This window comes from Saimiri boliviensis, chromosome 10, assembly GCF_048565385.1.
Source record: "Saimiri boliviensis isolate mSaiBol1 chromosome 10, mSaiBol1.pri, whole genome shotgun sequence".
Taxonomy (NCBI): domain Eukaryota; kingdom Metazoa; phylum Chordata; class Mammalia; order Primates; family Cebidae; genus Saimiri; species Saimiri boliviensis.
In genome coordinates, this window is record NC_133458.1 from 102,753,750 (window position 1) to 102,890,161 (window position 136,412).

Consider the following 136,412-nt stretch of genomic DNA (forward strand, 5'->3'; position numbering starts at 1 on the left):
CAAAGAGTGGAGATGTTCATCGGTGGGGAGACAGAGGTACCAGCTTCTCTGGTCATTAGAAAATGTATCTCAGGTCTTTGATGTCAAACATGAACCCAAGGACATTCACTAAGGAAGCACAGAAGACGTCTTAATGAGCACCTGGATTCTGGTTATAACTCCAGAGTAAAAGTAACTCTTGAGAAAACCTCCCAGTAGCAAATAAAGCCAGAGAAAAATAAAGTGTTGATTGTCCTTTCCGGTGGGTTGAATGGAAGAGACGTAAAACCTACCCAAAGGATGAAGCGAAGTGAGGCATTAATACACCTAGATGCTTGGTTTTTCTGATTGAAAAACGCCTGGATTACAGTGAATTTACAGAGTGCTTCATGAGCGTGGAAAAGCTTTCCAGCTTACTGCTCTCCAGGGAACTTTTCTATTCGTGAAATAAGGATAGACGGGCTTTGAGCTTCACTTCCTGCTTGTTGACGGGTTTGGGAAGGTTACTTTTTGTCTCTGAATAGTAGTAACTAATGTGTGAGAAAGGCATAATAGTATCCACTTTCCAGAGTTGCTGAATGATTCCATTATATTCAAAGAGTTCTTATGGTATATAGTATATAACCTACTACTGAAGACTCCCTCCCTTGCCACTAGTATTTAACAAATTATGTTGTCTTGATAGAAAATGACATTAAAAGCATAAGCAGAAGGGAGATTTGTTGAAATCTAATGGAAGAAGAAATGATGTACGACTTGTGTTTTCATTGGCTTGGCTGGATTGCAATGCCATGCCAATCTATGGAGTGTCGAGCCTGCCACCACTGTTTCGATTACTCGTATCTTAGAAGCATCATTAACGAAACCATTATCTCAAAACCTCCCTATGCCTCACTCAATCTTTATATGTTTTCATTCATCAATTCTTACACCAGATTTATCAGGAAAAAAATCTTTTTCTCTATCTTTTTAGGTTCATTCTGTGGGGTCCTGTTGATTAAAACAACGAAAGACAGATTAAGGTAAGAATTCAGCTCACTAATGTTTAAAGTTAGAGGCTTATACGGTATACCTAACTTAGTAGAGGAAAGGAAGGGGAAGAAATTTGTTCTAAGAGAGGAACAAGGGCCGGGTGCGGTGGCTCACGCCTATAATCCCAGGACTTGGGAGGCCAAGGCAGGTGGATCACAAGGTCAGGAGATTGAGACCATCCTGGGCAACATGGTGAAACTCCGTCTCTAAAAAAAAAAAAAAAAAAAAAAAAATGAGGAGGAAATAGGTTTCTTTCTTTTTTTTTTTTTTTTTCCAAATGGAGTCTTGCAATTCTCCTGTCTCAGCCTCCCAAGTAGCTGGGATTACAGACACATGCCACTGTGCCCAGCTACTTTTTGTATTTTTTAGCAGAGAAGGGTTTTCACCATGTTGGCCAGGCTGGTCTTGAAGTCCTAACCTCAAATGATCTGCCCTCCCTGGCCTCCCAAAATGCTGGGATTATAGACGTGAGCCATCGCGCCCGGCCACAAATAGGTTTCTTTAGGAAAGAATAATAGGCGGATTTTTAGGAGAACAAAAAGAAGATATTTCTTAATAATATACGTTTATGTAAGAAGTGCAGTGTTCTTTCCTTCTTCTTCATGGCCGTGAAACTATACCAGAGAGGGGATTTATCACAGGTTTGTTCTTGATTTTCTTTCTGGGAGTAGACCTACCAGAAAAGAAGTTATGGCAGCCTCATTTCTCAGCAGTTGCTGCTTTTAGTCAGATAAGAGAAGCGCTGAGGCTTCTTTCTGCCTCTCTTGAAATTAGACATAACGCCTGGCTGGTTCCCTTCACTGCTTCATCCTCCCCCACCCCCCCAGCCTAAACACACACACACACACACACACACACACACACACACACACACACATTCACTCACAAACACACCCACCCATACACACGGACACTCACATACACACTTTTAAGAAGATATTTAAGATGATCCTCACAAATTCTGTCCAGACAGGGATTACTTATTATTTTTAAAAATATTTTTTAAAGTAGTGATGGGGCCGGGTGCGGTGGTTCATGCCTGATATCCAAGCACTTTAGGAAGCTGAAGTGGGTGAATCCCCTGAGGTCAGGAGTTCGAGACCAGCTTGGCTGAGATGGTAAAACTCTGTCTCCACTAGAAACAAAAAAATTTTTCGGGCATGGTGGTGTGTACCTGTAATCCCAGCTATGCAGAAGGCTGAGGCAGGAGAATCACTCGAACCCAGGAGGCTGAGGTTGCAGTGAGCAGAGATTGTGCCACTGTACTTTAGCCTGGGGCCTGGGCAACAACAGCAAAACTCCATCTCCAAAAAAAAAAAAAAAAAAGTATAGGTGGGGTTTTGCCATGTTGACCAGGTGGGTCTCAAACTCCTAAGCTCAAGAGATCCACCCGCCTCAGCCTCCCAAAGTGCTGGGATTACAGATGTGAAGCACCGTGCCTGGATATTACTTATTTTTACAAGCTCTTCTAAGCTTGTAACTTTGTTGACCTGAATGAGTTAGGCCTTTCTTGCAATATACCTGGCAGGATTCCTGAAGTCTAATTCCTGTGCACACTTTGGGCAACATCCTTCAGGTGCATTGTGCTAGATACCTCACTCAAGGTTTTAGTAATGAAAAAATAATCAAAATAGCCATGTGTCAGCTTCCCATACTCATCATCAAAATCAGCCTTTAGATACAGCCAGAATCTACTTGTCTCTACCTCTACTATCAGATAAAGGAAAAAAAAAATCAAGATTCCCCAAACTTCTAATGAGAAAGGGAAGGATAAGCCTGGAAGCTGAGTCATGGAACAGCCCCTACCAGAGGAACAGGTGTGACTAGCGTTCTGCATCCGCCAGGTCCTTACGGAAAGGTGACGGGCCTCAGGTGCCTGCACAGGGCTGCCCCCAAACTATTCACGAGCAAACCGTTTGCCTGCCTTCCATTCACAAGAATGTGCCAATTGTAATAACTGTCAGGTCTGTAGTCTAAGTTTACCTCCTGAAACCGAAGTCTTTTGGATTCCACAGTTATCACGTTGATTATAAACTTATCTTCCCAGGTGCAGAACAAATTAAGATGAGATCAGTAGTTTCTCCACCTACTCAGAGACATCTGCATAACCAACTTTTCCTTTACTCCCTTTTTCTCTTCGTGAGTTCAACTTATCTTGTGTAATGTGGATTTACTGGGCACCACATCTCACAGGAATGTTACCATTCACCTTACCACCTACCTGCCTCTCTCCCTACACTTTAAGGAAATGTATAACTATAAAACTTCCTGAAAACCTTTCTGGAAAAACAGTCACAGATGCTGCTGCTTTTCCCAGATATGCCCTATGGCTAGGGCTGAATAAACCTTGATGATTGAGACTTTTGCGTCAGTCACTCATTTTGATTGTCACATATTACAAGTGATATATATATATATATATATATATATATATATATATACATATATATATATATAATATATATACATAAAACTTCAGTCAAATTAAATTTAAAGGAGTTTAATTGAGCAATGAACGATTCGTGAATCAGGCAGCCTTCTGAGCCAGAATAGGCTCAGCGACTCCAGCACAGCCACATGGTGGAAGATTTATGAACAGAAAAACTACAGTGATTTACAGAAAACAGAAGTGAGGTACAGAAACTGCTGGATTGGTTACAGCTCAGAAATTTGCCTGATTTGAACACAGTTTGAACAGTTGGCTACATTTGATTGGCCAAAACTTGTTGATTGGCACCAGTGTCGGCTACCGTCTGTTTCCACCTCCACTTGCTTTTGTTCAATACAGTGAGCTCTCAGTTTCTCTTAGAAGAATCAGTATATTAGTATGTTCAGTTTCCTTGTACTTTGTTCTCCATTTTAAAGTTTAACTTCCTCATCTCCTTGCCCCTAGTTTTGGTAAACAACCTTTCTGCAGCTCTAATCAGTAGTTCACATCCGTTCCCCTGATCACCCGCTCTGCCCTGAGTCACTCCTGTCTTCTGCTCTGATCTGAGTCACCTATATTCACCTGTTCCATAACTGTCTTTCCCACTGAAATTGCTCACCCCACCACTTTGGCTGGAAACCCTGCTCTCTTTAAAATAGCCAGTCGGAATTAGCTTAGACAACAGGGGAACAACACAGCAGTAGGGGCTACCTGCATCAGGGATAAGAACCCCTTCTCCTCCCTTGTTCAGGTGTGCTCTCACCATTGCTCCATCCTTAAGATGCACCCTTCTTTAGAAGTAAATTGCCTTGCTGAGAAAATGTATGTTTCAGTACTATTTCTTTTGTGGCACTGAAAATTTATTTCTAACAATATAGGTCACCGTGAACAGAAAAACCTTTAGGTTGAACTTAAACATGTATGGACTTTAGGCTAAACTTAACACAAAAAGTCAATTCATCCCTTGCCTGGAGTCTAAATGGAGAAATAGCCACCTAAGCAACTATGATACAGAGTGCTGAATGCAGAGACTAGGGACTGTGAGTGTAAACCAAAAATAAAATTATAAGACACCAACTCAGGCTGGGCATGATGGCTCATGCCTGTAATCCCAGCACTTTGGGAGGCTGAGGCAGGTGGATCACAAGGTCAAGAGATCGAGACCATCCTGGTCAACATGGTGAAACCCCGTCTCTACTAAAAATACAAAAAATTAGCTGGGCATGGTGGCGCGTGCCTGTAATCCCAGCTACTCAGGAGGCTGAGGCAGGAGAATTGCTTGAACCCAGGAGGCGGAGGTTTCAGTGAGCCTGAGTAACAAGAGCGAAACTCCGTCTCAAAAAAAAAAAAAAAAAAAAAAAAAGACTCCAACTCACTGAATGAATCCCTCTTCTCAGCCAAGGAAATCTCAAAGGAAACCTAAAAAACTAGTTCAGCCGGGCGCGGTGGCTCAAGCCTGTAATCCCAGCACTTTGGGAGGCCGAGGCGGGTGGATCATGAGGTCAAGAGATCGAGACCATCCTGGTCAACATGGTGAAACCCCATCTCTACTAAAAAGACAACAAAATTAGCTGGGCATGGTGGCACGTGCCTGTAATCCCAGTTACTCAGGATGCTGAGGCAGGAGACTTGCCTGAACCCAGGAGGCGGAGGTTGCGGTGAGCCGAGATCGTGCCATTGCACTCAGCCTGGGTAACAAGAGCGAAACTCCGTCTCAAAAAAAAAAAAAAAAACTAGTTCAGGTGATGATGATGGGACAGGAAGTGGGACAAGCCTCATGATACCCTCCTCCCTTTGGAATCCAGGCACAACTGCCCAGCAGTAACATTAGAATAAACATTTTAAGACTGACAAAACAGACTCTTTGTAGCAATAAATACCAAATTCCAGCCTGAGTCTATATAACATCCCATGACAGATAGTAGGCCCTGAAGGAAATCAAAGTATTTTACCCCAAAATATATTTCTTTGACATATTTTGAAATGGCCCCGCAAAGCTATCTCTTATGGCTAAATGTATACTCTAAAGAGAATCCCCTTCCCTTTCCAGGTCTTTTCCTGATGCAGAAGATATTAACTAAGAGTCTGGCACCTTTTTAGATTTGATAAGAGACGTTTACCACCTGTTCTCTCTGAAGCCTACTACCTGGAGGCTTTATCTGCATAATAAGAACCAGGTCTTCACAATCCCTTGTCTTAACCCAGACATGCTTTTCTACTGTTTCCAGGTCTTTAGAAAATAACTTAACTCAACCATTGCCAAACAGAAAATCTTTGAATCTATCTATGTCCTGGAAGCCCCCCTAATCCTCACTTCAAGTTGTCCTGCCTTTCCAGACCAAACCAATGTACATCTTACATGTATTGATTAATGTCTGCCTATAACTTCTGTCCCCCTAAAATGCATAAAATCAAGGTGCAACCCGGCTACGTTGGGCACATGTTCTCAGGACCTCTTAAGACTGTGCCTCGGGCTTTGTCACCCATATTTACCTCAGAATAAATCTCTTCAAATATTTTACAGAAGTTGACTTTTTTTGTTACCATGAGGACCACATTGACACAAGAATAATACAGGGTGGTCACAGTAGAATAAAAAATTCCAGGGAGCAGTTTCATGTGACTAGAGGCTATGGGTTGTTAAGACCCCAAAAAATGAAGGTGTGGATCAAGCTGGACCCAACATTGCACGGGGTTTGACCCAGATTTCACCTAGGACCTCATTATACACTCATTAACATACTCAATCACACACCAATGTCATAACATTTCCAACAACACCCATGTTTGGTATAAAAATGGGTTGCATCACAGTTCCAAGGAATCTCCGCCTTTCCCCAGGAATTTTTATGAATATCCCACCCCCTGATTAAAGAAATCATAAAGGTAGTAGTAGTAGCCCCAAACTCCATTTGCACAACTCTCTTCGGTATGCCAGCAATTCCTTCTTGAGTGTGTGCTTTTTGCTCTGCAATAAATCTCTGTACTTTCACTATTTTCAACTCATCCTTGAATTCCTCCTTGCGATGGGTTGAGAGCCTAGACACTGGCTGATGTCAGCATCCCAATGGCATTTGGGGACTTCCCTACCACACTGGTATCAGCATCACATCCATCTCCTCACTGCTTTTCTAGCATCTGTCCTTCCCTCCACAATTCCTCCCAACCCAGCCCTAATCCGTTTCTTTCTTTTTCTTTTCTTTTTTTTTTTTTTTTAAGATGGCATCTTGCTCTGTCACTAAGCTTGAGTGCAATGGCGCCATCTCAGTTCACTGCAAACTCTGCCTCCTGGGCTCAAGTGATTCTCCTGCCTCAGCCTTCTGAGTATCTGGGACTACAGGTGTGCGCCACCACGCCTGGCTAATTTTTGTATTTTTAGTAGAGACGGTGTTTCACCACGTTGGCAGGATGGTCTTGATCTCCTGACTTGGTGATCCGTCCACCTTGGCCTCCCAAAGTGCTGGGATTACAGGTGTGAACCATCATGCCCGGCCCCTAGTCTGTTTTCTACACAGCACTGGGGCTGATGCTTTTAAGGCTTAAGCCAGATTATGCTACTTTTCAACTCAAAATCCTCAAATGATATCCCATTTCTTTCAGAACTAAATCCAAGATCCTTACAATGGACTACAAATCTGGGTGTCCATTTCTTCTTTGAATATAGGTTCTACCCCTTCTAGGGGAGCACCGAACTCCAGCCCTACTGATCCTGTCAGGAAATTCCTCAGGCCCATTTTTCCTGCCTCAAAGCTTTGATTAGTAGTCTTGTTCTGCCCCCTCTCCTACCTTTGGGTCTCTGCTCCTGGCAATTTGCCATAGGGGTCTGGCCTGACCCTCTTCTTTTTTGAGATGGAGTTTTGCTCTTGTTACCTAGGCTGGAGTGTAACGGTGTGATTTCGGCTCACCAGAACCTCTGCCTCCCGGATTCAAGTGATTCTCCTGCCTCAGCCTCCTGAGTAGCTAGGATTAGAGGGATGCACCACCACGACCAGCTAACTTTGTATTTTTAGTAGAGACGGCGTATCTCCACTTTGGTCAGGCTGATCTCGAACCCCCAAGCTTAGGGGACCCACCTGCCTCGGCCTCCCAAAGTGCTGGGATTACAGGTGTGAGCCACTGTGCCCGGCTGACCCTCCTATTTTTAATAACACTTAACCCTACCTTCCAAATGTTTCACTCAGTTTATTTTTCTGGCACTTTACACATTTATTTATTTATTCTATTCTCTGTTACCCCTCACTAGACTGAAATCTACATGAGAGCAGCCACTCTGTCCTTTATGCTGCTGCTTTGCCTATTTCGTTCGCTGATGAGTCCTATTCGAAATGTCCAAAATTTAGATTCTGGACAAACAAAACTTAGATTCTTGGCTAAACAAAATTTAGATTTAGACCCAAAACAGATGTAGATAAATATTTTTTGAATAAATAAAACACATGTTGATCATTCACGTAGACTCCCTAGTTTTGCAGGGCAACTGCAGGTCAAGCCCAGTCTCTTACTTGTTTTTGAGGGTTTTTTTGGCAACACACATGCCCCAGGCTCTGGTCCTCACTCCTCAGGGGCAGCTGGACAGACCAGGACATGTCCAGTCCTGCCCCAAACAACTAATCCAGGACTTTCTTCCGACCCCAAGTCACACTCCCTTTCACAGTGTAAACGCAGCGTTCTTTACCTTGTGACTTTTCCAGTGGTATCTGATGCCCTGGTAATTTGTTCTCAAAGGAACAGCCTGGCTGGTCAGCCCACACCCCATCCTCCAACCATGGCAAGCAACCAGCACATCATTCAGGACCAGAGAGCACACAGGAGAGGTGTCAGACTGAGGGGAAAGCAGAGTCACAGTTCTAATTTTATACTTTGAAGAAACTTTGCACGAATTACAGGAAGTGGAACTCAGCAAAACCATCTTCTAGGCAGAGATAGGCAGGAGGGAGGTTATGGCAGACACTAGTCTGTTGCTCACAATGCAGCAGAAGCACAATTTGCACATGAATACATTGTGAACACGTGTCAAAGTTCCATTTTAACCCATTAATGAGGGAAACAGTGGGATGGCAAAGGTGCTTGAAAGGAGAATGCAGGCAACTGACCTACACACACAGTCAAAAGCAGGGGGAAAGGTGAAAGGAAATGCTGGCAAGAAGTGGATAAATCAGATAGGAAGCTGGTTATGACTCTCACCCCAGCAGGGGTCATTTGCCTTACACATGCACACTCTCTCTCTGTCTCTCTCTCTCTCTCTCTCTCTCACACACACACACACACACACACACACACACATGTTTTACTAGAGACAGGGTCTTGCTATGTTGCCCAGGCTGCTGTTGGCAAACTCCTGGGCTCAAGCATCTCACACCTGAACTCACCAGACTGCTGGGAAGATAGGCGGGAGCCACCCTTCCTGGCCCATTTGCATTTTTACTGGATGAGATCTCTCCTATCACCACTGGAGAAACAAGATTTGTCTCTTTCACATACCACAAGCTTTCAGCTTAGTTTACTACAAGTTAACTTTTCCCCTAAAAAGAGTTGTAAAATATCCACATTGTAAATAGTAAATCAAAACTACTAGAGTTCAATGACCTCTGACAGGCTTGTCGGACAAGTGCCTTCGCATGACTGAAGGCCACAGGCATCATTTCTGCCTTACTTGCAAGTTCTGGCTCTAACTGGTAGCGTCAGATGGTGCACGCTCTATATTAATCAAATGAGCCTTTGAAAGCTGGGAAAACGTTGGGGACTTGCCTCGGGTGACATCTGTTTGTGTGCCCCCCTCCTTCTGCCTCCTGTGCGGCGCGGCTCACTCCTTGATGCCCCTCTGTGATGCATCTACCTCCTGCTCTCCACACTGAGCATTCTGCATCAGGTGGTTTAAGCGACTCTCCCTCCCTCCAGGCGACAGGAGCAGTTTTCCTGTCCTCCTTTCAGCCTGCAGTTCAGGATCCGGCACATCTTACAAGTTCAACAGTGTTTGCCGAATCACCTCATGAATGAGGTGGGACCTGAGCTGTGCTGTGAAAAAAGGATGTCTGCGAGGACATGGAGGCGGGGTCAGCGGAGGCGAGCACAGCGCGAGCTCTGCACAGCTGTCTGCGACTGGGGAGTGCCCTGCAAGGCGGGGGAGGTTGCGGTCAAGTTCAAGCAGGGACAGCGTAGGAGGACACTGGCATAAAAAATAGCCACATTCAAGGGAGCGGCGAGCTGTTGGGACCTTCTATTTCGATGGGCTTTCCCACCCCCAGCCGCCTTCCCATCACGCGTGGGTGTGGGGGCACCGCCCCCGCGGCGCGCAGGAACCGCGGGGAGAGCCAGGAGCGCAGCGGCTTCGGGATGCCAGACTGAGCAGTGGGTTCGTCTGCGGCCACCTCCCAGGCAAACAGCTTCCTCCCGCGGAGACCCCGCTTCTTTTCAAAGCCTTCCTGGGTCTCTTCAAGGGCGACAGGACGACCTCCCTCCGGGAGGCAGAGCCTGGCAGCCCCCTCCCATTCGCGGGGCGGTGCGGCACCTCCTCCCGCCCCGGACGCGCGCGCCCCGCAGCCGCGCCCCAGGCCGGGCCTCCGGTTCCCGGAGCCCGCGGGCGCGCGCCTGGCCGGGCGTGTCGGGAGCGAGCGGCGGCCGGGGGCGGAGCGCTGCGAGGGCTGCGCGGCGCGCTCGGGCTCCCGCTCGCTCCCCGCCGGGCCCCCAGCGCTCGCCGGCTCCCGGCTCCAGTCCGCCCGTCCGCCCCGCGCAGGGGCCGTGTCGCGAACCGCGCCTGCGACCCCGCGTCCGGGCGCGCCGGAGAGGACGCGAGGAGCCATGAGGCGACAGCCGGCGACGGTGGCGGCGCTGCTGCTCGGGCTGCTCTTGGAGGTAGGGACCCGGGGCCGGGCGCTGCCGGAGGCGCGGCCCCCGTGCTGGCGGCTGGGGCGCGCAGTTCCGAGGCGCCCCGGAGGACCTTCCCAGAGAGCGCGGACGGTGGAGCGACGGGGAGCCGCCGCCCCGCAGCCCTGCGCGCGCCCCGGAGCTGGGAGGTGCGGGACCCCCGTGGCTGGGAGGCTCCCACCCCGGTCCGCGCCCCCCGTCGTTCCTTCGGTTCTCGCACCCCGCCCCCACCCTGCGGGCGAGCGTGTTTCCCGCGCGGGTCGCCTCCGCGAGCTCGGGGTGACCTTTGTGCACCGTCCGCCCCCCTCCCCGCCGCGGAGGACCGAGCATCGGAGGGGCCCAGCGTGGGGTGGGGGTGGGGGGTTCCTTGGGCGCGGCGCAGGCGCGGAGAGTTCGGGGCGCCGGGCGGTTCGGGGTTGGGGAGGGACGGGGGCCGAGCTGGGGCGAGGGGGAGCGGGCGGAGGGGACTGTGGGGTGTCGCGGGTGCGTTGGGGGGCTGCGGAGGTGAGCTGCGGGCGGAGGCGTTTCCGCGTGTGAAAATGAAGCTCGGCCTTGAGGTGCGGGAGGAGGCTCCGCGGAGATCCTGGCGCGCTGGGGTGCGCAGCCGAAGCCGGCGGGCAACTTGTTGAGCGGCTTCTGGGTTCGAGCGCCGGTGGCGGCAGCCCTGGCGGGGACCGCGGCTGCTCCTGGCTGTGAAACCGTAATCGCGTGGGGCCACCCACTTCTCGCTAAAGCAGGTTCCTTAAAATGCGAGCTGGAGGAATTCTGGGGTGTCGAGTCTGAATCAGGGCTTGTTCGGCTTTCTCCTCAGCCTTGTAATTTTGAAGGAAATTTACATTAAATTAATGAAGTTAAAGTAAATAGGTAATGAGTCCCACGCCTCTCTCTGTTTTCGGAAGTTGTGAAACTCTCTTCCTTAACAGTTGAAGGTTGATGCTGGAAATTACTAGTTTGGCTTGGCCTTTTATTAAAAAGTAATTATTACAAAATGCTGGAGGAAAAGTGTTAGTTTTCCTGAAAGGAAGGCTGGCGGAAAAGTGTCTCCTTGCTCCAGGCCCGGCTGTAGCCAAGACTTCCTGTTTCTGTTCAGAAATATCCCCCTAACCTGATGTTTCATGTTTTCGTGGAGTGCCTCTGCTTGCATTCTTTCCATTTGTTCAGAATTTTAAAATCTTGGGAATCACATTCTCTCAGTGACTCACCATAGAGAACAAAGAGGTGAATCGGAGACTACTAATCACATGAAAACAGATGTGTGTGTATCTTACTGTGTGTACGGATACTTACAATCTTTTTTTAATCGGCATTGGTTGATAGTATTTAGCATTCCTTTCCCTCTAGTTTATGTCACCCATGTCTCCCAGGCCTTCTGTTTGAGTGGCTCTGTCCCCTGTGTGTAGCCTAGATGGCCTCAGCGGTTCCATTCGTTCCCAAATAATTGTTTGGTTACATAAGAATTAACCGTCTTAATAGGAGTTCAGATCATGTCTGCAAAGTTGAAACATGATGTAAAACTGAAACCTAAATGCCCAAGGTGATACTTTCACAAAGTCAAATATTAGATGATTGGCTGTTTTTATTTCGGATGAGACATACCCACTTTGACATGGTGGTTATCCTAAGTACCCACTTTTGTCTGTGCTGGAGAAGCGTCTCTGAGGAATTAAGATTTCTTTATCATTCATCACATGGAATTGCATGTAAGGAATTTGTAGCTGAGGTGTTTCATCTCCCGTGGGGTGCTCTGATGGCACCTGGGATGATTCTGAAGTCCTGAATCACATACCTGGATGTGCAGTGGCAGGTGCGAAGCATGCACCGTGGCAAATGGCTCTCTTCACATTGAGTTCATAAAAGCTTCCCCGGGAGCTATTTGGTGGCTTTTGGCCTCTGACTGCCAGCTGCAACCTGGGACATTTGTCTTAGCCTCTTTGTTCTGGCTGAGCTGGTTTCAGTGTCTAAATTTGCCATATGGTTGATCATAAACCACCTGAAATTAAGGGGTGGCCTTGTGGCAGTGGTGGCTCCGCCCCCCCCCCCCCCCCCGCCCCGGCACCCTGTCCCTAGCTGGCACCATCCAGAATCTCACATGCATAGGGTGTCTGTGTTAGTGAGAGGTCCTTGAGTAGGAAGGGTAATCCAAAGGCTGTTTTGAGAAGGGCTTTCCTCCCTTGCCTCAGCGTCCCTTTATAAAAATTTACTTACCTATTAGACATAGAACTGCATATTTATTTTTGCTTGGCAGACATTCAAAGAGTGCTCCAGGGTAACTGCTAGGCACTTTTCTGTACATGTTACAAATGTTTTCTCATTAATCCTCCTAGCAATTACTCTGATCTTTTTTTTTTTTTTTCAAATGGGAGGTGTTAGAGAGTGTGTCTCAAGTCTCACTGCTGTTAATTGTGAGGGCTTAAGATCCTAACTGGGGCGATGTGGTTCCAGTGTGTACCCAGCCGAGATGCTCTGCTTCCTCTGCCCTGTGGAGGAAGGAACATGTTAAGATTTTGCATGCTGTACATTCCTAACAGGAACATGTTAGAAATTTGCATGCTATACATTTCTAGGGCGGTGGTGGGCTTGGAGAGCGTATGCCCCTTGGAAACCCAGTCACCTGGCCTGGTGAGATGGCTCACGCCTGTAATCCCAGCACTTTGGAAGGCCGAGGCAGGCAGATCACAAGGTTAAGAGATCAAGACCGTCCTGGCCAACATGGTAAAACCTCGTCTCTGTGAAAAATACAAAAATTAGCTCAGCAGGGCGTGGTGGTGGTGCACCTGTAGTCCCAGCTACTGGCGGGCATCGGGGGAGGGGGCTGAGGCAGGAGAATTGCTGGAACCCAGGAGGCAAAGGTTGCAGTGAGCCAAGATCACGCCATTGCTCTCCAGCCTGGTGACAGAGCAAGCCAATGTCTCAAAAAAAAAAAAAAAAAAAGAAAAGAAAAGAAACTCAGTCATCCTTCCTTAGAAAGACCATGTGATTTGGCCTACAACCGGTGACACTTTGGAGAGTGAAATCAGATGCTGTTAAGAACTGTGCCTGGACAGCGGGCATCACCAGGACTCTCCCAAGAAACCCTGGTTGTGTTCCCCTCCTGAAGCCCAGGCAGCTGAGAACACCATCTCTCCCCTAGGGAGGCTTCTTGGAAGCTCATTACTGGAGTGACCTTTCTTTTCTATTAACTCAGAGTTTCCAGAATTCCATGTGCAGCCAGTGAGGGCCCTGATTTTATCTCCCTCTCTCCTGTCACTCTGTGCCAGCTGGGTATGATCCAGGGACCCAGTTCACAAATGTAGCAGATTCTCAAGGGTGGCTAAGAGTAGGGAACCTCAGAGGCCTTTTTGGTTCATAAAATGCTGAGGTTCTATGCTTCTGTTGTGCCAGCTGGCTGAAGTGAGGTCCTGCAAACAATCCTTACAGGAAGAAAAAAAGTACCAAGCTGTCTCCTAGTAGCCCTGCTGAAGTAATTCCCAGTGGCCTTCACGCAGTAACTCCTTGGAAACTAAAAGAAAAAAAGGGTTTTAAAACTGACTACACTTTAGTTACACCCCAGGAGTAATGAGGCCCTGAGCATGTGCACCTCCCCAGGGCTTTGTGTTCTGTGCATTGTTTTCTAGATAACTGCCACTGCAGTCTCTTTCTAGCGTTTTGGTTGTTGACACTTTTGAAATCTACTTAGTGTTTGTTTGAAGGGCTCTGTTCTTACAGAAGTGAGCCCAGAAGTGTGTAGTATACTATTTAGTGTAAAATTCGCCAGTGCCAGTGCTCTGGGTTCTGCTTCCAAGGAGGTAGAATCATTTTAGTGAAGGGACCCGTCTCATTATCTTTCTGATCTTTGCCAGGAACCAAGAGCTGGAAACTCTTAAGCCAGGTTGCCTTGTGCTTCAATGCTATCAGGCAAAATAACAGTTCTTCTTGGACTAGAAAAAGGAGCCGTCGTGTCTTAGAGAGAGAGGATTGGAAAGTGGACATTGTCTTTGAACTAGGGAAAAATCAGGATACCGAGTATTTTTTTTGAAGTCCTGTATATATTGACGCCTGGAAGTCTGGAAATTAGAACCGAGTTATGTTTAAGAGTGTTTTCTGTCTCTTGCCAAATGTTTTTTGTGCCCTGGAATTCCAACAAATGTGGCAGTTCCTGGCTGCCAATTTCCTGAAATAAACCTTTCCAGCCCACCCACTCTTTAGAGTTTTTAGAAACTGAGCAATATGCAATTTGAATGAAAAAGAATCCTGCAGGGAATCTGCCGTCTCTGGAAGCTCCACAGGAGGCCAGGTGGTCACGAGTGAGAAGTGGCAGCAGCAGGTGAACCGGGTGGCAGGAGTTCTGCTCTGAAGCAGGGAAAGCCTGGCCCCAGGTGTCTGAGGAGGGCCCAGGGCACTGGGCCCACACCTGGGGCTTTCCATGGTCTTTGTTTTCCTTTACTTTGGGCACAGTTATAAAGGCTAACTGGGGGGGTAAATGACTTAAAAATACAGGACAAGGATGGGATTAGGCTAATGCTCACTTGATTACCTCCCCAGGGCAAGGGCGTTTCCTAGGACTCTCTATCATGTCCTCCTGATGAAGCTTCTTAGATGTCACCTTGTCAGTGAGGTCTGTCTTGACCACCCTATTTAAAATTTCTTCCCAGTTCTCTTCCTGGTCTACCTTACTGTGAACAGTATCCTCCCCTTCCTTTAACTATCTTTAAAATTGACAGAATTTACTTTTCACTATGTAAGCCATTTAGGGGCGAAGGTTCTGCTCTGATTTATTGATTGACATATCCTCAGCTCCTGGAAGAACCATGCCTGGCGCAGAGCAGGGACTCAGTGGACACCTGAATGAGTAAAGTGGTCAGTGGGTAAGGGCCTTGTGGGCAGGAACTGAGCAGGTCGGCAGTGGGAGAAAGGGAAGGGCTGGAGCGCAGCGGAGCACCTCTAGTGATGAGAACCCATTGTCTCTCAAGACAAAGTATCAACTTTTGGGGCAACTTCAGTTGTTAACAGTTTTCTTTTTTTCTTTTTTTTTGGTAATATTGAGGGGAAATGACAGTGTTTTCTGCCTGGTCCGCAGTCTGCACTCGTGGGCTCTTCAGAAGTATCACAATGACAGGCCCGCAGTCTTCGAACACAGCTGTGTGGTCCCCTTCGTGTGTGTGTTCTTCTCCAGGCCTCACCTGCCGTTGTTTCCTCCCAGAGGTGGTCTTGAATCATCTCACCATCCACACAGCTGCAGTTTGAAAATTCTAGACTGGATGGTGACCAGGATGTCCTCAATATCTGAAAATGATTGGTCCTAGAAAAAGGCCATTTCGCGTTAATCCATTTGAGTCATGGATAAACATTTCCTAGTCAAAGTGGAAAAAAGTTTGGTTGGGACTTTATTTTGAAAAAATAAAAAAAGATCAAATTGTAAAAATAAGTTAATGTCATCCTGAGTACTCATGTTATTTTTGTTATTTTTATTTTACTTTATTTATTTATTTTGAGACAGGGTCTCTCTCTGTCACCCAGGCTGGAGCGCAGGGGTGTGATCTCGGCTCACTGCAACCTCCACCTCCCAGGTTCAAGCAATTCTCCTGCCGCAGCCTCCTGAGTAGCTGGGATTACAGGTGCATGCCACCATAGCCTGGCTAGGTTTTTTTTTTTTTTTTTTTTTTTAAGTAGAGATGGGGTTTCACCATATTGGTCAGGCTCTTGAGTACTCATTTTAGAATGATGAGTCTGTTTTGGGGGGACACTGTAATTTTCCTGACAAAATTCTATGATGCGCATATAGGGCAGTCCTTCACTTGACATTGGACTTTAGTCCCATGATCATAGCAAAGGTTTTTTTCCTAGAAGAGTTGCGCTAGCCAGGAAACCCCCCACCACTCCCACCTCCAGCTTCTCTTTGTCCTTTTTATCTGTATCATTCTCATTTGGGCACCTGTGGGGTTATATTAAATGGCTTGACTGCCAGAGTTTTTGCCACTCTCATTGACTCCTTGAGCTGCTGCACGTTTGTGAGGTCTGCAGGACCTGTTTGCTGTCTGTGTGGTATTTGGGTTGCACTCTTCCTGTGATCTTGGGATCAGAGATTGGTAATGGAACTGCCGGTGTTAAGTGGGCTGGGGTGCTGGGGAACTCTCAGCAGGAATGAGCCCAGTGTTTCCTGTGTTTTGTCCTGAAACCTTCGGTTCCCCTCCAGCTCCTGCCCATTGGCACTTAATTGAACAATAAGAAGCTCTGGTCTGTGGGTGTGGCCTGACTGGCACCATCACCATCTTTGGCCTTTGTCATTAAGCAGATAGGATCATACTCCCACCTCCACCCTGCAGCCAGGAGATTTCACCCTGAGTTTGCAGTGAGACTTCAATCTTTTTAACGTGTGCTGCTAACCCGTGACACCTCACAACAGTTGTGGAGCTGTTTATTATTTTTTTAATACCTAAATTGAGGACTTTACATCGGTTCCAATTGTATTTCACGTTACTTTTTTCATCTCATCTACTTAAGCCTGTCAGCATCTGTCTGAACACTTTTTTAAAATCCAGTGGCCCGTATCGTTTTATGCCATGAACAGATTTGATTATTATACTCTTGTTGGCTTTTCCAACTGATTAACATGTTACAGCAGAGTCGAATACAGAGACCTCTTCTGGATAGACATGGAAGACTGAGATTTTGACTTGCAGAGTAATGATATTCTTAATTTTAAAAAGTCACATGCTGGCTTTGAGGTGTTTGATGATCTGCGCTTGGTGAAAAGAGATCCAACCAATGAGAGTCTAGCATGCAGGCACCGGGTGTCTAACCGTGAAGGCGATCTGCACTCAGGTATCATGGAGCAGTGGGGAAGAGCCTTGCAGGAGGCCGTTGGATTCCACCATTAGCAAACACTGACCTTCACTGGTCAGGGTTAAAGAATCAAATGGTCAGTGAAGACAGGGAGGCAGTGACTAATACATAGATAGAAAATTTCAGGAAGTGCAACTATGTACTTCAACGCTCTCAACAGGAGAACAGTGTCCTCCGGCCAGCGCAAAGAGATATGTTGTAAGTCAGGTTTGAAATTGATGAGTTGCTTACTTCGAGCACAGGGCATGTCTGGTGGTCGTTAGGAGTCGCATTTGGATGGCGCCATGACTGTATGTTACAGAATCTCAACTCCTTCTGAGTCACCTGGGAGTCTTTGAGTAAACCTAAGCTTCCACTGAATCAGCGAGTTCACCTGTAATGAGAAATCCCTCAGTGTTGCTGGAGGCCCTTTGGAAGATGCCCTACTTGGTCTGGAATTCGTGGCCCATGGTGGATTAACAGAATGTTTATGTTGTCGGTCATTCCCAAGCAAGTTTCCTGTGCCCAGGCAGCTGCACACCTGCGGAGGAGGGCTTCCTTATCCTGTCAATTGACAATTGTGTTTGCTTGTTATTTTAGTATTATCTGTGACTAGATTAAGAAGAAACTTTGTTATAAGCATCTGTAACAAGGGAAAGGAAGATTGTGATTATGATCATACTTGGCTCTTAATTTCTGCCCTGGGTAAGACCAAAAAAGGGTCCACAGCCATCTCCTCCCCTAGGGTGGTTGAGCAGCTATTCAGGTGACAACTTGACTTTTAATACTGGGAGGAATGATGAGTGAAACCCTTTAGCTGTTTAGTTGGCCTCAGTCTCTTGCTGTTTTGTGATCTGAGTGTCATCAAGGGTCAAAACATGGCATTATGGAGAGGGTGGGGACAGTTCCTTATGGGAAACAGAGACAGAGAGAGACAGAGAGAGAGAGAGAGAGAAAGAGAGAGAGAGAGAGAGAGTGTGTGTGTGTGTGTGTGTGTGTGTGTGTGTGTGATGAGGGGTGTTGATGAGATTATTATTGAGGAAGGTCCTAGTTCCTATTTCCTCCTCCTTCCCTTTACTTGGAGAGAGAAGAAGCCAGTCATACAGTGAATGAAGCCAGGTCCTTATAGCCTCAGGGCAGCTGTGTGAACCAGCACCCTCCCTTAGAGGAAATCTCTGCAACCTCTCTTCTCTGCTGCACTCAAGATAGATTCCAAACACTGTTCTTTGCCTTAGAATCTCCTCAGGAATTTTCTTTCCTTCTAATTTCTTTCCTCCCAAATGGAGCCGTTTTCTGTAGCTCAAAGGATGTCAAAATGTTTGCTTGTATACTCTCTTAGGGAATTTTCAAATACTCTATACCCTGTCACATAATTTTAAGTGGTACAGGTTAAGTATCCCTAATCCAAAAATCCAAAGTCCTAAGTGCTGCAAAATCTGAAACTTTTTGAGCACCAATGTGATGCTGCAGGTGGAAAATTTCACACCTGACCTTATGTGGTACATCATTCATGCACACAAGTATTAAAAATATTGCATAAAATCACTTTCAGGCTATATGTGTAAGGTATACATGAACGTAAATGGATTTCATGTTTAGACTTGGGTTCCATCCCCAAGATATTTCACTGTGTATATGCTAATATTCCAAAATTCAAAAAAATTCAAAATCCAAAACACTTCTGGTCTCAAGCGTCTCAGGTAAGGGTTACTCAACCTGTGTGATTTTGTTTATCACAGATTTTAAATGGTTAAAATGGATTTGATTTCTCATGTATTGTAAACATTATTAAAAATTAAACCATAATGTCACTCTTCTAATGTATCCAGTAGAATCTAAATACCATTAGCATTTGACACTGATTATCATTCTTTTAAAAATTGGCAAATAATTTCTAATGATTGCAAATATAGCATTCCCTTTTTGAATTTCTACTTTCTCTGTAGAATTTTCTTCTAACGAAATATGTATTTATCCTTGAAAGTCTAGTTTTGATCTGTCATTTTTTTGTAACAAAGTGTGTATCTGAGTTAATTTTTAAAACAGTTATTCGGCTATACCTCTCCTCTGTTGCAATAGATTGACCCCTATTGCAATAGACTTGAATAAAGCCTTACCATTTTGACAAGCGTCAGAACCATTTCTCTTTAACAGTGTCACTACCAGTATTTTCAGTGTCCTTAGATCAGTACCTTGGAGAGTTTTTAGTTCTGGACCAGCACATTCCAGTAAGACTAGAAATGGGAGGGAGCCTTGCCTTTCTTTGTAAAGGGGGGGGAGGGTAATTGTGAAAGGGGAACTGTCGCTGGACCGGCATCTGGACCAGGGTCTGTGTCTCAGGCAGTCAGCTTTAGGAAAGCGGACCCGTGGAGTCTGCTTTATGGACGATGAATGTTTGGAATGCGAGTCCTTTAGCAGTGTGGAGGGGTGCCCTTGGAAAGCCTTCGGTGTCCGCAGAGACTCCGCTACCTTTCTCAGCTTTGGCTGTACATTAGAATGAAGTAGGGTGTTTTGAGCAATTACGTGCACCTGGGGCCCAGGCATCTTTATTTTGTAACAGATACACGTTGCTTCTGATGCACAGATGAGGATCAGAAGTCTTCATTCAGCCCTGCAGACTAAACCGACTGCTTTGGGTCCCGAAGGTGCCACACTTTCTCGTCCTGTTTTCCCATCCCTCTGACCTTGCCATTTCAACTCCCACCATACTTGAAAACCCTCAGGTGGTGTCATGGAAGGCCACTCTGATTGTTCACTCAGTACCTGAGTTAGGTGCCCGACTTGGGCAAGCTACTCCCAGGTGTTCTGAGCTCAGATACTGTAACTGCCTGGTTTTTTTTTTTTTCACGTGAATTCTTTAGACCTTAAGCTCCTAGAGGGCCTATCTGTTCCTGAAGAGTTTGGCACAGTGAGGGGAATGGGATCAGGAGCTTGTGTGTAGAAGTTAACCTTAGGAAGGGGAGTCGGGGTGTGAAGAAGGAGATGAGGAAGTCATCAAGAGGGAAGATGCGGATAGACTTGAAGTTCAGTGGGAAAAGGGCGGCGACCCCGGTGGGATGTTGGGAAGTCGTGTTGAAGTAAGCCACAGAGGTAAGCTGGTAAAGACCTTGGCCTCCAGGTCACGGTGCAGGTCACACAGCGGTTGTGGTGAGGGCCCTGGGAGGCTGTGCATGTGCATCTCAGAGCATCCGCGGTCGGGGTGCAGAGTGAGCACTTCGCACAGTCCTGGGTACAGCCGAGTGCCCTGGCTGGCCCTCTATCAGCACGGCAGCAGGGAGGTAGAAAGGTGGCTGCCAGACCTGGGGACTGATGCAGGATGGCAGTATGCCAGGAGTGAGAGGATTTGGGGGAATTATTGTTTTGATGGCTGAGTTAGGGTCATTTCTTGAGTGTGTAGGGTTAGAAGGGGGTTGATGGATTGGAAAATGAACAAAGGCATATTGGTAGAAAGAAGAGGTTGACATGGGAGTGAGGGAGTAGGACAGGTACAGAGGGGAGAGTAGGGCTGCTGGCCTGTGAGAGAACTCCTTGTGACCTCTGCATTCATTTCCTGTTGTAGCTGCAGCAAGTGACTACAAATACTTGGTGGCTTAAACCAATCCAGATTTGTTATCGTCCCGTTCTGGAGGTCAGAAGCCCTAATGGCTCTCACTGGGCTGGATTCAAGAATGTCAGCAGGCCCGTGTTTCTTCTGGAGGCTCTGGGGGAGGCTCCGTTTCCTGGCCTGTCCCATCATCTAGGGACTGCCTGCATTTCTTGGCTGGTGGTCCCTTCCTCCCCTTCAAAGCCAGCAATGCTACATCTTCTGATTTGTCTTGTGCATCTGTCTCCCTCTGTCACTGTAAAGACTCTTCAGATTACATTGGGCCCACCTGAGTTACCTGCATAATCTCCTCATTGTAAGAGCCTTACCTTAATCACATCTGCAAAGCCCCTTTTGCCACCTAAGGTGACATTCCCAGGGTCTGTGGATTAGGAGGATGACATCTTTGTGGGCAGGAGGCGGCATTACTCTACTTTCCACAGGGTTGAAAAAAATATATTGCTTGAAATGGATATTGTAGGGAAATCACTGTTGGTAAAGGTTTTTTTGTTTTCATTTTTTGGTTGAGACAGAGCCTCACTCTTTTGCCCAGGCTGGAGTGCAGTGGTGTGATCTTGGCTCACTGCAACCTGTGCCTCCTGGGTTCAAGCGACTCTCCCACCTCAGCCTCCCAAGTAGCAGGGACTACAGGCGTGTGCCACCATGCCCCCCTAATTTCTGTATTTTTGGTAGAGATGGTGTTTCAGCATGTTGGCCAGGCTGGTCTTGAGTTCCTGTCCTCAGGTGATCGACCCGCCTTGGCCTTCCAAGAGTGCTGAGATTACAGGCAAGAACCACCGCACCTGGCCAGTGAAGGTTTTTGTTTTGTTTTGTTTTTAACCGAGTCTTGCTCTGTCACCCAGGCTGTAATGCAGTGACATGATCTCGGCTCACTGCAACCTCCACCTCCCCGGTTCAAGCCATTCTCCTGCCTCAGCCTCCTGAGTAGCTGGGACTACAGGCCCCGTGACCACACCCAGCTAATTTTTGTATTTTTAGTAAAGACAGGGTTTCATTGTATTGGCCAGGCTGGTCTTGAACTCCTGACCTTGTGATCCGCCCACCTCAGCCCCCACAAAGTGCTGGGATTACAGGCGTGAGCCACCATGCCTGGCTAGTAAAGGTTTTTCTACTTCATTACCATGTTCTGAGGTTCTTTGGTGGGGCTGACATGGGCGGAGGAGTGAGTGAGAACTTTCCGGTTCCTCTGCACGTGCCCTAGGTTGGGATGGGGTCATTAACGTAGGTTGTAGGTCTGTTGCATGCTTTGAGTTCTTGGTAGAATGACACAGGAAAAATATGTGGTGGTTTTATTAATAGCTAGTCACCCCAGTGGAAGCTGAGATTCACCTCTGACTTTCTGAATAGCAAGAGAAGATAAATTGCAGATAGGGAAAAGGCTTTCTCTCATAATGCGAGCCTTGAACAAATTGAGATCACAGGTTACTCGACACAATTGATGCTTTTATCGCTTCCTGGCAGAAAAGGGCTGGACTTCAAAAATCACAACATCTGGGCCCTGGTCAGCTGAGCCAGGCATGAGAGTCCTTCCACCGTGGGGGCCTGTTGGTTGGTCCAGTGGCACCATCGGCTCTGGGGGCAGCAGCTGCCCTCAGAGGCTTGCTAATGGGCAGTGCTCACATTCTTCCATAAGACGGGAAGGGTAGGAGTCCTCATTAGGAGTCTCTGGTCCCTTTCTGAGTGTCAGTGTGACCTAGTGATGTATTCAGAGAAGCTGCTGAGAATGGAGGTGGATTTATTTAGTGATGATTGTCACCCCTAGAACCAGTACCTTTTTTAGCTCCCACCCTGTTTATCAGAATTCACTTGTATGTATGGTTCTTTTGACAGATGGCTCAGGATCCCATTGAAGCCATCAGTCCAGAGGATGAGGGACCACACTAAAAAAGAAACCGTCACTGTCCACTGGACACTTACTGACTTATATATAGCTAAGTTGTTTGCAAAGCTTGAGCACAAGTAAAATTAATGCAATTATGTCTTCAGAAGGAAATGCAGGGTGGTATTAAACTTTTCAGGGAGGCTATCTTCTGTCTAACCTTGAACACTGACCTTTCCTTTATTTCTCCTTTGGTTTTTAGCAACTCTGCATTATTATTGCTGAAAAGGTCTCAGAACACTGAGATAGCTCTTTCTTTGTTAGTCAGTTTTACTAATAAGACCAGGGTTTGGTGTTCACCCTGTACCCATGCTGTGTTTGAGGCTGGAGTCTTAAGCTTTTACTCTGTCTTTTGGGTCATTGTCTACAAGGAACCTGGGGTGGAATGGATGGGTGGGTGGATCTGGGAGGTGAAGAGGCATCACAGCACCTGACATAGCACAGTAGCCTCTGGACAGGGATGCCTGGGCTCTCTGGAGGCTGAGCAGAGATGGTTAGAATTGACATTAGCAGGGCGTTTCTGGACTGGCAGGGTCCTCTCCGTGATTAAAGCAACATCTGTCACACCTGCAGGTGTGCACACCTGAACAAGTTAGCCGGTAGGAAACATATTATTTGTATGAGTTTTCATGTAGTTGTCTGGGGGAAGTATAAAGAACATGTTAAAAATACGAAGGATTTTTCTTTCTTAAAATTCAACATTCTTTCGTATGTGATTTTTGACATACCACAAGCTGCACATAATTAATGTATACAACTTGTTGAGTTTGCACCATGAAACCACCTCCACAATTTATGCCAGAAACCTCTAAAAGCTTCCTCCTGCTCTCTAATGATGATGATTATTATTGTGTGTGATAAGATCTATGCCTTAGATTTTTAAGTACACAGATTTTGAAGAGCAGTGTTAACTGCAGGCCCTCTGTGGCACAGCAGCTCTCTAGCACTTACTGGTGTGCATAACTGGAACTTTGTACTTTTTGACAAATACCTCATTTTCCGTCCTTCCAACCCCTCACATTGCTATTCCACTGTCTATTGAAGGATGTTCTTGTCTGTCTCTACTTACAATGCCCCACAGAGTCCTTATTAAACTGCACGTTGAGTAGAATGTCTTGGGCCCTCATTGATAGGAAGCCCAGTTCATATACTGCAGACTCAGAGGTGGTTAGTTATCTGGCATGGTTAGGCATCCTCCTGTGGGAGTCCCTGGGCCTGGGTCGGTCAGAGTCTCTGCACACCCTCACGTGCGCTCCACCTTCCATTCTTCCGCTCTCCAAGTTCGGTCCTGCCGTGTGGTCGCGTGTAGGTTGCAACTGCTTCTCACAAAATGCAAACAGTCAGCATCCAGCATGTCCTTCTCATGTCTGTGTTTTGCTCTGTCGGGGCCGGGCAGCGTTTCTTGACCCCTTCCTTTCCGCCTCCCTACAGTATTCTAGTATTTCCTAATGCGATGCTCATTTTGGCTGGGATGGCGTTAGATGGGTCCTAAAGAGTCATTATTTTCAGATTGGAAGTCAAGCCAGCGATGGAGATGTAAACAGACATAGGAGCCTTCTTGCTGTCATATGGGGTTTTAAAAATCCTTTTCTTCTTTTCTTTTTTTTTGAGACGGAGTTTCGCTCTTGTTACCCAGGCTGGAGTGCAGTGGCGCGATCTCGGCTCACCGCAACCTCCACCTCCTGGGTTCAGGCAATTCTCCTGCCTCAGCCTCCTGAGTAGCTGGGATTACAGGCACACACCACCATGCCCAGCTAATTTTTTGGATTTTTAGTAGAGACGGGGTTTCACCTTGTTGACCAGGTTGGTCTCGATCTCTTGACCTTGTGATCCACCCGCCTCAGCCTCCCAAAGTGCTGGGATTACAGGTGTAAGCCACTACGCCCGGCCCAAGAATTTCTTTATGTGTGTGGAGGGACGGGGTCGGGGGGGTGGGGAGTTGGGGAGAGATAGCATGGGGAGAAATGCCAGATATAGGTGATGGGGAGGAAGGCAGCAAACCACACTGCCATGTGTGTACCTATGGAACAATCTTGCATGTTCTTCACATGTACCCCAAAACCTAAAATGCAATTAAAAAAAAAAAACTATCAAACCTCATACCACAAAAAAAAAAAATTCTTTTTTTTCTTGAAACATCTTATGTTTGAATATTTTTTTAAACTTTCCAACTTTATTTCTCCAGATGATGGTGGCAGTGTGATAACCAGCACTTAGCAGGTGCTTGCTGTGTGGCAGGCGTTGTTTTGAGCATGTGCTATTTCATCCGTGCAGCCCTCTGCCCCCTGCCCCCTGCCCCGGGCTCTGTGCTGCCATCCTGTCCATTTTGTTGTGGACCGGGGCTTTCCCAAGATTTTTACTAGTCGGACCTAGGATTCAAACCTCAGCAGATTGACTCGCCAAACTAAAATAGTGAAAAGGGGTCAGAATCTGATTTAAAGAGCATTTATTCAAGTATGCGGTACGTAGACCACCTGGAAACACCAACTCCAAAGAAATGGAGTCCGTTCTCTGATATAGGAAGTGAAGGCTTCGTTTATGTGGGCCAAGACAGGGGAGTTTTTAGCAGGATTACAACATTGTTCATATGAGGGTGGTGTGTATGTTATAGCAATTTGATTGTCTCTAGGTGGTGTTTCTTTTTGGGAAGAGGACATTTAATGTTTTCTTAAGAGAGGCTGTAATAGTCCTGGGTCTTCTGTCATCTGGTCTAAGGGAAGCAGGGCAATGAAGGGGGAGTTAATCTGCAGCAAGGGTCATTAATTCAGAGGGCAGGAGGCTTTTGACCCTGGCATCGTTTAATTCTCTTTAGTCAATGGACAGAACAAGAAAAAGAAGAAAGCGAGTTAATCTATAATCTGAGAAACATAAATTGTAACATGTGTGACTCAGATCACAGTCACATTTCTCTCAAAGCTTTAAGTATTTTGTGGGGGGGAAGCGTTTCAAACAATTTTTAGGTTTATTTGTTTTCACAGACTTCAGAGCATGTTCTTAAGAGCCTCAGCATATAAAGTTGATAAAATCATAGCGTTTTCCTCTTTGAGGTTCCATCGTGGCCTGGCCCAGAGGGAGTTCCTCCTGATGGTTCACGTTATGCGTTTTGGTTATTAAGAGACTGAGAAACTCAGTCACGCCATCCTAAGTGTTGTGTCTTTATTATAAGTAGGATGTGGAAATTTAGAAGAAGAGAATTTTGGCTTATGGAATCCAGAAGCGGGTGAACATGTTTATGTCCTGGAGGGTGGCTCAGGAAGGGACAGGCAAGGCTCACTGTGGCACTGAGTCAAGGTCGTCATCCTGCTGGGCTGAGCCCCTGCCTCTCCCCCCTCCCCCCTCCCCCCTCCACCTTGCTAGGTAGCCTGCACTTGCCCAGTCCTTTGTGTTGGGCTGGGTTCAGAAGGTCTCAGAGGAGGCCCAGCAGGTGGCTGGGAGAGAGCAGAAGCTGCCCTCAGGGGCACTGGGCGAGTGCAGCAGCTTTCTGTTTTGTATGTTAGGCACTGGGGGCCCCTCCCGGGTGAGGACCAGGGTGGATCCTGGCACACACCTATGTTCCCATTACCGTATAGAGGTTATTAGGGACGGGTCGGGGCGGGGGATCTACGGGGAAACATCTTAGAACACATGGAAAAGAAAGAAAGTGAGTTTTGGTAATGGCTGTTGGGGTCATTCATTAGTTTCTCTTTATTTGCTCTGTGCTGTGTTTATCAGCAGGACTCACTGAAGGGAGTCCAGCACAAGCAGTCTGTGTGCTGCTGCAGGCCCGGAAAGGCTTTGGTAAGTGGGACCTATGTGAGCAACATTTAGTTTACTCTTTCAAAAGTCTCATAAAGAATTGTATTCCCAGCAGAGCCCCCTGCTGTGTCAATGGTAATTGATGACTACCATCCTATTAAATAATTATGAGGTGCGGGCTAGAGAAATGAAGAGGAGCCTATGCCGGAGGAGCTTTTATACTTAGGAAAAGGAGAAGGGCTGTTTAGAACAATACCCTAGACCCAAATGACATGACCACTAAGAGCTGGATCTTACCTGGCACCTGAAGTGCGCTGGACAGCGTCCTAGTGGTTACCCCGCTGTGTCCCTCATGGTAGCCCTGGAAGCCACGTGTTGCCGCTCACTTTATAGATGCACAAACGGAGGTTGGGAAGTGAAGGGGTTTAACAGAGGTCACCTGCACAGTGAAAAGAGGCAGCTGGAGCTGTTCCTGCTAGCATTCACATTTTAGGGAACAGTGGTGCTGAAAGTGAGCGATTGTCATCCAGCCTGCTTCCCTGGGGCCAGCGTTTGAGCTGGGGGTAGTCAAGAGGCCAGGGGGGCAAGCTGTCCGTGCAGAGCACCCTCCCTCTCCTGTCCCTCCCCCTTCAGGCTTCGGCCCCGCCCTGTGCTTTGCTTTCTTCTCTCCTTTTCACTCCATTACTTCTCCAAGTTCTGCAGGCAGATTGGAAATTTATTTTAAGACCGGTTCCTTTTTAAAAGTATATTTCTCTGTGTAACTTAAGTTTCCGATGGATTTTTCTTTTGGCCTAGAGGCATGATTCAGTGTGGTGGTTTAATTTGTAAACAGCACCTGTCACCTGACTTTCTCCTTCGCGAGATGCGGCAGAAAGCAGTCACCTCCACGGCTTTCCTCCTCCACTCCCAGGCCCTCATCTGAGTCTGAGACGCTGATGTCTCCTGGGCTTGGATGAGATCTTCCTCCTCTCCCCATTCTGTGAAAAATCCTGGGGAATCTCATCTACATCTAAGTCTTCAGTGACAGTTGTTTACATGAATGTCTCCAAAATCTGCATTTCTGGCAAGAATTCCCTGCTGAGCTGCAGCACCTCTTGACCCAGCTGTCTAATGGAGATCTCCTTGAGGGTGGCCTGGAGGCCTCAGACAGTGTATCTGAAGCAGAGCTCACCCTTCCCCCAGCTCCACCCATTGGTTCTATCTCGGTTGGTGGTGCCACCACCCACCCAGGACAGTGCTCCAGAAACCCTGCCATCCCTGCATCCTCTGCAACCCAAGTTCTGTGATTTTTATTCCTTAAAGTTTCTAGAATGTGCCTCTCCCAGGCCCCGCTTTCTCTCTACCTGACTCAGTCCAGACCGTTTTCCTTGTGTACATTCCCTGGGATGTTTCTCCTCCGTTCTGTCCATGCGAGCTTTTCAAACCTTTGATCTGTGACTTCTTGAAATCCACTAACGGTGCCCTGTTGGCCTATGGGAAAAATTCCAACCACCCTTAAGTTAGTTCCCAGTGCTCTTCTATGCCCTGTGACATCCTAGATGGTACAAGAGGGAGCTGGCGGCCTTGCGACTACACAGCCTTTTCCCTCAACCAAGTGCTGTATTAGGTAAGGAGGCAGCAGGCATTACCCATGTGTAACCTTGTTTTGTCTAAGGATTGACCAGCTGCTTTAGAAGTTTTAGAGCCTGTCTCTCAATAAGAGATAAAACTCTTTCTGGCGTACCTCTGTGTCTCTCGTCTTTGCCAGTAATCCCAATTTTGGATACGTTTTTGCATTTTGGCAACCATGAAGGAAGGAAAGAGGGAAGGAAAGAGGTCTAGTATCCTAAGTCTTGAGCAGGGCAGGTTGCCGCTACAGTGGCCAAGATGGATCCCGCCGGGACATGCCTGCCTCAGCCTGGTCCTTGAAAATGGTGTCCCCTGAGGGGTGCAGTGTAAGCCTGTGTGGCTGAACAGGAGAGACTTGGGGGCAGCCCTGCGGTACGGCTGCAGAGTCTGAAAGGATAGGATGCCTGGTTGCCAGGCCTAGGAAGGGGGTGAGTGTGAGTTCGTGTGTGTGTGTGTGTTCGTGTATCTGTGTCTGTGTCTCTGTGTGTGTGTGTGTATCTGTGTGTGTGTGTGTGTGTATGTGTGTGTAGAGTGGAGGGGAAGGGGCACAGAGATAATCAGGGGAACCAGGGCTTGAGGGTGGAGCTCTTTATCTGGGATGTGACTGAAGGAAGCTGCCATGTGTGGTGGGGTTGGGGTGGGGTTGCAGTGATTGAGGCCAGGGAGTGGGGCCTTCCGGAAGGGTTGAGCGAAGTGTTTACTTATCACCCCCCAATTTATATCATTGCTTTTATTAAGGAAAATATTTAAACCAAAGTCAGAACTGTTAGGCTTAGCTCTATCATCTAAATGTTATTTATCTTATGGTAAATGAGCTGGAGTTTATTGCCTAGTGACCTTTGGGTCTGTATCACAGGAAGGCAGCCTGTGGCTCCAAGGCAAGTCTTCTGCTTCCTCACTCTGGGAAGCAGGCCCCTTAAAAAGGTCTTTACTGGCAACTCCTTCCAAGCGCTGCAAAAGTAGAAGTGACGATGTATCCCCAGTAAAATCCTGTTAGGTTTTGGAACTGTTAGGGGCTACATAAAAACTGTCCCCCACAAACTCTTTTCTGAAAAACCAAATTCATGCATCTAAAGATGAAAACCAGCCTGAATAACAGACGGACTGCAGCTTCCTTCTGACAGTGCCTCCTGCTAGGACAGCACATAGATTGGGAATGAGATTAGGAGATATAATTAACTTGTCTGCCTATACCGTTACTCCTTGAATGTTTCCAAGTTTATTTTAGGAAGATTGACAGTTGTAATTATATTGTCAAGGATTTCCATTTTTGCTGTAGCAACACAAACCCAGACAAAAAGCCCCCACCTGACTTTAATTGGACTGATGCAGGGGACAGGTTTCGGTCACGTGGCTTTTCCTAAAGTGCCCTAGCATTTGTCAGCAGTTCACAGCTAGCAGTGCGTATGATTTTTTCTTTGGGTTCAAGAGTTTAGTCTAGGAAATCCTGTCGTGTTGCCATAGTGCTCTGTCACCTTTCTGGGTTGAGCACGGCTGAGTGACTCAGCCCATGGGAGGTCTCCCGGGAGAACAGTCTCCACGTGCCGCCTCCTCGCTGGCCTCTGCATGAACCCGTGTGCCGGCAACCTGGCGACCAGACTCCTGCCTTTGGGGCCGGGGCTCCAGGACCTGAGTGTCCCCACCCGTCCGCCCCAGTGTTGGGAGCAGTGACATGTGGTGGGAAAAGGACAACTTTGGAGCCCCACAGGCCTGGTTCCAGCACTTTCTTTTGAGGCATCAGTTACTTAGCGGTTTCCTAGACTTCATTTGCCACCCTGGGGAAACCATGCTCGTGTCGTAGGCATGTGTAAGCATGAAGATCCTGTGTGAATGTGTAGGTCCAAAAAGTAATGATGTCTAATAAAGGGTAGCTGGCATCCTTAGTGTGTGTCATCTGCTTTCTGACAGAGGCAGCCATTCGATTTAAGACAGAAATGGGAAAGTATTTCCCACCCCATTCCTAGAGACTGTGGAGAGAACAGCATTTTTGAGCTTCTTGGGAGGAGAGGCATTTTATACGGAAGTTTTAAAACCATCTAAACTACCTTCTTGCTGTCATTGCTATTTCTAAATCCAAAAGGTGCTGATATTTGTCTGTCTTCCCCAGTCCTTCAGTGGACTGCCCATGCAGTGCATGTTAGTAACTAGCAGCAGCACAGACCTTTCCCCTCGTGGGCCCACCGCTTCCTTTTTCATGGTGTCCCTGGTCCCTGACCTGGCTAACCAGGCTCCCAGGGCTTTCCCTCTGCCTCCCACCTTATTAACACCTGTTTGTTTATTTTTTTTTGGAGACATAACCTCACTCTTGTTTTGCAGGCTAGAGTGCAGTGGCACCATCTTGGCTTGCTGCAACCTCTGCCTCCCGGGTTCAAGCAATTCTCATGCCTTAGCCCCAAAAGTAGCTGTGACTACAGGTGCCCGCCACCACACCCGACTAATTTTTGTGTTTTTAGTAGAGATGGGGTTTCACCATGTTGGTCAGGATGATCTCGAACTTCTGACCTCAAGTGTTCCGCCTGCCTGGGCCTCCCAAAGGCCTGGGATTACAGGCACGAGCCGTGGCACCTGGCCTTCAACATGTACTTTGTATTTGATAATCTCTCCTTTTCTGCTTTCCCTCCTACTGCGTGTAAGATGCAGGAGAGGCCCTCTTCCTCCACCTCCGCCGTGTGGAACCCTTCCCCACTTGGGGTTTCTTTCCCTTTTTCCTGAGGGAAGGGGGAAAAATCAGGTGACCTATTCCATTGCTGGAAGTGGAACAACTAGACCAGAGCCTACTGACAGATTTCCTGAGGGAAAGGAGCACCAAGTGTTTGTGCATCAATTCTTTGCTTCTGATGGGGGAATTGACTTTCGAGGCGAGCTCTGGGGAGCACTCAGAACCTGATTTTGAAGGGAAAGCGTTTTGTGCGGGTCCAGCCCCGCGGGACGTATTTGCCAGCACCGCTGTACAGCGTGCGTGTGAGGTCCTGGTGCTCCACGTCCCAACATTCCAGGGCATCACGTCGATGTCAGTGGAAACTCCCACTGACGCCAGGAGTGATGAAACTGCAGCAAGCACAGCAAATCGGTTCATTTCACGTGAAGCTCGTCTCATTGGCGGCGACAGCCCGGCGTGCCTTCGTGGAGAGAGTCTGGAAGAATGCCGTGGCCACGGAGGGAAGTGATGCCTGGGGGATGGCAGGGCTCACGGCTTGTTGCTTTCTCTGCATAACAGGGAGAAATAATTTGCCAGCCTAACCGGACCTCTCAGTGTCTTCACGCTCTCACGCGCCGCTTCGCCTCTCACCACACCCTTCCCTCCTCTCGGGCCGTCCTCACTGCCTGTCTCTCAGTTCATAGCTTAGATACAGCCTTCTCCAGGAAGTCTGCCCTGATCTCTTCAAGCCAACGTAGTCTCTCACTCTAAAATTTCGTTGCTTTATATTATGAAAATAAGCCTAATGCATTCTAGTTGTGGAATAATTGGAAAGTAGAAAAATATGCAGACATGAAAACAGGTCGTTCGTAATTCCCCGCTCCAAGACAGCAGCCATTAACGTTTTATGGTGTTTTCCTTCCAGCCATTTTCTGCGCAGTTTTCCTACACTGGTCATTAACATGTCAGCAGCCGCGCATCCTCCTGTCAGGAGCACTTCCATTTAGTTAAAAATTAACCACGAGCCTGTTAGTGACTGTATAATACTTCACGGTAGGGCTAATGACGGACTCGCCAGTGCTCCAGACATGGACTATTTAGCTTGTTCCCATTTTTGTATATTGTAAGAATCTCGAAATGAACATCTTTTTACATTTTGGACTTTTTTAAAGGATCGATTTCCAGAAATGGAATGACTGGACCAGAGCTTACTGGCAGATTTAAAGACATCTGATATATCTTTCATCTTTCCAGACTGTAAACTTTGAGAAAGTTTTTTTCAAACCAAATCCTTATTTCCTCCAGCAGTGTACAAGATTATGGGGTTAAGTATTCTATCACTGCTCCTTAGGGTGAAAATAAGTGTTCTCTGTGTTAGGAGGTTTGGCTCTTTGCCCTTATTTATGCGCACTTACCTACGTTTGTGTGCTATTTGCTTTGGCAGAATTTCTCTCCAGAGAGCGGCACCTGCCTGATGGCTGCTGTTGGGCTGCTGTTGCACCTTCGGCTCTTACGACTGCTTTGTTGCTATGCCAGGAAGTGGATTCTGCCAGGAGTCCTTGGACAGATACAGTGAAGAAAATGCTGTGCCCTCTCCCAGGCGCTGGCATTTCCAGGGCCCTCCCTCCTTCTGGGAGTAGCACCTGTGCACGGCTGTGCAGTTCCCTTGGCCCGGCCCCCGGCGGCACTCAAGCCCCCATGCTGAGGAGAGTCCTGGCTCACCATGTGGATGACCAGGGACTGTTGCTTTTCCTGGACAAAGCAGGCAGTCTCTGCAGTGACAGTGATGGGGATGGAGGTGGGAAAAAGTCTTTTTTCAAGCAAGATTTGAGGCCACTGCTCATAAAGGAGGGGAGCAATGCCATTTTAATGTGTGGGATTTTTGTAAAGGGGGATCTCTTGCAGAATGTGTGCATACTTTCTTGTCTGGAAAGAAGGAGGTGTTCTTTGTCTAGGCGGATGTGTGCCTAGAATGTACCATTTGGGGAAAGGAAGTAGATGAGCTTCTGCTCATTGTACGTGCTTCCTCTGTTTGTTTCTGTTCCCAGGGTAACTGCCCAGGGCCCAAGGTGCATGGCTGATCGCATTGCAGAGGGTCCACCAGTGTGTCCCGCTCCTGCCGGCCACCTGCAGCAGATGGCTGGACGTGGAGCAGAGCCTTTTTATGAGTGGAGAAAGGGAAAAGGTCTCCAGTAAATTAAGCCCTGGTTCAGTCCCAGTCACAGAAGCAACATGTCAGGCTCACTTGGTTCTTCAGTTTTTTTGTCCAGTCTGACCTCGGGTTTGGGGATCTTAGGATAAATTAAGCCATGGGCCTTGTGCATCTGCCATCAGTCTGCCTGGTCCGAGGGAGTCTATATGCCTGATCATTGGGGCCACTTGCCCTGAGGGAAGGGTGGATGATTGGGAAGCTTAGACCCCTTGTTTATCTTTTTGCCCTGTGACTTTGTACAGGGCTGTTGTATTTAGGAGCTTGGATGCTTTCAGTGTTCGGGAATGGTTTATGTTGAACTGGTCCTGTCTCCCTTGTCAGATCTTTAGGTAATTTAGGGAATTTGGAGTACCTGGTCTCTAACTGCCTGGACTGCCCATTGTCTCTTGGTAAACCTCTTGGAAATGGTGTTTTCACTGCTAGGCAGGCCCCTGCCTGTCTTGCCCTTGTGTCTTAATCGCCCAACTTCCATGCCTCATAGGTGGGTCTGCTCTCAGGCCCTGTGCCTCCAGAGGGCCTGTGCACTGTGGTCACGTGGGGCTGTTCCTACATACAAATGATGATAAAACGACATCTCCCCCAGGGTTGGCAAACGCTGGGATCTCGCGGTCCTGAAATGCCTATTATAGAGCCCGGTGGTTTCCCAGTTTTCTTTCATCTTTCTTCTCCTTGCAGTCTCCAGAGCAAGAGTGCTGGTGATTATGGGCTGTATTTCCCAGACTTCCGCATGCAGTCTTGGGCCAAGAGGATTTGATAAACCCAAGCACAGGGCTGATTAAAGTAAAGATGGTTAGAGTCCGTTAGAAAGCGTGGATGAAAGAGAGCTTTGTACTCCCCAGCAGCAGGCCTGTTCACTCACACCCATGCATCTTGCTGGATGGCCTGCACAGAGCAGACAGCGTGTTTGGGAGTGTGGGGCTCATCTGAGTGCTAGGTAGTAGGTTTGCCTCTAACGGAACGAATGCAGGTCCCTGTGAGTGAGGACAGATACACGTCCCAGTTGTAGTGTGAGAAAACAGGCAGGGAAGCAAGCCAGGGTTCCCTGAGGCATCCCCAGGTCCCGAGGGGTGGAGCGTGGAACCTCTGAGGACCCGGCTGCGGTCAGCAGGTGTTCTTTTCCAGGCAGTCACTGCAGTGTACTGGGGGAGGGGAAGACACAGGCAGCATATACCTGGTAGATCTTCCTGGAGCCTGCATTTCACTTGAAATGTTTAGGGCTGGGGTAAAGGCAACCTTTTAATTGATAAATAGTTGAAAATGTTATGTATGAAATTTACTGCAAGTATGTCACGGAGTAGAATACAACATGTGTGAATGAAATAGAATGCAAAGGCGTGAACTTTTAAGGTAAAGCTTGGGATGTCAAAGGAAATTGGGGTCCCACCAAATGTCATTTAAGACCACATCTCCAGCTGGAGAGGATGTGGAGAAATAGAAACACTTTTACACTGTTGGTGGGAGTGTAAATTAGTTCAACCATTGTGGAAGACAGTGTGACGATTCCTTAAGGACCTAGAAATAGAAATTCCATTTGGCCCAGCAATCCCGTTACTGGGTATATATCCAAAGGATTATAAATTGTTCTACTATAAGGGCACGTGCACACGAATGTTCATTGCAGCACAGTTTACAATAGCAAAGACCTGGAACCAACTTAAATGCCCATCGATGATAGACTGGACAGGGAAAATGTGGCACGTATACACCATGGAATATTATGCGGCCATCAAAAACAATGAGTTTGTGTCCTTTGTAAGGACATGGATGAACCTGGAAACCATCATTCTCAGCAAACTGACACAGGAGCAGAAAATCAAACACCGCATGTTCTCACTCATAGGTGGGTGTTGAACAATAAGAACACATGGACACAGGGAGGGGAGCATCACACACTGGGATCTGTTGAGGGGAAATAGGGGAGGGAGAGTGGGGGGTGGGAAGTTGGGGAGAGAGAGCATGGGGAGAAATGCCAGTTATAGGTGAAGGGGGGGAAGGTGTGTACCTATGCGACAATCTTGCATGTTCTTCACGTGAAATGCAATTAAAAAAAAAAGACCACATCTCCATTCACCTGGGTCCCATTCAGAATCGTGCAGTCTTAGGTGGCTGTCAGGCGTATGTTGGTGGAAAATTTTAGGAAGCCCTTGGAGTGGAATGAAACAGGTAACTGAAACTGCTGGTGTGCTTTTTAAGAGAAGTTGGAAGAAGAGACATTTTCTGTGTCGAGGTGGTAAATGTACATGCCTGTGGGCTCAGGGCACTGGGCAGAGATGGGAAGTGTGGTAGGATGAAAAAGATCTCGCTGTATGAAAGGTATGGCGGGGGAAGAGGGGACTAGGGGCCACTCACATCTTACTGATTGTTAATGAGTCTTTGGATTTTTTCAGGAAAAATTGAGTATCTAGATTTTTATGTAAAGTTTCTTTATCTGAAAGCTGTCCAATGAAGCGCATCTCTTGGTAGCTAGTAGAAGACGATCATTCCCAGCTCCACTGGTCTGTTGGTCCAGTAAGGGGTTGCGTGATGGGCACACTTAGTTCCACGCCCCAGAGCTCTCTGTGAAGGTGTTTTTTTGTTGCTTCTCAAGTTTAAATGAGATTCTGTAACTCCCAAAAAGTTGGCAAGGTTTATTGGTATGCAGAGGCTCATGTTGAAAGATTCCTATATTTATATGTTAGAGAAGACCAGGGTTTCACTGTAAATTAGCCCAGATTTTATTCCCAGCCTCGGCATGTGTGTGGTGACATCAACCTTAGAAAGCCTTGGAGTCCACCTTGCCCGCCGATCCTCCTATTCGTCTTGCCCAGGGGGAAGCGCGGCCTCAGTCCTGCTGGGGTCCTGTTACCTGTGGAACCCCTGGAGCCTCTTTGTCCCCTGTCCCCAGCCTCAGAGGCAGGACAGGGTTGGATTAGGATGGCATGAGGTGAGAACACTGGGATCAGTACCCAGCCCGTCACTCCCTCCTACAGCTCTGTCGGCTTTCCCAAGTCTTAACGGCTGGCCTGGAGCTGCTAAAATCCAGGTCAGAGGGATTACAAATTGCATGGCCTTCTGCCAGTCTGGACGGTTGGCAGAATGTGGGTCGAGAGAGCTGCGTTGCTGAGTCATCTGTGCTCCTCTGGCTCGCTCATCTATGGAAGGAAGGCTGTCCTTCTCTACTCAGGGGCACTGGGGACGGGCTTGCAGCTCCCGTTTGTGGAGGTGCTTCCTGTTGCTTTTAGGATGCGGACCTGATCCCATGGAGGGGCTCCCAGGGTCTGCTTGGCCTGAGCTCTGGTCCTGCTGGCCTCCGCTCCATCCCCCCTCCCTTTGTGCTTCAGAGTGGGGGCGTTAATTCAGGAGCGGTGGTGGTGCTGTTGCCATTTGTTTCTTGGTGGGGGAGCACAATATATTTGTTTATTTTTTAAAGCAGCTTTTAATTTTGGAATAATTTTAGATTTATAGAAAATTTGCAAAACACATTTGCAGAGCAATGCAGACTTGCTGTATAACCCACTTTACAGTAACTTAACAGCTTACATTGCTATGCTGCATTTAAACCAACATTGGTATATTGCTATTAATTAAAATGGCTTTACTTGTATCTCTCCAGTGTTCCCATTAATGTCCCTTTTTCTGATGCGGGATTGGGTCCAGCATGGCATACTGATTTAGGCTTATTTCAGTTTTGACGAAACTGCTTGCACTCTACCACCTCACGGTCCAGAGAGCATGTAATTCTGCCTTTCCCTTTTCTTAAGTGTTCTCTTTGTACAGCTATGCTCAATGTAAACTTAGCAAACTACCTGGAATTATATCTTCATTTATGGGCCACATTCTGTCTGCATCTCCCTTGACTGTCCTGTAACTCAGGAGATGGCCCCACCATTGCTCTGCTCACGACTCAGTCCTGGGCTTCCAGCACAGGCCAGAGCCGTGGAGTGCTTAGTGAATATCTGCGCTGATTGGACCCCTGGGCTCGGTAAATCCTTCCTTTTTTTCACTTTTCCTTTTCTTTTTTTAAATTAAGACAGGGTCTCATTCTGTCACACAGACTGGAATGCAGTGGTGCAGTCACAGCTCACTGCAGCTGTGACCTCTCAGGCTCAGGTGATCCTCGCACCTCAGCCTGCTGAGTAGCTGGGATTACAGGCATGTGACACCGTACCCGGCTACTTTTTGTGTTTTTTGTAGAGATAGGATCTTGCTGTGTTGCCCTGGCGATCCGCCCACCTCAGCCTCCCAAAGTGCTGGTGTGAGCCACCGTGCTCAGCCAAATCATTCCTTTTTAAACACAAGAGCTGCAGCTCTCCACAAATGGTGGATCCGTGAGCTTACGTGGGGCTTGCCAGACAGGGAGCCTTAGCCACAGAGCACGAGCAGGCGGCGTTCAGCTTGGCCGGTCCCCGTGAGTTCCAGCGGATGTGTAACCAGTGTGACCCACCAGCTGTGGCTCTAGCTGCAGTCACGCCTGTATTATTTTTCTAGTCACACTGGAGAGTAGTCCTACCTGTGTTTATTGTAAGGTGAATTCAGCCGTGTGTACTGGGCCAGAAAGAGGAGGGAGAGAGTAGGCTTCTTCCCTCCTGGCTGCTCCTCTCAGTGCCTCCGTCCTGCCATGGGTCAGGCGTGTGCTGCCTTGTCTGGGGCTGCTGGAATCCTGACATCAAGACAGGCCTCCCCGGGGAGAGCAGCACGTTCTTGGACCTCACAGCACTGGGAGCAGCAGTGACCCAGATGGATGCCCCTCCTGATGAGAGAGTTTTCTTCTCCTAGCATGGTCTTACCTCTGTCCCCTTGAAGAAATGGGAATGTGGACCAAAAGTGACTTTTTCTGTATTCAACAAGTTATTTCATTTAAAAAAAATTTTAACATTTATATATATATATAATTTATATTTATATTTTTAAGACGGGGTTTCACTATGTTAGTCAGGCTGGTCTTGAATTCCCGACCTCAGGTGATCCACCCGCCTTGGCCTCCAAAGTGCTTGGATTACAGGCATGAGCCACCACGCCCAGCCTTTTAAAATTTTTTAAATAAAGTAATATATGCATATAAGTCGAAAGTATAATAGTGTCAAAGCTTAACACAGCCTTCCCATACCCCGCCATGTGGTCTGCTTCTCAGAAGAACTACTTTCAACTCTTATTTAGCTTGTTCTTTTAATGTTTTGCCTCCAGATTTTAAAATAATATGCATGCCTTCTAGCTCTTGATTTAACAGTGCTAGGCATTATTTAATCTCCCTTCCTCTGTCCTCTCAGTATATCTGTTTATATCAGTGCCTATTACAAGAAAGTAAAATGTGTATAAAATAATTGGTTAAATCCACACTCGGTGTTGTCATTATGACGTCTATTTCCATTTTGCTGACGTTGTGGTGTGTAGAACACTAAAATTGCACTTTCATTGGACAACTTTTTTGATGTTCCTGGGGTTCAAAATGGCCTCGTGGTTTCATTACCTTAGTTTATTTCAAACGTTTGATTGAGTTCGCAAGGTCTTCGCCAACTCTGTAGAAGTCTTCAGCAACACTTTTCAGAGTTAAATGCCAGATTACATTTGTCAGTTCCAGGTTCCCTTCTGGTGAGGTCCCCCCTGAAACCTCCACTCTTCCAAGCCAGTCAGAGCTGTGTTCTTTTTGGGAAGACCCAAAAAAGAGTTTTCAGCACATTCTAGTATCAGAAAGACTGTTTGCTTCTTGAGAAGGACTGTCCCTTCTCACATTTTGTTTTTATCCGATGGGCACTGTGACGTTATGACTGACTGTATTCCCCATTCTGCCTTGGCCCTCAGGAGTCCTGGCGCCGAGTGTGGGGCCATCTCCTTCCCCCAGCAGCCCTACCGCCCCAAACTACTGAAACCATGCCATCGTGTGCATTTATTTTGTTCCAATCTTATCATATTCATCCAATTTCTCTTGTGTTGCTCTTGGTCAACTAAAATCTTTTAAGAATGCATTTTACAAATTAACACAGAAGAATACATGCTGGGCCTCACATTTACAGCTAGTTGATTTTTGACAAAGGGGCTAAGAACATCCATTGGGGAAAGGACATTGTCTCTTCAATAAATGGTGCTGGGAGAACTGTATATCCAAATGCAGAAGAATGAAAGTAGACTTCTGTCACTCGCCAAGTACCAAAATAAACTCAAAATCAAGGCCGGGTTCGGTGGCTCAAGCCTGTAATCCCAGCACTTTGGGAGGCCGAGGCGGGTGGATCACAAGGTCGAGAGATCGAGACCATCCTGGTCAACATGGTGAAACCCCGTCTCTACTAAAAGTACAAAAAACTAGCTGGGCATGGTGGCGCGTGCCTGTAATCCCAGCTACTCAGGAGGCTGAGGCATGAGAATTGCCTGAACCCAGGAGGCGGAGGTTGCGGTGAGCTGAGATCGCGCCATTGCACTCCAGCCTGGGTAACAAGAGCGAAACTCCATCTCAAAAAAAAAAGAAAAAAAAAAAACAGTGTAAGACCTAACACTATGAAAGTGTTATATTCAAATAAAACTTTGGAGAAATGCTTCAGGACATTGTTTTGGGCTCTGATTTCTTGAGTAAGGCCTCAAAAGCACAGGCAACTGCAGCAAAAATTGATGAATGTGATTACATCAAGCTAAAAAGTTTCTGCACAGCAAAGGAAACAACAAAGTGAAGAGACAATCCACAGAATGGGAGGAATTATTTGCAGGCTGTTCATCTGACATGGGATTAATAACCAGAATATATAAGGAGCTCAAACAACTCAATAGCAAAAAACCAAATCATCTGACTTAAAAATGGGCAAATTATTTGAATAGACTTTTCTCAAAAAAAAAAAAGACATATAAATGGCCAACAAGTATATTAAAAAGTACTCAGCATCACTAATCATTAAAGAAATGCAAATCAAAACCAGGAGATACCACCTCATCTCAGTTGAAATGGCTATTATCAAAAAGACTGAAAATAAATGTTGGTGAGGATATGGATAAAGAGGACCCTCAAACACTGGTGGTGGGAATAGTACTATGGAGAGCAGTATGGAGGCTCTTCAAAGAAATTAAGAATATGGAACTACCTTAGATTCCAGCAGTCACATTGCCAGGCATTTTAAATGGGCAAAGGATTTGGATGCCCATTTCTCCAAGGAGGGGCATCAGTATGTCGAAGAGATGTACAAGATGTGGTACTTCCATGTTGTTGGCACTGCCCATAATAGCCAAGATATGCGGTCCACCTGAATGCCCATCTGTGGACAGATGGGTAAGGAAAATGCGGTTTTATACACACAATGGAATAGTATTCAGCCATCATAAAGAATGAAATCTGAATAGTTGCAGTCATGTGGATGGACATAGAGAACATTAAGTGAAATAAGCCAGGCACAGAAAAACAAATATTTCCTGTTCCTTTTTTGTTTGAGATGGAGCCTTCCTCTGTCACCCAGGCTCGAGTGCAGTGGCACAATCTTGGCTCACTGCAACCTCCGCCTCCCAGGTTTAAGTGATTCTCCTGCCTTAGCCTCCCAAGTAGCTGGGATTACAGGCATGCGCCACCATGACCAGCTAATTCTGTATTTTTAGTAGAGATGAGGTTTCACCATGTTGTCCAGGCTGGTCTTGAACTCCTGACCTCAAGTGATCCACCCACCTCAGCCTTCCAAAGTGCTGGGATTACAGGAATGAGCCACTGTGGGGGCCTGCGTATTCTATATCATATGTGGGAGCTAAAATATTTGATATCATGTAGGTCATGAAAAGAAGAGTTGTTAACCAGACAAGGGTAGTGGGGAGAGGGGGATGGAGAAATGTTAGTTGATGGGCATGAAAATACACTTAGAAGGACTAAGATGTGGCGTTCAGTAGCACAGTAGAGCGACTATAGTTAACGATAATTGATTATATACTTCAAAATAGCTGGAAGAGAGGATTTGAAATGTTCCCAACATAAGAAGTGATAAATATTTGAGCTGGTAGATATTTCGGTTACTCATACTGGATCATTACACATTATATGCTTGTATCAAAATACCATGCGTATCCCATAAGTATGTGGCATTGTTAGGAATCCATACAAATTTGTAAAAAGAATACCTGCTGGATTGTTCTTATCTTTTTACACAGCTTTATTGAGATGTTGTTCGTATGCCATCATCTCACCCATCTGTATTGTATGATTCAATTTTTGATACAGTCGCAGGGTTTTCCATCCATCACCACAATCTAATTTTGGAATATTTTATTCCTCCTAGAAAAAAACCTTGGATCATTATCAGTCAGTCCTGATTCTGCCCCACCCTACCGCCAGCCCTGAGCAACCATTAATCTCCTCTCTGTCTCTGTAAATTTACATCCTGCACATGTCATATAAATGGAATCATATAACATGTGGTCCCTTAGTCTGGGCTTCTCTTGTGTTATAGCATGAACCAGTGCTTTATTTTCATTGCCGAATAACTGGCTACACCACATTTGTTGATCCATTCATCAGTTGATGGACATTTGGATTATCTCCACTTTTTGGCTATTGTGAATAATGCTGCTGGGAACATTTGTGTACAGATCTTTGTGGACATATGTTTTCATTTCTCTGGGATATCTATCTACAAGTGGAATTGCTAGGTTATATGATGACTGTTCGGCCTTTTGAGGAACCGCTAGATTGATTTTCAAAGCTGCTGCACCACTCTGTTCCCAACAGCAATGTATGAGGTTCCAATTGTTCCACATTTTCACCAATATTTGTCTGTCTTTTTTCTTACAGTCATGCTAGTAGGTGTGAAGTGGTATTTCACCGTGATTTTTACTTGTAATTCCCTAATGACTAATGTTGTTCTTTTCATTTGTTTATTCGCTATTTGCATATCTTCCTTGGAGAAATATCTGTCCAAATCCTTTGCCCATTTAAAAAATAACATGTTTACTGAGATAGAATTTACATATCATATAGTTAATCCACTTAAAGTATACAATTCAGCAGTTTTTCATATATTCACAGTTACACAGTTACAAGTATTGCCATGATCAAGAATATTTTCATCACCTCACAGAGAAACCCTGTACCTACTGGCCGTCACTCCTCTGCCCATTTTTAATGGCTTATGTTTTTGATATTGAGTGCTAAGCCTTTATCAGCTAGATAATGAGCAAGTATGTTTTCCCCATTTCTGTGGGTTGTCTTTTTACTTTTTATTTTTATTTTTTGAGATGGAGTCTTGCTTTTGTCACCCAGGCTGGAGTGCAATGGCACGATCTGGGCTCACTGTAACCTTCGTCTCCTGGGTTCAAGCGATTCTCCTGCCTCAGCCTCCAGAGTAGCTGGGATTACAGGCACGCGCCACCATGTCTGGCTAATTTTTGTATTTTTAGTAGAGACCAAGTTTCACCATGTTGTTCCAGCTGGTCTTGAACCGCTGACATCATGATCTGCCTAAGTGCTGAGATTACAGGTGTTAGCCACCGCGCCTGACCATCTTGATACTTTTTCATGGTATTATTTGCAGCCCAAGAGTTTTAAATTTCAATACATAAAGCCCACTTTATGTATTTTTTTTCCTCATTACTTTTGCTTTTGGTGTTAGTCTTTTTCCTTGTATTTTAAAATGGTATTTATTTCTGTAAGCCTTTTTGAGATCTAAGCCAGACATAAAAATAAACCTTGCCATAAAATGGTGGCATTGACTCTCTCAGTATCATCGTGGCAGTGAATTCAGTAGTAAATGTCCTGCACTGAGGCTGCAGTGGAGGTGGGGAGCTCACACTGAGGGGGGCAGCCTGCAGGTGAGTGGCTCTGAGGGGGCAGCTCCCACGGTGCCTGGAGGACTCCCGGGTCTGTACACGTGCCGTCTCCGCTCCACGTGTGCACCGGGCTGGGCAGCAGGTGGAACCCGGAGCAAGGTCAGCCCTTGAAGCTGCAGAGAACAGAAGCACAGCGACATTGGTGACGTTCAGGGGTCTAACCAGGCGGCCTCGCTGAGGGCCCGCGAGGTCTCCTCCGCAGATACTCTGGGCCAGTCAAACAAGGACAGAATGGGAGTTCATTTATCTTATGAGCTAGACAGACATGTGTTAGCTAGCCAGGGAAGTTTGCCAACATTTATACCACCGTTTCTGTGAGAAAATGAGCCCTAAATTCTAAACCATCCCTAAGTTGGGGATTATCCGTCTTAATTTATGAGTGTTCTTCTTAGTAGCTGTTTCCTTATTTGGGAGTCTGTGTGTATGTGTGTGCACACTTTTATGTTGTGTGTATAACAAATATGCATGTACATGTATATTTAACATGTTTCTCCATTGAGCCCCGGTTCCTGTCCGTATGGTTGGTTCAGCAGCCACTTACTGAGCCTGCCTGTGGCCGGCTCTGTCCCAGGTTCCTGCAGGAAGGCAGCCTTTCCTCAGGACGCCACCTCCAGAAAGACTCCACTCCATCCACATCAGGGGCCGCTGAGCTCACAGCGGGGCTGATGATCCAGTTGTGAATTATTCACATCCTTTGTTTCCTTCCCTTTCAGCCTCACATGTGGCCCTTTCACAGCTCATTAGTTTTGTTTTAACGACGGGCAAGGAGAGAGGAATCCGGAGAAACTGAATTCAGTTTGGTTGAATCTTTGCGATAAAGAGGTGAATACCAATTGGAATGACATTTCTTAAATCATCTGGGGATTCCGTGTGTTGATCTTGTTCCTTATTCTCACAGATAATTGATTTGGTAGTTGTAAGTTTTTAAACACAGTGAATGCATGTACGTGTTGTGGGTTTTTTATTTAAAAAAAGGAATGAAACAAAATGTGGGGCCCTTTCCCTCTCTAACACCTTCTCAAACCCAGACTCTGCAGAGAAAGAGGTTTACCTCTCTGGTAAGTTTCTTGTGGAACTCTTCTTTTTTAAGTTTGTATATCCAAATATTTAGTTAAAAATACATAGTTGGGATCATATTATACACAGTGTTCTGTATCTTCTTTTTTTTTTTTTCTTAAGATATGTTGCTTGAAGGTGTTTCCTCATCAGCAGCTCAGATTCACAGCATTCCCCTTGGAGTTACAAAGTGTTTCTTTATAGGAATGGCCGTGACTCATTTTAATCCGCCCTCTCTTGATGGACAGCTAAATAGTTTGAAGTCGTTTTTGCCATTATGCCCAATGCTGAGCAAAACTTTTCGGTAAATATCTGTTTTCTGTGCTTTTGTAAGTTTGTATAGATGGATTCTGATGTTTGCCATTAAACCATGTATGTAGGGCACACTTTACAGTGATCCTCAGCTGGGCTGTGGAATCCTGAGTTCTTTGGACCGTAAGGTTGTTCTTTTTGTGTGGTTTGTGCAGCCTGGCAGGAAGAGCTTGTGTTTAGATTATGAGGGGATATTTGAGCATCAAGTTAGCAAAGAACATAAACATCCTTCATTTCAGGTGGCAGCTGGCAGAGGGTCCCCCGCTAAGGAGTGGGCCCTGCGTGGTGGTGTATGCTGGTGTTCTTTTGTGGGCAGGACACTTGGGTCAGACACCGGGGCCAACAGCGTGGCTGAGACGGGGCCCTTGCTCCTCAGGAGGTTCTGAAGACCCAGCCCTGCTGGAGGAGGCAGGGCCCTGCGTGCAGGATCCTAGCTTGGCACAAAGTGTGGGGCAGGTGTGGGAAAGAGTCGGTTGTCATCAGGGAAAGAACACGGCCTTTGGAGATAGCCTCAGATGCGCCATGGGTTGGTGTCTGCGTGCCCAGCCTCTGCACAGAGGGACAGTGCCCTTGACTGCATCTCGGGACAGCAGACACAGCACCGAGGATGCCTGCCGGCCGAGGGCAGCGTCTTCCTTCCCGTGGCCTCATGAGGACCAAACTCGTGGAAGGGAAGACTCCTTGTAAGCTGAAGGGCTGAGAGTTAAATTTAATCAGAGCTCCAAGGGGAAAGCCAACAACCCACCTTCTGGAAGGCTTGAAAATGTTCATTCCAGTAACACTGACGCTGAGACTCCGACGGTGGAAGCCGGATGGAAGCGAGTAGACGTAGGCCTCTCTGGAGGTGTGCAGGTAGAAATGGCTGCGGTGCGGTGCTGGAGGAGCGGCAGAGGCAGGAAGAGCTGATAGCATGCGTGGGGGGCGGCCAGGCTGGCAGGACACCCTCTGGGGTCCTGACTTTACCCCCAGTGAGGCAGCAGGGTTTCCAGGGGAGCCTGTCCCAGTGCCCTCTGAGCTCACTGAGCTTTGTCCTGACCCATCAGCCCCACTCCTTTGCCTGTTTGTGTAATGAAGCCCACTGAAGATAAAGTTGCATTCAGAAGAAAGGGACTTGTGGCCTCAAGGGGAAGCGAAGAGAAACCCACAGTGAATGGGAAGCCCCTGGAGATTTTCCAGCAGGAGTTGGTGTGCTGTGTAGCACCAATCCTTTCTGCTTGTCTTTGACAGAGCCCTGCATAGCTCCCTGAGCTTTGTCAAGTCTGCTGAGAAGTTTAGGGGCAGGTGTGGCGTCAGCAGCGCCCCAGTGCTGGAGGCCACGTGGCCTGGCTTGGACGTGGGCGTGGTCCTGGGGCAGGCGCTGCAGACTCCTCCGCTCTCCGTCTGTGTCCTCCTGTTCTCCTTCTCTCCCATCAGCAATCTCAGCCCCTGGCTTCCTGATGCCAGCAAGGCTGGCCTCCTTGGAGGCGAGTCAGGAGTGTCCTGGGGAGAGACAGGGCTTGATGACTGCGTGGATGGACTGGGAAGACAGGAGGCACTGGGAATAGCATGTGGCTGGGGTGAGCTAATGGGCGGTGGTACTTTCCCCGAAGTCCAGAGCACTGGGTGGGAGCAGCACTCAGCTCTAGAGACATCTGCTGTGAGGTTCCTGTGGGCACCTGGCAGAGATCCCAGGTGGCAGCTGGCAGAGGGTCCCCAGCTCAGGGGTGGGCACTGCATGGTGTTGTATGCTGGTGTTCTTTTGTGGGCAGGACACCTACATGAAGGCTATGGCTGAAGAAATAGGTGGGGAGGAGTGGCTGTTGACAGCTCCCTGGGCCCAGGCAGAATTGGGTCAGAATTGGGCAAATTGCAGATTGAGCTTAAAAACAGAAACCCAGCTGGGGGCAAGTACTGAGTCCAGGGCTCTAAATGACTAACGCAGAAATGATGTTGTTGAGTTTACCTCCAGTCAGAGTGAAACTTGGGGCAGCCCACCCTCCCTGGCAGCTGCCCTCCAGGGGAAATGAGAATTGGCCCAAGCCACAGGTGACCATGACCGGACCTTGCACTGGCCGAGACCGGAGGGTTTAGGAAATTCGATGAGAAATGAAGCAAGAGATGGTTCTCTTTTGACAGCCAAGTCCTGCAATGGAATTTAGACATTTGAACGAAGCCTAAGGAATGTCTGTTAAGTGTTTGTAGAAATTTCTGTCATCTGCTTGCACTTGGTTTTTTACTACCATTCTTTTCGCTCTCCAGCTCTTTAAAAAAAAAGCTACATGAAATTATTTCCTTCACGGATTTAACAAGCAGCACGCAGTGACAGCTCTCGGGGATGACAGCTGACAGGGCCGGGAGACAGCTGTACAGTTTGCTGGTAACCTTGCACAGACGAGTTGTTTTGGGCGGAAAAGCTGTGGCTTATTTGCAGCGGTGAGGCAGAGGTGTCGCCTGTGGACCCGAGCCGAGCTGTCCTCCTTCCTGTCAGGGTCTTTGCTCACCTGCTTCCCTACGCACTCGCCACACACTGGGTGCGAGAAAAGGTCAGAAGGAAAGACTGGGAGGACCAGAGGACACGAAGGTGAGTCCCAGGCAGCATCACTGAAGCTCACGCCATCACGGTGTTGACGACTGCGGAGGGAGGCCGGGTGCGGATGCAGGATGAACCCGAGTGCCATTCCCCACCCAGCCTCCCGGCCTCGTCTCCCCGATGGGGACTTTCCTTTGGTGGGTAGTGGGAGGCGTTCTTTGAGTTAGTAGAGTCCGTCCCATCTACAGAAGCTGAGGCTCAGGGAGGGGAGTTTCCAGGCAGTGAGACCCCAGGTCTGGAAGGTTCTCTGAGGTGGTATCCCACATAGCCACTTCCTCTTTCATGATTAAAAACACATTAGACAGCACAGTCAACCACGGTCATCTCTGAGTCTGACTCAGAAGAGGCAGGTTTTTAAAAAAATTTTTTTCTTAGTACAGGGAAATCTAAATGAGAGAAGAAATATTTGTAAGTGATGGCTCTGGAAGCGGCTTGTGGTTGGACAGTGGTTCCTTTCCTGAGTGGGGAAGGAAGGGGCATCCCTGCTGCTGCCCTTGGGCTGCCCTTTAAGAGCCCCACACTACCCCTTGCATGTACCCACAGATAACGTGGAGTGACGGGCCTCCATCCTCACTGGTCTGGCCTGGAGGCAGCTGGCTGAACCAGCTTTTAGGAGGCATGCATGTGAGTTTGTGATAAACAGAAATGTTGGAGTTGATTGGGTTCAGGAGAGAGAACTGGCAGCAAAATCACCTTCCTGGCATGTATGTTCAGTCCTTCTGGTTTAACTTAGGCCCGCACCCCACCTGAGAGTCGCTGAGAACCTTCCAATACACAGATCCTGCTTTGGGCAACATGTGGAACTGACTCTGTCCTCGAATTTGCTGTGACAGCTTAGTCCCTTAACATCTACTATAAATCAGTTCATGACAAGAAATAGGAAGACTTCAAAGCACAAGAAATAGCTTTTTGACTCTAGGTAGATACTGCCAGATTTAATGAAAGTGCATATTGCCAGAATTGCGGGGGCGTGAAAATTGAGTCGTGCAAAGGAATGAGAGCAGTACCCATGGCAGTGCTTCCCAGTACCTTCCTGGGAAGAAAGTGCTGACAGGGTGTGCCGTAAGTCATGAAAACATCCATGGAAACGGGAGGAGGCTCCCTCACATTGCTTTGAGCTCTATTTTTCCACACCAGGGTATCATTTCTAAGCTGGTGGTTGTAACTAGTGCAGCTCCTAAACTTCTCTTATTTTTTCTCTTACTCACTTTGGATCACAGGTTCCATATTCCCACTCTCCATAGAGACATGACAGTAGGTTGTAAAGAATGTTAACTGCATCTTTAGGTTGAGCTTTATTGGACCGTGATTCTCTAGAATAAACCCACACGGCACAGAATGTAACGACTTAATGGGGGGCTCCAAGAATAGTGGGCATGTGCCAGGCGGGTTGCATGTAACCCTCAAAGCAAGACAGAAATACCTCTCTCCGTTCTATAGACAAAGAACCAAAGCCTAGAGACCTTCAGTGACCTGACCACGGTTGGGTCACTGTGGAGGCACAGGAGCAGGCATGTCGCAGGTGGTGTGTGTGGTTATTCTAGTAAATCACATCATCTTTGGATGTGGATGACACCATCATTAATTCAGGCACTAGTCAAATCTCAGCTTTTCAATCTCTTGTTCTCTTTACAGTTAGAATCTAGATTTACAGAAATGTATTTGTCATCAGAGAATCCAACACACTTCCCTTCTAAAATAGAAGTCAAATAGGTGGGGTAGTGCACAACCTGAGTGAGGAAATCCTTACCCATTTTTTGGCGTTTTGCTCTTGGAGCTGCTCCACTTATTAATCTTTCTGGATATTTCTGTCTGCAAAAGGTAAGAAATTGATACTTTCTCTTAAGTGTGGTGATTGACTTTTGGATGGCCAAGATTTACGCCCAACTGGAGGAGAGTAGTCTTTCAGTACATATCTGTTATCTCATTTTGGGGGTGTGGCAGTTGGAAACAACACGCCTGTCATTCTTCTCAGTCACGTATGATATAATCAAAGCTGGGTGTCCGAATTGTAGATCAGGAGGTGGCAGAGCTGAGCTGTTGACTTTTTTTCATAATGTTACTCTTGCACTCTTCAATTACATCAAAAAGGATGATTTTTGCCGGTGTGGTGGCTCACGCCTGTAATCCTAGCAATTTGGGAGGCCGAGGCAGGCGGATCCTCTGAGGTCAGGAGTTCAAGACCAGCCTGGCCAACAGGGTAAAACCGCGCCTCTACTAAAAATACAAAATAATTAGCTGGGTGTGTTGGCACATGCCTGTAATGCCAGCTACTCAGGAGGCTGAGGTAGGAGAATTGCTTGAACCCAGGAGGCGGAGGTTGCAGTGAACCAGGATCGCGCCACTGCATTCCAGCATGGGCGACAGAACGAGACTCCTTCTCAAAATAAAAGGATGACTTTTTGGGATTAGACCTTTAAGGAGAGCATTCAAAGGTTTGGTCCCTGTTCATTGCTTTTGGTGGAATTGAGCCCATAACAAAGGTTAATTATATTCATTTATTGCCAGCAGATAACAGTAGCACTGATATTTCCATCTGTTACCCCTGCTTTCAGGCCATTCTAATTAAATCTCTCAGACGTCAGTTTTTTGAATGAATGGTGTTTTGTGGCATTTGGAAAATTTGTCACAGGAACCCTTTTGGCTGCGGGCCTTACGTTTATTTTATGTAGTTCTTTGCCTGGAATGGCACCTCTGAGTATTTTTGGCACCTAAAAAGTCATTTCTGAGAGTGAAAGGATGCTTCATGGTTTGCACCCTGGTGGGCCTTGGGCTCTTGACTTTGCTCCTTTCCTTTCTCTTGCGGTTTCATGGTGGGCTGGACGTGCTGATTGCAGAGACAGTCTTCTTAGCAAAGCTGCTGGCACACTTGTGTTTGATTTCTGCTCCTGGAGATACAGTAATTGACAGTTTGAGAGTTGAGGAATGCCGAAAGGTAGAATTCCTAATAACTCATAAAATTATTTTGGGGCATAGAGATAGGGTCTTTCATGTGGATTTAGTTGTTTTAGATTTTTTCTATACAGCAAAATAATGCCTACAGTAAGTCTCATTCCAGTTCCATGTGAATGATGTAACAGACATTCCAAAGGGCGGGTCATGGATTATGATCACACAGGAAACTGCAGCTTGTAGACATTGCCACAGAAAGCATGCAGACTTTGGAAACCAGTAGACCTGAAGTCAGATGCCGACTTTCCGCTTGCTCCTGTGTCACCTTTGCAAGTTAATTCGCCTGTCTGAGACCTTACTTTGCTTATTTGTAAACCACCTAACTCTCAGGGTTGTGATGACGTGAAGTGAGATTTCACATGGAAAGCACCTAGTGGCTCACAGGCACTCCCCTTTATGGCAGCTACTGTGTTTGCCTTCTGACTGAGCTGGAATGAGGAGTTTCGACATCATTAGTCATTAAGGAAACACCAGTTAAAATCACCATGAGATACCAGTACAGTACCAGATGGCTAATATCAAAAAATAGAGAATAAGTGTTAGCGAGGCTATGGAGAGCCTGGAGCCCTCTTACCTTGTCGGTGGGAGTGTGACGTAGCGCAGCTCCCTTGGAAAACAGTTTGACAGTCTCTCAGCAAGTTATAGGTGTTACCATGTGACCTGGCAGTTCCACTCCAGGTCTTGGAGTGGAACATACCTATTCCACTTTCCTCGGTATGTACCCAAGAAATTAAGACATCTGTCCATGCGAGGACCTGTGTGCAAATGTGTATGGCAGCATTATTCATAATAGCCAAAATGCCATATCAACTCAGGTGTCCCTGAGCTGGTGAATGAATGGATAAACAAAATGTAGTATCTTTGTAGAGTGGAATATTGTTCAAAACTAGAAAGGAAGGAATTGCTGATATATGCAGCAACATACAATCCAGACAGAAGATACTATAATTGTATGATTTTCTTTAATGGAACCGTATAGCAGAGGCAAGACTGCGGGTAAAGATAAAAAATCTTTACCCAGAGTCTTATACAGCACAGTTATATATTTCCTAAAACTCATCAAACTATACCTGAAGATGGGTGATTTTATAGAGTATAAACTAAACCTCAGTAAATTGAGCTGGGACTTGGATCACCTGATCCAAGTGTCATAAATTCTGATTTGTATTGATAATTATGTTTTAAAAGAAAGCATGGTTTTCAGAACGCTTGTGTTGAGTGGGCATGAGTAGGAGCCCCTGAGTGCGTGGGTGTGTGTTGGGTCTTGTGGTGAATCCAGTCCTTAGCACTCCCTGAGGACTCTTGTCCCTTGTCTCTTGCCACAGCAGCCTGTCATCAGAACTGAAGCTTCAGTAGAGAGATATTTTAAAAAGAAATCACACCATCCAAATATATCACTGTGAATTTAGGCTTATGCTGTTACATTCTTTTTCCTATGAATATGTTTATTTTTACATTGTTAAAATTAAATATATATATATAATGTGTTTTAAATTAACTGTGGAATAAACATTTTTCATGACGTTAAACTGTCTATGAATACAGCTTTAATTGCTGACTCCTGTATTTGTTTGAATATACCTTTTCTAGCCTTGTATATTATTTTTCACAAATTTTATCTGTTAGTTTTTATTTAATTCCTAGCTGGAGAATATTCTTTCTTGTTAACAGTTATATTTTCTTATTTTAAATGTCTTTTATTTATTTATTTATTTATTTATTTTGAGACGGAGTCTCTTTTTGTTGCCCAGGCTGGAGTGCAGTGGTGCAATCTTGGCTCACTGCAATCTCCACCTCCTGGCTTCAAGCGATTTTCCTGCCTCAGCCTCCAGAGTAGCTGGGATTACAGGCACGCCACCAAGCCCAGCTAATTTTTGTATTTTTAGTAGAAACAGCGTTTTACCACGTTGGCCAGGCTGGTTTAAATATCTTTTCCTATCCACTTTCCACTTCTTTCTTGGGGTACTAAGTGGGCTGCATCTTAAAATAAAATTTAATAGAGATTTAAAAATAAAATGTTCAAGTTCCATACAGAAAACTTGGAGACTGACTACCAAAATGTATAGTGGAAAACAATCATCTCTAGTACCAACTAAAACATAATTAGTTGTCGTTATTTTGGTACATGGCTTTCCATGTTACTTTCTGTTTCCTGTAATGTATAACAAAAAATACAATTCTAGATATTTTATTGAACTTGTTTTTAGCAAAATAGTCCTAATTATGTTTGTCTACATTCTACAAATGTCTACAAATACATCTTTTGGATGTCTTATTGTTAGCAAAACCCATCTTGAAATTTTTGGTTATTTTTAGTGTTTTTCTTTTTCTTTTCTTTCTTTTTTTTTTTTTTTTTTTTTTTTTTTTTTTTTTTTTTTTTTTTTTTTTTTTTTGTTTTGAGGTGGAGTCTTGCATTGTTGCCCAGGCTGTAGTGCAGTGGTGAGATCTCGATTCGATGCAGTCTCTACCGCCTGGGTTCAGGCAATTCTCCTGCCTCAGCCTCCCAAGTAACTGGGACTACAGACGTGGGCCACCATGCCCAGCTAGGTTTTTTTTTTTTTTTTTTTTGAAGTAGGGACGAGGTTTCACCATGTTGGCCAGAATGGTCTTGATCTCTTGACCTCGTGATCCGCCTGCCTCGGACTCCCAAAGTGCTGGGATTACAGGTATAAGCCATGGCGTCTGTCCTTATTTTTAGTTTTTTAAATAACACTTGTTCTTAATTGTTTAAACTGGCTAAAGTTATGTGTATTTTAAAGATTTTTGATACGTATTGAAAAATTGTCTTCCTGAGACATTTCATTTTCCCAACAGAATTATGTGTTTTTTTTCCCTCACGCCCTTGTCAACAATAGGTACTATGGGATTTTTTTAATGCCAATTTGATAGGTAAAAACCATTCTGTTGTAGTTTATATTTATTTGATTATTAATGAATGTTGTTTCTTAAAATAGATTTCTTGGCCTTTTGTGTTTCTTTGAAAAATTCTATCAGTTTTATTTTTTTTGTTGGAATTTTTCTTATCAAATTGTGTAAAGTCTTTATTGTTTAAAGCAATTGGCCCTATTATATTTGGATAGTTTCCTCTGCTGCTGCCTTTTAAGTTTGGTTACTGATTAATTTTCACCTGCTGGGGATGAGGCTTTTTACCTGCCAGAATGAGGGGCCGTGAGGTGGTCTGCTCCCCTGTCCTTCTGTTGAACACACAGCAGGTAAAGCTAAGCAGCTGTTCAGGGTCAGCTACAAGAGTTGACAGAATTTCCCCAGGGTCTGTAGTTGGGATTCGTTTATGGTTTACAGCCAGCATCCCTGGAATCTCCACGATACTGGTGTTGCCTCATCTCTGATTGTTATTTGCTGGTCGGCCGTGTATAAATTGCAGATGTGGTTTCTTCTATGAGATGGGGGATCTTTTATTTCTGTTTTTTTACGAGTTTATCTGCTTTCTTCCCACTCAGAAATGGTGCTTGTGAGAAGCCTCATACTGTCATCTCTAAAAAAATCAAGATTCTTTGGAGTTAAGACATTCCTGAGAAACAGAATGCCCCGTAAACCCAGGGATTGAGTAATTAGCATTTAGGGAACTGATTGAAATTCCAGGACAGGAATTTAAAGCATGATCGGTCCTATTTATTAATTGAAATTCAGAGACCTTGAGATAATTGCCTGTCATTCCCTGCATAGATTGTCGCTCTACTTTGAGCAGGCTTCCCCTGCCCTTTGCTTCTGTCCCTGGTCCTGAGCATCAAGCCTGCCAGCGCCCGTGAGGCTCCCTTTGTTCTCAGCCTGTGCGGAGTGTAGCGAGCCCACTCTAATTGGGCTGGAGCTGGAAGCAGCTGGGATCTCATTGCCTGTGTGTCAAGTTCAGCTTTTGATGAATGTGAAGGCAGCGCGACGCACAGCAGGGGGCTCCTCCCGTTTGAAAAAGACAGAGTCCTTGGGCTGATCTTCTCTGGGGACCGTCCCACCATCCTGAAGCAAACCCTGGACTTTTGGCCCGGGACAGACGGTCGGCCAAAACCGTTTGTAACAAAAGGATCCTTACTTTCTAGGGGTCCATGAGACGAGTCCTGTCAGTAAGCTGCTGGTTTGCAAGTTTGTCTGCTGTTTATCTAAAGGTCTCACTTTGTCGCCTGCACTTGAAAGCAGAACAGGTGGAATTTTAGGAAAAGTCCACATGGTTTTTGATCCTTGGCGCTGCTCTTTCACTTCTTCACGTCCCGGAGTCACAAGCTTCAGTTCCCGCCAAGTCAGCTGTGGCTGCCTGTGGCGCGGCTCTGTTTTAGCTTGGGACAGAAAAGGGAGAAGCACCTGTCATCAGTGGCGTCCTGCGTCCTTCCTCACTGAGAGCACATGGAGGAGTAATTTATGTCACTATGAGGATTACTGTTGGGGATCAGCAAGGGTTTACTCTCTGGGGCTTATTTAGATCCTGCCTAAATAGGGATAACTATATTTGGGATGGCTTACCTACATCTGTAGGTACCCTGGACTTTGAACCCTGGGTGTCAGAAGCCCTCCCTGAGCAGAGACATCCTTCAGGCCTCTCCAGTGTGAACAGTAGATCCCCTCAAGGGCGTTGCTTCCAAAGGGTTTCTTGTAAGCGCACACCCTCTGCTGTGTTCATAGTCTGTAAGTTGTAGGTTAAACTGTTTTCATGAGCTCTTCACGAAGCGCATGGCTCTGTGTATTGTCTCTGCTGTGCACTGGAAGGATGTCCCACAGGCGCTCGCACAGGACGGGTCCTGAACACAGAGGATGCCTGCCTGGTGACAGGAAGCAGTCAGCCTCTCCTCAGACACGCAATTTCTGTTTCCGCAGACGGTTGAGCCTTAAGAAATCATGGTAGTAGTATCTTTACAAAATGGGTAGACTGACTTTTCAGAGTGGGAATAAAACCCAAAAATTCACTTTTTTCCTCCTTAATTTACATACAATTTAAGGATTTTTTTTTTCCTTTTTGTGAGAGGCTTTTTTTTTTTTTTTTTTTTTAAGGGAGATTTGGGAAACTGAATTCTGTACATGTAAGGCATTACATATTTAGAACCTTTGTTCTCAAGACGTTTGGAAGCATTGCTTCTGCTTGGATGTTGGAGGACCACATAAGATGAGCCTTGGAGGGAGGTTGTTCCAGAGGAGACAGAGAGACAGAGATGTCTGGCCAGGCATTGCGATGCATTCCGTCTCAGTTTCTTCATAAAGCAGGAAAGAGAGTCCCTCCTGCCTTAGAATTGGGGAGACAGACCAGACTGGTTGGTGACGTGGCCAGAGGGTGGCAGTCGGGGCCGGAACCCAGGGCGTGGCCGGCGGGTTGCAGTTGGGGCTGGAACCCGGAGCTCTGGTTCTTTGGCTCCTCCGTTCCCTGTGGGTTCCCCTTCGCCCGTCACCTCCTGTGCTGCTGTGTGACCCAGCGCGGGGCTTTCTTTCCGCCTCCCTCCCCTGCTTGCTTGTGCGGCCGCATCTGCATGCCTGCCAGTGGTCAGGAGTACTCTGGAGATCCCTCTTTTATTTTTTTTTTTTGAGACTGATTCTTGCACTGTCACCCCGGCTATAGCGCAGTGGCACGATCTCTTCTCCTGGGTTCAAGTAATTCTCCTGCCTCAGCCTCCCGAGTAGCTGGGACTACAGGTCTGTGCCACCATGCCCAGCTATTGTTTTTTTTTTCAATTGTTTAGTAGAGATGGGGTTTCACCATGTTGGCCAGGATGGCCTCAATCTCCTGACCTCATGATCCGTCTGCCTTGGCCTCCCAAAGTGCTGGGACTACAGGAGTGAGCCACCGTGCCCGGCTAAGATCCCTCTTATTTGTCGCTGGCAAACTCCCCTTTGACCACAGCTCCAACCGTCTGGCTTTGTCGTGAATCCTGGTGCTGGTGCTGGATTTGGACTTTGGACTTGAGAGGCAGAGACTGCCTTTCTCAGCGGACTTCAGCTTGGCAGCACCCGGCTCTCAACCCTGGGTTCCTCGGGCAGGTGTGTGCCTCTCCACCTCCTGGTCTCCATTCCCATCACAAGGCTGCGTCCCCTAGATTGGGAGGGCTGATTCTGACACCTGGTGTTCAGTTAGCAAGCACTTATTAAGGAAAAGCTCAACAACCACAATTATCAGGACTTGTGTGTCCTCATTTTGCGGTTTTTCAGTTGACTAATGAGACCTGTGATTTTGCGTTCTTCGTGTTACCTGGCTGTCAAATGGAATCATGCCATTAATTAACTATAGTGAGATGGTATATATGTGTATTATGATGTTGGCATTCCTCAGGAGAAAGCTGCTATAAAAGTCCAGCTACCAAAAATAGTGGCACACTTTCCAGGATATTACCAAATTTCAAACACACGAAGTTCAACAGCAACAGAATGGAACTACATTTTAATGCCAGGCAGCTCTGTTTAAAGGTGTTTTTGGTTTCAGGAAATGTAGCCTTAATATTTTCTTAAGAGTAGTTTTTGTAAAAGAACAAACTGGGGTTTCGTTTTTCAAAATACATTTTATTTGGGTAGTTTAGTGAGAAATGGCAAAAGGTTATTAGCAAGTAACCAAGCAAGAGAAACCAACAAGTAGGCAGCCATGAAGTTAGGGAATATCCCAGAAAAATGCCAGCTGAAGAGTAGGATGGAAATGGTGCCCTTCACCGGGGAGGGCCCCGGAGGAGCATGCCCTCGCCAGCCGCTGTGAGCACTGACGTCACAGGCATCTACCCTGCTTAGTTGCCCCCGGCCTAAAGGGGACATGTGTGATCATGCCATGGTAGTCTTTCGTAAATCTTTTCATTCTGAGAAGAGTGGTTTTAAAGAATACTTTCTATTTAACTTTATTGTCTGAATATGAAAAAACAGTTCAAAAGTCAAACTGTGTAAAAAGATACACTCAGAAGAATCTTACTCTTGCCCCTGTCTCTTCCACTCCACTCATCCTCCACAGCTAAGCATTTTCATTGGTTTTTTACAGAGACAGATCTCTAAATTTAAAACATTTCATTTAGGAAGTGAGCATTGCAGTCTGGGCCATACACACTGACTGGGTGCTCTTCAGTATGTCTGAATAACAAAGAGAAGTTTGGAAGTTTTGTAAAAAAGGAGAAATGTCAGAGATTTTTTTTTTTTTTTTTTTTTTTTGAGACTGAGTCTCCCTCTGTCACCCAGGCTGGAGTGCAGTGGCGCCATCTTGGCTCACTGCAACCTCTTGCCTCCCAGGTTCAAGTGATTCTCCTGCCTCAGCCTCCTGAGTAGCTAGCTGGGACTATGGGCACGCGCTACCATGCTCAGCTAATTTTTTATATTTTTAGTAGAGACAGGGTTTTACCGTGTTAGCCAGGATGATCTTGATTTCTTGACCTCATGGTCTGCTCTTCAGCCTCTTGAAGTGCTGGGATTACAGGCGTGAGCCACCGCGCCTGCGGGTTGTTTTGAGAGTTGGTTTTTGGCATTAGTGAAGTTTTGGGGAGCTGGGAATCTCTCACTGATGAGTGATGGGGCTGGGTAAGCTAATCTGAGAGTCACGGCAGTCAGTTTCGGCAGCTAGGCTTGCCCAGAATGACTTCTTGGAGCAGTGCTTTGCCCCTCTGGCCTTGGCTCTGTTAGTCAGGTATGACAAGAATGGCCCTTATGATCAATTTTCACATACTCCAGTATGTGAAAAATAATCCTTCCTGTGATTTTTTAAAAAATTTATTGATATCTAATAATTGTTCATGTTTATGGGATGGATGTGATGTTTTGATGTGTGCATGCTATGATTCTTTTTGTATAAAGCACGCCAAATACACACGTTTCCTTTGGCGTCGAGGATGGCGTACTGAACGTATGTTTTTGTTTCCGCATATGCTTTGTCACTAACACCGTGTCTTGGGGATCATTTCACACCGGCTCTCTGAGGCCTTTTTGTTCTTTCTTGCTAGAGGTGGGCAGAGTGAGTTCCTCAGGGGAGCTCTGGTGAGTCCAGAAGATACGGTGCTGGGGACTGTCAATTTTGCCACCTCAAAGAAGCTATGTGACCCGGAAGAAGAATGTCACCAAGGGCCCTGGTGCCTTAATTTGTAAAGTGGCATTCCTCATATTCCTATACCCCAGAGACGATGTGCATTCAGAAATGTGGCATTATTTTGTCTGATTGGAAGAAAAAGTTTTTTCTGAAACACATTGCATTAGTGATGGAGATGTGGTGTTAGAGTATCAGGTGGCTGCTTTGGATCCGGGAACCTTTAACCAAGAGGAATTGCAGAGAAGGCCGCTGTGGAGGCCAGAGCCACTCCTTATGTCCAGTGCCGGCCCGTGCGCTTGGCTTTCGCTGCGTGGCTGTGGCCTGTCTCTGCGGAGCAGCATTGGAGCAGCCAGGCTCCAGGAAGGAAGGGGGCTGTGGGCTTGAGTTCTCCTGTTCCCTGGCCTCACTTCTTGATCGTGTGGAACTTAAGTGTCAGGTTCCAGGAACGTTTGCCCGTCGGTGGTGGTGATGGAGATTAAGGAAGACCCGTTAAAGTGACGCATGGAAGGCAGACCTGCTTTCTCCGTTTATCACACAAGACGCTAGTGAAATGAATTGCAATTTGGGGCAGAGACCTGAAATTGCTCTTCCTTGCCAAAATAAATTGATTTCGTCAGCTGTGTGAGCTTCATTTCTTAAACTGGACGGGAGCTAACCTAGGCTGAATTAAACTCATTTTCCATTAATAAAACTAGGTCACTCCAGGCTGCCTGAGTATGCCTCTGAGTGTCTCAAAGCACGCTCTCCAAAATCCAGGGGTTCGTGCCATTTTCATAACCCATCACATGTCGCCAGCCTGATGTTGGCTCTCACCTCTCCCATGGCATGCTGCTGTAGATGTGGGGCCTGTCTCTGACTCCTTTCCAGCTGCAGGCCAGTTGTGGCAGGAGGGCATTGCTGTACAGCTGCGGGGGCTGCGGGCAGGCTGAGAGGGAGCTGACCTAGCCATTCTCCGGCTGGAGGACGGGCTTTGGGCAGGACGGCCCTGCCTCACCCAAATAAAGCATTGTTTTGCTGTGCCTTTGCCAGTATTCCTGCTGCTTCCCAGCAGGAAGCACCATAAGGTTTTGAAGGTTTTATTTACACATGGGGGCCAATAAACTAGATCATGGAGGTAGGAAGTTATGAATTTAAAACAAAAATGACAGCACAAATGGAATAATTTTAGAAAGGCCTTGTTCAGATAGGCAGAGCATCTCTGCATGAAGAGCTCCCTGAGCAGTGGGGGACGCTGGCCTGCCTCACTTGCCGGAGGTTTGTAGGAGCCTCCAGGTAGCATCTGGCCCCTGCTCCGAGGCCTGTGCACACTCCGCTGCCTGCCCTTCCTGTGGCTGTCTGGAGCTGGTCTTACCTGGAAAGCCCAGGAGAGGCTCCCGTTGTCTTTCCTTGATCCTCCTTTGTCTTCCTGCACATGAGAGAGGGCGGCAAGTGAACTGTGACTTGCAGCATCTGGCAGACGTTGGTCGGAATGTGGCTTTAGCATATTCTGAAATACACAGATCTAGAAACGCTAAAGCTATTGGAGATGTCTTTCTAAAACAGAAATTGAGGGGCAGTGGAAGTCTTTGCAGTGCCTTAGTTCTAGCATTCTTGTGTAATCTGAAGTATTATGCCAAGTACGTTTTAAACAGTAGATTGTCTTTAATTTACCTTTTCATTAAAATGCTCATATCTCTCATGAAAGGTTATTAAAAAAATAATTGGAAAATAGATGTTTTAAAGAAATAGAAAGTCGGCCGGGCATGGTGGCTCACGCCTGCAATCCCAGCACTTTGGGAGGCCAAGGTGGGCCGATCACGAGGTCAGGAGATTGAGACCATCCTGGCCAACATGGTGAAAACCCACCTCTAGTAAAAATACAAAAATTAGCTGGGTGTGGTGCTGTGTGCCTATAATTCCACCTACTCAGGAGGCTGAGGCAGGAGAATCGTTTGAACTAGGGAGTTGGAGGTTTCAGTGAGTGAAGATCTCACCACTGTACTCCAGCCTGGCACAGAAGGAGGCTCTGTCTCAATCCTCAAAAAGAAGAAGAAAAAAAAAAGGAATAGAAATAGAAAGTCATGGCCAGGCGTGGTGGCTCACACCTGTAATCCCAGCACTTTGGGAGGCCGAGGTGGCCGGATCACGAGGTCAAGAGATTGAGACCATTCCTGGTCAACGTGGTGAAACCCCGTCTCTACTAAAAATACAAAAAATTAGCTGAGCATGGTGGCACGTGCCTGTAATCCCAGCTACTCAGGAAGCTGAGGCAGGAGAATTGCCTGAACCCAGGAGGCAGAGGTTGCGGTGAGCCGAGATCGCACCACTGCACTCCAGCCTGGTTAACAAGAGCGAAACTCCGTCTTAAAAAAAAAAAAAAAAAGAAATAGAAAGTCATAAGAAAGGGGAGGACTCTCACGTCAAATACATTGTCTGCCCTTATATCCCAGCTTTTCGTGGGTTAAGCTGTGTCCTCTTATGTTTCTTTGCTGCCTTTGTGAGACCTTCTCAACAAGATGCAGATTCCTGAGCACTAACAAAGTTTTTCTTGCTTCTATTTGCAGTGCACAGAAGCCAAAAAGCATTGCTGGTATTTTGAAGGACTGTATCCAACTTATTATATGTAAGTATTTGCACTTTTCTGTGGTTTCATTCTGTGGCGGTACTTTTCTCTGGGAATTGTCTTGCTAAAGGTCTGGGTGTGGGATAGGGAAAGCCCGGTGTGGCCCAGCCTCTACTGTGGTGCCAGGCCTGCCTCGCTGGGGGATGAGCAAGTGACCTCACCCCGGTGTCCGGCCCACTCAGACCAGTTACGCTGAGGACAACCTGAAATCCTGTGCCCTGTTCTGTGATGCAGGTGAGCTCACCTGTGAGGGGAAAATGGGGGTGACATGTCTGTGGAAGGCAAACGTTATGTTAACTTGTACACATTTTCCTAGGCAAAGAAAGCAGGGATTCCAGGAGTAGACTTAGGACCTCAGCAGAGCCACTGTGATGGTGTATGTGTGCGCGTCTGTGACTGTCATGGGGTGTCTGTGCCCGTGTGTAGGAAGTCACAATGATCGCCCGTCTCTGAGGCCTCCTCCCCAGAGAGCTGCCATCACAGCCTCTCAGCTCAGAGTGGGTTATATGCTTTCTGGGGCCCCCTCACTGTCTGCCAGTCTTGCTGTAATGAGGGCATGGCTGCGTTTTCTCCCTGTGGTTTTCGTGTGTTTGTAATATCTACCGTGGAAGCCACCAGCCCCGTGGAGCTACCCACCTCAGTGGCCACATTAACTCTCCAGGTTTTCAGTTCCTGTTTTTGATTCTGTTTTGAAGTTCCTTAGGTATTGAGTGGAATGCCCTAAACAAAATTTCCCAAATACTCTCTTATTTTTAGTATTGAATTTTGTAAAACCTGAGATTCTTCAGGCATATAATTGTAGTCCAGCAGAAACACTGTCTATTCTAGCATATAGGGTAATTGGATAGGAGATGTATAATAATAGCAGAAAGGGTTATTTTTTAATCTGTCAGAACATACCTTTCTCTTACCTGTCATTATTATTATTTTTCTTTTTTGAGGTGGAGTCTTACTCTGTCACCAGGCTAGAGTGTAGTGGCGCGATCTCTGCTCACTGCAGCCCCGCCTCTGGGTTCAATCGATTGTCATGCCTCAGCCTCCCAAGTAGCTGAGAATACAGGCATGTACCATCACACCCAGCTAATTTTGTATTTTTAGTAGAAATGGGGTTTCACCATGTTGGCCAGGCTGGTCTCGACTCCTGACCTCAAGCGATCCGCCCACCTTGGCCTCCCAAAGTGCTGGGATTAGAGGTGTAAGCCACCTTGCCCAGCCTGTTCCTTGTCATTCTTGAGGAGCCCAGTGTAGGACGGGAAGGCTGTCCATCTGTCAGTGGGGGTGGAGCACGGGGAAGCTGGCCATGTTCCTTGTCTTGGTTTTATACTGACAAGCAGGAGTCAATATGCCCTGTGGCGTGGGGGCCCTGGCAGGAAGCCTCTGCAGCTGCAGAAAGGCAGACCCCACTTGGAAAATAAAGCAGCAGTGTAAGGACTTGGGCTCTAATTACAGAGTTGTCAGATTGAAGAGAAATGGAAATGGGATAACAGGAAGAGAAAATATTTTGGGTCTTCTTGGCATAATGAATTTTCATCAGTACACTTTATTTCCTTGTTCAGCTTCTTGTGCAAACGTGGACCTTGGGCCTCCTCCTTTGTGCGCTGCCTTGAAAACCTATTTCTCCAGTTGTTTTATAGATGAGCTTTGTCAGAGCTTGGGCGTCAGAGGTCACTGCTGTTCTTGTATTGACTTGTTCATTTGTTCTTTATTAATTCACTTGTTCCCTGCATATTTGGAAAGTATTTTACATTGAGCTGGAGCCAGGAAACACAAAGACAAGCCCTGCTCTTGTCACTCAGGCCTGTGGCTCAGTTTTCTTTCCTGCTTTTCTATTCCAATGGGGGGGAGAAGGATCCAGAGCCCCCTAGGTGCACTGTCCAGAAAAATGGAAAAGCCAAGTCACTGTTAGAACACGAAGCTCAGCATGGGAATAACAGCAGGTAACAGTTATTAAGCACCTACTCCAGGCCCAGCATTGTCCTGTGTCCAGTACGTGAATTAAGGTCTTCTGACCTCATGGTGCCAGGAAGCCCCACCCCCCCCCACGGGTCTTCTCGGTCCGCCTCTGGTCTTTCTGTTTCTCCCCTTGGTTCCTAGTGTCCTCACTCACATCCAGATCCAAGAATGCCCCTCTAAACCACTGCAGAAACTTGCTAACTGGTCTCCTTTCAGCCTCTTCTCCCATCCAGTTCTCACTTCTTTCCAAATTTTCATGTCACTTTTTTGCTTAAAACCATCAGGAACAAGGTCCTTTCAACAGTAGACTTTGAAGAGAGTGTCTGGCTTTATCTTCCTTCTCTATTGTGAGTCTCACGAGGGCAACAAGTTATAAATACTTGACTCCGCCGCAAGGCATAGGATAGTGCCTGACAGCGGCCATCCTCGATGGTGAGCGGATGCGTTTCCTTGCAGCGCCCACCATTCGGTCAGCAACGCCCACCCACGCAGGGGACCTTTGGTTGTTTCCCAGTTCTCTGAGCCTCTTCTGACTCAAACTCCCCATAAGAGGTTGTTCCTCCCTCCCTGTTTTGGCTCTGAGAGAGTGCTGACACCACCAGCGAACTGCACCACGCGGCGAGTGCTTTGGGATGGGGCCGTGGGCTCTGCATTCTGTGACCCTGCCGCGTGGCCCAGTGCGTGGCACCTGATGTATGTCATCATGTTTGTGCAGAGTTCACATATTTGCCCTGTTACTTTTTTATTTAATTGAGGTGAAATTCAGAGAAAAGAATGAACCGTTTTAAAGTGGCCCATGCAGTAGCATGGAGCACATTCCCCACGTGGTGCGGTCCCCACCTCTGTATAGAAGCAGCCTTCCCATCCCTCCACTGTGTTGTTTATCGGCTCTGTGATCTCAGCAGCTGCTTCGTCTGTAAAACCTGCTGGGTTTGAGGCACGGGGCCTGTATATGGCCAGTGCAGAAGTTGTAAAAACAGAACAAACCCAAGGCCAGCTCACCTCTCTCACATATGCTCGTGAGATGAGTGCTACAGACTCAGTGTGCCGCTTCCCTGCACATGCGAGGGACGGCAGTGTCCTGATACAGCAGTGAACCCAGTGTGATGCCAAGGAGAAAGAGCAGCTGGCACACGTGTGGTAGCTTGTCCAGTGCCCTAACCGGTCCAGAGATCTGATGCTCAAAAGCTGTCTTCTCCAAAGCTGTTTTCTCCACTGCCCTTCAGGTTGGGGTCATGAAGCATTTTTCTTCAAGGAGAATGAGTAGAAATTGCTTAGCTGTATTCCACTCCATCCAAGCTTCTCTTGCTTCAGGAGAGGTCTGCTGCAGGCAAGAGACGGTAGCTACACCCCCACTGGCAGCGCTTAGCCTGCAGGAGGCACAGCTGCCCCAGAGTTAACCTTGAGGGTACGTGACTGTTGATCGCTGGAGCCCGCTGTGGTTTCTGCCACCTTGGTGCAGAAGGCAGTGCAGGTACAGGAGACTCATATCCAGCCCAGGCTCGCCCTTCTGCCGGGGGCTTGGGCGGGATGCAGTGGAGGCTGGCGAGCTGCCGTTGCACACTACGGCTGGCCTGGCCTCTGGACACATGGCCAGTGTGCAGGGTGTTGTCCTGGGGATGGTGATGGCTGCACTTCATTCATTCCAGATGCAGGTGTCTATGGAGGGCCACCACGTCAGTTGTTGTGCGTTGCGGTGTGCAGGACAGGGAGGGTACCTGGGCCTCAGGCAGCGGTGGTACAGTCATGTGAGACTGACTGGTCATTTCTGAAACATCTTTAAAAAAACCTTAAAATTGGCCGAGTGTAGTGGCTCACGCCTGTAATCCGCCCTTTTGGGAGGCTGAGATGGGCAGATCTCCTGAGCTCAGGAGTTTGAGACCACCGTGGGCAACATGATGAAACCCCATCTCTACTAAAATATACACACAAAAGATTAGCTGGGCATAGTGGCACGAGCCTGTAGTCCCAGCTACAGAGGAGGCTGAGGCATGAGAATTGCTTGAGCCCCAGAGGTGGATGTTGCAGTGAGCCAAGATCATGCTGCTGCACCCCAGCTTGGGCTACAAAGTGAAAGTCTGTCTCAAAAAAATCTTAAATTATAGAGGATGTCATGTAAAATGTACACATATTCTACGTTTAATTTCATCTGAGTAAAGTGCTTTATCTAAGATTCTCCAAAATAGATTATTCCTTACAGATATGTTGACTCAGGGTGGCGTCCTATTTTGTTAGAGGTGGTTTTTTTCCTTTCCTCTGTGGAAAATATATTTCAAATAACACCTCTGTTTCGTGAGTGTAACTCATCATGCGGAATGCATTGGGGAGGGAACGCCTAGGTTGCAAACTTGTTTTAGAGATTTTACTTGTATATTTGATAATCTGATTTCATTCTATCTCGCCAGAAATCCCAGAAGGCAGCTGCCTCCTCCCCACTCTGCCTGTCCCTGCGTTTCATTCCAGCATGCCACTTAGTAAGCTAACAGAGACTGATCTCTTTTAATGAAATGTAGGGTTTCCGCTGTTGCTACCTAGACATTCAAAATTATTCTCACCTGTCCTGATTTCTTTGTGCTAAATGATCTGTCTTTCTACCCTAGCCCTGCATCAAGGTTTGTTTCATTTCCTTAATTTGCTATTTTTCCATTATTGGTGTGGGAGACTCTGTATTACATGTGTAAACAAGATATACTCCTTTTTGAAGAAAAAGACCCTTTGGGATCTGAACAGAAAAGCAGTACATTCCTATTCCCTCCAATAATGTTTCTTTTTCCCTTCCACTTTCCTTCACTGCCTGCCTTTCCTGTTGCAAGCTGCCCTTCCAAGAGCTCTGAATTAAAATGTGCCTCTCTGTGCTTTGGGTCAGGACTTACTAGGTGTCTCCTCTTAGCAGCGTGTGGTTGGAAAGTAGCAGGTGGCTGTGCAGCCTCAGCAGTCCCGGCCCGTGGCTTGCATTCTCTCCTCGAGTCACGGTTCTGCTCGGGCCTTGCTCCCTCAGCTCCTTAGGCAGCGTGGCCTGAAACAGGGGCCACTGTGTGAGCTTCCTGGAGCCCAAAGATGAGAAGATAAACGTGGGAGGCGACCGAGGAGCATGTCCTGCAGGATCCAAAGCCGCAAAGCTGCACACTACCCTCCCAGTCCCGAAAGTGCTGCCGACTGAGGTGGCGGCATTTTTCAGAGAAGAGTCTGGACACGGGTCCACGTCTGGGAGCTCAGTCTGACATCCAGGTGGCTGCAGGGAGCACTGAGTCCTCCCGCATCAGGCGACAGGGAGCTCCTGCCTGTCACAGAGTCTGTGCCTGCTGCTCCTGTGGTGCAGCAAGGTGGAGAGGCATGGGAGGAGGTAGCCCCAGGCACTGTTCAGCCTGCGGCTTCAGTTCTCTGTAAAGGAGGTGTGGTCATGGTGCCTGGTGCACTGGCTTGCCGTGCAGTATAAACACTGCTGTGCATGTGAGGTGCAGAGTACGGACTCAGTCACTGTTTGTAATGCCTGCAGTCTCCCTAATATTTGCAGTTTCATTTGGCAGATTTTAACATAGACCTTGGAGAAGACCGGGGGTTCTGTGTCCAGAGGTGGCTGATGGGTCCCCTGACTTTACCTGGGGACCTCTGCCCCAGGGGACAAGCTCACCTCGCTGCCGGCCATGCTCTTGGTGATGCTCTGGGAGGCAGCCTTTCCCAGCACATCTTCAGTATCTTCCAGAGGTTACCTGGTCCTTCCTCCACACCTGAGTGGACACCACCATCCCTTTGTGAGCAGTGCACTCCTCTTTGGTCAGGAGCAGTGGTTATGAGGAATGTCACCCTCTTTGCTGAGATTTCCCTCTCCACTGAGATTTCCAGCCCAGGTACTCCTCAGCTCCCCAGAGGCAACCCGTCTCACAGCCACCACCCATGAGAGGACATGGCCTGTGGAAGAGCAGAGAGGTGGTGGCCTGGGAGGCAGCAGCAGGCTGAAGGTGACGCAGTGTGCCTGTATGCCAGAGTGTGGACAGGGACCTCGAGAGGCTCCTCCACAGCTGACAGAGGTGCACGTTTGTCACACAGGGTCCAGGGCTTATCCAGCAGGAGGCAGAGCCCATTCCAGCAGCACCGTGTGGCCCCAGCTCACCACAAGGACAGCCAAGACCTGCTCACTTCTTTGCGTCTGCCTCTGCAGCAGGACAGAGCAGAGAGTGGCCCTCAGTTGTCCCAGACTAGCTGAGACACTGACTCTGCCAGACACACAGCCTGGGAATGCAGTGGCTGACATCTGGGGAGTGCTTGTCTAAGCACGCTGTGGTGTCGTCCCCGGAGCGCTGGTGATGAGGGTCCGTCTCTGCAGACCATACCCCTCTTCGGGACATGGATACCATGGTCCTTCACAGGACTTACTGTGGCTGAAATAAAACATCTGTGTGCCTCCTCCCTATACTGGGAGCCTGTCTTGCTGATGTTTATATCTTTTGTGCTAATGCAGGGTTTGGCCCGTAGAAGGCACTCAGTACAGTATACCTTTAGTAATGGAGACAAATGGTGGAGGAGTGGAGACAGAAGGAGTGAGTCCGAAAGCATTCTTTGGGGATGGAACATATTTTAGGGGCTGGAATTCAAAAGTTCTTCTCTAGCCCAGCTGTGCCATCAAGTTGCTGTGTGATCTTGGGCAAATGTTCAACCTCCCTGGGCCCCAGTTTCCTGTGCTAGGTCATCTTCAAGGCCTCATCCCGCTTATTCCGTAACACTCTGGCTGGCTGCTGGGAATGATTTGTAGCCTAGAGAATAAAACATGAATGACTGAGCAGGCGCGTGTGTTGTAGCAGAGACAAGCGACAAATGGGAGATGGATGTTAGCTCATTAAGGGTCCAGCCTGCTTGCCAAGTACGAAGCGACCACCTTGTGTCTCCTGCCAAGCCAGTGAGTCTTCCGTCTTCTGCAGGTCTTGGGACTGGTGTGACAGCGTGAGAAAGGGCGCTGCTCCCAGTCAGGCACTGGGGTGGGTCCGGGAGCCGTGCCTCACTGGGCCGGATCTCATGGCTCCTTAGACATGTCAGGTGCTTTCTGACAGTTACCTGGACTTCAGACGATGACTTTTTTTCATGTGACTTTAAAAAGCCAGAGAGAGCTGACGATTTAGATGTGGAAGTTTCTTGTTATTATGAACTGAAATGAATCTGCTGTCCTCCAGAAAATTGAGGCTGGGTTAGAGATGGTTTAGTACTCTTGACTGGACACCATGATTTAAAAGGAAAATAACACTTGGCCCTTTGAAGAGCTGGCAGGACGAAAAGATTTGGCCCCAAAGGTGGTTCTTTACTTACCTCCATTCTCATAGAATGCCAAGAAACCTTAAGACCGTCTCCCTCTAGTTTTACGGACATGGCAGCTGACACCAGGAGATACGACGTCTCGCTGGGCCTGCAGCATCCTCAGAGGTCTTTTGCATGCCTGGGTCACATCTCTGGCTGCTGCATGGATGGGGCAGAGCTGCAGGGCGTTTGGGTTCTGGGTCTTCTGTTTGCTCACTTATTTTAGTTTTTTGTTCAGCTCTAAGTACCATTGAAGGAAAGAATGTGGAGAAGCTTCTCGGAGGTCAACTCCGCTGAGATGATAGGGAATTCACACCCTGTGAAGCTCAAAGGAGGGCGTGGAGGGGAACATATGGATGGCTGCTTGTTGTCAAACTGCTGGATAAGGGGAAGATAGGATCCATGAAACAGAATTAAGGAATATGATCATCAGTGTCGTGCATTACTGAGTACCTGTAATTTGCAGAGCACCACTAAAGCGGGAGGTAGCCGGTGTGTAGGGAAGTTAGTGACGGGGGAGGCAGGGTCTGTCCCAGGAGCACAGGGTCCAGTGCTTATCCAGCAGGAGGCAGGACCCATTCCTGCCAGCACTATTGATTTTGACCGGGCTGCTTTGAGGCCCTATTCCCACGTCTCCCATTGGAGTGTGAAGCTTCTTTTAAAGTGCTTACATTACCCCGTGCTGTGGGCTGCCTCTGGGTTCATTTCTCTGCCGTGAATAATTAATGCTGTGAGTGGGTGAAGTGCTGTTCACAGGTGTCAAATCAAGATCCAGAGACAAGGTTGGTGGAGCCAGCACCTGGTGGGCCGCTTTATCTGCCTGCTAGGGGTGCGGGTGCCAGGGTCAGTCCCAGGCTCCCTGGACACAAGGTCCCCTCTGAACAGCATGTGCCCTTCATGGCTCTGCGGGCAGACTCTGAGCCTGATGGGGAGGCCCCTCTGTGCGAAGTCAGCTGGACTCCTTCGCGGAGCTCTCCGTGGCACTGGGCAGTGGGGGCAGGGGCGTTTCCCCAGCTGAGTGCTTCATGTGCCTGCTGCAGACCCTCACCATTCTGCCATCAGGAGATGGAGCACACCGTTCGGGTTGCAGCCAGGAGGGGGCAGATAGTCAAGAGCAGAATTTCTTTTCTCTTGGTTCTTGTTGGATTTATCAGTGAAGATTCCTGGTGTAAGTGGGAGACGCCTTCTCTATAACAGGGAGAAATCTATCACTTGTGATCTTCTGCTTAAGAGCTTTAGACCCCAAAAATGTGATCTTCTGTATATATTTGAACTTTATTTATTTATTTATTTAGAGACAGAGTGTCACTGTGTCACCCAGGCTGGAGTGCAGTGGCATGATCTTGGCTCACTGAAGCCTCCACCTTACAGGTTCAAGCGATTCTCCTGCCTCAGGCTCCCAGGTGGCTGGAATTACAGGCACATGCCATGATGCCCAGTTAATTTTTGTAGTTTTAGTAGAGATGGGGCTTCACCATGTTGACCAGGCTGGTCCCGAACTCCTGACCTCAAGTGATCCACCCACCTCAGCCTCCCAAAGTATTGGGATTATAGGTGTGAGCCACTGCGCCTGGCTCAACTTTATTTCTTTTAATTATATATTGTGAATATGCTTCTAAATCAGTATACGAAGTCCCCCACACCATTCTTTTTGATAGTAGCAGAATATTTCCTAGGGACAACTCATCATTCATTTATACAGTTAGTGCCTTTTTTTTTTTTTTTTTTAAACTATTGAAGGTTCTCAGTTCTTCATCTGTAATTCTTGTAGACCCAGAAAATCTGAGACAGGTCTCAGTTAATTTAGAAAGTTTGTTTTGCCAAGGTTGAAGATGTGCACCCATGTCACAGCCTCAGGAAGCCCTGACAACACGTGCCCAATGTGGTCGGGGCACAGCTTGGTTTTATACATTTTAGGGAGATGTGAAATATCAATATCTGTAAGAAGTACATTGGTTCATCCAGAAAGGCAGGGACAACTTGAAGCAGGGAGGGGGCTTCCAGGTCACAGGTGAGGGACAAGGGGTTGCATTCTTTTGAGTTTCCGATCAGCCTTTCCGAAGGAGGCAATCAGAATATGCATCTATGTCAGTGAGCAGAGGGATGACTTTGAACAGAATGGGAGGCAGGTTTGCCCTGAGCCGTTTCAGCTTGATTTTTCCCTTTAGCTTAGTGATTTGGGGCATCCAGGGTGGGGCCGGGCGCGGTGGCTCAAGCCTGTAATCCCAGCACTTTGGGAGGCCGAGGCGGGTGGATCACGAGGTCAAGAGGTCGAGACCATCCTGGTCAACATGGCGAAACCCCGTCTCTACTAAAAATACGAAAAATTAGCTGAGCATGGTGGCACGTGCCTGTAATCCCAGCTACTCAGGAGGCTGAGGCAGGAGAATTGATTGCTTGAACCCAGGAGGCGGAGGCTGCGGTGAGCCGAGATCGCACCATTGCACTCCAGCCTGGGTAACAAGAGCGAAACTCCGTCTCAAAAAAAAAAAAATTCTAAAATTTTAAGCTGTGCTTATAAACAAAGTTTTAATAATTCACTTGGTAGCAAGAACATATTTGAACAGACATGAGGCTATTTATAGTCTTTAAAAATTCCATTTGGTATGATGTTTCATATATTTTAATGCTGGCGGTATTACATGGGGTGGATTTGCAGAAACTGAATTGCTGAATCAAAGCTTCTGCTTATTTGATATTCTAATAAATACTGTCTGACTGCTGTCACTGAGGGTCATCATGATAATAGGTCATCATTGTCTGGGAGAACTGGTTTCAAACTGTCCCCACCAGCTCTGTGTTAACATTTTAATTAATGTCCTTTGTGTGCTTTTGAGTTCTTATTAATTAATGTATTGTTGCCATCTTTGCTAAGTTGCCTTTCTGCTGCTGCGTCCCTTCTGTTTAAGTCAAAACCTTTACAAGGTTCTGGAACCAAGGTGGGTAACTGGGCTATGCATAGGTTGCTCTTAAGTGCATGTCTGGTATGGAAGACAGAAGCCTCTAACAGTTAACCACAATATTGCACACGGTGAGAACTGTAGAAATGGGGGACCTGCCAAGGGAGGAGTAGGACGGATGGGGGGACGGCAGGGGATGGTGCTGGGAGAGACCTCACAGGGCTGATCTTTGAAGCAGGGGGAGGAGGCAGAGGATGTGGGAGGTGTGCAGGCATGGGAACACGAAGGTGCAGGGTGCGGTGGGGAATCGTGGGGCTGGAGTGCAGGGTGCCTGGTAGATGGCAGGAGATGAGATAGAAAAAGGAGGGAGAAGCCCAGCGAGAAGGGTCTTGAATGCCTTCTGAGGGGATGAGGCTCCCTTCTGCACACAGCATTGTGGCAGGCCAGGTCCCACTAACACAGGCCTCCGTAACAAGTATTTCAGTACTGACTGCGAGCTTAAGTTAAATATTAAAAACTAAAACAAGTCAGTGCCCATATATGAAGGCTGGAATGTAACAAAAGCCCACCAAAAGTTTTGCCTAGGCCTTTTCTGGGCCTTAAAGCATGACAAAATAATGAAGGCATTCTTAACAGGACCGGTTTAGGATTAAACAAGCTTTATTGTGGGTCTGAAGAAGCTCCCCAGGCCTCCACAAACAAGTTTATCGGGGGTCTGAAGGAACTCCCCAAACCTCCGTGATTTAGCAGGAGGCATATTAAGGGTGATCATCCCAGCACCTGCACCCACTTAGATTAAGTGCATTAACTGAGGCTCCAGAGGAAGGTCTTGGGGACTCAGACCTTAGTTATAGATTAAAAGAAGTTAATCATGTATATCTTTAGATGAATGCACACTTACATATAGACATATAGCTTAGAAGGTATATAAGCCCTGGAAAACTTTGTAATTTTGAGTTGGTCTGTCAATAATTTCCAGGCCTTCTACCAGTAACCGGTTGCAAAAATAAAAACTCTCTTCCTTGTCTGTTCATCAGCATCTTGTTATTGGGCCATGAGAAATAGCAGCCTGACCCTCCGTTTGGTCCGGGAACAGTATGGCGACACCGTCCACTGGTGTTTAGCAGGGGAGGAGGCTGTGGCTGTAGCAAAGGCAAGGCAGAGTCCGACTCCTCCTGTAGAAGCAGGGCTGAGGAACAGGCGATGGGCGCAAAAAGCATCTCACAGAAGAGTCCGTGTGGAGGGAAAAAGAGTCGAATAAATCAAAGGTTTCTGGTTGGGAAGACAGAGAGAGAGAGACCATGAAAAGGTTAGGTTCCGGGAAAGATTCCGAAGAAGACTGGGTAGAGAATGTCAGCTGTGTGCATGTGGAGTTTGGAGTTCTTGCAGAATACACAGGAAATGGAGCCAGTGAGGAATTCACTTTTGTGGCAGAGGTGGCAGAGGGCAGGCTGTAGTCCAGAGCTGGAGTGCAGACTTAGAGTTCTGAGCATTTGCATAACAACTAACCAGCTGCTATAGTCTGAATGTGTGTCCTTCCAAAATTCATACGGTGGAACCTAATACTCAGTGTACTATTATTAAGAGGTGGGGCCTTTGGGAGGCGGTTAAGTCAAGAGGGCTCTGTCCACGTGAATGGGATGACAGGAGGTTGCAGGGAGCTGCCCTGCCCTCTTCTGCCCTGTGAGGACACAGCAGCAAGATGTCATTCATGAAGTAGGGAACCCTGACTGGATACCGAATCTGCTGGGCCTTGATCCTGGGCATCCCAGCCTCCAGAACTATGAGCAATCAATTTCTATTGTTTATAAGTTACCCAAGCTGTGGTATTTTGTTATAACAGCCTGAGCAGACTTAACAAACAGTGACAAGTAAAAATAAAGCTGAGAAGGTAAGCCAGGTGTGAACCTCAGTGTTGAAGTGTCCAGATTTTTTAGGTACTAGAATCTTTCTCCCTTCCCGATCTCATTGCCAAACTCAGCTCATTCCTTTAGCATTTATCATGCCTGTGTGATGTCAGTGATAGGAAATTTATTATCAAATTAAAATTGGTAATACATTTGAGAGAGGGTCTTGCTCTGTCACCTAGGCTGGAGCACAGTGGTGCATTCCTAGCTCACTGCAGCCTCAAACTCCTTGGCTCAAGCGATCCTCTCACCTCAGCCTTCGAGTTGCTAGGACTTCAGGCTTGTGCTGCCACGTCTGGCTAATTTTAAAGATTTTTTATAGAGATGGGATCTCACTGTGAGATCATAGGCAGACTTCTGTTTTTCTCTTTTGTATGGAAAATGAAAAACACCTTTCAGAGAAGGTGGTTTCTGGTAATAACTGTGTCTCTGAAAGAGACATATGGGCCAGGATTTGTTTTTTTCACCTTATATTTAGTCAACCAGAAACTAGAAGGATTGTTTTTCAGGATAGGGTTGAATATAAATACAGGTTTTGATCGACTTACGACCTACGCAACTTACGACCATTTGGCTTTATGACCACAATCGCTAGCCACGACTGCTCCGCGTCTGGCAACGCAAACGTTGCCCAGCTGGACGTACGGCAGTGTGGACCAGCTTCCGGCAGCACTACCATCTCTTATGACTTAAAGATTTTTATAACATCATTTCACAGTACTGTACATATAGCCTACTCAACTTACGACCAAATCGTGTTACGACCAGTCTGTCGGAACCAATAGTGGTCGTAAGTCGAGCACTGGCTGTAATTTTAAATGATCAGCAATTTACTGAAAGGAGAAAGAGGGAAAATCTCTACCCCAGAAACACAAGAGTGGAGTTTTAAAAACTCTGGGCTAGGTGCAGTGGCTCACACCTGTAATCCCAACACTTTGGGAGGCCAAGGTGGGTGGATCATGAGGTCAGGAGATCGAGACCATCTGGATAAAACGGTGAAACCCCGTCTCTACTAGAAATACACACACAAAGTTAGCCAGGTGTGGTGACATGTGCCTGTAGTCCCAGCTACTCGGGAGGCTGAGGCAGGAGAATCGCTTGAACCCGGGAAGTGGAGGTTGCAATGAGCCAAGATCACACCACTGCACTCCAGCCTGGGCAACAAGAGTGAAACTTTGTCTCAAAAAAAGAGAAGCTTGTGGACGGGCACAGTGGCTCACGTCTGTAATCTGAGCATTTTTGGAGGCCAAGACAGGTGGATCACCTGAGGTCAGGAGTTTGAGACCAGCCTGGCCAACATGGCAAAAAACCCCATCTCTACTGAAAATATAAAAAATTAGCTGGGTGTGGTGGTTGCGCACCTGTAATCCCAGCTACTCGGGAGATTGAGGCAGGAGAATTGCTTGAACCCAGGAGGAGTAAATAAGCCAGTTACGTAGATTTGTAATGGATATAATAGCTGTATTTATAAAATTATAATTAGTAAAATCTCAACATAGAAGGAAGATCTCTAATGGAATTCACCATTGACTTCATCATCAATACTTTAGCATTGACTTGAATAAAAGTAGGGAAAGCATGCCATGTTGATCATATATACAAATTGTAGGTACAGGAAGCCTGCCGGCCCTCTCTCCCTCCCTCCTTCTCCTTTTCTAAATTAAGGTGTAATTCACATACCATAAAATTCACTTGCCCATTTGTTTAATCCTGACGCTGACACTGATCTGCTCCGTCTGAGCAGAGAGCGTCTGGCTGTGGGTTGGGCTGAGTGCGTGAGCCTTCACCACCTCTCTCTCCGCCTTCCCACCTCACTCTCCTCTGTGCGCTCCTGATCCCCGACTCACGTCATGGTGCCACCTTCTTTCTCTCCCTTTGGTTTTCTTTCTCCAGGCAGCCTACTGGGCTTTGGGAAGGTCTCAGGTTTTAGATTTCAGCTTTAGAGCATGGAAAGATTTCTCTTCATTTTCAGGCCCCAGTCTCATTTCTCCCTGACCCGACTGTGATTATTGGATGTGGCTCTGCTACGTCATGTGTGTTTATCGTCATAGAGAGGCAGTCTTCAGCCATCCTGGGTCCCAGGAAGGAATAGTGAATGCCTTGAGTGACAGAATGAGGATCCAAAGGCTCTTGACAGGGTAAAGGCAATGGGCCAAATTGTAAAAGTTTACCCTTTTTATGGATAAGCCTAAGGTCCTATTTGGGTCTGAGACTGTACTGTGCCGGTATAGCAAGGAAAGACAGAACTTACTGAGAAGAGCTCAGAAGTTCTGATGGAACGTTTTGGCTATGTCACAGTTGTTAAAAAGGTTGATCCTGCCAGAAGCTCCAGTAAGTGTAGAAATGAGAGTAAACTGGGATTCTTCCCAATGAAGAGAAACCACAACTGTGCCAGCTAGTCATCGTTTTCTGTCTTGGGAGAACGTGCGAGTCCCTTTGGACATTGGAAAGGGAGACTGGCTGTGTGAGTCAGGAATCAGCCTACTGGGGCTGGCCTTGGATTCTGCCCAAGGAAGCGTGCCCATGGTCATGGAAGGCATGTGCCCTGGGGCCTTTGCCCGGGCAGGTTGGAGGAAAAGGTCAGTCACTGAACAGTTGGGTGGATTCCTTGATCCAGGTGAGGTACAGAGTTCTGCCATCCTTACAAGGAGATTTGCCAGGGCACTGGGTGGCTAAGGACTGAGCCCTCCTCTGCTCCCCCAGAGGCTCATGTACCCTTTGGAGTTTTCTACTGAAACTGTAGGCTCTGTGTTTAGTTTCTCTGGAGAACCTAATTTCTCATAGGTATAATTAGAGGCCCCTGATAAGCCTGAATGGACTTCCTGCTTTTAACTCGGGAAGTCTCCTTCAAACGTGTGCTGTGGGCTCAGCTCTGTGGAGAATGCAGGTGATAATGAGTAGCATGCAAAGAAGGGTTAGCTGGCAGGGGCAGCGTGGTTGAGGGAAACAGACCAGCTGTCACACTGAGAGACGGACTGGGTGGGAGAAAGGAGGTGTGGTACCAGCAAGTGCTTAGTGAAGAGAAAGTTCTGCTGAGGTTTAATCCTGCAGGCAGGAGAAAGCACTGGATTATCAAACTCCCCCAAAAAGTTACAGTCCGCACCAACTCTTAACCTCTAGTCCCGCACCCTGAATATTTTACTCATACTTTAGCTGCTCTACCAGATGCAGAGATGATTTTCTATAAATCCTTTTAAATATAATTAATTACCACTAAAGCGGTGCTCGGGTTCAGGCTGCTGTAATAGCAGTAGTGGAGCTTAAACAATGTGTGTTTATTTCTCACAGTTCTGGAGGCTGCAGGTCCAAGGCCAGGGTGCCGTCAGCTCTGGTGTCTGTTGAGGGCTCTCCGTGGTTCGCAGGCGCTGTCTTACTCCGTCCTCACATGGTGGGGAGCGGAGCGAGCAGCAAGCCCTCTTCATGCCTACTCAACCCTATCACAAGGGCTTCACCTTGGCGATCAGATCGCCTTCCAAAAGCCCCACCTTTTAATGCCATCCCATTGCGGGGTAGCCTTTCAACACACCAGTTTGGGGGAGACACTTTCTGTGCATAGCAACAAGACGTGGAAAGGTTTACAAACTGACATTTGGCTTTTTTTTTTTTTTTAACGTAGATTTTGTGACTTTACTAACATTGAACATTCCTTGACCTAGTATATTACCCTCTCCTACTCTTGAGATTTATGTAACCCAAAGGCTAAGAATTAAACGAGTCTAGTGGCCATAGCCTCTTTCCTCCTGGATAAGGCTAAGCATAACACATGCTTCCTTCTTAGGCTTCAGAAACTCCCACAGCGACCACCTGCTGTTTGCATTTGCTTGTTGCTCTGACACCTGTCTGACTCCTGGCTCATAGACTCTCAGACATACATTTTCTTTTACATGATGCATCCCACGGACTGCAGCTCCCATCATCGACTAGGGGAGAGAAGCCAGCACCCTGATTTTATCTCTGTAGTACCTAATTACCTGTCAGCAGCTGCTCCGAGTGGACTACCCATTCTCTGACCTAGCAGAAATCTACATTTGTATCCAGGGGTACAGTAAGGAACACTTGGCTGACAGGCAAGCTGACGGCAAGTGCAGGCATCCATGTCTGCTGCTGTATGTGATCTTCTCACTCTTTTGAAGTATTGTGTGCTTCAGAGACTCAGGACTATAATTAGATGTACTGTAGAGTGGAGATTTAGTTAAGGATAATGTTCCTTCCTTTCTACGGCAAGTCTGAGAATTTATACATCTGGCACATAGAGTGGAATGAGATGAAGAAAGCCTTGCTGTTTGCTCCATCGTGATGTGTTCTGCTAAGGCGTCGTCTTGCAGATGTCCCTGGGAGCAGCAATGACATTCTGAGGCACTAGGAGTGTTCGACTTGATGCATCCGTGATGGGTGTCTTCAGTGTGCTCGCCTGCCTGGTAGTGCTTACTACTTTAATTAAGCTCAGTGGTGCAGTGAATCTCTCTTTGTAATTGCAGCGCTTTGGAACATCAGCAGGTGTGTGTGCTTAGGGCCCCAATTTGCCGGCAGCTTCAAAAGGAAGAAAGCAGTAGAGAGAAGAGGGGTAACAGTGTAAGCACCTGAGTAATTGCATGCTCCTTCGAGTAGCTGGGGCCTGCCAGCATCGTCACTGGGAGCCGGGCCAGGGCCGCAGATGAGCCGCAAGAATGCAGAGAGTGAATGGGTCTTCAGCTCACGGAAGGCGCGCTGTGTTTTTAGAGAAGAAAGATAATCAGTCGACAGCGTGGATTTGCTGCTGGTGTTCCAAATTGGGATTCTGAAAAGTGAGCTAGATCGCATAGATGTTGAGTCTTGCCAACAAAGAGGAACTTGTAATCCGTTAGACTCCGAATATTCTAGGAGGGATATGTTTCCAGGCTGAGGGGTGTATGTGTGTGAATTCGGGACGAGGGCCCTACATATGTCTGAAAGCTGGTAGTCTGCTTCCTCCGGCGAGGGAAATAGAAAGCAGTAGGGCTTAGGTTTGCAGGCAGCGAATGCTTCCTTGTAAGTGTAAAGCTGAAAGGGAAGCATTTTAGCAAATTTAGCTCACGAAAGATGACTCAGTCACCAAATGTATTATTGTATACCTGTTTTCCTCTTTTATATGAAGTGCATGGCTGCCAGCACTGAGGAGACCAGTATTAAGAGCTCTTCAGCACTGGCTGTGCTGGGAGCTGGGGCAGCTGCTGTTAGAGTCAGGGGTGACACCTGAGAGGGAGAGACACAGCGCATCACAGGTGGCAGAGGGTGTTGGAGCAGTGGGAGGGAACCAGCAGGAGCTCAGAGGGTCATGGTGGGCTCCCCAAGCTGCAGGCGTCTGTCGCCTCTGTGCCCCACCCTCCTCACCCCTCACTCACCGTCAGCACGCGCCGCAGAGGGTGTTTATGGTAGGCAGTGAGCCAGGGTGTCCCATTTGCGTCTTCATGAGAGTCGTGTCTCCTAGAATTTGATCACTTCAGGACAGTGTATAGTAGAATTAGGGGCAAAAATGGGAATAGCCATTTGATTAAAGCCAGTGTCACCTAGACAGAAGACAAGGGCAGAAGGACCATAGCCCAGCACTACTGACAGCAGAAAGTGACCTCATAGTTGGGGGGCCTGAGCCTGAGGGCCACCCAGAACCTCCCAGGAGGACGGAAGGAGCCAGTCCTGGACACAGCAGGAGCTTGAACCCGTCCGCTCGGGGCTTCCCTGGCAGTGGCTGTGAAGAAGGGTGCCTCATGTGCCAGCCTGGCACACGTACATTTTTGTGCATGTGTGCGGATGTCTGACCAAAATACAAGTTTCACAAACGTGATATCCGCTGATTTTTTTTTTTTTTTTTTTTTTTTTGAGACAGAGTCTTGCGCTGTTGCCAGGTGCCAGGCGCCTTCTCGGCTCACTGCAACCTCCGCCTCCCGGGTTCAAGCAATTCCCCTGCCTCAGCCAATACCCTCCCGGGTAGCTGGGACCACAGACGCGTGCCACCACGCCCAGCTAATTTTTTTTGTATTTTTTAGTAAAGATGGGGTTTCACCATGTTGGCCAGGATGGTCTTGATCTCTTGACCTTGTGATCCACCCGCCTCAGCCTCCCAAAGTGCTGGGATTACAGGCTAGAGCCACCGCGCCCGGCCTGATTTTTTTTCAGTTGTTTTTCACCTTTGTAAAATGCAGCCATATAACATGGTTCCACAATCTCCCAGTGGGCTCACAGCAGCTGAAATCAGCTAATGTTGCAGGAGCATCTGCCGTTCACTGCAAGTCAACACCGTCGTTTCGCCTAATGTCACATCTTACTTTATTTGTCTCTGTGATTAAGTTATCTGCTAACCGTAGGGCATTACTGACATCACGTGATACAGGCTTTTCTGGGAATCTTTCTGGTCAATATGCAGTTCCAAGCTGAACGAAGAACCATGCAGGCATTATTAAAGAGTGGTTGCTGAGTTCCCGTCTGGGGGTCCTGTCTCAGGGACCTCCAGCCATTTGACCTTGGATCTCTATTTTTCACATATTGTCTCTGTTACCATGGCTTTTGAAATTTCCACGGAAGTTTATAAAAGCAGGGCTGAAAAATAGGAAAATCAAGTAGGGATAGAGCAGGTGACCTTTTGTCGTGGAAGGCTCCATGTTATTGGAGAGGCAGCGTCTGTGCAAAATGCTTTCCTGAAATGCTGGCCAAGTCCACTCTTGGCTTCTGCAGACGTGACCCGGGCTGGAGGTGCAACATCCCTGATGTCTTGCTTCTAAGCTTATTTCAAATGTGGTGCTAATAATACTTACCTTGTATGTGGATGCTTTCAAAATTGAGACGTTTGTGAAGCACATAACCTGGTGTGAGGTAAGAAGTGCTCATAACCTGTAAGCTGTATTCTCCTTGACTCTGTTCCTATTTAGTAAATCACTATAAATGTAGCAGACTGAAACACCACACCCTTATTACTGCACAGCTCTGTAGGTGTCAAGTTTGGGAAACCACAGTCGGGTTCTGGGTTCAGGACCACCTCACGAGGCTGACATTAAGCAGTGAGCTGGACTGTGTGCTCACCTGGAGCTTGGAGTCCTCCTGAATTGATTTGGGTTGTTGGGAGAATTCGGTTTCTTGTGGTTGTAGGACCGAGGTCCTGCTGGGATTGCTCTTGGCACCTGGAGACCACCCTCAGTCCTGACCACGTGGCCCTCCCACATGGCTGCTATTAAAACTGTGTCAAAGCCAGCAGGAGAATTTCCAGTTTGCAAGGGCAGAGACTTAGATAACACACCTTCTCATTTAATGTTCTGTGATCCTGGGAGTGGCCATCCCATATTCAGAGTCCTGCCCACCAAAGGGGAGGGGCTTATGCAGGGTGTGTTCTCTGAGGGGTGCCATTCTTGGGGCCATGGTTGCGTTCTGCCTTCCACACTCCCGCACTCACCGTGTACCTCACCAGAGTGCTGAGGATGCCTGTCTTTGCACACTCACGAGAGGAAACGGTCACACCTCTTTCAGTTTACAGTAAATTGTCTAAACTCCACCGATGCTAAAAGCAAGAAGTCCTTCATCTCCCTCAACTGCTCCCTTCTCTTCCACACACATAGGCACACACACATGGGTCACCTAAGACCACCGAGATTCTAGGGAAAGGCCCGGAAGAACTGCAGAAGGTCCTGTTGGTACAGGGCTTTGGCCCAGATTCAGCAGCCCCGAAGGTGTCTCACTCTCCTAGTGCTCACTCACACCCTGTGCTCCAGCACGCAGCCGTGGAGCCAGGAGCAGTAGGGCTGAGGCCCCGTGCCAGCTTCCCTCATTGCCAGACTGGATTCCTGCACGTTCTCTGTTCAGACGTCACCTGCTGCACACATCCTCCCTGAGCACCCTGCTACCTCGTGGTCTCCACCTGCCAGGGCCGGCTCTATTTTTCCCCATAGAAGAACTTACTACTGTCTAACACAGTTCATATTTTCTTGTTTACTATTTTTCTCCCTTCTAGAGAGAAGGCCCCTCCCAACAGGGGTTTCCCCTGGGTTTTCCCTGCTCCACTCTCAGGAAAGCACAGAGCAGGCTCCTAGTAGCCCTTTCGTGGTTGCTTGCTGGATGCGTGGAGTCGCAGGAGTGCAGTGGCACTATCTCGGCTCACCGCAACCTCTGCCTCCCAGGTTCAAGCAGTTCTCCTGCCTCAGCTCCCCGAGTGGCTGGGACTACAGGTGCGCACACCACACCCAGCTAATTTTTGTATTTTTAGTAGAGACGGGGTTTCACCATGTTGGCCAGGCTGGTCTTGAACTCCTGACCTCAAGTGATTGATCCACCTACGTCAGCCTCCGAAAGTGCTGAGATTACAGGTGTGAGCCACTGCGCCCAGCCAGGACCAGCAGCATTCGTGAGCACTCATGTAGGTACCTCTCAGTGGGAGCCAATGGGAGCATCTCATGGAAATCACAACACTTTAGGTAGTGGGTAGGCATTCATGTTCATGGGCCGGGGGAAGACTGGACATAAATGCTGCCATATTGTCTGTGGAATGGTGTTGGGTTGGAGTGGGGAGGGAGTGTCTCTCAGCCCAGTTTGTCCTTGAAACAATAGAAGATTTAGCTGCCACTGTGTGCTGGGTGTTTGGAGAGGCAGCACCACATCCGGGAGCCTCGGGCGCACTGGGTGCAGAACCAGGGAAGAGCAGCTTTGAAGCTCGGGTCTGCTGCGTTCAGGCCACTGTGATCTCACTCCGCATCTTAACTAGTTTTCTTAACCGCTTCTACATAAAATAACCCTATCTGTACTGCAATAATCTACACATTCAGTGCCCGAGACCTTGGACTGAATTGTATGTTTCTCCCAGCTCCTTTTTTTTTTTAAAGGAAAAACTGGCAGAAACCTAGATCACAATTAGGTAGTAGTTTAATATTGTAGAGCAGGCGTCCCCAAACTTTTTACACAGGGGGCCAGGTCACTGTCCCTCAGACCGTTGGAGGGCCGCCACATACTGTGCTCCTCTCACTGACCACCAATGAAAGAGGTGCCCCTTCCTGAAGTGCGGCGGGGGGCCAGATAAATGGCCTCAGGGGGCCGCATGCGGCCCGCGGGCCGTAGTTTGGGGACGCCTGTTGTAGAGAAATGGCTTGCCCCTCATCCCTGCCAATCCAGTTGGGTTCAGAATGCTCTAGTGAAAACTTCTCTGTAAAACTGAGGGGTTTGCGCTTTTGTGGCATCTTCTCTCTTCAGGGAGGACACAGAGTTGGGGAAGGGCAGAGATGTGGAGGGCACTGAGTGCCTCACCCGAGACCTGTGCAAGGGCCCATGCCCAGGCAGCTCTCTGGAAACTGCTTCTGAGCACAGCCCCGAGAGCTGTGCCCTGCCAGGGGCCTGGACACCTCACACACGTTGGGGGGTGGGGGAGGGAGGCAGCGTGAGCAGTAATAATGCCATCAGCACTTGATATGGTGATGAAGGCCTTAAAGCTTGAATCAGTGCTGTGCAGTGCCCCTGCCATTCCACCCGTGTTGCTGATGGAGAAACTGAGGCACACCAGAGTCCCACAGCTAGTAAATGGCAGGACCAGGACCACACCTGCAGTTTATGCAACTCCACAGCCTCTGCTTTTCGCCTCAGTGGACGTGGTGGGGTATTGCCATTCTTTCCCCAGAGTCAGGGACTGGAGACAGCAGAGATGAGCGCTGTACAGGTGCTGGGCTGCCTCGGAGCCTGCCCCAGCCGCATTCCTCGTAGGCTTAATGCCTGTCTTTGGTCATGCCTCCTCCCAGAAGGAATCCGTTGGGATTTGGCACACAGGGTGCTTGGTAAACGCGGGGCTTTGCATCGCACTGACTGTGCCCGCCTCAGCACCTTGCTCTGGACCACGGGCCGATGTCTCTCTGCCCTGCTGGATCTGTGAAATGCAGTGGAAGCAGCTCTGTCTGTTTTGCTCTTACTGATTTCTTCCTTCAAGAATGACCACACTGAAGCCCAGCCTGGGCCTCACGCTGGTTCGGCGGCTGCATCCAACTCGGTGCTGACCACCTGTGCCTCTCTCCACAGATGCCGCTCATACGAGGACTGCTGTGGCTCCAGGTGCTGCGTGCGGGCCCTCTCCATACAGAGGCTGTGGTACTTCTGGTAGGTCACAGCTCCCTGCTCCCCACCCTGAGAGCTCCTCCCCCATCAGCATTGTTACAACTGCGAGTGTGACACCTTCCCTTGGGTGCGGGCCTTGAGGACAGCCTCGGTCAGGAAAATGGGTATGTTTGGGTTGGCTTTGTGACCAGCGGTTGCCCACACAGAGTTTGTGTTTTCATTTCCATGGACTTTGGAGTGGGAAGAAGATCTCTGCTTCTGGGAAGGTGGCTGGACAACAGCCTCATCCTTCAGCAGCTCCTTGGCTAGTTTCTGAAATGGAGCCAAGGCTATCTTGAAGAATCAGAGAATTCTGATTCTGGCCGGCGATCAGGTTTTCATTGCCTAGACTCTTCCCCATCCATCTTGTGTCGGCTGACTCTGTGCTTTCAAGACAGGCAGCCTGGACCCGTGTGACCCCTCCAACTCTGTGCACACAGAGCAGTCCCAAGTCTGCTCCTTGAGCAGGAACCAGAGCGATGCCTGAAGCATCTGGGAAGTGTGGGAGCACTTTCCGTCTGGGGAGCCTCCTGTGGGCAAGAGCCTCAGGATGCCTGCTGGGGTGCTCCGAGCATCTGCTGGACTCTGGAGATGCCAGGGTGGCAGAGCACATGTGGGAAAGGATTTATTTAAAAACCAAAGCAGCGTTTCTTGCACCTGCCTGCCTCTCTTCTCCTCTGCGGTAGTGATGCCCTTCAGTAAACTCCAAAAAGGGTTAGAGTTTGCTCTCTGCATGATGCAAGCTTTTTTTATGTGGTTAAGAGTCTGACTTTTCCGACCTTTTGAGACTTTAAGACCTTACTGAGCAGGTGACAGCAGCCACCTGAATTTTTGTCACATTTTGTCTTTCTCCCTTAACACCTGTGCCCAGGGTTTGATTAGGGAAGCCTATAGGGAGTGGGGACTCTACATGTTATGTGACCAGGTTGTTCTTTAATAGTGATACCTTCTTTCATCATCACTTCACCACTTCCTTGGCCTCACCTGACCTTACAGCTGCTGGCCAGGCCTCCCTTAGGACCAGCCTGGGAAGCCCTGCCTAGTAGTGTCCCCCGAACCAGGGAGCTGGTGTCAGGTCCCCACAGCACAGAGGTGCCAATGTCTAAAACTCTGTAACAGAAGAATCATTGCTGTAGCCTAAGACTGTCCAAAACTTAATGCCTTTGTGTGCATCTCCAGGTGGAGGGGGCCGGTACTGGAGCAGGTTCGGGGGGTGGCAGTGGGCGGGGCATGGCCCAGCTTAAGGGCATGCCTTCCCTTTGGATCCTCCTCCCCGGACCTTGGGGTGGAAAGAGGAGGACCACTTGGAGCGTGAAACCCTGAACTGTGAACGGGCTTGTGAGGATGCTGGGTTGGTCTAAAGCACCAGATGAATGATGATGAGACCGTAGGGATGCTTGTAAAAAATGTAAAAGCTTGTCGGTATTCAGGCATTGTATGATCAAAAAGAAGAGAAATTTGAGAAAGTCCTGAAGAACTGGTAGGGCCTGTCAGCTTCCGTTGGGCTGCCCAGAAAGCTGTACCTGCACTGGCAGCCAGGTGCTTCCTAGCTACTGGCCAGGGTCACCTGTCAGAGGCAGGGCACCTTGGCAAGGTGGCACACAACGACTTGGTGGGCCCCATTTAGAGAAGCTCCCCCGAGTCCCTTTGCACGAGGTCAGGCTATTGCAAGGTCTGAGTGCCAGATGTCAGAAAATGGGGCTGAGTCAGTAACACTGAGATTCCAACACAGGTTCCAAGGTGGCGATGCAGCCAGGAGCATCTAGGGTGTGAGGTTGCAGTGCCTTACCTGAAATACGGAGGGTGCCTGGGTTCCACCCCATGCATTTTCTCTCTCAATGAACATTGGGTCTGATAGGCGCCAGGCATTTGTGCTGGGTCCGTATGGAGAGGTCCTTAGGCAGACAGACCCTGAAGGAGGTGACTAGGTAGAGAGCATAGAACTTCTGAAGCCAGAAAGGTTGAAGAAAGCTACAAAACTTTTGATGGGATCTTCAGAGAGGGCGTTCGGGGTAGAGGGACAGCACCTTGCAGGGCCGGAGCGTAAGAACAGTGGACATGTTAAAAGGTGATGGGAAGCTTCTGTGGTGAGGATAGACTTTGGTGGAGAGGAGGAAGGGGCAGGGTGCAGGGAGGGGCTGCTCTGCAGCCTGGGCACCTCAGCCATGTTTGAAGGTGTCTCCTGACCATAAAAGAAAGGTTTTGAAGGTGAATGCCTTTAGGGTTCCTGCCAACTCTAAGATCGGGAGGAACCTTTCACCAAGGAGATCTGGATGGAATCATCAAGAGCAGAGAAGGTGGCCTGGTGGCACCCTTGAGTAGACTCAGAAAGCCCAGTGGGCCCGAGTGAGGACTGGCTTAGGTGGCACCGAGGGTGAGCCCACAGCAAGGGTCCCATGTGGGGTCCCGAATGGGGCCTGGGCAGGGCTTGCACAGTAGCTGCACCCGTCCCTGGGACTGCAGAGTTGAGAACTGCTGCACTTGGGGAGAGGAATCAAAAAACAAATTGACTTAAAGTAATCAGGTAACTTCTAATGTAAAAAAAAAAAAAAAAAAGGCACAAACCTCCTCTCTTAATCCCTTTGAAAACTTCCAAAACCTGTTGAGCAAGCGAAGAGGACATCTAGGCAGCAGCCAGTCTGCACTCCCAGCGCTGCAAGAACTGCCTGCCTTGTCTCTTTTCTTGTTTTAGAAGCGCTTTCTCCTGCCCCTTTGTTAGTTTCTCTCTTTTAAAATAAGTTCTTGGCCAGGCACAGTGGTGAGGTTTGAGATCACTGGGCAACATAGACCCTGTCTCAACCAGAAATTATTTTAAATAAATTTTTAAAATCAACGAATAGAGTAAATGATCAGACTGTGATTTCAGTAAGGGATGAGGTGGATCCCAGGTGGCTCTGTTCTGGCCTTGCCTTATGCTTGCTCTCCATCGGACTAAGGTGGGAGCTGCAATGTCCTTTCCTTCTGTCTAGAAAAATGAAATCTTCTCACTCCTGTTGGGCAGGAGTTAGCTTATTTCTTGGATGAGGCCAGGATCTCAGGTGCCTTCTGCATTTTTCAAGCCAGGGAGCCCTGTCTCTTGGAAGTGGCACTGAGAAAGTAAACCCTGTACATATCCAGCCCCTCTATGCTTTGTATAATATTTCTGCCCAGATACTGACAGCAGGACTCAGTGTTGAGTCTAAGACTGTTACTGAGCCCGCCTGAGAGAAGACAGTTTTGGGAGAGGAAGCCGTTCCCTTTGTGAACTTGAGTGTTTTCTCGATGCAGAGCCCGTGAAGCCTTACGTTGCTGTGCTCCTGAACGGTTTGGGTCCCCCTGGCTCCCCAGGGCTGCTCCCTCTGCCCGTCTTCGGGACCAAGCCTCCAGGCCTCCTGCTCTGAGCTCCTCCGGCCCCAGCACCTGGGCTGCGTTCTTTCCACCTTTCTCCCCTTCGGGTTGTCGCTTCACAGCCCAGCCCAGCTGTCACAAAAGGAAACCCAGAGTTCCCAGTCTTGCTCGCCACCGCAGATACCGTTGTTCAGACCTCTCGGTGCACTGAATTACACACTTAAAAATGATTAAAAGAGTAAATTATATTTATGTATATTTTACCCCCCCCACACACACACAGACTTCTTGCATCCCCCATTTTTCTTTTTCAGCACTTGTCAGTTTGTAGGTAGGTATCTGTCTCCCTCCTCTGTCAGCTCAGTGTCGGTGAAGTGGGGCCTCACCTGCCTACTCACTGCCGTGCTCAGGGTGGTGACAGGGCATAGCAGGCACCTGAAGATGACTTGTTGAATGAATAATCAATAAGAGAGCAGATGGCAGAGGCCACAGTTTCAGTGTTTCCTGAGTCCTTCCTGGCTTGTGCCTCTGGCTTTTCTCCCTGGATAAGCCTTCCAGGGTTATCCAGTAAATACTTTTTGACTGGCTGATGGCCTTGCACTTAACATCACATTAATATTCTCAAAGGCTTTATCGTCTACTCTTAAGCTTCTTTTATGGTGCCACTGACCGCCACCTGCCCTGCTGCCTGCCCATCCTCACAGGGGAGCAGCTGCCCTCACCCTGTGGGTGTCTGCATGGCTTCTGGACAGTTCCATGGGGCCCGTCATAATTTCAGTCCAGAGATGGGCAAGAGTTTGCCAGTTTGTCAGTTTTGTCAATTAATAGTCCTTCTCAAAGTGTGTCTCTTTTTCTAGAAACAAAAAGTACAGTGCAAATGAGGAATGGAAGGAAGCCATTTCTGCATTCATTCTGCAGACATTTACTGAATGCTTATGAAGTCGTAGTCAATGAGAATTCATAGGTGCGCTGGACAGAGGTCTGCCGTTAAAGCATCCAGCTCTGCTTCTGTTATTGATTGTATTTTATTTCTATTGATAGATTGTATTTCTATCGATTCCACTTTGATTGATTGTATTTCTGTTCCCATAGTTTCTCTGTAATTAAGGTGTGCCCCCCAGGAAGCGTTCTTTTGTTTCCTTGTGGCTGTTCATGGGACAATGGAGACCCGGTTTGGAAGGATGAACGGGCCCCGCCTTGGTGCTTTGAGAGTGAAGAAAAAGGAGGCAGACGGCGAGGCCCAGGCTGCGTCGGCTGTGGTGCTCAGATAGGACTGAGACAGCATCTCCTGTTCTAAAATGTCCCGCTGAGGTCAGAGCCGAGGGCAGGGAAGTGACTGCCTGAGCTTTGTGAAACTGACTGGCTGTTTGAGCTGAGGCACAGCTCGCTTACGGTGCTTCTCGGTGTGGGTGGCCTCACCCGGGGCTGTCCAGAGGCCACGGGCAAGCGTCTGCCTGCTGCCATCCACTGGAGGAATGTCGCTGGGTAAAATGAGAGGACCAAGTCTGAGGTGTGAGCCTCGTGGCTCTGCCCTTGCCCTCCAATCCGTGCATTCAGGAGTCTTGGTCCTGGACCCCGAGGAGTGCGCAAGGCCTTTGAGCTGCAGGGCCGAGTGCTCGGGGCCCCGCTCACGTCTCTACTCTCCTCAGGTTCCTCCTGATGATGGGTGTGCTCTTCTGCTGCGGAGCCGGCTTCTTCATCCGGAGGCGCATGTACCCCCCGCCACTGATCGAGGAGCCAGCCTTCAACGTGTCCTACACCAGGCAGCCCCCAAATCCTGGCCCAGGTCAGCCAGCCCTGTCCTTGTCCCTCCTCCCCTCGGTGTGCGTCCTCTGCCGACAAAGGGTACTGCTGCTGCAGACTGTGCCAGAAGAGAGAGAACTCAGGGGTGCCACTCATTTTTTGAGTTCTGATGACCATCTCCATTGTGCATTTGTGCAGATAACAAACGTGAGGTTATCGTACGCCCATCACCATATATTCTTACACAGTTATCAGTGTGCCACATATGCATGTGATGTACTTTGTATAAGCATATTATTTGCTCTCTGCCTTTTTCCTTAAACATATTTCACATATAAATTTCTGTGTAGGAGCGGTAATGCCTTTGCCATTCTTAATTCTTCTGGACTAAATACTATTTATATTACTAAACAGTAATTTGCTTAGATATTTTATTATTGCTAATAATTTGTTTTGTTTTCTCATGTTTTGCCCTTTATTCATGCAATCAGCAAGTATTCACGGTGGAGTTACTAGTACTCCAGATACTTACAAAGACTGCGGCGGTAGAGGGTTTTGTCCAAGTCGCATTTGGTCTGTTTAGTGCACATCACGCTCAAGTGGCATCCCAGGGCCGGAATGAATTAGCTGTTTCTTAATTCTTATGAAACATTGCTGTAGCCGTCTAAAACGCCTACACACTGTGGTGGGTAGCGTGGACTCCCTTAGGGCACAGGCCAGGGAGCTCTCTGATGACAGCGGGGAGCCAAGGGGTTCTGGAGGGCTGGGCCGGCTTTGCTCATCAGAGCGCTGGGGGTCTGGCAGGTGAGCAGAGAGGCGGGGCAGGAGGCGTATCTCTGGCATCTGTGCCACCCTGCTCCCAGCCAGTTTCCACCTGGGAGCCTGGGGATGGGACCCTCCATTGATTGCACACTGCAGATAGGTGGTCCGTTCTAGGAGCAGTTCTTGCCTCTGCTTTTACAAAGTTTCCGTTGAAAATGAGTAAGTCCTAGAGATCTGTACAATTAATATAACTGTAATGTATCATTAAAAATTCGCTAAGACGGTAGGTCTTATGTCAAATGTTCTTATCACACAAAAATAACAACAGTAAGAGCAGGGAAAACTTTTGTAGGTAATAAAAACGTTTATGGCATAGCCATAGAGTGTGGCAGTAGTTTCCTGGATGTGCCCACGTCTTTAAATTTACCAGGTTGTAGATATTAAACATGCACAGCTTTTTGCCTATCAATCAGACCTCAATAAAGTGGTTTTTAAATAGGAGCGAAGTAGAGGGATTGGATGTAAAAGGAGAAAGTATCTTCCCTCTTCTGTTTTCCTGAAGACAGGGGGCTATCAAGATGCAAAGTCACTTGCGTATTTGTTGTTTTACAATTTCCTTTCCCTGGATACTCCACGGGGTTTTCCTTTCAGAAAGAATTGTCTTTATTTTAAAAAACGTTGCTCAGAAAAATATAAAGATATATTTTCCACAGGAGTTCGCTGGGAGCTATGCCTTAAACTTTCAGTCAGGTTAGTACAGTTTCGTACCCATAGTGGATTTTAGTCTTTGATATTTGGAAATATTTGAAGAGTTTCAGATTTGTGCTGTATCATAGGCTAACGTGCACCATTTCTGTGAAAATGGAGGGTGAAGGCTGCCACTCACTGGGTCTCATCCAGATCAGTCACAGAGGTTTTAGTACAGGGAGGAGCAGCCCCTGCCCCAGTTGGCGCGGGAGGCCCCACAGCCACCAGTGGGAAGCCACATATCCCTGGTCCGTGGTCCTGGCCGAGTGGCAGAGTCTGCCGTTCATGTGAACTGGGGCTCTTGTGGTGGGCAGGTGAGGTGCCGAGACCGTGCCCGTAGCTACATAACTATTCTGACCCCTGGCATGCCGGGGTGTTAGGAGGAGAATGCATCCCTGCGTGCACAGCCCTGCCTCCCTCCTCTCCCTGCCCTATCCTCCTGGGAGAATCCCCAACAACTAGGCCCTCAGATCCTGCCACACCCATTGCCTCACCCCGGAGCAGTGCCTGCTCAGAGTCCTCCTGGCCACTGGTCTCTGTCAGCTCCTCTGTCTTCCACTTGGCCATAGAAGGTTCTTAAAAAACAGAAGCACATCGGCCGTGCTGTTCGTCTGTGGAGGGTCTCTGCTGGCTCACCTGGCTCACAGTGTACGTCCAGCGTCCCTGAGGACCAAGGCCACATTCACGGCTTCCTCAGACCCATCCCCACCTCCTCTGTGTCTAGTTTGAGCAACCTCCTCTCCTAGTCCTGCATTGCACTGGGCCCTGCACACGTCCTCCTTCTGCTGGAAAATGCCTGTTCTTCCTCCAAGATGCCGCTCTGTGTTGCGCCCATACTGACGCCGTCTCTGCCTGCATCACTTCTTCCACCCCTCTCCCTGGGTGCCCTGCCAGGGGCTTTACAAGCTTTGATCGTCCACATTTATACTCGGCTCCCCACAAGACTGTGTACAGGACTCACAGTCTCAGGCACCAAGCACGTGCCCAGCCCTCATCCTCAGGCCGGGTGAACTTTGGACGCCCCCATGTTTGCAGCCTAGTAAACCGGGGTCGGGATATATCACAGCCACAGTCACAGCCTGGAGCCCAGACTTGCCTGAATTGCTGTGTTGGCCCATGTTGACTGCACACCTGCTAGGGTGCCTGCAGGAGCTCAGGACACCGCACAGCCTGGATGCCAGTCCTGAGTCACAGCCACGTGCACTGCACAGCTCCAGCACCCGTGTGAGCTTTTGCACAAACAACTCTATAGGTACTGATCATCACGAGTGTGAGGGAGAGGAAGCTGAGAATGCTAGGAAGCCATGTAAGTAGGAGACTCCATCTGTGTACAGCTCCAGGAAGGCTTCCCATGGAAGAGCCATTTGGATTAAGAGTGAGTAAGCCCCCAGCCCTCTACAGCGAGTGGCAGCTAGTCCCAGCGCATCTTCTCTGACCAAAAGGTACACTTGGTTTGCCATCCCCTTTCCATTGTATACATCCTGCAGGCTGCAACAGTGTGACTCATCCCAGAATATCCAGACTGTCGTATGAAAGGAGGCTCCTGGGGTTCCGTGGGAGTGTCCCGTTTCCATCGTTTCTCTGTCAGGTCCAGGCTGGATCATTTATTGACAGTGCTGAGCTTGGGAAGAATTCAGTGGCTTCTTAGACAGAGTATTATTGAACATGAGACTGGGGTCTGCAGGGTCCTGCCTGCTGTTGGTCTGGACACCCACATCCCCTGAAGGTGGCTTCACACTGCTGCAGCTGTCCGCTCAGATCCCAGGCCATCTGCAGTGGAGGCCCTGGGAGCGTGGGGACTGAGAGGGCGGCCACTCAGGGCTTGGCAGTCCGGTGGGGGAGAGGAGCCAAGGGGTCCCAACATCCCATGTGGTTCACAGGGTAAGTGTCATGCCCGAGGCTGGGGGCAGTGCCAGGGGATGCAGGCATCCGAACAAAGCAGGGTGGGTGTTAGTAAATTTTCAGCGGGGCCCCATTTTTCCTCTGCTGGTCTGAGAGAGGGGAACTGGGTTCAGGCGAAGGATGTCTATTAATGAAGATGAAAAGGCAGAGAGTTTTAGGGGACCCAGACTTATCCACTGGGGCAGGGGAGGGCAGTGGCTCATATCCTGGGGTGCAGAGGGGCTTGCGTGGGGCTCCCCCTGGGACCAGCATCACTGATGAGCATGGGAAAGCAGAGAGTCTGTGCATTGCAAAGAGGCTCCTGGTCGGGGAGGAGAGGAAATTGGTGGTATCCTGGTCCGGGGGGGTGATGTGGGTCAGGGCAGGACTCTGAACGTGGTGGAATGGGGCTGGCAAAGTTGGCATGAGGCTGAGATGCAGAGGTGGAACTCCAGGCCAGCCCAGGACCCAAGACCCAAAGGATGCAGCTGCTGGCCAAAAGGCTTAAGGCCTGGCCAGGTTGTACAAAGGCTGAAAAGCGAGTGGAGTCTGGAGAAGCTGTGATTTAAGGAAGAGGCCCTGGTCAGGGAGGTAGAAGGCCTCAGGTCTGTGAGACCCAAGGTGGGCCATGGTCCCTTCTAAACCTTAGCACCTTAACTGCAAGATGAAATAAACAGTCCTCAGAAAAGCACTCCTCATTCTGTGTTATCTGTGCGTGTGGCAGCAGCCAAGATGCAGCAGCAGCAGAAAGTCAGAGCTCCCTAAATGCCCAGCCCCAAATCCTTCCCCATCAGGATGCTGGCAGGGTCCCACCAATAGGCTCTCCTGGGTAGAGGAAAAATCGTCTTCATTCGTTCACTCACCCAGAAAACATGAGCTAACTACCGCTAGCCACCGTGTTCTCACAGGCGGAGGGCGTGGGTGAGAATCCTCCCTGCTCTGTAGGAACTTTAGAACCATGGAGGAATCGTAAAAGCCTGGGTTGAGGCAGCGCTGTAGGCCTGGTGGGAGGAGGGGCTGGCTGGCAGGAGTGGCCTCAGCTGAAATTGGTGCCCCTGAATGTGGTGAGGGGTGGTTAAGAGAGCTCCAAGGGAAACAGTGATTGAACTATAGTCCATCTTCTTTGTGGAATGTTATGTGGCCACTGAAGTTCATAGTCAGGATCAATTTGCCAGTATGGCAAGACCATCAAAATGCGGTTAGGGAAGAGAGCATTGGGTAATGTTTCCTGTGCAATGGTCATGAGGCTAGCCAGGCCCAGTGACATCCACTGTAGTCCCAGCCACTCAGGAGGCTAAGGTGGGAGGATGGTTTGAGGCCAAGACCTCAAGACTGTAGTTCACTGTGGTTACGCCTGTGAATAGCCACTGTCCTCCAGCCTGGGCAACATGGCTTGACCCTGCCTCTAAAAAATGGTCATGAGTTCCACTCTGGAATCCCACAGATGCATGGAGAGAGACTGCAGAAGATAGTAACGAAGTGTGCGGTGTTAATGTGATTGACGTTTTCTTTAAAGTGATTGCCTTTAATGTGACTGAGTGGATGGAGGTTTCCCATCCACAGATTCCTTCCTTCCCGCACTCATCTGTGCTGAGTTCATCGAGGGGTTTCTGACTATTTATTCTCATGTCTCAATCCTGTAATAAGTCTGTCAGCCTGCAGTGACTAAATGACACCAACTGCAAGGAAATGGAAATAGTAGGAGGGTGTTTTGACAGTTTAATTACCCTCAAGTCACAGCCCAAGCACAAACAGGGCTGCTGTGGTTGTGAGGACATCTGGCTTCAGAACTGGTGGAATGAGTGTCACTCTCTCCAACGCAGTGGTGCTTCTGACGTGTGGGAGTGATGGGGGACAGCCTCTCCCCGATCTCCAACCCCTGCGGCTCTGACATTTTCATTCCGGATTTTTTCCTAAAGAAACAGTAGGGCAGAGGGACCCAGGGTGTGTGGCAGTCGGGGGTTGTACGGGTCTGTTGCACTGTGGGGTGTCACACTCATTGCCCACTCTGTGCTGCCCTGGGAAGCCACCTTCAGGATAATTATTTTTGAGTTTATGGTTTTGCTGAAAAAAATTAACTGGAAATTATTTTTTGTTCGCAAATCACAAATGCCAGTCTATTCATGCACTCTCAGTTAGCAGACTATTCCTTCCTCATTCATCCCTGACGGCAGAAGGGGACTGGCTGACCGGGGTCACCCAGTGTGGTAGGCCTCCTCGCCAGCCGGAATAGATTTCCACCGAGTCCTCCAGCTCTGTCTGCCCGACGTTCGGTCCGTGTCCCCGTTCTTCTTACTCAGCACCTCTCTCTCCAGCCCCCGTGGTCCCCCTCCCCTCCCTGTGACCTCTCTCCGAATTTGCATAAAGTGGATATATCTAGAATGTTCTGCCATACAAAAGTGGCAGCTAATTTTTAAAAAAGATTTTTTCCATGTGAATTTTAATGTGCAAAGATAACACACTTTGCACAGACTGTATTTCAAAAATAATTTTTTTATAGACTGCCCTGTTGGGAGGCAGTTCCTGTTGTTACATGACTCACAACAAAGCTTGCACATCTGTGACCTTCGATGGGTGAGAACAGATTTAAGTCCCTTGCCCATTGTCCTCTGCTGTACCAGTGTCGGGGCTGACACAGAGCCTGAGCCCCGGGCCCATCCTGGTCCACTCATAGGTGCCTGCATCTTGGGGTGCGCCCTGCGCCTGCCAGGTGTCTCCCTCACGTTTGCTCACGAGGGCTCTGGGTCCGATAGGCTGTGCCTCGCTGGCTGTGTTCCTCTCCTGTGGGAAGCGGGTCCTCGTCCATATCCCCTCAGCTCCCGAGTCTGCCATTGCGCTCTTCTCCCTAATGTATTAATATTTGAAATGGCTGCTTCCAGCCCATCGAGGGGCAGGTGAGAGAAAACATGGGCCAAACAAGACCGGAGGGAGGCCCCTTGTTCCAGGGAGGCCTGCAGCCCTACGTGAGGTCCCTGTGCCCACGTGTCCACCCTACCCACGAAGCGCTCCGTGAAAGCGCCGTGTGCGGGTGCCGTGTGCAGGCACAGTGCATCCACAGGACACCTGGGGTGACAGTGACTTCTGACCTCCTCTCATAGGGAAACGTGGGTGCTGCACCACCCAAGGTGAAAGGCTGAAGTTGGAAATCCCTTTTATCATACACATTCAGATTACCTGTGGAAATTCAGCAAAAATACGACATGCATTTCCATTCTGTCTGCCTTTTACCTTCTCAACCTTAAATCCACTTTTAGTTCTGTCATGTTTTCTTTCTTTTTCTTTTTTTTTTTTTTTTTTTTTTTGTTTTGGAGACGGAGTCTTGCTCTATCGCCCAGGCTGGAGTGCAGTGGCTCGATCTTGGCTCACTGCAATCTCCACCTCCTGAGTTTAAGCATTTCTCTGCCTCAGCCTCCTGAGTAGCTGGGATTACAGGCACATGCCACCATGCCAGGCTAATTTTTGTATTTTTAGTAGAGACGAGGTTTCACCGTCTTGGCCAGGCTGGTCTTGAACTCCTGACCTCATGATCCACCCATCTCAGCCTCCCAAAGTGCTGGGATTACAGGCGTGAGCCACCGCACCCCACATGTTTTGTTTTTCTTAGAAGACTTCTGATGACTTGGGAAAATACTTTTAAAAGATGTGAAGTGGTGTGTTTTCTGTCTGCTGTTTGTTGCGTGTCAGTATTTTCAGCGTGGGTTCCCTGTGGAGGAGAGGCTGGCGGATGCAAGGTGGGCTGGCGGCTTAGACGAGGCGTGCGCACGTGATGGTGATTAGTGAAAACAAAGCAAGGGGCTTAACTGGGCCACGGGGATGTGTTGTTAATTCTTTGATCTAAGGTAAAAAGAGGAGAAAAAAATTACAGGGTTACAGAATCCCAGGGCTAGTCCTAAACAAACAAACAAAAAGAAGCCCCGCGCAGTTTTAAACTGTTCCCAGTAATGACACTTCTGGGAGTGGTGCTGGTTTTGTTGTGCTGAGACTGCCGCGCGTGCTGTGGGCTCGTGCTGCTGACAGCCGGCGGAGGTGCGTGCTGGATTCGTGTCCTGGGGCTGCCCTCACAAAGTGCTACAGACCCGGCGGCTTAAAGCAGCCGGAATGTGTCTTCCCGCAGTTCCAGAGGCCGGAAGTCGGCGCGGCAGTGGGGGGTGACTTGCTTCTGGAGACCCAGGGAGAATGCATACTTGTTCACAGTATTCTAAACGTCTTTTACAGTAACAGTTGTCTTTGTAGTTATTTCCCTCTCTTCATTCTATTTCTGGGGTGCCTTTTCTCTCTCTTGTTGTTTAATTAGCTTTGCTACATGTTCACTGTATTATTTCAAGGAAAAAAAACGTCAAAAGAATCTCAGGGCTGGATGGGATTCTCAAGAGCACCCAACCCAAGTGCACTTCGTGCCAGTAATCTCAGTCCACACCTGGCTGGCTGGCACAGAGGCCACCCCACTGAGGTCACGATGCCGTCCTCAGCCGCTCCAGCCTGCACTGCTGCCCCCACTCGAGGCGTCTGCAGGTTGGGGAAGCGCCTGACCTGTGGTTCTCCAGGTTCAGTGAAGAAGGACTGGCGAGGGGGTGGGAGGCGGCTTGGGAGGCTGAATCTCCGCAACAGCAAGTCTGCTGAGTTTGACAGCTCTTGGGATGTCTCTGCAGTAGCTCCTCTTGAAATCTAAGGCAACATGTCCACACTGTAAGCCACTGTCAAAGATAGTACTGAAAGTTAAAAAGGGAGGGAGGACAGGGAAACAGACTAGATAAGAAATAGCAAGGAAACAAAACCAAAACGTAACAGAGGAAGATCGTCCGCAATCTGTATGGCAGTGAGGAGGAACGTTAACACTCCTCTGTAAGAAGAAAAAGACCAACATGCGATGTTCAAATCAAAATCCAAATATATGCTGCTTAACGAGAGAGGCTAAAGAGCATGACATGGTAAAGTAACAGGAGTTCACGAGGACGGATTAGCAAGGAAGGAGCAGGGTCAAATGTGACTTGCGAGCTGCAGAGGAGAACTTTTGGAGAGAGTCACAAACCTAAGCAAAGGAACCTGAGAGAGAGCTGCCACCATCTCAGTAAGAGGCTCTGTGGCTTGGCCAGGGTGGGGCATGGGGGCAGTGCGGACAGAGCAGGGACGGGGTCCTTCCTGGGCCCAGAGCTCATGGAACTTACTGAAGGGTTGAGTGAAGGGAGGGGCTGTCTTCGTGACTCAGAGTCCTTCTCTGTAAGGAGGGATGGTAATCCTCAGACACGTACCAAGTGCCTTGCTCTTGCCACTAAATTACGACCTGAAGACACACGTGGTCCCTGGAGCCTGTTAGAAATGCAGGCTCTCCCACACCCAGCCCCACCGAGAGCCACTGACTCACGGTCTGTATTTCAGCAAGATCCCCAGATGATTCAGGATGCCCCCTGCACTGAGAGATGCTACAGGTTTGACGAAGACACAGGCATTGAAGGATGGGCTGTGCTGGCCACAGTCTACTGGTGCAGCATTAAGAACAGCGTGAGCACCTGTGAACTCTGCAGGGCCGGAGTGGAAGTTAGTCCTCTCTCTTGGAGCAACATGACTGCTTTTTCTCTAATTTCTGGCAGATGCTCCAGGATCTGCTCTGTGGGATGCACGGGAATTCTCCTTATTAAGAGTTAGTTTTGCTTTTGTTCAGTAAAAATCAGCAGCAACAAGCAAAACTGTTGTCTTCACTCAATTTCTGATTTATGCAGCTAGGAAAAAAAAAGTAAAAACTTTCAGAGTGTGGTTTCAGTTTCTACTTAATCTTGCTTACCGAGTTTGTCTGTGCCTTTTCTTGTGGGACATTAGGGCCCTGATGTCTGAAAGCAATGTTTGCATGCATCTCAGCTGTGTTTCAAGTATCTGGTCTCTGTAAACCCGAACAGGTTGGCCTGAGGGCTGGGTACCTCATACCCACATATCTTTTAACTCTCTCCCTGCTCTCTTTCCCAAAAGGCAGCAGCAGGAGGTGTTTTGGGTTTTTTTTAATAAGATAATGTAGGTACCTTAAGAGGAAATGTACAATGTATATACAGTGCAAGAAGAAATACACAATCTGTAGTCCAGTTCCCTTCTTCCAGCTTCCAGCTTACCAGTTTTTTTGCGTATTCTTTGAGAAGTATTCCATAGATTTACCAATAGATGCATATGAAAAGGAAGTCCTTTTAATACTGATTTAAAAATCACCTTAATCTGATCAAAATATAAAAATTAATGGAACATTTGAAAGAGGCTCTTCGATTTCACACTACAAAGTGTGTCTGAATACATTTATAGAAGTGGAAACTGCATACCCCCGGATGCTAGGAGCTCTGTTTCAAACTTTGTGACTCTGGCGATCTTGGGAAAGTTGCTCAGTTCTCTGAGCCTCAAGCCCCTGAAGCTGGGATCCTAAGAGTACTTCCTTCGTGTCCCCTGCTGAGCACAGGGCCAGAGAGTCAGCGCTCAGTGAGGGTTAGCAGTTGCTTAGGGCACCTGCAGTTTGCAGATGTCTTTAAATGAACAAATGTACGCCCTGCACCCACTTGGAAATGAAAGACTATGTCCGTAGATTTTGTGTTGAGTCAAAAACGTGGGAGTAGAGGACCGTGCAGTGCTGGTTTTCTCCTCCGCTCTCTTTCTAGGCCCCACCTCTGTCCTTCCGGCTCTGGCCGGGAGCCTTGGGCCCAGCTGGCCTTTTCTTTTGACCCCACCCTTTGTTTAGAGTCTGATGAGAGCCTCCCTGCTGGTTCTCTTGCTGCCCCTGCCTTCACCGCTGTCTGTTTCCAGCAAGGCAGCCAGAGTCGCAACAGGAGCACAACAGGCTCGTGCTCCCAGCACTCCCATGCACCCACCGCACCCACAGAAGCACCTTGAGGAGCCACGGAAGCCCTCTCTTCTCTCAGCACCCCTCCTGGCTGCCCAGCAGGCTCTGACCTCTCCTGCGGCTCCTCCGCTCACTCCCCTCCTGCCACACACTGGCCTTTCTCCACGGACACGCCAAGGTACACAGCGTGCTCTGCCAGCACCTGCTGCCTGCCCCTTCTGCCCGGCACGTCCATTTCTTTGATGTCCTCCACCTTCCCATGAGGCCCTGCCTGCAGACACAAGGAAAAATGGCCCTGCCCTTTCCCCTCCCCTGTTGGCTTTTCTTTTTTCAATTTTCCTGCTTTATTTTCACACTTGGCACTTATCACCAACTAATCTACTCTCTAGTTCTCTTACTTACCTTGCTTATTGTCTCTCTGCAGTAAGCAAGAGAGACAATAAACTGTAAGAACCAAAATAACTGAGGTTTTCTGTTTTTGTCGCTGCTGCGTTCTGAGTGCCCGGAACAGTGCTGGGACTCAGTGAGAACTGTCTTTGTTGAATACAGAAGTGGACTTGGGCGTCAGTGAAATGAATGCAACGGTGTATGCAGTGCATGTTCAGCCGATTTTTAGAGGCATTAATAGATTCCTAACTTTATTCTGTTAAAAGTTTAAAATATGAAAAACCAAATGAACTGAGCTCTCAAAAGAGGCTCAGAAATTAATAAAGTCACAGAAATATATAAAGAGTGGGTAAAATTAAGCCTGGGAAGTAGAGATGGAAGAGATTATAAATAAAATACAAATTAATTGTAAAAATCAGAAAAATATAAATCTCAAAAGTTAGTGGTTGATAAAAAGCAATAAAGCAAATTACATTGCCCGTTCTCCTCCTGATAAATCTAATCAGTAAAGTAGAAGATTGCAAAAATAAAAGCATAAATTAAAACACTACAGATTCAAAGGAGTTAAAAATCACCAGGAAGCATTCATGAATTGGAACATCTGGTAAGATGGCAAAGTGTATGATACCAAAGTGCATCGAGACATTGAACATTTCAGTAACTCAAAAAGCAAGCAAGAGTTTGAAGACATCTTCAAAGAATTATCTCCCTGAATGTCTTTAAATTCATACTTTTTAAAAAAACTTTTAAGAAACAGTTCATTTTAATGAATGTATCAATTACTACAAATCATAGGAATGCTACATATTCATTTTGTAAAGTTAGTATAACTTGGGAACAAACACCAAAATAAAATAATATTGAATCATATTTAGGAAACTGAATGAGGCAGTGTGTCAAAGTAGTAAACCATCAGAACTAACCATGATCTTCGTAAGAAAGAAAAGATAGTTTTATTTCAGGCAAGCAATTAACATGATAAGTTATATCAAAAGCAATGATTATCTCAGTGGTGGAAAATCTGTCAGTACAGTTTGATATATATTGTCAAAACTTTTTCAAAACTAGCCATATAAGGCCTTTTATTAATATAAAGACCTCATGTAAATTTCTGGGTTCCAGGCTGAAGCCTTCCATTGTGGGCTGTGTGATGCCAGCTATGCCTTTTGAACAGGAAATGTTCCACAAATAATTGTTGAGTATACACTTTAGACCCATTGTTAACATCACATTTAGTGAAACTGTAAAAGAATTCCCATGAAAATTGAATTGCTTAGCATCATAACTAATATTTAAGATTACTCTGAAATTTCTGGCTAAAGTATTAAAATACTCAACCATCAGGAAGGAGAAACAAAACTGTTTGTAAACAGTTTTTCAGTACTTACCTAAAACTGGAGAATGAGCTCAGAAATATTTTTGAGAGCTGAGACAGTTTAGCAAAATGAGCAGATACTACCTCAAAACCAAACCGAACCAAACTAGAAGGCTCAGAGGACACAGAGAGACCAGCAGTGACCTGGCATCCCATCTTTTGCTTGTGGAAATGTTCTCTGGAAGAGGTAGTTCAGGGCTTTTGGCTACAAGTGACATATACCTCAGTTCAGCCAGCTTCAAAAATAAGGAAGAATTGTCTCATGACAGGAGAGTCGTGAGAGGCTGTAGCAGGAAGACCATGGTTTAACTGCATGGCTCAGCAGCGTCCTGGGGCCGGGCTCCTTCTGTGGGCCCCTGCTGCCTGCCTCAGCCCCTCCCGCTTCAGCTCTCCTTCCTGGCTGAGAGAGGGCCCCTTGGGTCCTCACAGATGCAACAGTGTCCACTGGAAGGAGAGTCCCTTGGGCACATTGTGTAATTTATTTGGGCTTCCACTTCTGAATCTGTAAAATGGAAATAGCGTGTATCTCATAGCATCCCCGTAGGGCTGGAATGATAGGTTGCATGTGAGATGGTTGATCTGTAAGGAAAATGCACTTAGCGTGTCACAGGGCCCTGGGGTCGTGGTTCTCCTCCACACTCCTGCTCTGAGAGGTACTTGGTCAGAGGCCGGCAGTCTGAAAGCTCTCCCCAGCATCCGCTCAGTTCTCATATATCTTGGTCTTTCATTTTCCCTCACCCATTTTTTTTTTTTCTCCCTTGCAGTTTGCAAACCATTCTCCTTGGGAGAGAATACCATTTTAGGTAGCTTCTTTTGCCATTTGTTTTATTTTTTAATCTTCTTTACTGTCTGTGCACATGAAAAGGCCCTTTTTTTTGTCTGGAGTCATTGCTCCCAGCTGCAGCTCCCTTGGCATTGTTATCTGACTTTGTTCTGTATTTGCTCCTGGTAATAACCTCATTTTGTAATTGTGCTGTTTAGTCACAGGGCTTCATTTGGAACGCTCACATTTTTGTTCTCACCATGCTTACTTGTGATTATGGAGCTGAGGTTAGGACTTCCAGGTGCTTTCGATTCCAGAGCCACGTGCCATAGAATCATCTGTGCGTTTCTGGGAACGTCTTTGCTGCAGTCTCTGAAGTCTGTGGGCACATTCCGGGCCCTGCTGGCCTTCTGCCTGCTGGTTTCACTCACGGCATGAAGTGTCCTTGCTTTCTCTTTCCTGAAGGAGTCTCTGCCTCTGTGAGAACCGGGTCCACCTTCCCTCAGTGGCTCCTCTTTGTGGGAGCCTGAAGGGTAAACATGGCCAGTGTCCTGCGAAGAGTTGTAGCCAAATGAGCAGAAGCCCAACAGCTGTCTGGGTGGGCGTGCGCTTCCCCGGCCGTGCTGGCTTCGCCTTGCCTGGCTGCCTCCATCTGGCTGGGGCCCTCAGCTGCTCACGAGACTCCAGCCTCCGGCCCCACTTCCCTTTAGCCTTAACCGCAGCCCCTCCATCGTGGTCACCAATTTTTTTACCTAGGGGTTCGTGTTCTTGACAAGTACACAGTTTATCCCCCTTCCTCTTCATTCTTTTTTATATTCCAAATGCCTCTCCATCTCCATGTTCAAATATTTCAGTCCTGTCCCACCAGTTCCTGGCAGGATCCATCATTGCGGCTATGAAGGTGAAAATGCCAGTTAGAGTGGGTGCAGGTGGTGGCGTTTCTGGTTCTGCAGCGTGAGTGGCCACATTGCAAACATAGCCTGGCTGCCTCTCTGCTACAAAGACCACACTCCCGCCCCTCCTTCACCTGCAGCAGGGAGTCGGGGCCTTCCCCTCAACAGGAGCCACGGGCTCGGCACAGGCTTGCTAGGCGGGGAAGCCAGTCATGCCTATTATGGCAGACATAGGTGCTTCTCAGGAAACCCCTGTGCACCCAGCACAATCTGGCAGAGTCCAAGCCCAGATCCAAGTCGCCACGCGCCTCCGCTTCCGTCACTCCTCCCACGTATTTATGGAATGCCTGCCACATGCCAGGTGCATTCTGGGCTCCCAGGGCAGCAGGATGATTGATGTTCTGTCCTTATATTCAGAAGGCTCAGAAAATCATACCACGCTGGGCAAGGGCTGCACACCCACAGGCCTGCCTTGTTCTAGGTGCCAGAGGACAGGGGTGCCTGCTCAGCGGGAAGGCAGTGACAGCCAGCAAGAGGGGGCTGCCTGGTGATTCTGAGCTGAGACTAAAAGATACATGGGAATTAGCCAGACCAGAGGCTGGGAGGAGCCTGGCATGAGGTGGGCACAGGCATTCCAGGGGACATGGTCTGGGTGGGTGAAAGCCTGGGAGATGTCATCTAGTGAGGACCCAGGAAGGGCAGGCCAGATCCGGGCAGTGCAGTTGCTGCTGGGGGAGGGAAACTAGGGCAGCCGGTGAGACTCAAGGCTCTGAAGTGGGCAGGAGTCCCCCAGAGCCAGCCCGGTCCCGTGGGAGAGCTTGCCATCCCATGAGTTGAGGTGGGGAGTGTAGGGCTGAGCAGGCTGCAGCCTGGGTGGCAGGGACAAGCTCTGCCCCTGCTGCCCTGCATGGAGGCCCCTGCCCACAGCTGGAGGAGCAGCTGGCCTAGAGGAGACAGAGCGGGGAAGCCAGGGCGTGGCTGGAGAGGAGAGAGCAGAGACCCACGTGCCCTGGGTTGGGAGGGGCTGACTATAATGACGCAAAGACCTTGGTGGAACAGGAACACTGCCGGGAGTCAGGCCCCTGGGCCCCTGGCCTGTGTCCCTCCTGGGCCATACACTCTGTCTGCCGCCTCTCCCTCTCCCTGCATTTCCACCTATCCCTCTGCGGCCCGCCGGACTCTCCTGCATCCCCAGGAAAGATTGGCTCAGCCCCTCCAACACGCCACTGGCCAGTCAGCTGGGCTGGAGAGCTGGCAGGTCCTGCTAAGAATTCAGGCTGCCTGGCTATCCCCCTGGCACCCGCGGGGCCAGGCCAGCTCACTGAGGAGGGGTGGTCTCCGTTACCATCACACTGTGCCCTCCCAGGCTTGCTGAGTCTGTAGCTCCCTTTCAGACCATGCAAGACTCCCAGTGAGGGAGAGAGGATGGCATTAGGAGTAAAATAGCTCCAGCACTGTCCAGAGACAGGTGACCTGCCGAGGGTTCGAGTACAGCCCGTCTGGGGTGCTGGCTGTGGCGCCCCTTAATTCTTAGATGGCGCTCCACCCAGGGGCTATGACGCCCCCAGTCTCCTGTGGTTCTTCCAGCCCACCTTTGCCTGAACTTCTTCCCGCACTTCACCGTCCTGTGTGAGAGACGCGTGTCATCGTAGGGAGAGTTTGACTCTGGTTCACTGCTGCTGGGTTCAAGTCCTGGCGCAGCTGTAGCGGCAGTGTGACCTTGGTGAGGCACTCTCTCTTGCAGAGCCTCTGTTTTCCTGCCTCACCCCACCTTGCACACAGGCCCAGGCTGGCCTGATGGAGACTGGGACGTGAGGGGCAACCGTGGGGCTGTCGTGGTTTTAATCACCTCTCCTGACACTTTCTACCTCATCTTCTGGAGAAAGTCTTCCTGCAACCCCAGCCTCTGCCTAAATGCTCTGCGTATTTTGTTTACCTGAACTGTTGACCACAAACCAGAACTGAGGGCTCCTCCCAGGGCACACCCCGTGTGGGGGGAGGGGCGGTGGAGTCCCCCTGCTCCTGGCTGTCACCCCTGTGCAGATCGTCCCCACTGAATCCTGCACCAGTGGGCCTGTCGCTCCTCATCACTGTTTTGGCCCCCAGCTGTGACCTTCATGCACTGCTCCTTTTGTCCTTGAGGCTTTTGGAATCTCCCTGGTCAGCTCTCCTGTTACCCTTTCCCACTTCCCTGTCAGCAAACCAATCACCTGGACCCGCTTCCACTGGCAGTGGCGGCTGCCGGCCACGTGCACCCTGCCCCTCCGCCGAACCCCGCAGGGGCTGAGTCCCCTGCCGTGGCTCTCAGGGCCAACCCCGCACGGCTCTGCCCACTCTGTCCACGACCTCCCAGCTTCCAGCTAGTTAGTGGGCTCCCAGTGCTGCACCAGAGGCCCCTGGCCCCCACCGAGCCGTGCTCCCCGAAAGTCCTCTCTGTCTTGGGTGTCCCTCCCCACCCCTGCCCATATTCGCAAGCATTTCCGTCCTTACAAAGACACCCTCCCTTGCCCTGCGTGCCTTCCAGCTGCCACCTGTCCCCTCCTCTGTCTTCACTCCCAGCCCGGACTGTTTGTCCCCACTGCAGCAGGAACCTGTGTCCACCATGGTGTGAAACTGCAGCGGGGGAGCACGGAACTCCAAGGCCACAGCCGCTGGAAATGGCCATGCCTATTTTGACCTCTTTTCAGCCAGGGAGAGGACATCACTTCTTCTGGAAAATTCGCCCACCCCTTGCTGCCCTGGCTCCAGGCGCACCGCCTCCTGCCGCGTCTTCCCGAGGCCTGTGCGTCCTTGTCATCGGCCTTAGATGCTCCCTGCTCCCCTCCTGGCCTCCCGCGCTGCTCCTCCCTGAAGCCTTCCCCTGGGCATGCCCACACTTCCACCACCGCCTTCTAGAGGAGGCTCCAGAGCTGCCCACCTCTCCAGTCCAGCGCGGACTTAACCGTCTGCCCCGCCCTTGTCTGGTATTCTGCTGCCTGTCGGGAGGCCCTTATTTATTTATTTTTTTTTTCTTTGAGACGGAGTTTCGCTCTTGTTACCCAGGCTGGAGTGCAATGGCGCGATCTCAGCTCACTGCAACCTCCACCTCCCGGGTTCAGGCAATTCTCCTGCCTCAGCCTCCTGAGTAGCTGGGATTACAGGCACACGCCACCATGCCCAGCTAATTTTTTGTATTTTTAGTAGAGACGGGGTTTCACCATGTTGACCAGGTTGGTCTCGATCTCTCGACCTCGTGATCCACCCGCCTTGGCCTCCCAAAGTGCTGGGATTACCCTTATTGAGGCCGGCGGCCAGGGCCTTTTCTTCTCAGCCCTTGTGTCCCTCCCCACATGCTCCCCACCGAGTCAGTCCCAGGCCAGTCACTGCTGACAGCTTCAGCGCTTCATTCCCTCCGCTCCATTTTCTCTCTGATATTCAGAGGCCTTTGCTGTGTCTTGCCTAGACTATTGTGATGGCCTCTTTTTAAAAATCCTTGGCTTTTTAATTGTATAATGTATAGCAGGAACCAGATCTAAATAAAACTTAGTATCTGCCCTTGGGAAACTCATGGTAATGGCCGTAGATCAACTTCTAAACACAGCACATCTCAGCTTGGCGTGAGATGCACCAGAGCAGCACAGCTGGCGTCTGTGGGACGCGAAGGTGCAGGGCGGGGCGGCGTCTGTGCCGAATGTCCCCTGGCAGGTGAGAGCGCTCGGAGGGACAGTGCGGGTCTGGCCTGTGCTTCTGTTCCACATTCTCTCCTTCAGCACATGCCCAGATTTTCACGGTCTGACTCGTGGGCTTTGGAGGTTTCGGACATCGTGTGCACCTTGAGGGGCATGTTTCTAGAGTCAGAACTTGATCAAACTGTGTCAGGGGGAGATTTGCAACAAAAAACAAAACCCTACACGATATTCACACAGGGGCAGCTTCTTTGACACTCGAGTGTCTCCCTGAGCTAAACGAAGCCTCACTTCAAATACACCTGAGTCTTGTCACAAAATCAGCTTTACCCGGGAAACACCCAGCACTCACAGTTTCTTCTCTTTATTTACATATACCATGTTCTACAGTGTTAACCTGCACAATCACAGTCACCAGGCCGAAAACAGCACCTCACAGTCAGGGCTAGATTTGGGGTCAGGTGGCTAGCCTGTGCCCTCCTGTCACCTTTCCTGGCGCCCCCACACCCTGCGCCTCCGCCTGTCAGTAGGGAGTCAGCCCACAGCTCCACTACTGACCCGTGGAGCGTCCATCAGCACAGCCCGGCCACGTGTGCCCAGGTGCACTGCCTCCCTGCCTGTAACTTATTCCCTGAGGACACGCCAGCCCAGCAGGCAGGAATGGAGACCTTACTTCAGAAATGGTCACCAGGAAACTCTGTGCCCAGAGGGGTTGTGGGGCTGCGGTGATAATGCCAGGCTGAGTTGCAAAGCCTGGGTGGCCTCTGCAACTCTTCCCAAGATTTGCCGCAGATGCGTTACTTTACCGTGACCCGGTTTCCTCCCTGCTGATGTGTGCACTGGTAACGTGGAGCGCAGTCCAATAGAATCCAAGTTCCAAGAGGGCAGGGCCTGCCTGTCGTGTTGCTTGTCACCACGCCCCAGGTACCCCCTTACCAGGCATGTTGGGTCCCTCATACACTGTCACTGAGTGAATGACGGGGCGTGACCTGCGGGCCCTGCAGCCTGCACATACTCCGGGTGTGATGGGACTTTCTCTTTTGTCCTCACCTGTGTTCGTCTGTCTTTCAGGAGCCCAGCAGCCGGGACCGCCCTATTACACCGACCCAGGAGGACCGGGGATGAACCCTGTCGGGAATTCCATGGCAATGGCTTTCCAGGTCCCACCCAACTCACCCCAGGGGAGTGTGGCCTGCCCGCCCCCTCCTGCCTACTGCAACACGCCTCCACCCCCGTACGAACAGGTAGTGAAGGCCAAGTAGTGGGGCGCCCTCACATGAGAGGGGAGACGGGAGAGGGTCTTTCCCTGGCCTTTCTGTCCCCGTGGATGTTCACTTCCAAGAATGGTCTCACGGGCCGCCAAGGGCAGTTCCTCTGATATCCTCACAGCAAGCACAGCTCTCTCTCAGGCTTTCCATGGAGGACAATCTGTGAACTCACACTGTGTCTCCTCTGTCGCTTCTGTTTCTGACGAAGTCTATGCTCTCACGTGGCAGTGTGGTGACAGTCCCCGAGGGCTGACGTCCTTACGGTGGTGTGACCAGATCTTCGGGAGAGAGACTGAGAGGAAGAAGGCAGTGCTGGGGGTGCAGGTGGTGTGTGGAGGGGCCAGGTCGGGCATCCCAGGCAAGCCGCCTTCTGCCAGGTATTAACAGGAAGCCCCACGCCGGGTGGCTCAGCCAATGAAGCAGCAGCCGGCTGAGCTGAGCCCAGCGACCTGCTCCAGCCTGTCCTCCCGTCAGCCGTCCTCTTCCAGAAGATGTTGGAGCAACATTCAGGAGAGAGCAAGCCCCTTGTCACGTTTCTGTCTCTGTTCACTTCCTAAAGACAGGCTTCTCCTGCACCGCCAGCGAAGAGCAGCGCGTGCCGCGCTCACCGCAGGATGTTGCCTAGAATCAGGCCTGCATTGGAGGTCTGACGGTGATCTGAAGTTCACTAAGAAAAGTTATTTAAATTCACGGGAAATCACTTCCTGCCCTTAACTGAGACATTGCATTTTGTGTCTGACTTAGAGAAAGCACTGTTACCCGGTTCTTCAGTGTGTTCATGGAAGTGTGTGTAGAGTGTCCTGTCCTTGAGATTGGACTGGGCTTTGTCTTCCCCTAGACGTTACCGCCTCTCCAGGGTGTTCTCAGGCCCAGGGGTCCCCTTCCCTCCAGCAGTTCCAGTGGTGGGTTCTGAAGGGCGGTTTGAAAGCAGGGGGCACATCTGGCTGGGAAGTCACATGGCCCTTTCTGGGAGAGAGACCAGCTGAGGCGTCAGCGGGGCACAGCCAGCCGTGATGACCGTAGTGCGTGATGGTTGTGTTGGGTCTGAGCGCGTGTATGCTGCGCTCCAAGGAGGAGGAGCTTGCTGGGAAAAGAGAGAAGTACTGACTCAACTGCACTGACCATGTCAAAATGAGAATAAAGAAGATGTGTGATGCACATTCCTGGATAGGAATCGCAGCTCACCCCAGGATCTCACAGGTAGTCTCCTGGGTAGTTGATGGCTAGCAGGGATCTAGCTTTGTCCCGCTGCATAGTTGTAGTGATGATGTGTGAGTCCTGACCTGTCCTGTGTGCTGACGAGCAATGCCGCGTAGCTGAGCCATGTAGCTGAGCCACCTAGATTACTAGATATGCTGTATCACGAGGAATGAGGTAGGGGTGCTTATATTTAATGAACTAATCAGAGCCTCTTGAGAAATCATCACTCATTGAATTGGAGCATCAAGACCTCTCACAGAAGTGGCTACGGAGTCATTTGTTGTCTGTGCTTTTCACTCTGAGGACATAGAATCAGAGAACCACCTGGGGATTTCCACGGGAAATACTTGGGAACCAAACAGACACCCTGGGAATACAGTTGAAAGCACAGATGCTGCCACCACTGTCTCTGACCCACCCTGGTGTGACCGCTGGCCGCCAGGGCGGGACCTCCCATGCTACAGGCCTCCATCTAAATGAGACAGCAAAGCACAAGCTCACTATTGACAACCAAGACAACTGCGTGGGTCCAAACACTCCTCTTCCTCCAGTTCATTTGTTTTGCATTTTTAATGTCAGTTTCTCCCTTTATTTTTTGTAATGAAAAAGCACACTAAGCTGCCCCTGGAATCGGGTCCAGCTGAATAGGCACCCAAAGGTCTATGACTCAATTTCCTTTATCTTTTTGATAGCAAATGGTGTTAAGAGACTGAGTGATGTCTAGGGCGCAACAATTTTATATTCCCATGTTCGTGTGAGACGGATTTTGCTTTCCCTTGAACCTGGTTAGAATTGTGCTACTGTGAACACTGATCCTGCATATGGAAGTCCCACTTCGGTGACATCTCCTGGCCATTCTTGTTTCCATTGTGTGGGTGGTGGGTCGCGTCCACTTCCTGGAGTGAGACAGCTCCTGGCGTGTGGCATTCCCGGCACCTCCGTGATCCAGAGTAAACTCGAAGCAGATCTGTGCATGCTTTTCCTCTGCAACAGCTGGCTCATTTCTCTTTTTTGTTCTCTTTTGATAGGATCCTGTTTCCTATGTGTGTAAAATAAAAGTGAATTTGGGCATGTGCTTTGCTTGTTTTGTGGGGGAGTGGGAAAGAGGATGGAGATGAAGGTTCTAATGAGGAAGGACCTACAGCCGATCCTTGGTCCAGCAGGCTGGGGTGGGTGGAGGATGCACCCAGTCTCCGAAGAACCAGAAACTCGATGTTACTTGAAAGGGTGAGATACAGGCTATGGAGACAATTGTCCCTGGTGGGTCAGAAGACAGAAGCATTGCTAAGATAATGTGCAGTTGATACTGTTAGTTTACCTGGAGCTGGGGGTGTTTTTCATAGGTGGGAGGAGGCTTCCTTTTAAAATACAGCTCTGCTTGGTCAGAAATAATACTTCTCTCACCGATGCTACTGAAGGATGTAGCTGCTGCAGTTAAACTGCAATTTAGTAATTTATTTTCTGTTTTATTTTATTTTTAGAAATAGGGGTCTTACCATGTTGCCCAGGCTGGTCTCAAAATACTGATCTCAAGTGATTCTCCCACCCCAGCCTCCCAAATAAGCTGTATTTGAGATGTGTCACTAATTGAAATCATGTTTTCAAAGGATTTTCTATTTTGCTTCCTATTTTTGTTTGTTTGTAGAGACAGGGTCTTGTTCCGTCACCCAGCCCGGAGCGCAGTGTTTCAGTCATAGCTCACTGCAGCCTCAAACCTCTAGGCGCAAGCGATCCTCCGCTTCCAGAAGCCGTGGGATCACAGGCATGAGCCACGGTGCTTGATTGATTTTTAACTTCTTAAAGCACTAGTCCTAGAGCATAGTCCCTCCCCTAAAAGTCTTCTGCAGAGCATTTGGGGACCAAAGCGGCGTCCATCTCTGGGAGAGTGGCAGCGCACACCTGTGTGTTGAACAGTCGGAGCAGCGTCGTAATGCTGTTAAATCCAGGGCTCCCCCAAACTAGTAGGCCATACAGTTCTTTGCCTTGCAGCAGGCAGGGCTGACAGTAAGCACGCCACTTCTGCCCACCCCATGTTTGGGGACGGCTGCCCTGAAAAGCAGAACAAAGAAAGGGCAGTAATGCTCCCAACTCACTTCTGCACCGTTGCAGCTAGGCCTTTTATCAAAGTGCTTGTCTCAGGCAGGGCGCAACAAGTCCACTGGCTGCTTGGCACAAGTCTGTTGGATTTTTAAAATATATTTTACATCTGTTTTCACCTTTGAAAGGCAATTGCAAATGACCCATTTTTATGATAAAACTGAGTGCAGGTGCAGCCCCACTGACATAAATGGCTTTGACGCTACGTATGACAGTCGATGTAAAACACCAGCTTCTCAGACACCTGAGCTGCAGACCTCCTGGGCTAAGCCTGGGGAGCCTCCTAGGAAGTTAAGAGATTTTCTAGTTCAAAGGGCCCAGGAGGAGCCCAGTAGTTTTCAAGTTGTATGAACCTGAAGGCTTCCCGACAATCGTCCAGGGGTTCCTCAAATGCTCAACTACAAAATAAAATGTTATTTGACCACATTTAGGCATTTTGCCCTGAAAAATTTAAAGCATACTGGAAAGCTGAAAAAAAAACGATAGTGAACACTCATAAACCCACTGCCTAGATTATACAGCGATTGTTATAAAAACTAGCGTGCTTTAAAAGAAAAAACTAGTGTGCTTTTTCTGACACTTTATATAGTGTATTTTAAAGCATTGGTGGTCACTTTGATCCTAGAATAAGGTAAATTAGTTTATTCTCAAATGCTGTGACCTCCCTTTTTGGTGATCCTAAGTGCAGTTCTAGTCAAATCCTTCAAACACTGAGGTCTGAGCCACCCATTCTAGCAGGAAAACATTATCTTCCCTCCTGTCCCATCGGACCCTGGAGCTTCACTCCGTCCTCCAGGTCTGTGCCCTGTCTTCACATTGGTGGTATCGGCAGCCTCTCCTGTGGGGTCCCACGCATGCTCACCTGCAGCTGCAGCTGACCCGGCCCGCCCAGGCACTTCCAGAGGGGTTCCATCCTGGGCTACCTGTTGGGCCCATCCTCCAGGCCAGCCCATAGTTGCAATCCAGTCACTCATCCAAACACACCTTCAGGTCCCTCTGAGATGTGTTTGCCACCAGAACCCAGGACTGTTGATCTATCTGATGAGTTTCCTGACCATTGCATCTCTCCTGGGAAGGGCCAGGCCTCAGCCCTTCCTTGGAAGCTCCTTGGTGCCTCTGCAATTTGCCCGCCTCGTCTCAGGGCAGCCAGCACTGCCACCCTGGGCCACTTGGAGGGTAGCTGTGGACTCCAGAGGCCCCATCACATTCTCTCCTCGGGGCCTTTTATTAAAAAAATGTATTATTTACTCTTCAGCACTTAAGTACGTATTCTGAAAAAGAAAATACGGTTTAGCTTGTTTTATAAACGGAACCCTGCCATCAGTTTTACCTAATAGAAGGGGTATATTACAGGAACAGGTTTGATGGATGCTAATCTCATCCAGGACCCTCGTCGTGTGGACAGGAAGTAAGCCAGAAGAGGCTGAGCAGCTCACCTGACATCACAGCCACCTGTGGGGAAGGAGGCCCCACCTGGCCAGCTTCCTTCAGTGAAATGGATGCAGAGATTGTTTATGAGGCAAAGGTCATGACTTGAGATGCAAACCAAATGCCCACTTTTATCTGTCCTTCCCAAATATCACTGAACGTCAAAAAATCCGTAACAGGCCAAAAAAGTGCAAGAAAAAAATGTTGAATCATTTCTGAAATAGAAGAAGGGAGGTGAGTTGACTGATGGGAAGCAGCTCTGAGGAGATAGAAGTTGATCTGTCCACAGAAGGTGGCTAGGGAGGGAGGAGCTGTTTCTCAGGCTCCACACTGAGGCCAGCAGGTGCAGAGAGACGGAATGTGCTGGCAGGGACGGGGAGATCAACCAATGGCCACTGCGAGAATAGCTGTGCCAGGGACCAGAGGCCTCCGTCCTGACTCCCTCCTGCGCCTCATCCCATGTGCGCAGAGCAGCTGGGTGCAGGAATCAATGGCCCAAAGCTTGTTTTCTCACAAAGGGGATGCTTTACATCAGGGATCCCCAACCCTTGCTGCAGACAGGTACTGTTAGGAACCGGGTCACCCAGCAGCAGGTAAGTGGCAAGCAACATTATCACCTGAGCTCTGCCTCCTGTCCAGTCAGCAGTGGCATTAGATTCCCATATGAGCACGAGCCCTATTGTGAACTGCGTGTGAGGGGGGTCTAGGTTGCACCCTTCTTATGAGAATCTAATGCCTGATGATCTGAGGTGGAAGTTTCACTCTGAAATTACCCCTACCACCCGCTGGTCTGTGGAAAAATTATCTTCTACAAAACCAGTCCCTGGTGCCAAAAACGTTGGGGACCGAGGGCTCCTGGCACAGGTGAGGTGGGCTGTTGGCATCATTGCCTAATTTTAAGCGTTTTGGACATTTTCTAATTTATCAGTTAAAATGTTGATAGTTGGGCCAGGCACAGTGGCTCACCCTTGTAATCCCAGCCCTTTGGGAGGCTGAGGCAGGAGGATCACTTGAGCCCAAGAGTTTGAGACAAGCCTGGGCAATATAGTGACATCCCATCTCTTTTAAAAAAATAAAATAAAATGTTCATAGCCTAGGGGTTCCTATGGCTTTCCCACAGTCCCTGGATCTTGATCCAAGGTCATTCACTGCAATCCCAATCCCACCTTGGAAAATTTCTCTGGCACCAGAGGAGAGAGACTCAGATTCCAGTTTCCCCCTCAGTCCCCGAGCCTCTGCCCACATCGTGGCTCTACGTCCTCTCCCAGAGGATCCGCGTGCTATTTAAAATGCCTTGTCATAAAGCAGAACTCTTCTGTCCTCTCTGTCACTCTGTAGGAGGGAAGGGGAGCCCCTCCGTTTTGACTCCGCGTTTTCTCCTGACTTGCGCTACGCCAGCCTGGCTACCCGGTCGCCTGCGCATTACCCAGCTAAAATGATCCTTAGTAGTTTGAATTCTTGTCGCAATCAGTTCAGGCTGCTATAACAAAATACCATAGGCTGGGTGGTTTATAAACAAAAGAAATTTATTTCTTAGAGTTCTGGAGGCTGTTCGGGAGTCCAAGGTCACGAATGCAGTAGGTTCGGTGTCTGGTGACCGTCTGCTTCCTGGTTTGTAGATGGCTGTCTTCTTGCTGGACACTCACTTGGCAGAAGGGATTAGGGGGTCTTTCTGGGGTCAGCAATCCAATTCATGAGGACTCCCTCTCCCTCATGACATCACAATTTCCTAAAGGACCCACCTTCAAACGCCATTGTGCTGGGGATTTAATTTAAACATAGGACATTTGGAGGAACACAGACATTCCGTCCATAGTGGTTTTCACTGCCTAACATTCTCTGACTGCCAACCATGAGAGCACAGAGTAGATGTGAGGGGTCATTGTGGACATACCTGTCCATTGCTGCTGTCATGGAAAGACCATGGGCTCTGAAGAGGGACAGTCTCGCTCAAGTCCTGAGTCTACTAATTACCAGCTATGTGTCTTCCGGCACATGATTTAATCTCCATTCTCGATTTCCTCAACTCAAGAATGGAGGTTATGCTACCTGTTATGTATACCAGGCTTGCACATAATGGATATTCAGCAAATGTTAAAAATCCCGTGTTCTCTCTCATTCCATAATTCCTTGAGCAAGAGAAGTTGAAGCACAGAGGGAGAAGAAATGAGCTCCCACCCAAGCCTTTTCTCATCTGTGAGGAGCCTACGTCTGTGGCATGGTCAGCGGAATGTGAGAGGAGGAATTCTCTGACACATTCTCCATGTGGTCTCCGTCTTTCAGACCACGAGCATGTAAAGGAAGCCCGGGGTTTCACAGGCACGGGCACGTTCCACACATCACCTGCCGTTCTCTGTCTTGACTGATATGTGTTGCCCAGTGGATACTGAGCCAGTCGGAGCTGGGAGAAACCCTAGGCAACCATTCCTTTTTCCCTCACTATGTACATGGGATGAGATCTGTGAGATCCCAGAACAAGTCACAAAGTGGAGACAATACTTTGTACATCCAAAGAGAGGGGCTTCAAGATGGCTGACTAGAGGCACCTGGGGCTTGTGCACAAAGAAGCATCCAAACAGAACAATCACGTATCAGATGGAGCGTCCAAAAGAACACTGGAATTAATCAGAGAAGTGACGGGGACCTCTGAAGCTTGGAAGGGGAGGGAAGCACAGCCGCTGGCCCAGCTGGGGTCAGCTCTGAGCCGAGAGAAACCCTCATTGCAGAGAGAAGGTCAACGGGCTCTTCAGCCGCCTACATTGCCACTGCTAACTCCTAAGATCCCAGCCACAGAAGAGCCCCTCAGCCCTTGTGGGCCCTGAAACTGGTATAAGGAGCATCCTGGAGTCCACCAATGGCATTAGTCCAGAGAAGAACTTCACTCTGGGTCCCCTCCACGTCCCTAGTCCAAGGCCACTGCAGCATGGCACTATTCTGAGTCCAGCCTCCACCAGACTATATCCTTCCCTGGGACTCAACAGCCCTTGTGTCTCCACATCCCTCTGGCATCCCCTGACTGACATTCATCCAGAAGGCTGCAGCATCACAACACTGGCTGAACCCAGCAGTATAGCCAGATCCCCAGCACGCTAGCTCACACAGTGTTCTACAGCCCAGGGAATCGGTGGTACTGTGCACTGAGGAGGCAGTCACCAGAACAAAGGGAACTGGAATTCTTGCTCCCCAAGGGATGAGAGCTGCCTGGCTTGGGCCTTTGCCATTGGAAGCAACCCCATCCCCCAACCTCCAGCAGCAGGGCCACTGTGCACCTGGCACCTGCACATACCTTCAAGGGACCTGGGGACTGGTTTGCCCAGGCACCATTCTGGAAACTGAAAATGGGTCTGCTGCACCTGTCACCACAACTGGCACCCAAACATCCCGTAAAGGGAACCTGGGGATCAACCTGCCCTGCCCACCACAGCTGGCAAGTGCATGCACCATCAGGTAGCCTGAGGATAGGGCCACCTGCCCACCACCTATGTCCACAATAACACATGTTGTTCGAGTGGCCATGGGATCAGCCCATCCCATCTGCCACTTCCGGTGCCTGCATGCACCATCATGGGTTCTGATGCCAGGTCTGCCACCACTGCTGGTACCCAAACATATGATCTGAGGGCCTGGGGATCAATCTGTTCCACCCACCATAGCCTGTGCCTGTGTGTACCCTTGAGAGAGCTGAGGCTAGGTCTATACTGCCCAGTGTTAACCCTGCGAGTTGCCATGCTCCTTGTCTGGGCCCTGGCAATCAACCTGCTCCACCTGCTGCCGTAGCATCTGCACATGCCTCTGCCAGTCTGAGAAGAGGACTGCCCAGTCGGCCAGAGTCTGCACATGTTGGCATCTGGATGAATGTTGACCAGCCTTGCCTGCTGTAGCCTGCATCTATGTGCACTATTGTGGGGCCTAAGGACAGGCCTGGCCTGCCCTGCCTGACACGGCCCCTATCAGTGACCACATGCATTGTCCAGGGGCCTGGGGATCAATCCACCCAGCCCACTGAGCAAGTCATGCACACTTCTGGGTAGGGGAAGATCAGCAGGTTTGACCCACAGTTGCCACCACTGGGGCCCAAAGACGGGCCCGCCTGGCATCCCTGTCCCCAGCAAAGCCTTGCCACAGCCTCCACAAACAACCACAGCCCAATCCACTGAGGAACTCACAGATATCATTGACACTGATTATAGCTGAAGATTATGTGGAAACTAAACTACTGCAGCTGCCCAAAATAAAAGCCAAAGCATCCTACCCAGCCAATACTATAGATACGTCTATCAAAAAAAAAAAAAAGGCTTTTTCTGTGAAAGCCAGTCCATAAAATGGAAAGAAGAGACAGTTACACCAGATGCACAAGTATGAGTGTAAGGATAGAAGAAACATGAAAAAGCAAGGAAACAGGATGCCTCTGAAGGAACACAATAATTCTCCAGCAACAGGTTTGAATGAAGAAATATATGAAATACCCAAAAAAGAATTTTAGATAATGTTATTAAAGAAGTGCATTGAGATACAAGAGGACATAGAACAAAAGCTGCAGAATACATATTCTTCTCATCAGCACATGGAACATTCTCCAGGATGGGCCATATGTTTGGCCACATAATAAATCTCAACAAATTTTAAAATTAAGATCCTATCAAACACCTTTTCAGACTGCAATGGAATAAAGCTAGAAATAAATAACAATACCCCCAAAGAAATCAGAAAAACAATTTATGATCTGATTAAGAAATTCAACAGAGATAGGTAACATTAAAAAGAACCAAACAGAAATCCTGGGACTGAAGGATTCAGTGAATAAAGTTAAAATATAATGGAGAGTTTTAACAATAGACTAGACCAAGCAGAAGAAACAATATCTGAATTCGAAGGCAGGTCTTTTGAAATAACCCAGTTCAACCCACCCCCTGCCCCACTGGAAAAAAAAGAAGAAAAGAAGAACAACACGGAAGAAGAGAATGAAAGCCTATGTGACACCATAAATGGAAATTTGAATATTGGGTGTTTCAGAAGAAAAAGAGATGGAGATAGGCATAGAGAACCTATTGAATGAAATAATAGCTGAAAACTTCCTACATCTTGGGAGAGATCTAGACATCCAGATACAGGAAGCTTAAAGATACCCAATTAGACTGAATCCAAAAAAGTGTTCCACAAAATATAGCTTGAGGAATATTACAGCTTAGAACTGTCAAAAGCCAGACAAAACTGAAATCACTATTCTAGCAAATACGAATGAGAAAATGAAAGGAATCAAATGTTACCACTACAGAAAACCACCAAACCACAATAATAACCAATAAGAAACAAACAAAGGATACACAAAGCAAGTAGAAAACCATTAACAAACTGTCAAGAATAAGTCCTCACCTAACACTAAAACCTTTAATGGAAACTGATTAAGTTTCCCACTTAAAAGATATAGAAGAGCTGAATGCATTTTTTAAAAAAATTTCCATAGGTTATTAGGGAAAAGGTGATGTTGGTTATATGATCAAGTTCTTTAGCAGTGACTTGTAAGATTTTGGTGCACCCATCACCCAAGCAGAATACACTGCACCCTATTTGTAGTCTTTTTTCCCTCACCCACTTCCCACCCTTTCCCTCTGAGTCCCCAAAGTCCATTGTGTCATTCTTATGCCTTTGCATCCTCATAGCTTAGTTCCCACTTAGGATGAGAATATAAGATGTTTGGTTTTCCATTCCTGAGTTACTTCACTTGGAATAATAGTCTTAATCTCATTCACTGTGAATGCCATTAACTTGTTCCTTTTTATGACTGAGTAGTGCATTTCATCATATATATATTATATATATATTTGTGTGTGTGTGCGTGTGTGTGTGTGTGTGTGTGTGTGTGTGTGTGTATACACATATATCACAGTTTCTTTATCCACTTGTTGACTGATGGGCATTTGGGTTGGTTCCACTGAATGCATTTTTTAAAATAAGCCAGCTATGTGCTGCCAACAAGAAACTCACTTCACTTGTAAAGATACAGACTGAATGTGAAGGATGGAAGAAGATATTCCACACAAATGGAAGCCAAAAGTTGGCAGGAATAACTATACTTATATCTGATAAAACAGACTTTAAGTCAAAAACTGTAAAAATATAAAAAGGTTATTGTGTATGATAAGTGGATCAATTCAGCAAGGGAATATATTAGATTGGTGCAAAAGTAATTGTAGTTTTTGACATTAAAAGCAAGAACTGCAATTACTTTTGCACCAACCTATAACAATGCCTGATATTTATGTACCCCATGCTGGAGCACCCAGATATATAAGGCAAATATTGCTTCTAAAGGGTTTCCCTTTGTGAGGACTTCAGCAATCTACTCTCAGCATTTAATGGATCACTTAGAAGATTCAACAAAGAAACAATGGATTTTCACTGAGTTTTAGTTAGAACAGAAAATAAATAAATCAATTGGACTTTAGATAAAATTTGACTTAACATTTAGAAAACATTTAATTTTCTCCAAAAGCTACAGAATACACATTCTTCTCATCAGCACATGGACCATTCTCCAGGATAGGCCATATGTTAGGCCAAAAAATAAATCTCAACAAATTTTAAAATTAAGATCATATCAAGCATCTTTTCAGACTATAATGGAATAAAACTAGAAATAAATAAGAGGAGCTTCAGAAACTGTACAAATGCATGGAAATTAAACAATATGCTCTTGAATGACCACTGGGTCAGTGAAGAAATGGAGAGGTAATTTACAAAATGTGTTTAAACAAATGAAAATGGGAATGCAACATACCCAAACCTATGGGATACAAAAAAGCAATGCTAAAAGGGAAATCTATAGCACTAAATGCCTACATCACAAAAGTAGAAAATTTTAAATAAACAACCTAGTGATACACCACAAGGAACTAGAAAAGCTATGACAAAACAAACCCAAAATTAGAAGGAAAAGTATAGTAAATATCAGAACAAAACAAAATACAGACTAAAAAACAATACAAAGGATCAATGAGACAAAAAAGTGGTTTTTAGTTTAAAAAGATATACAAAATTGATAATCTCCTAGCTAGACTAACCATGAAGAAAGAAAGAAGACTCAAAATCAGAAATGAAAAAGAAGACATTATAACTGATACTACAGAAACACAAAAGACCTTCAGAGATTACTGTGAACAACTATATGCCAACATAGGAAAACCTAGAAGAAATGGGTAAATTCTGGGACACATACAACCTACCAAGATTGGTCCTGGAAGAAATAGAAAACCTGAACAGATCAATAACGTAATGAGATTGAATCAGTAATAAGTCTCCCAACAAAGGAAAGCCCAGTGGTGGATGACTTTATTGCTGAACCCTACCAAACTTATAGAGAAAAACTAACATCAACTATTCACAAACTGTTTCAAAAAGAATTGAAGAGGAAGAAATTTTCCTAACTCATTCTACAAGACCAGCATTACCCTGACACCAAAATCAGAGAAGGACACAACAAAAAAGAAAGCCACAGGCCAATATCCCTGATGAACATAGGCACAAAAATCAATAAAAGGCTAGCAAGCTGAATTCAACAATACACCAAAAAGGTAATATACTGATGATCAAGTGTGAGTTACTGAAAGATGCAAGGATGGCTCAACATATGCAAATCATTAATGTGATAGGTCACATCAATAGACTGAAAGACAAAAACTATGATTATTTCAATAGATACAGAAAATTATTTTATAAATTCAATACCCCTCATGATTTAAAAAAAAAAAAAAAAAAAAAAAAAAAAAAAAAAAAAAAACCTCTCAACAAATTAGACATGAAAGGAACATACCTTAATATAATAAAGGCCATATATGGCAAACTCACAGCTGACAACATACTGAATGGGGAAAGCTGAAAGACCTTCTTCTAAGAACTGGTACTGGCTCCAGAACAGGATGCCCACTTTCACCACTCTTATTCAACACAGAACTAGAAGTTCTAGCCAGAGCAGTCAGGCAAGAGAAATAGATAAAAGGCATCCAAATTGGAAAAGAGTAAGTCAAATTGTCTCTTTCTATAGATGGCGTGATCTTATATACCGAACAACTTAAAGACTACCAAGAAAAACCCTTGGAACCGATCAATTCAGTAAAATTTCAGAATATAGTATTATTAGTATTTTGATACACCAATGATGAAAGAGCTGAAAAAGAAATCAAGAAGACTATCCCATTTACAATAACTAAAAAATAAAATCCCTAGGATCTAACCAAAAAGGTTAAGGTGTCTATAAGGGAAACTGTAAAACACTAGTGAAAGAAATAAACAAATGGAAAGACACTCCATGTGCATGAATCAGAAGAATTCATGTCATTAAAATGACCATACTAACCAAAGCAAACTATTGATTCAAGGCAATTTCTATCAAAATACTATTGTCGTTTGTCACAGAAATAGAAAAAAAAAATACCGAAGTTCATATGAAATTTTAAAAAAAGTCAGAATAACCAAAGCAATTCTGAGGTAAAAAGAAAAAGCTGGAGGCCTCACGCTACCTAAGTTCAGAACAATACAGGACTTTGCTTTGGTAACCCAAAGAGTGTAGTATTGGTATAAACAGACACACAGACCAATGGAACATAATAGAAAACCCAGAAATAAATTCATATATTACAACCAACTGATTTTCACCAAAGGTACCAAGAATATGCATTAGGGAAAGGATACCCTCTTCAATAAATGGTATGGGGAAAACTGAATATTCATCTGCAGAATAATGAAATGAGACCCCTAATCTCTCACCATATGCAAAAATTAAAACAATTAAGACATAAATATAAGCCCTGAAATTATTAAACTACTGGAAGAAACAATGGGAAATGTTTCAGGAGATTGGTTAAGGCAAAAATTTTATGGCTAAGACCTCAAAAACAAAAATGGACAAATGGGACTATATCAAGCTAAAAAGATTCCACAGAACAAAGGCAACAGTCAACAGAGTGAAGAGACAATCTGTAGAATGGAAGAAAATATGTGTGAACTATCCAACAAGGGGCTAATATTTAGAATATACAAGGAACTAAAAACAAGTCGACGGCAAGAAACACAAATAATCCCTTTTAAAAAGCAGGCAAGAGACATGAAGAGACATTTCTCAAAAGAAGGCATGCAAATCGCCAAGTGTATGAAAAAATGTTTAACATCACTAGCCATCAGGGAAATACAAATCAAAACCACAGTGAGATTTCATCTTACCACAATTAGAATGACTATCATTGAAAAGACAAAAAAAATGCTGGCAAGAATACGGAAAAAAGGAAACTCTTACACACTGTTGGTGGATATAAAAATTACTACAGCCATTATGAAAAACAGTGTGGAAGTTTCTCAAAAAATTCAAAGTAGAACTACCATAATATAATTCAGTCATCCCACTACTGGGTATTTACCCGAAAGACAGGAAATTGGCATATCAAAGGGACATCTGACCACCATGTTTACTGAAGCACTATTCACAATAGCCAGGATACGGAATCCACCTAAGTGTCTCTCAGTGAATGAATGAAGAAAGAAAATGAGGCATACATGTACAATGGAATATTAATTTGCCATTTAAAAAGAATGGAATTCTGTCATTTGCAGCAACAGGGGTTGGAACTCGAGGTCACTGCGTTAAGGGAAATAAGCCAGGAAAACAAATATCACATATTCTCAGCAATGTGTGGGAGCTAAAAAAAGGTGATCTTATGCAAGTTGAAGGAAGACTGATAATTATCAGAGGCTGGGAAGTTGCAGGGATTGTGGGGACAGGGTGTCATGAAGAAAGGCTGGCTAATGAGTACAAAGTTACAGTGTGAAAGAAGGAATAATTTTTATTGTTCAACAGCACAATGGGGTGAGTGCAGTTAACGGTGTATTTTATAATAGCTAGAAGAGAAAAACTGAAACGTTCCCAGCACAAGGGAAAGATAAATGACTCAGGTGATGGATACCCTAAATACCCTGATTTGATCATTACACCCTGTTTGCTTGTCTCAAGATAGGACATATACCCCACAAATGCATCCAATTGTTATGTGTCAATTAACAACATTTTAAAAATAAGGACTGGATGTGGGTGATGAATACATGAGGATTTGGTATACTATTTTCTCTGTTTTTATAAATATGCTCAAAATATTTAATAATAAAAAGTTAAAATGAATAACAAAAAAGGTCTCATAAACCCACTGTTTTGCACATGCATATTACAGTCACACCTTATTTTATACTTCACTTTATTGCTCTCTGTAGATATTGCGTGTTTTACAAATTGAAGGTTTGTGACAACCCTGTATCGAACAAGTCTATCAGTTTCATTTTTCCAACAGCATGTGCTCACTTTTTATCTCTATGTCTCGTGTTAATTCTCACAATGTTTCAGACTTTTTCATCAATGAATAACTGTTACGGTGATCTGTGATCAGTGATCTTTGATGTTACTATAGGGTGCCAATAGCAGTGCCTATACAAGATGTTGAACTTAGTCAATAAATGTGTGTTCTGACATTTCCTCATCTCCTTCCCACTCTCTTTCCTGACCCACAACAAACAATATTGCAATTAGGCTAGTTAATAACCCTACAGTGGCCTGTAAGTGTTCAAGTGAAAGGAAGAGTTGTACGTCACTCACTTTAAATCAAAAGCTAGAAATGATTATGTTTAGGGAGGAAGGCATGTCAAAAGCTGAGACAGGCTGAAAGCGAGGCCTCTTGCACCGGGTAGCCGAGTTGTGAATACAAAGGAAAAGTCCTGAAGGAAATTACACGTGCTGTTCCAGTGAGCACGCAATGCTGATATAGTCTTCAATGCTATGGCGGCTGAGAGAGGTGAGGAAACTACAGAAAAAAGTTTGAAGCTAGCAGATTGGTTCATGTGTGATTTAAGAAAGAAGTCATCTCGGTAGCTTGGAAGTACCAGGTAGAAACTGCAGCAAGTAAGCAGAGGATCTAGCTGAGACCACTGGGAAGGGTGGCTACAGTCAACACCAGAGTTTGCGTGGAGACAATACATCCTTCTACTTGAAGAAGATGCCATTTAGGACTTCCATAGCTAGAGAGGAAAAGTCAGCACTTGGCTTCAAAGCTTCAAAGGACAAACTAACTCTCTAGTTAAGGGCTAATACAGTTGGTGAGCGAAGTTGAAGCTAGTGCCCATTTATGATTCTGAAAGTCCCAGGGCTCTAAAGAATTATGCAAAATCTACTCTGCCTGTATCCTATAAACGGAACAGCAAAGCTTGGATGACAGTACATCTGTTTATAGCCAGGTTTGCTGAGTATTTTAAGCATAGTGTATCTCAGCAAAAAAGATTCATTTCAAAATGTTATTGCTTATTGACAGGAGGCTTAATCACCCAAGAGCTCTGATGAAAATGTAAAAGATTATTTTTTTCATGCCTGCTAACACACATTCAGTTTGCAGTCCATGGATCAAGGAGTCATTTTGACTTTCAAGTCTTATTGTTTAAAACATACATTTTGTAAGGCTGTAGCTGTCATAGATAGCGATTCCTCTCGTGGACCTGAGCAAAGTAAATTAAAAACCTTCTGGAAAGGATTCGCCATTCTAGATGCCATTAAGAACATCTGTGATTCATGGGAGGCAGTCAAAATACCAACATTAACAGGAGCTTGAAAGAAGTTGATTCCAACCTTCATGGATGACTTGACTTCATGGAGGGGTTCAAGACATCCGTGGAGGAAGTAACTGTGGATGTGGTGGAAATCGCAAGAGAAAAACCGGAAGTTTTAGAAGTGGAGCCTGAAGTTCTGACTAAATTGCTGCAATCTCATGGTAACACTTTAATGGATGAGGAGTTGCTTCTTACGGATGAGTGAAGAAAAGTGGTTTCTTGAGATGGAATCTACTCCTACTAAAGATGCCTGAATGTTGCTGAAATGACAACACAGGATTTGGAATATATCATACATTTTGTTGGTAAGGTAATGCCAGGGTTTAAGAGGTGTAACTCCAATTTTGAGAGAAGTTCTACTGTTGGTAAAATTCTGTCAAACAGCATTGCACGCTACAGAGAAATCTTTCCTAAAAGGAAGTCAATCAGTGCAGCAGACTTCATTGTCTTATTTTAAGAAATTGCCACAGCCAGTCCAGCCGTTAGCAACTACCACCCCGATCAGTTAGCAGCCATCAACGCTGGGGTTACACCCTCCACCAGCAAAAAGATTATGACCCACTGAAAAGTTCAGATGACCATTAGCATTTTTAGCAATAAAGTAATTTTTCATGGAGCCATGTACATTTTGGTTTTGAGATGGAATCTCGCTCTGTCACCAGGCTGGAGTACAGAGGTGCAATCTCAGCTCACTGCAACCTCCACCTCCCGAGTTCAAGCCATTCTCCTGCCTCAGCCTCCGTAGTAGCTGAGACTACAGGCACGTGCCAACACATCCAGCTTATTTGTTGTATTTTTAGTAGAGATGGGGTTTCACCATGTTGGCCAGGATGGTCTCGATCTCTTGACCTCGTGATTCTCCTGCCTCAGCCTCCCAAAGTGCTGGGATTACAGGCATGAGCCACCATGCTCTGCTATTGTAGTTTTTCGACATAATGCTGTTGTGCATTTTGTAGACTGCAATATAATGTGAACAACTTTTATTTATACTGGGCTACCAAACATTTGTATGACTTACTTTATTACAATATTCACTTAATTGTGGTGGTCTGGAACTGAACCTGCAACATCTCCCAGAGATGCCTGTGCTTTGTGCATTTCTTTTGTCCCCTACCCCATAACTTTTTATTGTAATACTTCTGTCTCAGATGGGCTGTGCTGAAGTGTCCAGAAAGGATCCCGTTCCATTCCTGAGTCTGTGCTGAAGGGGCCCAGTGCCATCCTACCAGCTGTGTGGTGGGTGCAAGGATGATTATCAAGACACCCTCACCCCAAGAAGAAGGTGAAGGGGATTCGAGTTGGGTCCTGTTGGATATCCTCACTAAGAGATCTCCCTCTGCTGCCAACCCTGAAGATCCGGGCTTTAATTTACAGAATGGCTTATGTTCTTGTGACGGTCTCAAGAGCCTAATGGAGGAGCAATGTGACTTGGTCTGTTTTCAATAGTGAACAGGAATGCTGGAGCGCGCTGCCTCTGTCTTTCTCCCTGGACTCTAGAAATCACAAACAGTGCAGACACCATTTGCCACAGACTGGTATTCAGTGCACATGGAAACAGATGATTGGCAACAAGGGTGTACCTGTCAAAATTGCCTGAGCGCAGCCCTTACAAACGACAATCCTTCATGTTTTTGTAGAAGAAAGGAATTTTGCATCTGACTTTAAAGCTTACATGGAGAAAAGCTTTTAGATGTATAGTCTATGCCAGAGTTTTCCACTAAAGGTATAATGTGAACCAGTGCGTTGTTTTACATTTTCGTTGCAAAGATTAATAAAGCAAAAAAACCCGGAAATTCATTTTAATGATATTCAGCCTCATATAGCAAAGTATTATCATTTCACTATGTTTGGATGTATCAATGAGAAATGTTACTTTTTTCCATATTGTCTTCAAAATCCAGCCTATCGAACACATTCATTAGCACACTTCCACTTGGAGCAGGCACATTTCAAGGGTTAAGAAGCTGGTCGCGGTGGCTCGCGCCTGTAATCCCAGCACTTTGGGAGGCTGAGGTGGGCGGATCACCTGAGGTCAGAAGTTCGAGACCAGCGTGACCAATATGGTGAAACCCTGTCTTTAAAAATAATTCTAAAAATTTTATGTAAAAAGTAAATAAATAAATAAATAAATAAAAATTTTAAAATTAAAAAAAAAAAAAAAAAAAGCTGGTCGCACTGTCAGTGCTTTACTGGACAGCAGGACCAGAGTGCATAGGGCAATGCTCAGTTCTGGGTTCTGGCTGGTTACCACAAGATCCAGTGCTGGGTGGTCAGCCCTGAAACGGCATCCAGGTGCTGCTGGGGAACCCAAGGGAATAGGCGGAGGACCCGTGGGACCTCAAGAGCACCCCAGGTGGGGAGGTAATGTTAGGACGAGACCTGAAGTCTCCAGCCCCAGATGTCCCTCCAGCCACGAGTCTCTCACATGGACTTGTCCAAGGGGAAGCTCAGGGGTCCCTGGAAGGAGTCAGATGCTCTCAGCAAATGGAATGGCGACAACGTAATCGTTGCTCCTCTTTTTCTGCTTTACCATCCTTGTCATTGTGGGTGCGCGGAGAGGTAAGATCCCGACAGAGGGCAGCAATCCCGGCTTCTCATCTAACCCGCCTTTCCAAAGATCTGCTGACCACGGCGGTGCTTCGCCCCTCAAGTGTGGCAGGTTTGTACTCAAGGGTCTCTGGGACCTGCGCTACCCCTGGCAGCCCTGATGCCCAGCAGTAGGCGTGTGGGGGCTGCAGGGGCCGCAGGAGGCAGGGTGGTAGAGGGCGCAGTCTGCGCGCGTGGAGGGCTCGCGTCTCCTCTGGAGGTCAGGCCGGGCGCTGCTCTCCTCCGCCAGGACAGGCTCGGGGGCCAGAAGCCTCGGCAGGAACCTGGTCGGAGCTTGGCCGGCTGCTCCCAAGTGACCCCAGCCAGTCACAGGGAGGGGCAGCTGGTCGTCCAACCTTCAGTAGCTTTCAGGGTGCCCTGGGCCCGGAGGGAAGGCGCGGAGCGTCGTCTCCCCGTCCCCGTCCCCTGTCCCGCTCCCGCTCGCTGCGCTCTCCTTCCAGACCCGCCCCCGACCCCGGCATGGTGCGGGCCTGGGCGCCGCGAGGCAGCTGAGCGAGGACCGGCACCCGCAGGCCCTAGGCGAAGGTGGACGAGCGTCCCTGACCTGCGCAACTCTGGGGAGGGGTTGGGACGAGGCGGAGACTGGGATGGGAGGCTCCCCGGACGGAAGGCCGCGTCCCCGTGGTCCCCTCGGCCGCCCGCCGCGGGATCGGGACCGCCTGAGGCGGGGCACGCACGGGAACCGGGGACCCGAGGTGGCTCCGGGGGCGGACACCTGCCAAGCACTTCAAGGTCTTTATTCGAAACCAAACCAAACTCATGCCTTTATTTTTTATCTAATTATGAAAATAATTTATCTAATTATTCTTTATCTAATTACTTTGTGCTCACTGGGGAGGCAGGCACAGAGAGAGGATATGCGCGCGGCCCGCCACCCTGGCGAGCAGCCCGGGACCCGCACGGGAGTCTCTGTTTTCTCTAGCATGTTTTACGGTATTTCAACGGTCCCCTCTTCCCCGCTGAGGATTAAATCGCATCCCAGGGCGATTAAACTGCTCCAGTTTATTAATTGATTGATTGATAGAGTTTCGCTCTTGTTGCCCAGGCTGGAGTGCAATGGCGCGATCTCGGGCTCATGGCAACGCCCGCCTTTCGGGTTCAAGCGATTCTCCTGCCTCAGCCTCCCGGATAGCTGGGATTACAAGCACGCACCACCACGCCCAGGTAATTTTGTGTTTTTGGTAGAGACAGGGGTTATTCATGTTGGTCAGGCCGGCCTCGAACTCCCGACCTCAGGTGATCAGCCCTCCTCGGTCTCCCAGAGTTCTGGGATACAGGCGTGAGCCACTGCTCCCGGCAACGCCTCCAGTTTATTTAACCCCCTTCTCTTTCCATTTTGCTTTTCACTTTAAAAATAAAATATGTCATTGAAAAGGATGGGCGTGTCCTGCGCGAGGCTGCGGTGGCACTGCTCCTCCTCGCCAGGGGCGCCGCCTTCCCCCGTGTCCAGGACCACTGTTGCCAGCGCCCTGGCAGCAAGCTGGGGCCACGCTGGGCAGTGGAATAGGATGCAGGAGACCTGAGCACGGCCAGGCCCTAAGGGCTCTCCCTTCCCTTCCTGGAGCCTGGGCGCGGAGGATCCCGTGGAGGACGACTGCGTGGAGCTGAGATCTCCTGCCAACTCCCAGGGCCGGGGCTCCAGCGAAAAATCAAACTTTATTGTAGTGCCCCACAATTTGTTGGCGTGATTGTGGATGATGCAGACCAAATACAGTAACATTAACACACTGTAAGCCCATCCCACTTAAGCAATGGAACTGAGGTCCCTGTAAATCTTTCTCATTGCGCTCACAGCATTGTCCTACATTTTGTGTTCGTAATTTCTTTGCTTTTATAATTTTGCCACGTGTTTTATTTTGAATTTTATGATAATGCATACATTTCTCCAATTTGTTTTCTTGCTTGTCTTGTTGCTAATTTTTCTCTGCGGTAAACGATGCTGCAGTGAGCCTGCCTGCTGCTATTTTTTTATGTGCATCCACATTCATTTCCTCAGAATAAAATATTGGATTTAAGCTGCTGCGTCCAAGTACATGTACATATTTTAGAGCTGTTGCCACATATTGCCTCCATAAGAATTATTATGAATTCTGCCAGCCTTTGCCAACACTGTGTATTATTGGTAATTATATGCAGAAAATCATTAGAATGATTATAATGATTTTGAATGAATGACAATGAATAATAATGATTTTGAAGGAACAACAATGATTTGCCATAATTATAATGAGTTGTAATTATAATGATTTAGTTCATATATAATTGCCAATTTGAAGGGAGAAAAAGCAGCTCCATTTTCTCTTCTTTTATTACAAGAGTCTTTTACCACCTACAGGAACAACTTTCTTGAAAGGGTCCATGGTTAGTTAGCAAAACCAGGGCTGGCGGGATTAAGCTCTCACAGAGAACAGAGAGTTGGAGGAAAATATGAAACACAGCATTAAATCTATTTTTTCATATATGAAATACTGCACCCAAGATATGTATATATACACACATTGATAGCATCCATACACATTAAATGCATATGCATATGAAATATAGTGTTATATATTGAATGAAGACAATAGTAGTTCTCTTAGGTATCCACTTCCAACACGCCATTCAGGCGCCCTTCCTCGTGAATTGCCTTTAGGTGGCATTATTTCGGTGGCAGCATCACTCTGGGGTCAGTCTCTCCCCTGTCCCTTGAGGACACACAGACGTCACCTATTCTTTAAGTGTTTGAACCAGCCCCGAAACCAAGCAGCACCAGAGTGTTCCTTACGTTCTTCAGTGAGCAAAGCTTACTCCCCACGAGCTTGGGAGTCAAACCAGCTGTGCCCCTCACTAGCTGGGTAAGCACAGGGAGGTATTCTGCCACGCTGAGCATCAGTTCCCTAATCGGAATCAGGATGGGAACAATTCCACTGTTGCTTGATTTATCCAACCCTTGTTCCTAATCTGCTGTCTTGCCTGATGCTTCTGGAAAAGTTATCTATCGTTTTCATTTGTCCAGCCTCCCTTGCAGAAGGGCATCACTTGACAGTTTTGGCTGATGAACTGCACGTAGAACTCTACTCTGGGGCCCCTGGGAAAGATTTCACTTTTCTCATAAACGGGACTCGAGTTGCTGGCATCGCCACAAGCCCATTCACCCTGCTTTGATCACTGATGTGATATTTGGAGCTGCAATAACTATCCTGTGCCTCAGAGGGAAAGGCCAACATCATCACAGCGACATCAGCTTTTATTGTTGAACTGCTTTCAGAAAAAGCATTGAGCCAGTAGGTTCTGAGTTTATTATTTGAAAGAATAAATTTCTGTTCATAGGACATTCTGTCACTAACCTCCTTATAAAATGGTTCTGAGAATTTTGTGAAGTAATGTTTGTAATGGTCAGATATGGTGCCTGGCCTTGTTTAATACTCAGAACATGATTTTATGATTGTTAGTAGCAGTAGTGCCCACTGAGGTCAGTTGTCTCAAGCTACTTCAACTCTGATGAATGAGTCTGGCCAGGGATAAGAAAATGTTTATTGAAGGTCATCCTCGGCTGCCAATTAGCTGTCAGTGACCTTGGGCAAGTTTTAAACCTCTATGGGTGTGGTTTCCTCAGCTGTTTATAAAATAATACCAAAGTTCCCTTGCAGCTCTAAAATTATTATTATTATCATTACTGCCGCCTGGCTGGAGTGCAGTGGCACAATCTCGGCTCACTGTAACCTCCGCCTCCCTGGTTCAAGCGATTCTCCTGCCTCAGCCTCCCGAGTAGCTGGGACTACAGGTGCCCACCATCACACCTGGCTAATTTTTGTATTTTTAATAGAGACGGGGTTTCACCATGTTGGCCATGATGGTCTCCATCTCTTGACCTCATGATCCACCCACCTCGGCCTCCCAAAGTGCTGGGATTACAGGTGTGAGCCACCACATGTGGCCAGCTCTAAAATTATTTTATTTTCTCTAGAAATTTTTTCCCATCACAGGATGTAGCATCCAGGCTGACAGGAGCAGAGAAGAATGTTTAGAGCAGGGAAGAGTGTGCTATCTCTGTCACATGTGCACAGTTTACAGTCATCCCTCAGGGCACACAGGACCTCCCAGCCAGCACTCCTCATGTGGTGTAATATGAAGTGCCAATATCACCGAAGTAGCACTCACATCCAAAACGTTTCACCTGGATACCTCCACAGCGGTGTTACCCAACAGAACTTTCTCTGAGGATGGAAATGTTCTACATGGGCACTGCCGAGTACATAGCCACTAGCTACATGTTGACCACTGGGCACTTGAGGCCAGCGAGGCCAAGGAACTTAATTTTTAAATTTACGTTAATCCTCATCAAGTTAAATTTATTAATAAATGCCCATATGTGGCTAGTGAGGACCATATTGGACAGCTCTAAAGGGTAGACCTAACTTCCTGTTTACAGGAAGTGGGAGCTCGCAGAACGAGTTCAATGACACCGGAGGGAAGGAAGCGGACAAACCCAGAAGGGAGACGCTCAATACGATAGTCCTGGAGTCCCGAGAACGTCAGCGCTATCGAAAACAAAACAAAAACCCAGGTTGAGGGGATGGTCCTGGGTTGACAGAGATGAAAGAAACGTGAAATATGTGCCTAGACTGGATCCTGATTGAAAAACAATACAGATCTAAAAGTCAACTGGGGGCACACTGAATATGGCTTGTATGCAACATAATATTATCAAAATCATTGTTAGTTTTCTCAGGTGCAATACTGGTATTATGATTATGTGGCTGGTTATTATTTTTAGAAGAGGCAAATGAAGTGTGTAGGAGACAGGGGTCCCAGTATCTACTACAGCTTGGTTTCAAATGATGCAACGTGTGTGTGTGTGTGTGTGTGTGTGCGCGCGTCTGTGTGTGTAAAGTAAGAAAGAGAAACAGCAAAAGAGAGAGCACATGTGCTGAAGCAGATAAGATAAAATGGTTGTTTCCCCCTCTTCTGTTCTGTCATGCAAGATACATCTTCCAAGAGAGACACCTAATAAACCTAGCGACTTATCAGGAAATTTCCAGGCAGAAGATCAAAGATGCTGTCTGCCTCCTCCTTTTTTTACATAAAGAGCAAGGGGAAATGTCAGCAAAAGAAGCCAAAGAGAGTGCTATTAAACATAGAAGGCTGCTTTGAAAATTCTCAGACCTTCCAGATGGCAAATAATGCCAAATTTCAGAAATAGCTTCCAGGCAAAAATAAAATCCAGGGTACTATCAGAAAAATATGGCATAAAGAGAAAATCAAGACTGTATCTTGTAAAATCTCCTCTTGTTAAGAGTTTTGTTAAGAGAAAATTCTGGGGTCATGCCTCAGACAACTGTTTAGATTTTTTTTAAAAAGAGTTTCTACGAAGCTGGTGGGCAATGTGCCCCAGCAGCTGAGCAGAGGCTGAAGCTGCAGCACAACGGACACACAGGGGCTAGGGAGAGCTGAATGTATTTTTCAGGTGGGAGGGTGTGAGTCCTGTATAGGCCCTCAGTTCTCTCTGCCTCCTCATATTTGTGCCCTTGTGCAGTCAATTCTACACTGAAAACAATGTGGTAGAGGTGATGGTATGTGACTTCTGATAAAGTGATCGCAATTTCTGCCAACGACTCTCCTGGATCATTTCTCTGGGAGAATCCAGTCACCATGTCATAGCGACTCAAGCAGCCATCTGAACAGGCACACATGAAGAATGTATTGGGTTGGGCAGTGTCTCCCTAAAATTCATGTCTTTCCTGGACTCTTAGAATGTGACCTTATTTGGAAATAGGGTGACTGCAGATGTCACTAGTCAAGGTGAGGACATATTTGAGTACGATGGGCTCATAAACCACATAACTCTTCTCTGATGATCTCCAACTTCAGCTGATGAGATGGAACAAGCCTTCAAACCATCATCAAAACTCTTGACTATAGGAGATAAATTATAAAATAAAGACGTTATGGCTGGGCACGGTAGCTGTCACTTGTTGGGGTGATTTATCACACAGCCAAAGTAGACAAAGGGCCAGTCTTATTTCATGGATCTACACTCCCTGGCCCTTCCCTGCATTATGTTGAAGCAAATCCCAGACACTTCATCTATAAACATTTCCGCAGGCAGCATATCAATCTGAATTAAAAGTGAAAATATTTCTTCATATCTTTAAAGATCCAACCAGTATTTACATTTATCCATTTTTTAAAAATTGCTTGTGTCTGATCCAAATAAGGTTCACAGCATGAGATTTCTAAATCTCTTTGAACCTAAAGTTTCGTCTTTATCTCTTTTTAAATTCGTTTGCCTTTTATTTTTTAATGAAAGAAACGAGGTCGTTTGTCTTGCAGCTTCACCAACTGTCTGCGGATGGCATTTTCCAATGCGTTCCTCTGCCCTCCGCCACTGTATTTCTTATAAATTGGTAGATGGAGAAGCTTGATCAGATGTAGGGTTTTATTTTTTTAGGTCTACTTCAGAAGTGGTGTGCATTTCCATTAGAAGGTACGCATGTCTGCTTGTCTCCAGAGAGCCGCCAGCAATCACTGCCTAGACCCATTAACTGGTTGGGTGCAAAGCCGTACCATTTACATTATCTTTTCCTTCAGAAGCTCATCAGGTTGAGACACTGACAACCGCTTATCTGAGCAGGCTGTAAGACACAAATATATAGCTTGTGCGCACAAGTTAATGCTTTGACTTGGGCAGGTCTTCTGTCCACGGAGCTCTCGACGCTGTGACATCACTTTCCTGTCCACTCCCACAGCCGATCTTCCTCCACCCTTCCGAGAATGTACATTAGTTCCACCTTTTATCCTTGACTTTGAAGTGTCTGGATGCTACTCTCATACACTAAGGTCTGGAGGAACCCCTGCTCCACAACTCACTAGCTGCGTGACCCTGGGCAATTCTCCCCGCCCTCAGCCGCCTCACTTGTCACAAGCTATGTCTGCGAAGCCTACGTACAGGTTTATAACAGGGCCAAATAGGATAATTGAATGCAATGATGCTTATCAAGTGCTCTGCTGATATTATTATTATACATTAGAAATGAAATGCACTCAAGCGATTAAAGCCATTAAATGTATCGGAGCTTAGCATAAAGAGAATGAAGAATCCCTGTTGCTATATCCCTTGAGTAGGCCACTGGGAACATTACTGATGACTTAAAATGTGCTAATTTTGGATTAAATTTCGCATCTCCCCAGAAGAGCCAGCCCAGTGTCAGGCCTGTGTATGCTGAAGCTGCTCCGTCTGAGTGGGAAGAGCAGTTCTCTGAAGGGAGGGGCTGCTATTCACAGAAGAGCCAAGGAAGTGGAGCAGGTCTGGCAGAGAGGACAGTGACCTGGCGGTGGAGTGGGGGTGCGCTACTGCTCTCTGACGGGGCGGAGCTGCAGAAGCAACCAGTTCCATGATTAACTTCTTTTTTCCTAGAAAACTGTCTGATGTCCATTACTTAATCCTTAACTTAATGTAAAAGTGGCATGTATTGAATATTTGTACCATCCTAGGTGCGTTACTCAAGTTATTTTATTTCATCCTCCCAATAATCCTCTAAGGCAGTGTTGAAGGGGCCGAGGCCCAGAGACCGCTCCTGCCACGTGAGTGAGCCACACCCTCACCGGCCCAGGCACTTTAACTGCGCGCTTGTCTCTGCATGCAGAATACAGGAGTTTCAGGCACCGGCAGATGATGTCTGTGAAGCCTCAGACTTTTCCAGTTGGGGGAGGTAAGGCGGGGAGAGGGTCACGGCTTTTGGGTTTTGTAGCTGTACCACAGGCCATGGCAATTCTCCCTTCCTCCCCCTTCCCTCCTCCCCAGATGCCTCCTTCTGATGCCGGCGGCTGCTGCTTCTTCCAGGAAGGCCTCGGAGACACAGCCATCTGCAGAGCGGGCGGCTCTGTGCCAGCCAGCAACGGAGAGGATGCGGGGTCTCAGAAACAGAAAATGGTCCCAATTTGTGAACTTTTCCATTTGATGAGGCTGAATAGGCTTCCCATATAGGACAACAATCACAAAATGAAGATGTTAGAAAAGCCGAGCCGTCTGGGTGTGCTCCGTGCCCCTCTCTGGTCCCTAAACATGGATTCCATACAGGACAAGGAGGAGTGAGGGGCTTGACGTTGTGCTCCGTGTGTGATGGCTGTGCCCAGGAAGAGTCCCAGGAAAAGTACCGAGATGCAAACCCTCATGGGCTTAAATACTTCTGGTTGATCTCTGGTCCCTGAACTCAGCAGGCTGTGGGGGCAGTGGGTCTCTGTGTAGTACTCGAGGACCGCCTGTGCTGGGCACACACTTAGGCTCCCTCCCAGGGTCCACAAGATCAGGCAAGCCTGCCGGCGTATCCCACAGACAGCCCGGGGCAGGAGGGCAGGAAACAGCCGTGCGACCCACCGGAGAAGCTGAAAAGCAGAGGAAGCAAGAGGTACCCAACAGCTGAGCAGAGAGGTGGTGGGAGGACGGAGGAGCAGGTGAGCCCCGAGCCCAGTCGCTGTGGGTCACAGGATGTGAGGCCCCAGACCTTGTGCCTCTGGCTGGCAGTTAGGAGGCTGGCTCACAGGCAGGCCAGACCTCAGTCAGACCCCTGATGCCCTTTGCACCCGGCACCGAACAGGAGCCTTATTTGAAGACGGAGAGTCCCTGGCCCAGAGTGAAGGTCAGGGTGCCACTGTGAAGCCAGCTCAGCAGGGGCTGCCAAGCCCAGAAACTGTTGCCAGGGCCCCTGTAAAAGGTTCAGCCAGATCATGCCTCACAGACATGAGCTGCTCTGGCCAGCATTTCCACTCCGCTTTCATCACCACTCATGACTGTTCTGCAGCATGTCACTATGTGTCCCCTTGAGGACGGCCGATGAGCCCACGTGCAGGAAAAAGCAGCTCAGATAAACTAAACAGTCAGCTGAACGCCTGGCAAGGAACACACAAACCTGCTATCTGCTCTCACCATCGGGGACCACAGGAGCCCCTGAGGCTACCACAGAACCTGGCTCCCGACCAGTGTCACCCCGAAGTGCGAGGTCCGAAGCCAGAGGCATCAGTATCACCCTGGAACTTGTTAGAAATACACGTTCTCCAGCCTGACCCAGATCTACGGACTCAGATGCCTGCCCAGCAGTCCACGTCTGGCAAACCTGCTCCATGCTCTCTGAAGCAGGCTGCAGCTGGAGGACGGCCCATTCATTCTCCTCCGGGGTGCTTTCACACTTTCTCTTCTGCCTTCAATCCAGCACCTCCACCTCCTCCACCCTCAGGCACCTCACTGACAACTGACGCGCTCCGAGGCAGCGCCCACAGCCCCCGCCTTGCCTGTGCACCCACGGGTGTCTGTTCACGCACCGCACTGTCGGCGCTGCTGTCCGATCCCTCGCCCTGGGGCACCGGCCCCCAGGCCCTCGCCTCCTTGGAGAGGTTTCTCCAGCACGCCCACTGCATCCTGTTACGTCACCCCTTCTTTCCAACTGCCCATACATCAATCCCATCAAATTACAGACATCCTGTTATCTCTCTGAACTTAAAAGTTTTTTCTTGACCCCATTGAGCTCCCCGGCTGCGACTCTCTCTGTCCTGTCTTTTGCAACAAAACTCCCAGGAATCGCTGTCTATGCCACCGAGGGGTTCCCCGTGGACCTCCACACCGACTCCAACGGCCAGAGCTGGGCCTTCGTCTCACGTGCCAGAAGCCTCCGACATAGGTGACCCCTCCGTTCTCCAAACAAGGCTTCCAGGGCCACCTCAGTGACCGCACCTTCTCCGCTTCTCTGCCGCTGCGGCTGCGTCCTGGCTCCCTCCCGTCACGTCCCTCACGTCCTTGGTAACCCGTCAGGTTTCCTGCCTTTAAATAACATCGACAAGCAAAGTGACACTCCAAAGTGACACCTCCATCGTGGACTTCCATCCAAACTCCAGACTTGCCCACCTCTAATAAACCACCTCGAGTTGTGCGTACAACCCGGGTTCCATCTCAGCCCGGCCCCCCAGCCCATCCTCTGCGCCGCAGCCTGTGGCCCCGGGCCAGGTGACCTGCCGCTGCGCCGGAGCCATCGTTGACAACTCTTTCTTCTCTGCCCCTGACTGCCAGGAAGTCCTGCGGGCTCCAGCTCAAGGTTCTGACCCCGCTCACCACCCGCACCGGCAGAGCCATGGCCATTGCCTCCAGGGCCTGCTGCCCGGTTCCCTCCTCCTGTTGCTGCTCCCACAGTGATCCCTTTACAACACGAGCCAGGTAATACCTTCCTTTGCCCACAGCCCTCCATAGCTGTCTGTTTGACCCACGGTCGGAGCCAAACTCCTAAAGATGGCCTTCAAGGCCGCTGGGCCATCTCCAGGGCCTGCGTCTCCACCGTGTGTGTGAAAAGCTTCCCCGGGCCTCCTCCCGCCTGCTCTGTATGAGACGCTCAGCCCACACTCTGTCCGCCAGCCTCGTCACTTTCTCCTAGTCCTGCCTTTAGTGTTACTATTCCTGCTCTGTTTGAAAGAGCCACCTGTGAGCCTCCTCCCATCAGTCTCCCCAATCCTGCTTTATTTTATCTTATTTCCATATCATTTATTACCTTATAACATGTAAGAAAATGTGCACACTTAGGTGTACCGTCTGTCTCCCACTGCTAGACTGCAGACTCACTCAAGCGAGGGTCTTCACTTGTTCCGCTCACTGATGGATTCCAAGTACCTCTGTAGAGTGTGGTGCTGAGTAAGCACTTATTCAGTTAGATAAATTAACTAGTTGGATAAATTAACATCCTGAGAGAGCGAGAGAGAGCGAAGACACCAAAACCAGGAAATACAAACAAGGGCTGGGTGTGGTGGCTCACGCCTGTAATCCCAGCACTTTCCGAAGCCGAGGCGGGTGGATCACTGAAGTCAGGGGTTCAAGATCAGCCTGGCCAACATGATGAAACCTCATCTCTACTAAAAATACAAAAAATTAACCGGGCAAGCTGGTGGGCACCTGTAATCCCAGCTACTCGGGAGGTTGAGGCATGAGAATCACTTGAACCTAGGAGGCGGAGGTTACAGTGAGCTGATCATATGACTGCACTCCAGCCTGGGCTACAAGATCGAAACTCCGTCTCCAGAAAAAAAAAAAAAAAAAAAAAAAAAAGAAATAGGCTACTGTATAAAAGATACACTGAAAAGAAAAATAATTTCAGAAAAGAAAAAAATTAAACATTCAATAGAAGGACTGGAAAATAAAGTTGAAATCTCTCAGAAAGTAAAAAAGACAAACTGGGTAAAACAGAAGAAAGAAAATCAGGGATCATATGAAGAGCTTTAATATCCAAATAACAGATGTTCAAGAAAAAGAGGTGAGGACAGAGGTGGGGCAGGAAAGACACAAATCGAGAAAGTTTCCCAGAATCGGAAGACATGGATTTACAGATTGGAAGGACCCATTAAGAACCAGGACTAGGCCTTGTATCAGCAGAAGAAAATCCTACAACTTGCAAAGCTGTCCTACAAAGCAAGATCATACAAAGAAACAAGAACTCCAATGAAATTCCCCAGGCAGCAATGGAAGGTCCAGGACAGCACAGCAGTGCCTTGAGATGCCAGTAGGAAAGACTCCAGTAGGAAAGTCACCAGTCAAGAATCCTGTAAGCAAACTAGGATTTCAGTGTCCAAGCAGATGCAAGATGTCTTTCTGGCACCCAAGGACTCAAAACAAGTTCCTCAGCTGCCGTGAGGGAGCAGACGCTGCAGATGGTCGTGGGAGAGGCCGGGCCACCTCT

The 136,412-nt window shown here is 47.8% G+C and overlaps 1 protein-coding gene across 1 annotated transcript; it reads left to right on the top strand.

Moving 5' to 3' along the window:
* The first annotated feature begins 9,794 nt into the window (after positions 1-9,794).
* Positions 9,795-105,840, top strand: VOPP1 (VOPP1 WW domain binding protein). Its single transcript, XM_039462076.2, has 5 exons — positions 9,795-10,291; positions 59,956-60,014; positions 82,057-82,134; positions 87,108-87,244; positions 105,557-105,840. The coding sequence occupies exons 1-5, from the start codon at positions 10,238-10,240 to the stop codon at positions 105,745-105,747; spliced, it is 519 nt and encodes a 172-aa protein (XP_039318010.1). The 5' UTR covers positions 9,795-10,237; the 3' UTR covers positions 105,748-105,840.
* The last annotated feature ends 30,572 nt before the right edge of the window (positions 105,841-136,412 follow it).

Coding starts and splice junctions, on each gene's coding strand:
- VOPP1 (XM_039462076.2), top strand. CDS start 10,238: ATGAGGCGACAGCCGGCGACGGTGGCGGCGCTGCTGCTCGGGCTGCTC. Junction 10,292..59,955: donor TGCTCGGGCTGCTCTTGGAG/GTAGGGACCCGG, acceptor TTCTATTTGCAG/TGCACAGAAGCCAAAAAGCA. Junction 82,135..87,107: donor CAGAGGCTGTGGTACTTCTG/GTAGGTCACAGC, acceptor TACTCTCCTCAG/GTTCCTCCTGATGATGGGTG.